The 121896-nt window shown below is 38.5% G+C and overlaps 3 protein-coding genes across 8 annotated transcripts; all 3 read right to left on the bottom strand.

The window, feature by feature from the left end:
- Positions 1-1380: 1380 nt before the first annotated feature.
- On the bottom strand, positions 1381-15961 carry tnnt2e (troponin T2e, cardiac). 6 transcript variants are annotated; one of them, XM_081363727.1, is made up of 13 exons: positions 12113-12133; positions 11765-11782; positions 11628-11651; positions 11026-11052; positions 10880-10901; positions 10721-10778; positions 9718-9834; positions 9542-9619; positions 9327-9440; positions 9079-9191; positions 8911-9001; positions 7260-7297; positions 1381-1675 (listed from the first exon to the last, which is right to left on the bottom strand). In XM_081363727.1, exons 6-13 carry the CDS (start codon positions 10772-10774, stop codon positions 1630-1632), a joined length of 651 nt encoding a protein of 216 aa, XP_081219853.1. In that variant the 5' UTR covers positions 10775-10778; positions 10880-10901; positions 11026-11052; positions 11628-11651; positions 11765-11782; positions 12113-12133; the 3' UTR covers positions 1381-1629. The 6 variants fall into 6 exon arrangements, with proteins under 6 accessions (XP_081219853.1, XP_081219852.1, XP_081219854.1 ...); XM_081363728.1 differs by lacking the exon at positions 7260-7297 and adding an exon at positions 7531-7571 and having other exon boundaries at positions 1383-1675; positions 11026-11055; XM_081363724.1 differs by lacking the exon at positions 7260-7297 and adding an exon at positions 7531-7571 and having other exon boundaries at positions 1383-1675.
- An 84-nt stretch (positions 15962-16045) lies between these two features.
- Positions 16046-68859, bottom strand: cald1a (caldesmon 1a). The gene is given in 17 exon segments (XM_081363722.1): positions 16046-17520; positions 20249-20285; positions 22400-22468; positions 23932-24027; positions 24162-24299; positions 24422-24497; positions 25947-25990; positions 27800-27940; positions 29260-29530; positions 30792-30889; positions 32545-32790; positions 32892-32927; positions 33015-33107; positions 33110-33317; positions 36015-36158; positions 45186-45282; positions 68741-68859. Coding segments are annotated over 16 exon segments (1785 nt in total). The 5' UTR covers positions 45260-45282; positions 68741-68859; the 3' UTR covers positions 16046-17506.
- Positions 68860-72273: 3414 nt separating this feature from the next.
- On the bottom strand, positions 72274-78626 carry tnni4a (troponin I4a). The gene is made up of 7 exons (XM_081363729.1): positions 78586-78626; positions 76557-76660; positions 75921-75968; positions 74508-74639; positions 74265-74354; positions 73001-73171; positions 72274-72748 (listed from the first exon to the last, which is right to left on the bottom strand). The coding sequence occupies exons 2-7, from the start codon at positions 76590-76592 to the stop codon at positions 72662-72664; spliced, it is 564 nt and encodes a 187-aa protein (XP_081219855.1). The 5' UTR covers positions 76593-76660; positions 78586-78626; the 3' UTR covers positions 72274-72661.
- Between the last annotated feature and the right edge of the window lie 43270 nt (positions 78627-121896).

Here is a 121896-nt window from a genome sequence, read left to right as displayed (position 1 = left end):
CCGCATTTTATCGGGCTGTATGTCCGGTTTATTTGCTGAAATGTGTCCAGTTGTTTGATACTAATAGCTGTCATCTGCATGTGTTGTAGCGACTGTCATCAAGCGTCAATGTTGTCAAGGATCTAAATGAGTCGCTCTAACAGCGAAACCCGCTCACGCCGCCCAGTGGAGCGGATGAAGAACTGCGCTTCAGTTTCTGTCATTCTATCAGCACTGTATAGCCGAACTGGTGTTCTGGGTAAGTGAACTTTCAGTCTGGGTGAGAGGACTGAAATGTAATTTTCATATATTTTGAAACTGATGTATGATTTTGTCAGGATCTGAGTCAGATCAGCTCTCCTCTGTAAGATCAAATGTTCTGCTGAAAGACACGCTTCAAGCGTAAACACACAATACTACACGTGATGAAATATCTGATTCTTTTAGTTTGTCTATTTTACAATAGTTTTGATTTCATTTCTTTCAAATGATACGACGCCTAAACATTTATTGGTGTTTAAAGGTAGTTTTTACTGACAAGGCACACAGGCACACGCATTTCAAAGTTTCAGATCAGTGTTTCAGCGCCGCTTTGTGGACAATAAGCGTATCTGCATGAACCACAACAGTGTGAAAGCATGAACAGAAAACTATTTTATGTATTTATTCAATCTAATTTATGATACAGAAAAAAACAACGTAGCCATTAGACTATGCTATATATATATATATATATATATATATATATATATATATATATATATATATATATTTTCAATGAATGAGAAACATACATACACTTCCTCTGTCTGTGTCCTCCGAGATCAATGTGTCTCATCCTTGTGGACAATAAGTGTATGTGCATTAATATATGAAAGCAGCAGTTGGTGGAAAGAGGGGTGTCTAATCCTGTTCCCGGTGAGACACTTTCCTGAGTTTAGCTCCAACCTCAGTAAACACACCAGAATCACTCTGAACGCCCTCCTCTGGGCAACTGCGTGAACAACACATATGCAACTTATTGTTTACAACTAAAACTCGATCCACAGACAAACCTTGCATTAGATTATCTTGAAGCTCCAAAACCTGATTATATATTCTAATATGTTCTCTGACACACTACAGCTGCTAGCTTGGATCTTTGACGTATACCTACCTCTATAATTTATTGTGTTTTCTATTATCAGGTCACCTGACAAAAATAATCCTCATTGTAGTCTTATATTTGTTCACTATTATTTACTAAGAACACTTGGGCTCAGAAAATTCTCTCTCTGGACTGCTTGCGATTCACATCAATTCATTTTATGGGGTTTAATAATTTTCCAGGTTTCCCTTAATGTCAAATAAACATTTCCTTTACAAATGGGCAATGTATAACTTAAGAAACAGTCACCAGGATGCTTTGTAGACAATTGACTCTTTTAATATTGCAGGGATAAAGTGACATTAAATTTAGTGATAAATGCAGAATACTTGTGTGTCCAAGACAAAAAACAAAAACAAGCATGACATCTGAAAAATATGTCACTTCACTGTCTCTAAAAGTGCAGTCAAACAGAATAATGGCTTTATAATGACTACAACTGCATATGTGAAGAAGGTGGCAAAGTCTTCTGGATCTCTGGGGTGTTTCGATTCGCTGCACGTTTACCTCAGCCTGCCGCCAACCTTGGCCTTGCCACGACCTTTGGCACTGCAAAGAGAAATAATTATCAAACCATTTTATTTGGCTGCATATCAATAAGCATATTAGATAATTACTGATCCTTTCATCAATCCACTGATCTACTAAATCACTGCACTATGAGAACATAACGTTATGCTACTCGGTGTGTTATGGGAATTATTTAAACGATTTAGCGCAGTTTATTTCTAATCAGAATGCTAATGCATTTCAGTTTTGACCTGCAACTGAGCAAATTTCTCTATTACAGACCTGACCTCAGATCATAGACTATTTATCTGAGCATAGCCTAATTAATATTCATGAGCTAAGGCTTAACTGTGTTGTGAAACCACAACAACCCCAGTCCATAAAGTCAACATGGAATTTTTACAAACTACTTTACTTCTATAATGTGAATATATTACCTATTTCAGAGTAAAAAAAAAAAAAAAAAAGTAAGGTGAGAATTTAATTAGGAATTTGTTGTATTGTGAAAAGCTATTTCTATATGGCAGGGCAAAATTAATATTCATGAGATAAACCTTAAAGTTGGCATGAAACAGAAGTTGAGTTGGTCTTTTGTGAGGGAACTAAGTACAATCCCATGAAGCATTGCGAACAGCATAATTGAATTAAAAACGATGGAAAAACATAACTAATTTAAAAATGTTGATTATATATAAAAACAATATAATTTAAGTTCATTGGAAAATATGTGTATATATTCAAACATTTCATTATTTTGAGAGGGTAGATTTCGACTGCTTCCTGGGAGTGGGGGGCGTGTTGCTTATTTCGACTCTGATTGGTGTAATTATTGGTACAGCATCATGGGTAATGTAGTTTTTCACCAGAAATTCCGCTGTTAAACGGTTATTAAAAATAAGCTGAAATAATGCGGCTGACAGCAGAAGCAAATACCATCGATTAACAACTTTGTAGCTCACATAAGGTCTGTCTTTAAAGGTTTATGAGTTAACATTTGAAATCAATTTCCCAATGGAGAAAATTAATGTGTTTTTACTTCCGAAACCCGACTATTGCACTCTACGCTCAATTTTGATTTCATGGTGACTTTAATTGTGTTGTGACAACACAACAACCCCAAACCAAAAATGATTCCTGTCCCCACAACCTCATGCTTTCCAACAGAGTTTATGTATTAACCAAAATTCAGCACTTCATTAATTCAGTGACATTGCAATGGCTAAACTGAGCTTGATTTTGACAACAAACAGTTGATGAAAACTGAGACGACACTTTGAATGGAAATGTGACTGCTTCAGGACCAGTTCACACAGAAAGCATTTTAGCTGTTAAATGCGCAAGGTCTAGAGGCGTGTTTAAAAAAATATATATATATTTTTTAACATGAGCGGCATGTTTTTAGAATGGCATCTAAAGCCTGGAACAGACCAAGCTGACGGTCGGCCGTCGGGCAGTTTTTGTGCGTCGGCCGACTAAGATTTCTAAAGCCTGGAACACACCAAGCCGACGCCGACGAACTAGCGCTGATGAAAGCCGACTGTGTTGTCGCCTCGCATGTTTTCCAGGCTTAAGTGTGTTCCGCACCGTCGGCAGAAATTGGTCCTCGTCGGCTTTGTAACAGCCGATTCGACATGTTGATATGCCGTTGGTGAGAGAACACTGATTGGCTGTTCAGCTTAGTGAACGAGTCAGTGCACGAGAATAATAGCAAAAAAGTCAAATCTTACCTGAGTGTTCCTTGGCGATTATTTCAATATTAACACGAGCGGAGTGGAATAAAGAAAGTGTTTGGCAGGATTGATGTTCAAAACGATAAGCACGCACTGCTTTGTTTACGGTTTGTGTAGGCAGAGGCAGGCTAAATACGCCACATTAATTGTGCAGATATTAACATAAATACATAATCTCTGTATTACATGCATAATACATTACATACATAGTCTCCAATGCCATCTCTCTCATGTTCGTCCATCCTCGGGATGCTGCTACTGCTGTTCTTCTTCACGCGATTTTTTTTATCCCCCAAACTACTTCAGCGGAGCCTACACCAAACACTGATCCCTAAACCTACCCGTCATTGTAACCTTAACCAGAGCCCGTCTACGGAGAGCCTGCGCACTCCCTATTAAAGGAGAACTTGGTAACTTTTTTAACTTAATAAAACTGTCTAGAAATCATTTGGATGGTTAAACAACCTGTTCTGGTGATATTGGTGACTTCCCCCACGCCCCCCAGCGTTCCCAGGCGGAAAACCAACCTTGCAACTTGGGGACTACCGTCCCGGCAAAATAGAAATTGGAAGTCTCGTGAGAAGCGTGAACGAGAACGAGCGCGAAACACGAATCGCTTTACGGCAATTCAACATAAACACACATGCATGTATGATGTATTACCAGATTACCCACCTCGGTAGACATAGCTCCACACAATACAGTTGGCTTGCTCCGATCAAAACAAACGCACATGAGCAGCGGTAGAGAGGGGGAGGAGGCCGCCGCAAGTGAGTTTTTTACGACCATGTTGTGAAATATACGCCCCCCCACAGCTGTAGGGGGAGCTCGTGGGGAAAACATGCGACAACAAAAGGGAAAATCAGCGAAGAAGTGAGTAGAGTTCGCTAGAGTTGCCGAGTTCTCCTTTAAGTCCTATTGTACCGAATTTTGGTTGTAGTTCCACCAGAGTTCCACTGGGGGCGATTGCCCATGAGTGCAAAATGAATGGGAGTCTATGGGGCTAGACGGCTAAATTTGTCTCTTTCACCCGATTGCCGTTGAGAAATCGCAGATTTGATTGTAGTTTTTGCAAGTTGAACATGTTTTATAGGTCGAAAGTTGAATGAGCGAGTACTTATGTCCTTTCGATTTCTTACAGGTTGAGTTGTTGTTGCCCATAACACGCTAGCATTCTGCTAATGAACGCTGATTGGTCAGTGAAGGACTGATTACGACCAGAGATACCGCTTGATGGCATCGTGGCATCCGAAGCGGGACCAGAAACAAACAAAACAAAAACTCTTCCAGCACGTGTGTTTACCTGTGTCAGCTGTGTTGTCGATGCCTCGAGAGAAAAGAAAGTGCAGAGCGCGAAAGCACCAAAGTGACTGAAGGATTGCCGTAAAGCAGTATCTCTGGTCGTACGATGTGTATGACGTCATTGACATTTTAAAAGACTTTAAAAAATCTAACACCCAGCAATGTGTAACTTCTTTGCATCTCCTTTCAAATACAACATTCAAATTATTAGACAAAAAATTATATTCTGAGAAAAGTGGATTTTGATGGGTATAGCGCCATAGACCTCCATTCATTCTGCACTCGCCTGCGAGCGCCCCCGCATGGACAGAGACGTGTTACTGCAGCCAGTCCAGAAACCGGAAGTAACCAGACGGTGCCAATTCTCTTCCTATTAGACATTCTCTGCCTTAACCAATGAAATTAGCTGCAGTGCGGGATTTCTGCTTAACTGGTTTGCAACCCAGTGAGTTTAAAAAAAAAATATAGATATAGAAAGATTAAAAATACGGGAAAATATTTAAACGGGATGATAGCGGGATAGCAAGGTAAAATAAGGGAGAATCCCGGGAAAACCGGGAGGGTTGACAGGTCTGCTTTAGACGAGTAAAAAAAGACGTCAAGACGCTGCAAAAGACGCGAGACTGGAGCGCAACGGTTAAAGACGTCCATCTAGCACGTGTTTACATTGGAAAAAAACAAAACAATGGAAAAGTATCACAGTGGAACAGAAAAAAGCGATCGGTGTGAAAGGCCCCTCACAGGTGACAGTTAAAAATAAAATAAAAAGACAGTTAAGAGAATAGCAATTTGCAAAATTAGAAGAGACGCACTTCATACACATGCAAGGAAAAAGTGCCACTCAGTCGCATGCAGTCCATATTGCAGTCTTGTTTTATCTAATGTGTTTCTTACCCTCTCGTTCAGCCTACAGATTCCGTCTCCAGAGGCAAAAATATTCATTTTAAACTTACCGTTTCACTGGAGTCTCTCTCATTTATGTCCAATCAATATTTAATATCTTCCCTAAGGTCAACATTTAGAGTGAATTCAGGTTGATTGGGACACTTTTACCCAGTCATCTCAATGGCAAAAAGTGACCCAATCAACCTGAATTCACGATAATTCCTATTTATCTGCATATACGAGTGTATTTATGGACAAATTCATGTATTGTATGTGTTGGCATGGACAGTGAAGTACGAACGGAAGGAGCCACTTAAACTGGTCGTATTAGGATTGAGAGTAAAGATCCTAAACATTTCCCCATTTGACGTTGGGATTGAGCTGAACCACATGCTCCGAGCTCGCACCTGTCAAGATCGTACGGTTTCATCGGGCCTGGGATCTGAAAGGAGCGGGATCTGTTGAGCAGACCAAACCCCAAACTGCTTTGTCTTGGCCAGCTTAAAGAGATAGTTTACCCCAAAATGAAAGTTCTCTCATCATTTACTCACACTCATGCCATCCGCGATGTACATGACTTTCTTTCTTCCGATAAACACAAACAAAGATTTTTGGGAAAATAATCAATGTATTCTTAAGCTAAATGTAGATAAATACTCATTTTAAACTCTTTTAACTGTAAACCATTGCTTCCGGCTAACCAAGGCGCGTTCACAAGTTCAGATTGACATAAATGGAAGTGCCTTTTAAAGTTTGTCCAGAATGTAGGGCTGCACAATATATAGAAATTATCGAAATATCGGAAATGTATATATCGTGATATGCATATCGCAACGGCTTGCAATAACTGGGGTCAACAAAAGACAAAGAGAATATCACTCACTGCTCTTGGCTGAATAACTTTTGTAGCTTTAATAAGAATCAGTATATATTTAATTCATACAATGAAAACTAAGCAATGTTTTATTTTTACATTTGGTTATTCAGTTTCCTAATGTAGGATAACCTGAAACCCTAAACCCCACTGATGTTAAAATAACACTTCTTATGTTACAGTAAAACACTGCTGTTCACTTTCAGAAGTTGTAGGGATGTTTTCTTGTCACAAAAAGAATGTGAAACACGTATGTAGGTTATATAATAAAAGATAATTTACGTTTATTTTACACACTTTAAGCATTATCATATCGCATTATTTAATGAGTTATCGCATATCGCACTTTTCTTCAATATCGCACAGACAGCCATACCAGAAAGTAACACTGAAGTAACATCACTTCTTCACAACGCACTTACGTCGCCTGTCACAACATCCCTCTCGTGAACTCTTGAATGACAGCAGATCAGTGGAAATGATTTTTATCTATTGTTTGGCTTCAGAAGACATTGGTTCATCCCCTGTGGTCGTATGGATTACCATGACTATCACTGTGTGTGGTTTTTCCACGCATCAAACAAGCGGCACCCATTCAATGGCATTACATGGACTCACAGAGGTGGCTTCGAAACGAAAAGAATTTCGTTTTTGTTATCTGAAGAAAGGAAGTCATGGCGTGAGGATGAGTAAATGGTGTGAGAAAGTTCATTGATCTTTGATTTTTCAGGTAAACTATCCCTTTAACAGCATCACTTCCTCTGCTTCCTTCCTCTGAGCCAGACCTCATTGAAACCAGGGGAAAGTGACCAGTGTGACTCGGGGTACTTACCTCTGGTGATCTTTGACTCTAGCCAGTAGCTGAGTGATCTGTAAGGAACACATACGGAAGCCTTGCTAAGCACAAAAGACAATATCAACAGGACCAGCTGATGGGGGGGAAAACCTGTGGATTCGCAGCCGGATTGCAGCCACAATCACGTCACCTGCCTTCACCGACCGACCGACCGAGAGCCCAGACCCGACACAAATCTGACCCACAACAGTTACTGACAGCAGGCTACACAACAGTGAGGTGGCCACCCTCACAGCCAGTTACTTACAACTTCTGTTGTTCATTGATTCGGGTCTGGAGAACATTCATCTGGAAGCAAGTCACAGTTTAAGACAGGTAGGCCATAGACGCCAGTTTATCACAGCGCCAGTCTTTTACTCCCTGTTTTCATCTGGTATTAAGATTAGTTTTGGGCGATCGGATCACAAGTAGAAGAGAAAGACATTCCCATTCACACCTGGTGTTTTAATCTGTCTCTTTTGTCCACTTTCAACCACTTTTGTCCTGATTTCGTCGAGGGGAGGGTCTATGGGCTGGTAAATGAAGTTTTTTTTTTTTTCAGATTTTTAGATCTAATGGATGAAATAAGCTCACGCAATGTACATGAGCGCAAAAGGAGGCGACGGAAAAACATACGGAGAGCAACAGCTTTCGTTTCTGCTCTGACAGCCACAAGAGTGAGTGTGTGTTAGAAATCAGGAATGCAGAGAAAACATTGTGCTTAGTAAGTTTTCGTCTTCAAAACAAACTTTTACCAAAGTTTAAATCCCGTCTGGCTAGAGCGCTTCCCATAATGTTTATGGATTAGGTCATTAGGTCTTTTGTGGCTGTTTGAACACATTTGACCACATGAGCGTTTACACTACGAGAGCAATCCGGTCTAATGGGTTTTTGACTACCTCTGAAAGTGATCAAAAGTAGACAAGCTTAATACATTTTAGACTCCATTTACACCTGTATTTAGTGCCGTCCGCTTGCAATTGGACTAACAAAAACGCTTCTTAATACCAGGTGTACCAGGCCTTAAAGTCAACATAAAATAACTATTTTACTTCCGTAATGTGACAGATATTTAACAAGAAAAAAGTGTAAGCTGGGACTTGATTTAATTTATTGGGTGATTTCTATATTCTAAAATAATTGTAGAAACAGTTTTAACTCAGAAATTGCTAGTAAATTTCACAATTAATTACAAAGAAATGGCTAATAACACATTAAATTAAACATGAAATTGTACTTAAAAGTAGAATTTTCTTGCGAAACGAACTACAGTAATGTTTGATTAACTTCGAAAAATCTTCTTTTACAGTGTATGGCAGGGCTTGATGTCATTTTTAAAGGGATGACCAATTGTTAATAACAATAATAATAATCTGGTTGACTTTAAGTGTTTTATGTCGAGTCAAACTTAAAATTCTTTAATTATATCTTATAATCTACTTTCTGTAGACTTGTGCTAAAAAGATTAACAATAACAGCTAATACCAACATAAATAAAGAGACAGTTTTCTTGAAATTAAGGCAATATGGCACAATTAAATTATCATGATGTTTGCAACAAAAATGAAATATACAAATCCCATATTGACAGTGTAATCATGCTATGCTTTCTATGTTGTTGTGTGAAGTTGATTACGTCAACACTTACGTCATATTTCTGCCTCTTCAGTTTCTCGCCGAGGTCGAACTTCTCGGCCTCCAGCTGCATCATCCACTGCCAGAGCTCATTGGCCTTCTCTCTGCGAGAACCAATCAGAAGCTTTGTCAGTGGCCGTTTACGCAAACTGTGATGAGATCATGCTCAGCGGTGACTTACTTCAGTTTATCTTCAGACAGATGATCGATGTTGAGTGCCTTCCTCCTATCCGCCAGGATCTTCTTCTTCTTCTCTCTCTCCGTCTGTTTCTTCGCCCCTTTGCGACCCTCGCCCTGCGAGACATAAATGATGGTGTTTGATTCAGTGGGCTCTTATTTAATATACCTAGGTTCCCCTTTTCCATAAGTTTTTTGGATCAAAATCCATTATAAAAATGTCTAGTTTCCTAGATATCTCTTAATTCAAACCTTCTGCTGGATTCCTCCGTACTGGTGTGTCATGTTGGTAAGAGCTTTCTTCTTCTTGGCATCTTCATCTTGTTTCTTCCTCTGTTCCTCTAGCTCTCTTCTCTCCTTTTCTTCCTGTTGAGAGATCCGATGGAAAGTGTTTGATTTCTATTCTAGCACTTAGCCTCGTGGAGGTAGACGGCTGCTTCCTATTGGCTGAAGGGAGTGTCACTCACGGCCAGACGGGCTTGTCTCTCCTTCTCCTTGTCTGCACGGACTCTCTGCTGCTCTGCTCTCTCTGTGCGACGCTTCTCCTGCGCACAGCACCAGACAGACACAACACTGTCAGTCACAAGTAAAGACTGAATGTTTTTTAGCATTCTGAAACCTTTCTGGATTATGCAGAACCTACGATTCTGTTGACCAGAGCGATCAGCTCCTCTTCATCTTTCTTCCTCTGGATAAAATGAGCCTCAATCAGAGACTGAAGCTCAGATAAATCCTTCTCCTGACGCTTCCTGTGGATGTCCTATTACACACACACACAGGCATTGACATTAATTCAATATTCACAATAACATGCGTTAAGTGTACCCTGGTAATCCAGAGTTCTCGCGAGAGCACAAGTTGAATTTGCTCAGCGAGTTACTCTGGCGTCGAGTAATGATGCTCATTAAATATGCCCTTGTATCCGAGCTGCACCAATCACATCAGGTTATCTGATATAGGCGGGCCAGAGGCGAGATGAACAGAAGACGACAGCGCTGTGACGTCGAATTCATTAGTAAACATTGCAAGATGGCTATGGATGAACACCAGTTGTTTGAAACGGCTTTGGCCGCTACAATGAACGAGTTAGACTTGGCTTTTTATCTAAAAGAGGAACAGAAGACGGCGCTCGAATCGTTCCTTTGCAAGAAGGGCGTTTTTGCTGTTTTGCCGACTGGATACGGCAAGAGTCTAATCTACCAGTTAGCTCCGCTGGTAGCTAAGCGTATGGGGCTTGTTGTGATTGGGCGTAGTGTTGTCCAATTGCGTGCAGTGAGATTTTCAAATGCATGCTTGGTGCCGCCCCTCGAGCTGGACGATTTTCATTAGTCGACGCCAGACCATTAATCTTTCAGATTTAGGTCTGGATTTCCAGGCTATGTTAAGTGTGCTTATTTTGCAAATTGTGGATGACCGTTCACGCAGCTAGCAAAGTATGTTCTACGAGTTATGAAAACATTATCTGAATGTTCTCTAAACATTATAATTGCAGAATTATACATTCACATAATAAAGAATAATATGAAAACAGCATACTATATCATTCCTAATGTGCAGGTTTACAAAATTCAATGTAATAAGCAAGACACCATAATATTCCATTCTGAATACAGGAAGTGATGTAATTTAAACTTCATGTTACTCACATCAAAGTCCACCTTATCTCCTTCAGGAATCTTTGGAGCAGTGATGTTTTGCATGAATCTGTAAAATAAGTCTTACCCATGAGGATTGACGCTGTGCATTCTTCACATATGAATTTATGCAGATAAACACAGTAAGAAAGATGTCAACATAGGACATACTTTGGCTTTGGTTTTGTCTCATCTGGGGATAAAATATATAAAAAAAAACATAATCACTGACTAATAATGTGTCACGCAAAGCACTTCACATTGTCGACCTTTGAGGGAATCAACCAAACCGAATGTGTGATTTTAGGAGCAGTTACCTGCGGCCTCCTCCTCTACAGGGGCTTCTGCTGGGTGAACAATGAGAAATGAACAGACAAAATTTCACATTAAGACTAATTGCATTGACACATTTTTAAATTGTTAGAAGAAAAATACATTTTTGCAAGTTTTGATTTTGTAACAAATGCCCGGCTGAACGTGACGACCCAATGTTCTGACAGTCACAATCATCACACATGCGATTTCAATTAGCTGATATATTGCATCATGACATACGAACCTTACAAATAAACAGCTTTTGTCCTCCAGCCTTCACAATGAGACGTCATGCAGTTGTAATCATGGTAAACATTTGATTCAGATCACTATCGATCATCACATTTTGAATCAGTTAACAAGAAAATGAGCTGTCCATCATGAAGACATGATTTGGGCCAGTAAGATTTACATGTAACTGAACTGATGGCACTGGCCTCCCAGTGCTGCTCATTAAGGCTAAACACGCTAAACAACCCGTCAATCCTTGAGACCATGCTATTACAAAATCAGCTGCAAAGTGCCAAAAAAAGAGCAACTCAATGTGTTGGAAATTCTTGCTGAATGTTTGGTTCATAATATTTGTATGAATGAATGTATTTACCTTCTGGCTCAGGTTCTGGCTCCTCTGTTCAGATATGAGATAAGTTATAAGTGGTTAAAGAATGAAAATTTACAGACACTTGTACATTATGTACAAGTATGAATAACCTCAATATTCTTAACAGCTGAAATAATTACCTTCTACTTCCGGAGGCTCTAATATAAGAACAGCAAATCAGTTAGTTTATAAAGACTAGTAGTTTGAGAAATTATAAAAATACCATAACAAAACTACTAAGATCTGCCATTCAGGAACAGATATTCTGGTTTATGGCAAGAGATTCTCTTAGCAAATGAATTGAACTTGAGTTGCCTGAATGCAGGTCTTGGTTCAAATGGTGAACACTAAAATTAATGAATTTAGTATTTGTATATACGTGTCGATCCAGTGGTTTAAAGATGGCTGACTATTGTAACTATGATATTATTTAAAAATCATAAAACATTTCAATAATTGTATTTACAATCAAATGAGGGAATGATTACCTTCCACCTCAGGGGCTGGTTCTGATATAAAAATATAACATGAGATATTAAATATTACCTTGCATTGGTGATGACAAATGTACAGAAAATCACCACAAAATAAAGGTCAGATCGATGCATTACCTTCCTCTGATGGAGGCGCCACTATTGAAGAGAAACGATTATTATGGAAAGGCTACAGTAATGAGTGTAATGCAATGCGTTTTCAATATCATGCATTTGTATGAAGATATGCTAGCTTTTGTTTTCAATTATATGAAATGGTGAATTCACTGTTGAAGTGCAATATATCACTAAAACTAAAAAGGTGAATGAACAATTAAATAATGGGTGCGCAAATTAATTAATGAAAATTTTACCTTCCACTTCAAGAGGGGGAGTGATAGAACAAATGAATGCAAGAAGAAAGGAAGAAATAATTGCACAAATGAGGATGAGTAAATTAATTAATTAACTGTGAGAATAAACTGAATTATCCGCATGCAAGTGTGTGAAATACTCTAGTCCGACTTTGTTTTAAGCCACGTATGTTGTATTAATATTATCTAAATCTAAAATATTTTGAAGTTAATTCTAAAATGTATTCTCATGCAGGAAAAGCAACACAACACACAGTGAATTTTACCTTCCTCTTCGGTTTCCTCCACTACAGTGTGAACATAATAACGATTAGTAGCAAATACATTCAGAAGCATAATATTTGATCAGTCTTTGCATAATCACGATGCTGAATCAAGTTAACAAACAGATCATCTATAACTTTTGTCAGAACATTGAGATCCACCCAACAGCTTGTAAATGACATTGAGAAATAGTCCATAGACCACCAATGCAGTAGCCTATCTGATGCAATTTGCATGTGAGCATGGACCAAATGATGCGTTAAATGAATTTAACATGATTTTTACGTGATAATTTTAACGACGGCATAAATCAACTCAGGCTCATCGGGAAAACATGCTTCTATACACTGTAAAAAAAAGTTGCTACCTTAAATTTTTATGTAAAATTTGAATGTTTAAGTCATTTCATCTTAAATTACATTAAACTGACTTAAAAAAAAATGAGTTGAATCTTGTATAACTTAATCTGTCACGTTAATGTTTCAGATTTTAGTATTTCACTTTTAAAGTGTCATGAGACGAGGTAGGCTATGTTTTTCCAATGAGCCATAATACTTGCAGACAACAAGCATTTCATTTTACATTCACGGACAGTTATGGATAGCACACAAGAGACGGATGGGGGGGAATGACATCTGAGACAATAGGAAATGTACATGGGCAGGACATTCACATACTTGACTTGATGCAACAATGTCACCCTGCACATTGACCTACTGATATTAGTTGCAGCCTTGAGTAACTCAATTCTCCTGGGCATGTAGCCGAGGACAAAGGCGATTCTTGGGTCTCTAAAGTTTCTAAAATAGCACATGCACACAAGCTGACAGCACGCGAAACTTCCTCTGGACCAGCCTCCATTTCCATAATAAGTGATAGTGCATGAATCTCAAACTGGCTTACCTTCCCTATAACATACGCACAGGGTGAAAAGGGAAGAAGAAAAGAAAAAGGAAAAACATTTGACTTTAAGTTGGGTAATGAATCAAAAAGATACACATGAAATTAAGATAGATATGAAAAATGTACGTTAGTAGTATTGTGAATACATAAACATATACAGTATGTGCTAATGTGCTATATATACACTTGGTTAAATTATTTGGCAAAAGGGCAAACTACAGCTACAGGTTTTATATTTCTATGTTTAAAAAATGTGTATCACTTTTAGCCACTACTGTGCCCTGCTGTTTCAATTACTATTTTAGTATAGTCTATAATTTGAGGTATTCAGTGTTCAGTGAATTAAAACAGTTCAAAAGTAATGACGTCATACGTACTGCACTTCCTCCTCCACCACTTCCTCTGTGTCAGCCATGACTAAGTGATTCCTGATGGAGTAAATAAGTTTAAGTTATGCATGTCAAATGAGTTCAATTCATTTCCACTTCTTTTACTAGAACAGTCTTGACATGGTCTACAAATCATCTTTAAAATTCTTCTACAAGTGACCCTGATCCCAGAGACAAACGTTATGACCAAGCACGGTAGTTATATTAACAAGCGTTGAAAAAGCTGTCCTGAAGACGTGTGTGTGTCCACCAGAAAATAAATCACTGCACAATAAACATGTGATGAATGAGTGAGGGTGGCTATTTCTGCCAGTAATAAACTATGAGGTTTGGAACAGGTGCTCCACACTTTTCCAGACAATGAATTGGCTGGTCTCATCAAGGGCTGCCGCTCATTCTCCGTGTAAATCAAGAGTGTGTGTGTCCTTGTCATCTATTTTTAAAGCACATTGTTTGTGCAGGACATTATTCCACAGCACCTACTGCCATTAAAGACGCATCTATTGTTTTAATGCAACTCATCATGATTACAGTATGTGCACTGGCCCAAAAGGGTATATGGAATATCTCTTAAAAATAAAGGTTCTTTATTAACGTCAATGAACAACCTTTAATATCCAAAAACAAAAATTTATTGATGAAGTCGGAAAAAGGTTCTTTAGATTATTAAAATGCTCACTGAAAAAAGGTTCTTCATTGCTGCGAAAACCCATTTTTGGAATCTTTGTTGTTAAGAGTAAATGGTTCATTGTTTTAAATGTAATATAACAAGCACACTTTTCAAGCAAAACATATCACAAAATAAAGTTTGTTGAGGTTTTAAATCAAATAAAATGAACAGATACACTTAAACTTTTAAATGATTTTAATGATGTAGCCCTGTTAATTAAAGGCTTTTTAAATTTCACCAGACGAGTGCCTTGGAGTATTTCGTCTTTAGAAAAAAACGTGTTCAAAAATGAGACATAAATTGGAACATGTTGATAGTTAATGTCATGAATAACTTGAACTTGAGGAGAACCAACTTCATACACCCACAAAAAAAATGACCAACTGATTGAAAACTATTGCAAATTTTTTTTAAATTAATATAGCCTAGTTATACAACATTTAACACCACTTGGTTTGATTTTTGCTTTTATTGCAATGAAATCCGTGCATATTAAAGTAACCAAATATTACTGTAGCTCCTGAGAGTTCAGAGGTCTGTAGGTTATCCAATCGTAGTCATTTCTTATTTTCACTCAACATCTGTTGGGGGTCTATCATGTCTGAGGGTCCTCAAACTGATGGCTCTTCACAGAGTTCATCTTGGATAAAGGTTTATCTTACATTGAGTCCTTGTGATAATGAGAGTGTGACAGAAGCAGCCAGAGGAGCTTCTCTGACCAAATCCACCAAGTATTTGCAGCAGATTAACTGTCTCACTTTGGAGTTACGTGCATTTTACGTTAATAAGCGAGGGCCAGTCGTACTCCTTCTGAAAGGCTGGAATATCACAGGCTGACGGTGGCAGGAATGTTGCCATTGATAGTCTGTATTAAGCGGCATTAAGAGAAAAACCCAAAGCACGCAAACCACCAGTCCCTCTGGCGAACAAGACAAGCATTGCATTGATGATTGAGGAATGAAGAGGGTGATCCTCAGGCCTGAGTTCACACATTATGAGCAACTTTGCAGAATCAGTTTAATCCGGTAGGCATGCAATTGTTTGAGTAGATTTTAGTTACAAATTAACTAATGTCATTTGGATCCGATATCAAAATCTGAAGCCTCTTACCTGAGATCCCACCAAGAAGAGAGAGAGCGAGAGATCTTATCTCGATGGTCCGGGCAGCAGACAGTTTCAAACTAACCCAAAGCTCACCTAATACAGACCTGCCAGATCATGTGACCACACTGCTTTGCTCTGATTGGCTGCTGGAACTTAGCCTATTGTTAGAGGTAGTGGAGCATGACAGATATATGGCTTTAGCATAGCAGTCTGGTGGAGTAATTGAGAAGCACACAATCACAGGTGTTTTTCATTGGTCTCTTTATTGTGGTCACTGAGACGATGATACAATGTTGCTCTGTATGGAACTATTGGCTACAAATGGTCATATTTGTAACAAGGTAACTGCATTTAAAGGTGGTGCGACTTGCATAGTGTTACTCAGAAACAATACATAGGTGCTTACAAAGATGAAACAAATAGTAAAAAAACTTGATTGTCAAAAAATACAAGAATACAGGAACTTTGAACATTTAGAGACATTAGCGTTAAGCTACGGCGCGAAGAACTGGATATTCTTTGACAAAAGATGTCAGAAATGATGACGTTTAAAAGATGAAGTTACTAATGTTCTGCCAACTAGCGCTGTATTGAAACCAGACAACGTCCATGCTGCAATTTAGTATGAATCAATTGCAGCACAGAAAGAAGACACTCAAAAAATGAAACACTTATAAACATGAATTGACTTTGACTATATGCTTGTCCTCTTTTTCCTTGCTGAAATCAGGATGTGTTTTTGGATTAACCGAGGTCTTGCATTATACGCAGAAATTGTGAAATGTACTGATCAAATTATGTTATTTAAGCCAAAAAGTGCATGTTCCCTTTCTTTCGAGTTTTCTTGTTTCAACCAATACCGATTATTCCACATGACACATAGTGATTAACACTTACAAAAAGACAGTCACAAACAATGGTCAGAACAGTGTTTCCAAGAGTACGAAAAGCCAAAGATAATGTAATAATGATAACGGTAGGACTATAATGGGCTTCTGCTGAATTAAAACTTGCTTTGATATAAAATACTATTGAAAGCAAAAGCAAAGACCATTTTGTTTCAAGCAGTAAAATATATAGTTAATTACAAAAACTTACACTATATGCTAACATATATTATTAAGACAATTTTTTTTATTATTTTTTTTTTTAAAAAGTGTCGTTATGACAAAAAGTAGGCCTACAAAATACAGCTACTCTACAGGTGCTCATATTCGGTCTGGAACTGGCGAACATGTATGAAATGCAGGGTGAAGCTTTGCTTTAGTTATAAATTAACAGGTGAGAAGGGTAACTAACATGCTTAATAATATGCTTTGTGATTTGACAAAAGACAATTCGGAATGCTACTCCTCGTCCTCCTATCCAAGGATTCTTGTAATGTTTTGAGCTGTTATATAATTGTTATATAATCTTAAATGAAAGTCGGAATCGCTCGTTTTCACAGCCTAGATTTCAGTTTAACAGAAGTTACACGATGATGGTGCAAGATGGTGGCCTGTGAATACAGTGATAAAATATATCTATATTTTTTTTACATTTTTCTCTCTTTTATACTGTGTCTACACACAGATTTTCCTGGCAGTATAAAATGCTCGTGTGTATGTTTTTTTTTTTTTTGTTTTTTTTTTTGGTATTAATAAAAGTTGAAAAAAGGAATGTTGTGCATTCTCTTGGTCCCTGCCTCTCTGGCGTCTTTGAAGGGTTAATGGCCCGTTCCTGTTAAGAGACAAAAGAGAAAAGTCATAAAATTGCTTGAAAATAAATGAGATGACACACTTTAATACAAATTTTTACTAGTTAGTTTGGGGTCAGTATGTTTTTTTTTTTTTTTTTTTTTAAGAAATTAAGACTTTTATGTGGCAAGGATGGATTAAATTGATTAAAAGTGACAAAGACATTTATGATATCTCTATTTTAAATACATTTTGTTCTTTTGAACTTTCTATTCACCACAGCCCAGAAAAAATAAGTATCATAGTTTACACAAAAATATTAAGCATTAGAACTGTTTTCAGCAACAATAATGAGACATGTCTCTTGAGCAGCAAATCATCATATTAGAAGGATTTCTGAAGGATCATGTGACACTGAAGACTTGGAGTAATGATGCTAAAAAAACATTAAAAATATATATTAAACAGAAAATCGTTATTTTAAATTGTAATACTTTTTCCACAATATTTCAGTTTTTACTGTATTTATTTTTAATAAAAAAAAATGCAGCCTTGTTGTAATTCATATAGAACCCTTGAAATAAGTAGATCTCAGAACCAAAATGAAATTTATAAAATGATTATTGTCCAACATGTTTAAACATGATTATTGCCTGTTATTTATGGGATCTGGGCCACTTATTTGCCCCTTAGAAGAAGGGTTAAATGGTGAGTGTTTGTTACGCTGTTACATTCATACTTTGTATGCTTAGCTGTGTGTATTTGTAACATACACCCTTTCTCTTGTACTCCAGAGCTAAATATAGTTAAAAAAAAAAATCTCTTAAAATGCAAGTTGGCCGTGTGTTTGACCATTTTTAAGTGGTTGGAAGGACGCAAGTTTTCATACGGCATGCGAGTGTGCTAATCTGCCGCCCCATGCAGTAATGTGACAAACATGCAGCTTTAGCCCTGCTGGCACTGACAGATGCCCATAATCCACAGTGTGATATTGAGACGAGCAGGCCGACGTGGGTGAGAGGGCAGGCTAACGCAAAGACCTGTCGCCCATTACCCAAAAAACGCCTGGCACGCCCCAAGGCCACCGCGTCCTCTTTTAGAGGAACAAATGGCTGGCATTCAAAATAGAAAACAATGCCAAAGAGGCATTTTAAAACACTTCAGCCAGGGAACGACGCCTGCCGCTATGATTTATCATTGGAAGGGCTTCCTGCCAGAGGGATTGTGGGTGTTGTGCAATATGGAGAGACCTGCCCTTCACAGTAGGACTTCATTTTGACCTCATTTTGGTTTGGATGTATAGGCAAAAGAAACAATATATTGCAAACACACATGCACAATAAAACTTACACTGTGTGCTAAGAAACCTAATTAATTTTGTTATCTAAATCTTTTTGTATAGCAAAATCTTTCAAGTAAATCCACAATTTTTTCCCATCATGACGAGGCCATCTTGACGATCGCTTTGTCTCACATTGCTGTTTTCAGAAGCAGAAATCGTCATAGTTGGGAAAACTTCTATAGTGTTGAACGGTAGCAATAACAAATATAATTTTTGTGTTCCCGATTGCTCCAGTACCAAAAAAATAAAAAATAAAACCACAATAGCGTTTCTATGACTTCACAAAAGAGGAAAAAATATAGAGAGATTGATTATGTTGGTCAGAAGAGAGAAAGATGTCAAATTTGCTGTCACTTCCTCAGACGTCGTATTAGAAACTAGTTTTCTGTAATTTAATGTTATGGTAGAAAACACAAAGTATAGTATGGAAGCTTGTTTCCGCCACAAAATAAAACATTTTAAAAGATAATTGCGACTTTTTATCTCACAATTGCGAGTTTACATCTCGCAATTCTGACTTTATTTCTCAGAATTGCGAGATATAAAGTCAGAATTGCGTGAAATAAAGTCGCAATTGCGTGTTATAAAGTCAGAATTGCGAGATATAAAGTCAGAATTGCGTGTTATAAAGTCAGAATTCTGACTTTTTTTCTCGCAATTGCGACTTTATAAGACACAATACTGACTTTATAACACATAATTGCGAGTTTATATCGCAATTCTGACATCTTTTCTCAGAATTGTGAGATATAAACACAATTGTGAGATATAAAGTCCAATTCTAAGGGAAAAAAAGACAGACTTTTTTTTTTTTTTACCTCAGAATAGTTTATATCTCACAATTCTGACTTTATAACACGCAATTGCGACTTTATATCATGCAATTCTGACTTTATATCTCGCAATTGCGACTTTATATCTCAGAATTGCGACTATTTCTCACAATTCTGACTTCATATCTCGCAATTCTGAGAAAAAAAGTCACAATTCTGACTTGATATATCGCAAATTTGAGAAAAAAAGTCAGAATTGTGAGATAAAAAGTCGCAATTATTATTGTTTATTTATTATTCAGTGGCGGAAACAACCTTCCATAGTATAGTGTTATAAATAAAATGAAAATATAATTTTTTTGCTAGATTTATGTTGATAACTGGAAATGTGTCAAATTGACCAACAATTTTGTATAATGTGACCAATTTTTGAAACACAAAAAAGGGTCCATTTACACTTGGTTGCCCCGCCCACTGTGTAATCTTATTGGTCCAAAACCTTGCTCTTCATAGACATGTTTGATGCATCAAAGACATTCTAATTGCCTGTGATTGTGTCACATCACACAGCAATTACTGGTTGACAAATTGCTTTTTGTTGGAAAATGGAAATGGGACACTTTTACACAAATACAATTTATCTTCTTGTCACTTACCATTGGTGACGGATTTGGTCTCTCCTCTGTTTGCGACCTGGGTGAGGTATAAATCAAAAAGAAAGATAGAGAGAAGGAGAAAGAAACAGAGAAAAAGACAGAATGAGATTAACATAAATAAAAGCTAATGAGCTAATCAGTGTGGCAGAGTCCTTCCCAGCCCATCCGTCTGGCATTCCACTTATGCCTTCACATTTCATTTTACATTTCCTTTTTAACATGTTTTTTTGTGCCGATGTGCTCCAAGAAGTCATCAGTGAAAGCACTTGTGGCCGACATGCTGCGTGTACATTGACAGGAACATGCTTAGCATGGTTTCAGACAGCACTCTTTTTCCAGATTCACACACAAGTGAAACCCTCATTCTTTCCACTCCTGACCAAACTGCACTGCTGGTTTTGGTAACATCAGTGCGGTTATGACCACAGATTTCCCTTCATTAGGCTTTTTACGTCACCATTTACCAGTCCTTTAAGTGCTCTGGGCCAAAACTGCAATCTGTGGCTAACCGCGGCCTTGGCCTGATCTTGACGCCTCGCTGACAGTCCAGCAGAAGATTGTATTGTGCCCGTTCTAAAGATAGAGCCACCCGCTCTGAATGACTACCGTTATTATCTGTTTGATCTGTGGATATAAAAATATGAAGGCCAGCGCTCGTGGGAATGCCTTTTCAAGTTCAGACGATGGAATCGTCTGGAATTGGTTTCTATTCGTGATGTGAATAAACCGCCATGTTTGGTCAACTGCATCCCAGTCATGCCAGCATTAAAATAGATCTTTTCACAATAGGCAGAGTCCTTTGTAAAGGGGTGATGGTAAGCGAATGAAAGAGAGAGGGAAGGTGAAAATGATCCTTCACTAAACTCCGCCCTAATTACCAGCCAGCATAATATCAGACAAGCTTTTGATCTTTAATGTCCTGTCTGTTTGGATATTTTTAAATGGAATTTTAAATATGCATTCAATTTATTATTATTATTATTTTTTTAATAATGGCAAGTCACTTCTACTGTAAGAGTGACACAAGCCACCCAGTAGTTTTCCTATTCCAAATAAATTGTGACCTACATTCGCTCCAAGGTAAATCAATGCTAATTCATTTACATACTGATTCAAATGCAATCGTGACTCAGTACCATGGAGAGTATGTATTTTTAGTAACGTTATCACTTGCCATCAAAAGAGGCTTTTGTCTTTTCTAAGTTTACGGTCATAAGCATTTATCTAGATTCTGTTTCACAGTCTTTTTATCACATAACTGCATAACTTAATTTAAGTTTTGCCCTTGCAAAAATGTCTACTATGATTCTAGGGTGTTGTGGATGTCTGCCAGGATGTTGCTATTCTGTTGTTTCTAAGGAGTTGCTAAGGAGTCCTGGGTGGTTGCTAGGGAGTTGCTAGGGTGTGTTGTGTGGTTGCTTAAAGGGGCAGAAAAATGGCATGTACACGATGCTTTGCAATTAGCTTGTTTTCCACTTCATGTGCACATTTTACTGATTAAAAAAAACTAAAAAAATCACTGTTCATGAACATATCCAGTTCATTCCTATTAGAATCTATGTAATGCTTGTCTGAGTCAGCAATGATAACCAAGGTGGGCGGAGTTTAACATAAGGTCAATTAGTGTTACAGGAGTTACTCCTGGTGACTTCAGTTCTTTAAAGCACATCCTCCTTGCAAACCAACCGTCTGCTCGTGTGGCAGTGAGCAAGAGTGTGAGAGAAGCTCCGTGAGGAAACGAAAAAAGCCAAATGCATGACATCGCAGTTCCTAAGCCATCTTGTGATAAATGCATTAAGTGTGGCTCATCAAACACTGTGTGATAAAGTAACATTTACCTCCTCAAGGTGGTCAGATCTGTAGACAATTAGCAAGGGGATGGCTTAAAACACAAAACACACAGGCAATGTTATGGCAATGTTATACTGCAGACATCATGCTAGAGTGGTGTTATGACTGTTACTGTCTCCAGAGTCCTATAATGGCATGCCTGAAGGGTTATAATATACCCACAGCCTGTTGTTTGGACACATAAGTGCTTTATTAATTCATTCTCCAGGGGCATATGAAAAATGTTATGTGTATATATAACTAAGAGAGAGAGATAGTTGGGCTGATTGGGCAAAAACAACAACAACTGTATTTGGTTACCTTGGTAGCAGAGGACCCTTTGTTTTCCCATAGACTGCGTTTGCTGGTCACGTCACCTGGCTTCAGGTCCTGCAGGAGGAGAAGGGGGTGTAATATCACTCGTGAGATGGCCCTGAACTACACAACTCATGTAAACACATGTACATGCACATCAATCCGACGGTAGTGACATAACGGATGCCAGTGTCCTTAAGGCAAGGGAGCATACATGGAGGGAAGGGACATACCTGATCTTCAGCAGAGAGAGAGAAAGCAGAAGAGAGAGCGGAGGAAAGAAGCCCAAGGGAAGAAGCAAAGGGAAATCTACAGTAACAGTGGAAGAGAAAGAGAGAATGACAGGAAAACTGTGAAGGCCAAGGTGAGGTGCACCATTTTGATGACAGAAAATAATGCAGCATGACAAAGGTCGCATATGTATATGACATTATATGATTTTTCTTCCTTTTCCAAATAAATCTTGACATGCATTCACTTCAAGGTAAATCAATGTTAATTAATTGTATTTGACATTAAAAATATACGAATTATGAAGCAATGCATTTCATTTTCAAGTATTTGCAGCCTGTGAAAAAACTATATGAAGATGTTTTGTAAAGTTTATTAATTTATCTAATAGATAAAATGTAAAACTTAATTTAATTATTTAAACAGCAAGAACAACAATAAAAGTTGCTTTTTAAAAAATGCTTTAGCCAATTTTGTCTATTGTCTGTCATTATTAAATAGGAGTAGTAAAAAGACTAGTATAAGGATATTGTGATCAGAGTGCACCCGTGGGTTTTGTACTTGAGCAACAGGTCAAAGGTCAGCCCTATTATGTTAACGCTCTGGGCGATCGTAAATGAGGCGTAAACTCCCACTGTAACCTTATCCTGGTTTCTAAAAAGCGGAACTGTAACGACACACCCCCTGGATGAGGAAAAGTACACAAAAATGAACACAGTTTCTCCTTTTTTTCTGTAAACGGGTGAAATTTTTAATCCAAAACAGTTGTGATTTCATTTGTAACTATTTATAATGGCTGAATTTAGACAATTATTTGCTTCATTTAACTAGTCTGTAATTACTCTGACATACAGTGAGTGAACTCAGTCCTTTGCTTCCCATATCCCTTAACTGCACAGTTAAGTAGACTTCTTTTCTTAAGTTTACAGAGATTTGAACACTTAAATATATTTATAGCATCCTTTTATATTACATCCATATTTGAACATTGAAGCCAGAGTTTTAAAATAAACAGCCAGTCAGCGATGATGACAGGAAATATGAGTAAGCCTGAATACCACCACCTCTTTAAAACCTTCTATGTGATTACAGAAATAGTCAAAGTATACAAATGACTGAAATTAACATAAGCTCCCATGAATCTCTTTCTAATGTTTTCTAAAACATCTGGTTTAGTTCAGTGCTAAGTATTATTTCCCATTGTGTAGAGGCATTACCACTAGGTGGTGCCATACAACAATACTCATCTTGTTCTGATCTAATGCAAGCAGAGCTCAAGGGTGTAATGGACAGGGTCAAAGGCTTACCGTGGGTCTTCCTCCTGACATTTTGCCTGTCTCTGGAGTTTTATTTAACCAATCGTTGATGCGTCCAGCCACGCCCACCTTTATCCCAGCTGCATCCTGTACGGGGCGGAAGAAAAAAACTCCCTTTAAGGTTAAAGTTCAGAATGTGACGTCGGACAGGAAATGGTTCCAAGAGAAAAAGTGGGGTCCCTTCCCCCACCCATCAGTCTATGTGAATGACCATCACAAACCTTATTGGTTGACGCTGGGCTTCCACCAGAGCTGAAGACATTCCCCTTCTCCCACATGCTCTTGATGTTGCGAATACCGTCCGTCACCATAGGAAGATCTATGGCAGCTGATCTGGGAGATCTGACCTCCTTGTTGCTCTGACCAGAGAGAGCAAGGCAGAAAGGAAAGGCAGAGATTTCACTTTGCTGTCTTCTGGTATCCTGTGTTTAATATGGATTTATCTTGTGTTCAGTTTGAGAGACGATGATGTAGGACTCACCTGCACTGCGGTGGTGTACTGCTCTAATCTGTTATCAATCTTAGACACCACAGGAGCGTGAGATGCCTTTGAGGAACTGGCACACACACACACACACACACACACACACACACACACACACACACACACACACACACACACTAACGTTAGCTCATGCTGATATTTATAAGCATCATTTTCACAATGAAAGATTACAGATTAAAATGAACTGCCAATTAAAATGACAACAGTTCATGTGTGACAAATAAATAATTATTGGATGGATGGATGGACAGACAGACAGACAGACAGACAGACAGACACATACAGATAAACAGAGACAGACAGAAAGATAGATGAATAGATGGATGGACAGATAGACAGGCAATATTGTATTATTTACAGTCATGCCAATAAAGCAATTTAGAATTTGACAGATAGATAGACAGATAGACAAATGAATAGATAGATAGACAGATGTATAGATGAACAGTGATAGATAGATAGATAGATAGATAGATAGATAGATAGATAGATAGATAGATAGATAGATGAACAGACAGACAAACAGACAGATAGATACATATGGATAGACAGATCAACAGACAGATAGAGATAGATAGATAGATAGATAGATAGATAGATAGATAGATAGATAGATAGATAGATAGATAGATAGATAGATAGATGAACAGACAGACACATATAGATAGACAGATGAACAGACAGACAGACAGACAGACAGACAGACAGACAGACAGACAGATAGATAGATAGATAGATAGATAGATAGATAGATAGATAGATAGATGAACAGACAGACAGACAGACAGATAGACAGACAGACAGACAGACAGACAGACAGACAGACAGACAGACAGACAGACAGACAGACAGACAGACAGACAGACAGACAGACAGACAGATAGATAGATAGATAGATAGATAGATAGATAGATAGATAGATAGATAGATAGATAGATAGATGAACAGACAGACACATATAGATAGACAGATGAACAGACAGACAGACAGACAGACAGACAGACAGACAGATAGATAGATAGATAGATAGATAGATAGATAGATAGATAGATAGATAGATAGATAGATAGATAGATAGATAGATAGATAGATAGATAGATAGATAGATAGATAGATAGACAGATAGATAGACAGATAGATAGATAGATAGATAGATAGATAGATAGATAGATAGATAGATAGATAGATAGATAGATAGATGAACAGACAGACACATATAGATAGACAGATGAACAGACAGACTAACAAATACATATAGACAGACAGACAGACAGACAGACAACAACATAATTGTCTGGTAATCAACAACGTGCCACAAATGCGGTCTAAACTTGTTTTGGAACCAGGACATTCTTTTAACCCACCCAAAAGTACTCTAAACAGTTCAGATTATTCATTTATGTAATTAATCTTATTTTTTGGACACGTTTGTGCTTAGGAGGTAGGTTGAATAACATGTTTTCATGAAAGGTCAGCAAGGAATAAAAGTAGAAGTGATCACCTCTTTTGTGCTGATCTGTTGAGAAATTCTGCCCTCTCACCGATCTGGAAAGAGAAATCAAACAATGGATAGATTTAGCAAAGGTCACTGCTTTGGTCATGAGGAACACACACATAAAGCACACACACACACACAGATGCGAGCTGTCTGTCGGACTTGGCTATTCTGAGAGGCAAGAGACTAGCCTGTTCTTTTCGGTATGAAGCTGTCACGAGGCCAGGAAAAGCAGGGCCCTTTTCAGCTCTCTCTCTCTCTCTGTGGGAACCGTGGCCTGTGTTTATGATATATGACAACAGGGCTAAGAGGGGGGAAAGTGTTCCTGTGAAGCAACAACAAAAACCACACAGACAACACACATACAAACCCCAAAAGTATCTCCACTCCCCCCCCCTCAACCGAATGTGGGAGTTCCTAAAATACTCCTCAGCAGGAAATTCCCCATTCTCAGGCGTGTTTGAAACGGCTCCGTTAGAATGTGGTTACAGTAATCCTATTAGTCTAATGGTCTTCCTGCGTCCCCCTAGAGTTCACGTCTTGAAGAGAGCAGCTCGGCTTTATCTCACAAAAACACCACCGCGCCATTTTGTATTTTTGTAAAAAGATGGATTCCAAAGGGAAGAGAAGAAAAGAACTGACTGACAGCAGGAAACCCATATCCAAAGCATGCGAGAGCCAGAAAAATTATTTTGAAATTAGATGTGCAGCGTCAAATGCACCATTGATACAAAAATAGATATTAAAATAATGAATTATGAAATAACGAAAATATATGAAGTCAATCATTATTTTGTTACGATCGATTACCTGTATTCCTGCTGTCAAACATCATTCGATATCAAACTACACCCACAACACGGGGGTTAAAAATCACACAAATACATCACACAGCATGCAATACATACAGTGTACATGATGACAAAGCAGATCTGTGAACGTATCATCTGCGTATGATAAATAGGAGGGAAAGTCTTTCAGCACAGATTTCAGAATGTGCATCTGATGCTATTTCTCACAGTAAACAGTTTACGCCAAAATACCATTATTACTATAGTTATTAAATAATAAGTGAGTATGGTAGCTGTCATAGACATGGCCTAGTTAGTGCATGCATATTTCTTTATAAATTTAAGGGAATTCTATTCTATTCTATTATTTATGTACTGTATAAGGGAAAGTGTATGCATATTTTTATACATTTATAAGGGAAAGTATACATTTTAGATTCTATTCTATTCTATTATTATTTATGTATAAGGAAAAGTATACATTTTAGGTTCATAATATTATATTACTTTATTCTATTAATTTTATTATATTATTATATATTACTTTACATTACATTATATTATAAATTCTTGTTTTATTATTATAAATACATAAATATTATTTAAGAATTTGAAAATGTTTCAAATATACTGTTATCATTATATAAATTATATAAATTATGATATTAATATCAAATCTCTCTTAAACAGGGTGTCAAAAGCCTTCAGAAGTTTTTTTCTCTTACATGTTAAATGTCCTTTTCTGATGGATAACTAGTAGCTAAGGTACTTTGGTGGAAAATGGTAACAAAAGGGTTATTCCCTTTAAACTAGTACAGACATGCTTCAGTGAACACCAGCTGCATTAACGAACAATCATCAAGCTGCTCTCCTCCTCATTATGTTTACGAGATATGGCAGATAATTGCTTTTTCATGGGGACAGCGTGTTCCTACGAGTCAGCTGACACTGTCGGGTGATTGACAGCTGTGGACAGAGAGAGAGAGAGAGAGAGAGAGAGAGAGAGAGAGAGAGAGAGAGAGAGAGAGAGAGAGAGAGAGAGAGAGAGAGAGAGAGGTGGCGGCTGACCTTCAGGGAGGATCCTCTGGGACTGACACACTTAAAGGGCTTCTTGGTCTCTCCATCCACAGAATCCTCCACTTTCTGCCTCTTCTCAGCCGCCTCCGCTCTTCTCTTCTCTATCTCCTCCTTCATCCTCCTCTTCTCCTCCTGAAGAATAAAATAAACACACGTTCATAACCTCACTGGCATGCTTCATTCAAAAACACCACCAGCAGACTGATCTGGGATCTTCACGTCCCAGAAAACATCCTTCTTGCAATAAATGAGAATGATAATGAGACGAATAACAAAAACCAAGACCGCGTCTGTCGTGTCTCTCTGCGGAAGCGTAACGTGAACTGGCAGCCAGACGCATTCCACAGCAGCTGAGAAATCATAAAGAAGCCTTTTTATTTACACCACGTTTTTTGGCACGGCCCGCTAGCATCAGCACGGGGCCCTCTAATCTCTAATTAGTCCTTTTTTCATTTACTGCCTCTGTTCATTAGGAACAAGGAACATATTTGCATTACAATGCTAGGAGCGGGCCTCCACGAGGAGGGACGGCTGTGTTTCTTGCCCCCTACTGAGAGATCCAGAGTCTGAAACTCATGTGCACTCATGTGGAACTCACACTGGGTGCGATCACGCTAATGTTAATGGAAATGATGTGGAGTTCATTTGAATTACAACTATTCAATACTGAGAGAGAGAGTATACAACAGTTATTTCACACCAAAGCCTAATATCAAATTACAGTTCAAGCTAAGCTAACAACATGATACTTTAAGCATAAAAATACAGACAGAACACACACATACTGGGTAAATTATCTTTTTTTTTAAATTAGACAATCATTTTTGTCAATATTTGTTTCAGTAATGACTGAGACAAATATATAGTAGTATGCACTACTGTTCAAAAGTTAAAATTTCAACATTTATTTTTCAAATGCCCTTACTGTTAATTTTGATCAATTTAATGCATCCTTGTTGAATTCAAGTATTCATTTTATTCATTCACCCCTCTCTTTTGAACTGTACTGTAGATTTAACCTATTGTATATGGTTTATAATACATTATATTTACTTATATGAGGTTTCAGTTCTCAAAGGACATCCATAAAACATTAAAGTATGGTCATGTGCTATTTCAACTTACAAACATAAGTTAAGTTGCCGCCTTAAATTCTTAGGTATATAATCAACTTCCTTGTACAAGTCATCTCAACTCAAATTATATTAAATTGACTAAATCTTGTATATCTAATAAGTTGAAATTGCTTAAAATTATCTTGATGAGGTAAAAACATATGTTGCCATGACTTACTGATCATATCAGTGGTGTTTACAGAAGTCACCTAGTTTTGATGACAGGACCCTCATCAAGATTTTCGCTTGCAGAAAAGCGAATGGAGGCAAATTCCACAGCGTCAGTGAAACTGTTACCTGAACGGGAAATGAATCATTGACGTTAAACGAACACACCTCCTCTCTGGCTTTCCTCTCGGCCTCCTCCTGCTTCCTCTGCCGCTCCTCCTCTTCCAGCACCTTCCTCCTCTCCTCCCTCTTCCTCTTCAGCTCCTCCAGCTCCACCTCGGCCTCCTGCTGTTTCTGCCTCATCCTCTCAAACTCCTCGCTCTCCATCTCATCTCTCCTCCTCTTCAGTTCCTCCAGCTTTCTCTCGGCCTCCAAGCGAGCATCCTCGCCGTCTGCCTCGTCGACTTCCGGTGCCTCAGGAGAGCGCAAGCTGCCTCGGCTGTCGCACAGACAAACAGACGCTCACTCGTACAGGTTAAAGGGTCTGTCAACACCTTTACGCATACATGTTCTTTACGTGTAAAGAAAACCCAACCTATTCACACACAGACTTAGTGAATCAGCACACCCCTGTCTAAGGTAACACAGTCTCCAGTTACAGCTGAGAACAGCCCTCAGGACACAGCAGATCAGGTGACTAGCGTCAAATACCTCATCACGCAAAGCTCTGAACGCAATATAGCTGGACACATAGAAATGTATTTCAACAAGGTCAAAAACAGACTAACAGACACGTGATTATTTGATCTGTATGTTCATTTCAACGTCCTGTACTTGCACACAAGGGATGAGTTTTTAACGACTGATTGTTATTATGGTTATTGGTGCAAGAAAATGCTTCTATTTGTCCCAAATAAATGTATGGATACACTATGTTCTGGTCAAATCCTTGGATATTTCTTTAGAAAAGAAAAGAAAAGAAAAGAAAAGAAAAGAAGAGAAAAGAAAAGAAAAGAAAAGAAAAGAAAAGAAAAGAAAAGAAAAGAAAAGAAAAGAAAAGAAAAGAAAAGAAAAGAAAAGAAAAGAAAAGAAAAGAAAAGAAAAGAAAAGAAAAGAAAAGAAAAGAAAAGAAAAGAAAAGAAAAGAAAAAAAGAAAAGAAAAGAAAAGAAAAGAAAAGAAACTTACACAGTAAAAATCCTCAACATTCTATTAAATTTAACTCTCCTCATGTATTTGCATAATGATGCATTTAAAATTTAATGAGAAAATGTATCCTTATAAGTTCACAATGCTGTTGCAGATGAAATATAATATGGATAACATTGAATAAATATATTTTCATCAGGTTAGATACTGATTATTAATCACTCAAAACCCTTTATCTAAACCTCTCTACTTAACCATCAGTCTCACACATCTGTCATTTTTGTAGTTTTTCTTTTCTTTTGTAGTTCTAATCGATTCCAAGTCCAGTGCGCAGTGGGTTGTGGGTAAAATTAGCCGTTGCAGTGTGCATAGATCTGCACTTCGGATTCTAACCAGAAACCATATATTTGGAATACTTATTTCAACATACTATGATTTGGGACACTAATTCTAATTTCGAATACTATTTAGCTGGGATAGTATGCGAATTGGGACAAAGCATTACAGATCTATAGGCTGCCAAATGTGGAATTCTGGGAATTCTAAATTGTTTGGAAAAAGAAAGCCTGGACCATCCTAACACAATCATTAATTGTTTATAATGAGCACTGACCTGAAAGTCCTCTCGGCTTTCTTGTGTTTGAGAGGGCTGTCCTCACACACTCCTCCATTTGGCTGTTTATTCTTCCTCATCATATCTTCATCTTCCATCTGTACACACACAAGCAGAAGTGAGTGATGTGTGGATGTGACATGCATGCGCGTGAGAGAGAGAGACGGAGCGCTGGAAGAGTTTTGGAAGAACAAAATGCAGGTGCTGTTGGTGTATTCACACACACACACACACACACACACACACACACACACACACACACGCATACGCACACACACACACACACACACACACACACACACACACCATCAACTCCCAATAGACATGCAGCAAGCAGTGAACACACGGTGTGTAACTGCTGATCATTGAGCAGATTTGAAACCTGCATTGTGAAATGCACTGATACTTGTGTGTGCTGGTGAAAACAATACACACTGTGCTCAAATAGTGCCTGGAGTGATTTAGGATTTTGGGGAAGACATTTTATGGCTGCACTGAAAAATAGTAAGACATGAATTGACTTTTGTATCCAAAGCTATTAAAGACCCCATGAAATTAAAATTGAAGTTGAAGAGTTTGCCTTTTTTATTAAATAGCCAATGATATACTATTTGCAATTTACTGGAGGCAGGTTGTATTAGGTATTGTTTTTCCATGGTCAAAATGGCAATGCCTGTTTCATCAATATTCTCTATAAATAGAAATATGGTCTCCATTCAACTCAGAAAGTTCCCAATTACCCATTGCAAAAGAATGGCACTCAAAGTTGGACATTCAACTTGGAAACTCAGGCAGAAATGTTTTGAACCTGACCTTAGCGAGATCATATGATGTCATGAGAACATGGTGGCACATGTACGCATTTAATGATAAAAATTGATAAATCAATGAGTCAAAACATGATAAATTATCTTCTCTGTTGATAGCAGTACACCTGCTAAAGAAATATTAGCATTGCCACTTTTTGTTTCTACATCATTTTCTGAGCATCACACAACCGCTGTCGGGCAGAAACCGCATTTTTTTTTAAAAATTTTTTTATCATTACTATTGTTCTGTCTGTCTGTGGGTTTTTAAATTTGTAACTAAGGAGCTTGTGATTTAACCTCATATCTCCATTGGACCGTCAAACTATCAATTAAACCTCAACCTCATGCTGCATGAATCTTGAATGAAGTGCCGCACACAGTTTGTACCGTCTCTGCTTGTTTGCAATACAAGGGTAAATTAAGAACTGGTTGTTTGAATAAGTATAGTGTTTTCTTCACTCGAGAAACACTACATATATAAAAGGATAATGTTTTATGTATTGGAGGAGTGGAGAATGACATTTCTCATGACATGAGAAGATCAACATGACATATGACAGAAAAACTGTGCGCCCACATAGCAACAGTAAACTTTATAACCTGTAAGTTTATGAAAATGTAATGCACTGCCTCTGATGCGGCCGTTCTAATGACAGACAAAACACTCTTCCCGAAAAGTAAAGTTTTCGGAGATACAAGGTTTCCGCCTGACAGCGACGAAATTGTGTAAGCAAGTCGGCGAAATCAAGGCAGTAAAAGACTTATTTGAACACATAAATGTGCTAAAGGTTAGTTTGTCACTAGCATATAGAGGCCTCAAAGTAACTAAACGTCACAAACCTTTGATTTCAAGAGGTCTTTACGAATAAACTTTTCTGTTTATCTCTCTCACCCAAAATCTAAACCATCCATATGCAGTCCTCAAAGCACAACTAAACTCTTACCAAAGACTCATCATTTTCTGAAATCTCTGTCTCATATTTCTCAATGTTTTCTGCCTCTCTCATTTCATCCACTCCATTCTCTGTCAATCCCTCTATCTCACTCTTTCCCTCGTGTACACCTGCAGTGAGTTCTGCGGTGCCATTTTCCACATCCGTCCCCGAAACAACTGCAGAATCATTTACGTCTTCATTTAAAATCACCTCACGCACTTCGGAAGCAGGCAGAGCATCTTGCTCATTATCGTCCTATGAATGGAACTGCAGTCACATGCTTTGTTGCATCAAATGAGACACACACACACAAAAAAAAAGCCATTTTGGAAAAACAACAACACTTATTATCATACCTCATCAGGTATTTTAGATATTTCCTCAACGGATTCCTACAGGTAAACAAAGTTAAATGCCATAAACAAACCTTAAATGCAAGTTCCTGTGGTCTAACAAACCATACAAAAAGAAATACACACCTGTTCTCTCAAATAAGACCTCCGTGGCTTTTCCTCCACAACCACCTCCTCCCTCGGGATGACCACCTCCTCCTCCTCCTCCTCTTCCACCTGTCGTAGCTCGGGCCGGGCCGCAGACCAGCGCTGCTCTCTGATGTTTGGTTGGTGTCGTCCTCCTCCTGTCTGTCCAGCGCCTCCTTCATCCTCCTCTGCCTGCGCTCCTCTCTCTTCGCCAGGCGCTCCAGCAGGGCCTGTTCCTCCTCGTCCTCTCCCGTCCCACTGGAGGTCACCACTGAGGTGGATACGCTCTCCGTCACCATAACGCTGGAGAGAAAATAAGGTAGAATACAGACAGCAATATATTACTAGTGATGGAGGGATATTAGCTTTTCAGTTCCAGTATCTAGAGAGAAAAGTGGCTGAAAAGAATGAAAAAAAGTATCAGTTTTCACACAAATATTAAGCAGCAACTGTTTTCAACATTGATAATAATAAATATTTCTTGAGCAGAAAATCCACGTATTAGAATTATTTCAGCAGGATCGTGTGGCACTGAAGACTGGAGTAATGATGCTGAAATTATTAAAATTAGAATACATTTAAATAGAAAACAGTTATTTAAAATTTTGATCAAGTAAGATACTAATTTAAAAAAAAAACAGAAATCTTGCCGACTTTTGAACAGTAGTGCATAAAATATAAAACATAACATGCTATTTATATTTTGTATGAGCTACAACAACATTAACACTGGGGCCAAATAATCAGCTAATATTTAGGCCTTACACAACATTACGACCCTAAAGAACATAATTTGCTTTCTTATTAGCAAAACCTCAACACTGAAAACCTCAAAACCTAAATTGATAGCGAGGAACTTCATTATGGTTTCAAGTGGATCCGCACTCCCTTTTGCCTTTTCTAGGGCTGCATAACCAGCGTGCACAAGGACACAGACTGCCATAATCCTGCCACTGTAGGTTAATGTAGTCTGACTGCACCGCTTGGCAAACGTTTACCGTGCGTCAGCACTACTGACAATAGATGGAGCTATGTCTGGTCACACATCGAGAACAATTCTGGTCTTGTTTGACCGTCTTCTGTGTCCATTCATTGCACAAAGCCTCACTGTCTGAACATGTCACTGCTTCCGCAATGCTGACCCGCTACAGGAAGTTATTTATTAGTGCCGCCCACTAAATCTGCAGATTACAGACCGAGAGGAAGGCGCAAGAAAAAGTGAAAAAGTGAGTTACATATCGACATTTTTGTCCAATCACTGCCAAAAATTGACTTGCTTATTGACTTGCTTAGTCTTGGTTTCCATTAAAATTACCTAAAAATTCTTAAATAAAGATACATTTACATGAGAAGCAAAAATATATCAAATATTAAGTCTTGCATTCTGAAAAAGTCATCAGTCTGTGCTTAAAGCAAGAAAAAACATCTGTCAGTGGGGTCCGAAAAATAAACTTAATTCAAAGAGTATACAAGATTATTTTCTTTTTTAAACAAACTCACTTTGGTTCATTTTTCAGTTAACAAGACTTATTATCTTAAAGGTGTCATGACATCATTTTTTAAAAAATATTTTAATATATGTTCCTTGAGGTTCACTTATAATATTAATAAAGTTTGTTGCAACAAATTGCAAAAACTAATATATATATGAGGAAAAACGATTACTTTCAATCCTCATTCTGACCGTCTGTCTTAAATGATCTGTTTTTAAGGGGCAGATTCTTTAAGGTTTGTCAGTAAACGGCCACTTTTATGATTGGCTAACGTCATTGCATAGGAAACCGCATGAAAGCCCACTCACTATTGCCCTATTTAATTATTGCCTATTTAAAACCGTCATTTACGGACAAAGCATTATGAAATAATTACAGTACGGTTTGTGAAGCAGCTGCTGTCAGATCCAATACAGTTGGCTGCTTTATCTTTTAAAAGTTTATTTGCAAACTTTGCATTACACTGTGCCTCGCTTACAAAACAAAATGCTCCAAACAAACATTTAATCCTCAGACACGATCCGGGCAACATAGAAAAAAACACACAATTGTTTCAGACGCTTCCCAGCAAGCAATTTTGCGTTTAAAAGACGTCTAAAAGGCGTCCGTACACAGCCCAGACGTCTAGGCTAAAACAAGGCAAAATTTGGGCTGTCAGTGAAAATGTAATAGACGTCTAAACCAGAGCCCAGAAATAGACTAGTCACCAATTAGATACAGAAATGAAATGAGTGAAGAAATTAAACCAAACACCTTGTAATCACTGTTGACTTTGCTTACATGATGGAATATCATACATCTCGGAAGTTATGTTGGCAAAAACAACATGTAATCAATTTCAAGTTTATTTTGGCTAGAAATGTATTACTCATAGCCGGACTATATCGGGTCTATAGTTAGACGGTGAAATGACGACTATTGCTTTCTGGCTTGGATTCTTCTGAAGTCTGTAGAGATAATCAAAAGAGCTGTATCCAGTGTAGACAGCGTCAGTGATTATAATGCGTTCTATTTGCTTTTGACGCAATGCAATGCTCAAATCCAGCGTAGGCAAATGTCAAATGTATTTGCCTGTGTGACGTCACAGATCCAGCAATATAAAAATGTTCTGTTTTCAGAGCTTGATTTAATAAATGCTTTGTTTATAATAAAGAGGACGTTTTACGAAACTTGCAAGATGTTTTAATGGTATAAAGACCTCTTTAATGTCAAATGATTTCTCATGTTGCTCTCAGTTGCATCGCTTATCTACAACTCCTCTCCTGTGGCCTCATGGGATAGTAAAGTGTCCTTCGGATTCGCACTTCAGCATCTCACTGAAAATAATAGGTCATCCAGGTACTTTCCGCCTCCTGTTTTATGAATCCTACGAATTCGGACGTACTACTCAGCACACGTACTGTTTTTCACCTACTATATAGTATGGAAGTTGGCATATTCAAACGCAGGGTGAGTAAGAAAATCATTTTTTGTAGTGACATAGTACTTGAGCGAGTCTGTGTTTTACCTGTGGCTGTTGTTGAGCTCCGGGGTCTCAGGTTTGTAGGCCACATCTTCACTCTCCTTACCACGCATTCTCTCCTGACGCGCTCTTCGTCTGCGCTCACGAGCGGCCTCCTCCTCATCCTCTTCACTCCGGCGATATGCCATCCTGCACACAGAGACAGCTAGATGTTACACCAGTAAGAGACGGAAAGAGTTAGGCCTCATGTCACCTTGGCACACACAGTCACAGCTGAAACTGCTGCTGTTGTAGCTGTCGAAGATGAACTTTCACTGGCTGTCAGCTTTGTATGTGTGTGTGTGTGTGTGTGTATAAGCTTTGGCAGCTGATGAGAGGATCCTGACAACATTCAGCCCACATAACAGCCAGGGGACTTTCGTGTATCCTAAATAAAGTTTTCATATCTCTCTGACAAGCTTTCTTCACCTCTCTCTCTCTCGTCTCTTGCTGATATAAGGACATTTTTACACTACCGTTTAAGTTTGGGTTTGTTAATCGTAATTTATTTCTGTAATGGCAAAGCTGAATTTTCAGCATCATTACTCCAGTCTTCAGTATCACTCATCTCTAACTCTGGGTCATGTCCCAAGACCTCTCATTAAGAAACCACAACTAGATCCAAATGAATGGGCAAATTACAGAACCATTTAAAGTCTTCCAGTTATATCTAAAATACTAGAAAATGTTGTGTCTGCTCAATTATGCTCCTTCTTGCAAAAAAATTATATTTATGAAACCTTTCAGTCAGGATTCAGGCCCCATCATAGCACAGAAACTGTAACAAATAACTTATTTCTAGTTTCTGACCAAGGTTGCATCTTAATATTAGTTTTACTTGATCTTAGTGCTGCGTTTGACATATAGAGATCATGACATACTCTTAGTTTCATTACAAAATTACACTGGTATTAATTCAGGCATTAAGGTGGTTTAGATCATACCTATCAGACCGTTTCTATTTTGTTTATTTAAACAGGGAATTTTCCAAGTTAACGTCAGTAAATTATGGATTGCCGCAAGGGTCTGTTTTAGGCCCTCTGCTATTTTCAATACAAATGCTGCCCCCTTTGTAATATTATTAGAAAACATGGAATTAGTTTCCAGTATTATGCTGATGATACTCAGTTATATATTCATCACGACCAGATGAAATCTCTAAATTATCTAAGCTGACGGTGTGTTAAAGATGTAAAATATTGGATGGCCTTTCTTTTATTAAATTAGGATAAGACTGAAGTATTACTTATTGGGCCAGAAATCTGTACACAGAATCTCTTAGAATTTTCATCTAGAATGTACTGTAACTTAATCCTCTACAGTTAAAGACCTGGATCTAATATTAGACAGCAACACATTACAAAAACAGCCTTCTTCCACCTCAGAAACATCGCTAATCTACGGAACATGTTATCTGTTTCTGATGCATAAATGCCATTTCATGCATTCACGACCTCTACACTGGATTATTGTAATGCATCACTAGCTGGTTGTCCTGCATCCTCAATAAACAAGCTAAAGTTAGTCCAAAATACAGCTCTAGTCATATCGCAGCAATTTTATCATCTCTACACTGGTCACCTATTATTAAGCTCCTGTGTATTTAACTGATCTTCTATCGCTCTACAATCCATCACGCTCTTTAAGGTCATGCAAGTCTGGAATTTTGGTAGTATCTATATGATATCTAAGTCGAGAGCCACATTTGGCTCCTAAACTCTGGAATAGCCTTCCTGATAAAGTTCTGGGCTCAGACACATCTACTTTAATCTAGTTTAAAGACACATCTCTTTAGCCAAGCATTCACATAATGCATCTCATAACCTTGCACTCCAGTTATATCAGATCAAATGTGCTCGACTATCTATTGTTTGAAATGTTATGAGCAGCAGCTATGATAATTAATTTCCATTTTCCTTCTATTTCTGTTTGAGTCATGCTTCACAATAAAACCAGTTGTAATACAAATGTCAAAAGGCAAAAAATCTTAATGGTTCTAAAAAAGGCATTTGCTTTTGATTTTTTGGAGAGAAAAAAGTCTTAAATCTTGACAAAAAAGCCCTTCCTCAGTTTGTGCAGTGATTAGGAATGTGTTCAGGACTGAACGTGGTGCTCTGTTAACGCCCATGGAAAACCTTGGGGAGAGTGAAATCATATAGAGAGCTGGATTCTTGCTGATTCTGTTGTTCTTTCTTTCCATCTTTCTTGTTCTTGTCTTCTCTCCCTTTGTCATTATGTCCACAAACAAATCATACCAGACAAGCTCAACTGTGTTTATACTGAAGTATTTGTTCTGTAAGGGACCATATAAAATATCTTTCTCTGAGGTTAACTTATAACATTATTCAACAGAATTTGTTTATGATAATTTTCCAAAAAACATTTCCAATGCCATTGTATGAATGGAATTAACAGTGTTTTTCTGCTTCCGGGCATGGGAAATCCAAGGATTTCTGGATGAATTGAGAAACGTTTTGGACCATGTTGGAAGTCCTGAAAGTTTACCGTATGATTTTACACTACATCAAACTATTATTTTAACAATAAATATATTTCTCTCAATATAAATGAATAAAATCCAGAGGGAGTTTTCGAAAAACACAGAATGCCCTCAAATCCGCTTTAACATTCCAGCCCATCGAGTCTGGACACTTAGATGAGTTTCTGATCCGATATCCCTCCGGGGAACACCGCCCATCTTCCCTGTTCCATAACCACACAAATAAATCAGAAATAAAACACGCTGGCTGCCTGCTGCAAAAACATTCAGGAGCATCTCAGCATTTTTGAGCAGTATAGGGGTTTTGGGGGCATTGCTTTAGTACCTGTAGTGATATGGGATGTAAACCAAAACAAGAACATGATTTCCATATGGAGCACATCTTTCAGCCGTGTAGCATTAATTATTTTATAGTGTGCGTGGTGAGAGCTACGCGGTGAGCAGCATGTTTTATGGGATTCATAAACTCTATAAAGGAAGCCAGGGTTACTGTGTGGGAAATTAAATTGATATGCAGCTAATGTTGCAGCTAATTTGCTCTCATAATAGCACAAATAACAACATGCAGAGCCCATAACCAGGCCGGAACAGCTGAAGTATCAAGGCGGGAAGTATTTTCTTGTGGTCCAAACATCTCAGAAATGTCAATGAAAACATTACACACAGGGCAAAGGCCCTCGAGAGCAATCACAGACCAAAGGGTTGGGAGAGAGAAATTTTTGGACCCTGCCAAATCTGGGTCCGCTGTTCTATTCCCACGCTCTTCCTTTACTTACTGACCCCACACTCATCTCCAATGCCACAGATCCGTCCATTCCTTATTTGACCACAGCACAGGATCACCTGCTCTCATTTCTGCCCCATAACCACACAGCTTTCAGTAACAGCATCCCTTGAACACATGTATACCCTCAAGCGGGCTTTCCTTTAACCAGCCAGAGAGAAAGAGAGAGAGAGAGAGAGAGTGTGTTTGGAACGGGCCATTCGTTGAGGATGGGTGTTATTTCCTCAGCTCTTCCTGGCCTCTCATGGGAACAGCACAGATGTGTGGTGCCAAGATGGCTGTAGATCCATAGAGAAAACTACATACAAGCATACAAGAATATGAAGTTTAAAAGAACAGCATTTATTTAAAATAGAAATCTTTTGTAACATTATTAATGTCTTTAGTGTCACAAAAATACAACTTTTAAAAGTATATGGGTGTATATGAGGCGTTAATAATTTTTATAATTTTTTATGTTCGTTACATAAATTACATTTACTTTATGCACATTCTGCCCTGCATGTTTTATGCAATTACACAAATAAAATAAAAAATATATGTTAAATAAAAAGAATTATGGATGGAAACTCCATGCAAGATGTGCATAACATTTCGAAAAATGCACATAAAAGGCTTCACTTTCGTAAAAATAGGGCCCAGTGTACTGTGGAATTTTCTGTATTGATTTTTTACTAGATTTTTATCTGTATTTTGAATTACGCACAGCATTGTGTTTTGTTTTAGGGTTAAAGGACAAGTCAAGTGTAAACTTAATGGATAATCTCCTGGCAGATAATTACTTATTTATTACAATAAATAACTTTTTGTTTTTTTTTATGGGTTTTTGGAGGTGTATATTTTTTTTAAATTTGTGCATAAACTACAATCTAAACACATCTACCTATACCTAATAAAATTCTTAGAAGTAGTAGTAGAAGTGTGACTGTGACTCAAGTCATGTGACTGAATATGCTCAAATGACGGGCTACTATCACCTTCCAAAACTGTCTGACACACTTGAATCGATCACTGTCAAACATAAAGTCCATCAGAGCGCTTTGTTGCAGTAATTTATTACACATAATAAAAGATCCGTGCAATGGCTTCCCCAGTGACTACAAATTCCATTTTCCTTTCTACTGCAGTTTCTCCAGAAATGACGAATTTGTTCTTTTAAACAATGCAGCTGGAAATGCAGCTTGAGTCACAAATTGCTTTTCGTGATTTTTTTCCCATTAATTAAATTCTTAGCTTGAATGGAAACATAGCTCCCATCCAAATTTATTCTGCAGTTGATGCTAAAATAGAAACCGTGGACTGGACAGAAATGGTAGGTTTTGGTAATCATTAGTCAGAACATTCCGTCAGCATGGTGAGTGGGGACACGGAGCCAGCAGTCAAAACATTCCTGTGTGTGTATGCGGAGTATCAATGACCCGACTCGGAGCTGGAACACATCAACCTGTCCCGGGAAAGGCCACTGCAGTCACACAGGAGTGTGTGTGCGTGTGTAACTGTGCTTGTGTATACATGGTGCTTTAAAAACAGCATGAACCCTTTGACCCTTCAACAGTGCCAGTCATCTCAGAAGCGGCTCTGACCAGCTATTTCTCTAAATGCATAGCAGACCTGATCTATGATCTAGTTGTTATAGTCTCACAGAGCCAGATGTTTGACTATCAGCATAAAGTCTCATTCACTTTGCAGCTTATTCTGGCCATGAACCGCCCACTTAAACAGGAAGGGCCCGTATGACCTTCATGTAAAACGACTAACCACATTTCATTCTTTATGGATGAAGTTTTGGAGCAGATAAATTGGAAAATGTTGGATACCACAATAGACAAGGGTTCAGCAAATAAGCAGTTAATTCAAATAGAGGGTCAAAACAGACAACATCAAAGAAATAAGCCAACGTTTGCGGTTTGCAGAATTTCTATCCATTCAAAAGAACTATTATAGCACTTAGCACAACAAATAGTTGAGGATATCTAGTTGAGTTGCTACTCCTAATGATGATTCATAAACCTTGCAAACTTTTCCAAATCCAGCGTCTATTTGTTCCTTAAAAACACATTTTTTGCAGTTACTTTTAACTCTTCCCCCGTCAGCGGTGAAAAAGCTGAGAAATCACGTTTTTGTCAAAGACTACATTCGATCGGACTCAGAATGATGATCAAAACATAGATGGAGTAGATTGAGTCCTTCAAAACCTTCAAAGCTTCACAGTCCTGTACCTCTTCCTAGGTCAACATTTCATTCAGTAACGTTAGGCAGTTTTGATTTATATGCTGTTGAATATTTGATGATCGCATTATTTTACATGTGCGCAAGTAATGCTTCAATCGCTTGTTTCTGCTTATTCTTCACGTGTTTCGATCCGGAGATTCTGTACTCTTTCAGAAGATGTGTAATAGCGACCCCTACCGTATAACTTTATTGCTGGAAAATTCTGTCAATGGCAGGGAAAGATTTAAACACGTTTCCTAACAAACTGATCAAAGCCTCTACATCTTGACTCCTGGGAATTTAATAGCAGTCAGACAATCAGACTGGAGTTTGTGATATTGACAAATGCATTTACATCTATGCAATCAGCATCAGACAGTTTTGTCTATGGGAACGTTGTATTTGCATCATACACTCTCAGAAAATAAAGTACATAATTGTACCTTTAGGGGTACAATGGTTTGTTCCTGGGGCTGTACCCTCAAGGGTACAATATTGTACCTTAACCTTTAAAAGAAACAGTACATAAGTACATTTTAATACTTTTTGACCCTCAAAAAGGTACATATATGTACCTTGAGGTCCAATACTAAGCCCTATGGGGTACGTTAGTGTAGATTGTACCTTGGGGGACAGAAATGGACTCCTACTGTACCCCTATTTCTGACAGTGTATCTAATGTGAAGGTGTAGCATATTTTCGAGTTAAAAGTAATACATACAGTCCAGACAAAAGACAGAACACACACCCTCCTTCTCTCGCACACTTTTCCTCTCCTGTCATTTTCAGCAGTTGAAACACTGGCACGTCTTCCAGAAGAAAAAGACTGGCGCACATCAAGCCATCATCGCCTGATGGAAAAGCAACTGGACTCGGATGCCAAGCTGCTCCTGCGTGTACATGCGTTATCTGACTTTCTCTGTTTTTCCGCATCAGCGCCGAGCCAACATCTGCCTGCCCGCTGTCCCTCTGCTTGCACTGAGGACCGTCTGGAGACGGAGAGCATCCCAAATCACTGCCAGTAAACACTTCGAATGTAGAGACATTTGGCAAAGCGACAACGCTTATCATTTTGTACATCGGCTGACTTTTGTCTTCGACGTGCATGGTGATGATGGCCGAAATGGACGGGGCCCACAGGACGGCACATGGTTTTGACTAGTTCAATTACCGCCAAAGAGTAAATATTGATTGTTACAGCATCTTTGCATAATGAAAGTAATTTAATAGAGCATTTTAATCTTTTATCACTAACTCGAGCAGGCAAGGAGGAGCGGGCCAAATTCTCCAGAAGAACATAAACACAAGATCACATTGTGTCGCAGAGCTGAACGGGTTGCATTTGTAACTTTCTGCCAAATGCGATACTTGGCATAGGAAACCCAATTCCACCCATTCAGAGGTTTATAACATATAGCCAAAAAAAGCATTTGGTTTATGCTTTGCTGTAAAATATAATGGTCCCTAATCTGTGCGTCATCGGCTTTACGCTTCCGCCCTGCGATTAGGTGAAAAATGTCCCATATATCTTAAATCATGAAAAAGAAAAGCATTCCCGCTTCATGGTAACACGGTTGGAGGAAACAGGAAAGCCGTTGCAGACGGGAAGCTGACACTCGAAACTAACTGTACACCAAGTTACTCTGGTCTAACTTCCTAGCCAATGATAATAGACATAATTGTTGCTGAAAGATATTGATTTAGAGCTGATTCATGCAATCCTATGCTCTCCTGGTATGATAATAAGCTTGATTTGCATTACCCATAACTCTTTTTGACAGGGGCATAAATGTTCAAGAAACAGCTGTTGTCTGTGTTTGCAGAAATGCACAGTGCTCAGAGATCATCTAGCCTGATGCAAAAGGGCTATTTGGGTCAGTGCCTCCAGTTTTTATGGGCGCGTCACGTTGCCTTAAATGGTCAAGCGGCTCACAAAAGTGCCAGTCCGTTGATGTTTAATATTTGTTACGTTAACACCGGCTTTCTGTAGCAGACTCCATCATCACAGAAAAAGAAAAAGGAGCTGATAGCGCAATCTTTGGGCCACAAAAGCATTAAAACAGTGATTACTTACAAATTGTGATTACACATTTTTCTTTCCCACAATGAGAAGAATGATTAAGAGTTGGGAATGTAGGAAATACATGCAGGAGCATTCATTTATGAATCTTACACTATTGCAAATGTGATCATATTTGAATGCACAAAAATAAACTATAAGAGCCATGGCTGAATTTGCCAATTGCGGGTCTCGCCACATTAATTACCAATAGTTTGCAATCCAGAATATTAGTGAGTCGAAACAACTGAATTGTGTCCAGGATTCTCTGTTCCACACAAATGGAAATAGAGACAAATGCTGTCAAGATTCAAAAATAACAAAAAAGCATAATAAAAGTACCACTGAAGTAGTCCATATGACTTAAATTTATGTTGTTACACTGAAAATCTTCCCTTTCACCACCGTCCTCATATTGCATTCAAACTTCAGTATATTAAAATTTGTTTGATGTGATCGATGCCACCACTGACACTGGTATAATATGTCTCCATGCAGCAATATCTGAATATTTAAGATCTGCAGCAGATGCAAAGATAAACCACAAACTACAAATTTGTTGTCTCTTTATGGCATTTAGAAAAGTAAAGAAACATAATGTCATATGAATTGGAATATAGTTTGAATAGCTATATTGCTATTCAATTTAGCATCCCCTGGTCACTATCTGAGTTAACATCCACCTTTAAGTCAAAAATTGGGATATCATATTGCAAAAAAAAAATTTGCAGGATGGAAACCAAGATATGCATAAATTGTAAAAATGTGCATTAAAAAAATGCTTGCGCTCAATTAAGACATGCGCATAAACTATGATGGAAACACATTTACAGAATAAATTTCACTGAACAGCATATCTCAATGTTGATCATTCTGAAATACCAGAGCCAAAGTCTGTCATCAAAATGGTTGGGTATAATTACCTCCCAGAACTCTCAAGCGGTAGCATTCCCAAATTCCATGTATCCAAACGCAAGGTAACATGACTGTGTCATTTGTTCAGTCATTTATGATGTATGAAAAAGACCCCCGATTGCAGTAACTTCCATTCCTATTACAGATATTTTGCGCTAATTTCCCAGGAAGTGACGATTTGGTCACTTTGTCATTTCTCTTGAACACATGGGATGGAAACTGTGCTTTATTCACAAATTTTTTATGCAATATTCCAATTTTACACAAGAGTTACATTATAGATGGAAACATTGCTAATGTTTGCTTTCAGTATATGAAAAAGAGTCAACATTCTTGGCATTTTGTGTTCCACAGATAAAAGAGAATCACATAGGAACAGCTTGAGGGTTAGTAAATGATGACAGAACTTTCGTTTTTGGGCAAGCTATCCCTTTCACAACTGCCTTCTTTAATAATATCTTAAAGTTCACTTAATCCCCCCAAAAAGATTCTGGAACAGAAAACACATTAAAAAGCATTTTTAAACTTTGCACGAATGCACAAAGACTCATTTGGCCACAGAGCAGTCACACAGTTTGCAAGCTGTCATGTTTTAGCAAGGTGAACAATCTTTACAAGCAGTGGCTGTGCAATCAATCTGATGATCTCAACCTCATTAACAGCCCTCGGTTTACGGTGCAAAGCGAGCATTAATGACGCCCAAGTTACCTCTCGGCTTCCAGACGCATCTCCTCCCGTTTCTGTCTCCTGAGCTCCCTGCGCCGTTCGAAATCATCATCCATGCTTCAATCCTGAGAGTATGACCCTGCGAAACAACAGAACATGTGTGTCTTTTAGTCTCACGCATGAACCTTACATAAACTCACAGAATCTGAATATGGTTGAGTACGTCTGGATTCCACAGCTGCTGTGAGTATTTGGTTAACCTTTTCACAAAAATCACGCATTCCCATATGCAAGACATTTACAGTCGATCTTTTCTCAGCCCGACATCAAACAGATCACAAGTTTGTTTTCATAATACCACTTAAAATGGAAATTGTGGGAGAGAGAGAGAGAGAGGAAGAATGAAGAAAAAAAAAAGAGAGAGGGAGAGAGAATGGGTGAGGAAAAGATGTTAGCACAGGATGTCCACTCAGTCAAGCAGAAAGACTCTGACTAAATATACTGCAGAGTACATAGTGGAGGAACCCAGCCCACCCAGGAGATATAGAGCTGCTGTCATTAATCTCAGCACTGTGACGCTTCAGACCGCCCTACCTTCACTTTAGTGATGATGACCTCTGGAACATTTTAGCTTTCAAAACATAGCAGAAATTCACTCTCTCTCGTCTCGATAACACTCCAACTCAAAGAGTATTTCAGGCTCTTTCTCTCTCGCTGCAGCTGGGCCAAAGCCGGCCTCTTCCTTTCCCATTTTTTCACCCTCCCTACTTTCCTCCATTTTTCTCCCTCCCATTATGGTGCAAACTCACAATCACGGCCGACGGGTCTGTCTCCTCCCTCTCTCCCCTTTTCCTTTCTCTCTCTCTCTCTCCCATTCCGACACTGTCCCTCTCTCGCTCTTTCCCTTCCCGACTCCCAATTATTGCCCATTCCATTCCTTTCCTTTCCTTTTTTTTTCTCGTTCCCTCCCTCTCTTTTGTGATCACGGCACTGTTGCTGGTTAGCTGGGATTCGCTTGCGGAAAGCATGTTTGAAAATGAAAACACTTGCAGACTTTTTGCTTGAAAATTGTTGAAAAAAAAGTTATTAGTTAATAAAAAGTAGGCTAGCTAACTACATTGGAGCTTTTAAAGGGGCAATATTTTTTCAAGCTATCACAGGAAATAAGTGGAAAATAACTGAAAATAAGTTTCAGGTGTTGGAATAGGACAACCAGAATCCAAAACACAGTAGCCAAAACACATATTATGCCGTTTACTGTGGAATATGTTTTTTTTTTATTGCACTAAAGCTGTAACAAAAGAAAAATGAAAAAGTGAAAAAAGTGAAATTAGTGAAAAACAAAAAAATACAGACAAGATTGAATAGAAAAATAGGTATTAGTATATATTATTAGTAAAATTTTAACTGTAACTGAATATTGTTATAATATTGATTCTATGGAATTTGATATTTTCAATCTCACCAAACAATTTTTTAAGTGAATATCACTTAGGGGGACAGCATCAAACTGCAATTTACACTAAACACAAGTGGAAATAGCGTAAAATATCACTGCGTAATTTTTTTAACCACTTTATTTACATGAATGACCCAGCAAAAATGCTACTTGAGTGACAGCCCGTTTGATTATTGCCTCAACTTGCTTGGTTGTACTGTGACAAAAACAACAACAATTTAGCATTTTTCTAGTGAGAAATGTGGCTGGTTGTTGGAAAGTCAACACTTTTTAGCATAGCTTAACTGTCCTGCTACTAAAATGTTAGCAACATCACTTTTTGTTACTGCTGGACACTGCTGGACACAAATACACACACACACACACACACACACAAAGTGTGCAAGAAAAGAGAGAGAAAGAGAAAGAACAGGAAACACTTCTCCTCCTAAACCCCTCCTCCATATTCACATAATGCTGAGAAAGAGACAAGAGAGAGAGAGAGAGAGAGAGAGAGAGAGAGAGAGAGAGAGAGAGAGAGAGAGAGAGAGAGAGAGAGAGAGAGAGAGAGAGAGAGAGAGAGAGAGAGAGAGAGAGAGAGAGAGAGAGAGAGAGAGAGAGAGAGAGAGAGAGAGAGAGAGAGAGAGAGAGAATGGAAAAAACAAAAACAACAGCGGGAGAGGGAAAGCAAGGAATGTGAGTGAGAAGTGGAGAGCAAGAGATCGAGCCGATCTTCCTTATCAGGCATAACCGCTGTGCCCGCATTCGCGAACCGCAGGAATGTGCTCTATCTTTAGCTGGATCTTCTGTTTGCAGAAGCATGGCTGCTCTTCATATCTGAGCCCTTGAGCAAACAGCACTGACTCAGCTCAATAAAACTGTCACAACTGTGTACGATCAACTCAAATTGAATCACGCTCACGCAGCGATGATGACTACACATGCTGACCTCACATACTAAATTTATGATTGAAATTCAGGTGGTGTTTGTGTTTTGGTGGCGTGGTGTGTACTAGCGTCGTGCACAACTGACAATAAGGCCCTGTCTTCAGAGAAAGAATGTAGAAACGGATTTGCCTCTTCCTTTCAAGGACCACCCGTGTGCGGCTACAGCTAGCGTACAAGCCTCCTAGGCGTCCCTACATTCATGTCGTTGCACTTTTTCCCTCTTGAATGTTTCATAACGGGGGTCTGGCTTCCCCCAACGAGCAGGGAGACGCCTCCTGTCTAGAGAGCACGCGTTGTAATGGCTGTAATAACACATTCACCTGGTAAATTACTATGTTCCTCATAAGTGCGGTGCTTAACCCTTCATCAAAGCTCATCACAGCAATGACCCATGGGAATGCAGTCTTAGAGCCTCCGTCTGTGATGTTCTCTAGGTCGCGAACGTACACACGGACGCCTGTGCCAAACCACACGAACGATGCAGCTTTGGCTCTCTTTAAACTCTGTGGGGAAAAGGGAGCAACTAAAGAAGAAAACTAAAAACGATGGCAGAGGGAAACTGATTTTGATTTAAACTGGTTTTGCTAAAATGGCTTTTGAAAACATGCCAACATGAAATGATTCTACTTTTGTATTTCTGAATAAAACAATGAGAAAAAAATGATTTTATAACAATTTGATGCATTTTTATTTTATTTGAAATAACGTGCACTGATGAAACATTAATGCTTCAAGTAATGTACTGTAGCAGAGTTTCACGGTTTGAAATGTAATCCACCTCTGACCGCAAGAAATTCCTCGTACCCGCTTTGCAGTAAAAAATAATTACAAACTCATTAATGTCAACACACTTAGCCTTAACAATCTACCATTAGTGAGATGCTCGTAGTTCGCTGAGATAAATGTTGAGGTAAAGACTGTTCTTTATAACCAGAGCCAAAGCTGATGTGATCCACAACCCCACTGCCAAAAGGATTAAATAACTAAATGTTTGGATCTACCACCCACCGTCTTTTGGACCTCGGCCACCCTGGACAACTTGAGAGAGACTAAATTTACGGCTCAAGAAGAGAGTGGAGGGTTGCCAACATAAACCATCACCCTTATTTGCATGTCTGTCAATATAGGTCCATTAACATCGACTGGCTTCGCTATCAGAGTTTATGCTAACACACTCTCCGCGGCCGCAGCGGGAGTCAGGATTCAGACCGTCTTCTCTGGCCAAGATTTTAACAAATGGAGGAGCTGCGCAGACATGTTGCATTAAAAAGCGTTTTACTGTAATGTGGTGTATATTTCACCATGAAACAATGTGGTATTAAGCACCAGATAAAATGGCCTTTTTCCTACAGGAAGAGGTTTAAAGTAAATCTATGTGTAACCATCAAAATGTCATGATGTGCACTTATATTGACTGCACTATTCGTTCATAAAAGGAAGATGTTTATACTGTGCAGCCAAAGTAAACAAACAAATGGGACAATCCCAAACTCCTATTAACATCAACATGAAATGGCTTTCGCAGCACATTCTTTAAAATTACGTATTTGTAGAAAATAAAAAGCAGTTAAGGTTATTGGATTTTGATGTGAGATTGTAAAGAAACACTTTTTCTGTGAAACAACATGCAGTAACACATCATAAAGTAAATTTGGATTTCATGCTGCCTTTAAGAACATGTAAGAATGGGTTACGTCAACATTTTTAGAAGAAGTCAATGCTAGGGAAAAATGAATAATCAGAAAACGTTTTCAGGCCTGTTAAAAAGTGGGACGTTTTTGAGGTTGTGCGAGAGGGTGAACTGTAGCCAGGTGCAGGAAGGTATCCCAGAAATCTGCAGCGTCAGCAGCCAATCAGAGGTACACACACCTCGCTCACCTGCCACCTCATTAAAAGACACTGCAGGTATGCCAGCTATGTGCTTTTCCATCTGGATTCACTGACAGTTGCTATAACTAACTATACAGTATATTCTCATACAGTACTTTATTATGTAGTATTCATGGTATGTTAATGTATTAATCCTCAATATTCCTTCTTACCCTTAAAGATCAAACAAATACACAGTAAGAAATTCAAAAATCCCAGTCACTGAGCGGATAAGAACAAACCAAGAGACAGGAGACAAGAGGAGAGAGAATCTAATTCTCATGCCATATTTCGAGAGTGCTGTTCACTCAACAAGCTGCAGAGAAATAAAGAGATCAAAGAGGGTGATCTGGGAATGCAGGTCTTTGTGAAATGAACCTGAGCTAGGAGAATGAAATCTATACTGCTGTGCAGTCAATACACCTCTGTCTGTCTGTCTGCGTCAGTGATGACAAACCTACAGACCTACGGCAGAATTATGGTTGTGTGTGCTTGCCGAGATGCGCAGGAAATTGAGAGCACCAATAAAAGTGACTGGAGGCCAGCCGAAGTTGTCCCATAAAGCCGGCTGAATGATTGGCCGGCACACGACCGCAGATCTCAGGACCGTGTCAGGACAGTAATGGCAGGGCTCCAGCACCAGGTCAGGTTCATGTACAATATACCAACAACTCTATGTGACGGGCCAACAATCCCCATTAACACAGTTGTGTTTATGTGCTGAAGGTCAGACAACCTGCTGTGCTTCAGAGATTTTAGAGGGGAAAATTATGGTTTGGTGCAGTTTGCCAATTTTTTTTTCTTCAAGTCACCAACAGAAAAAAAGGCTTATTTTTGACTATTATATTGGATATCATTTAGCATTAATATTATTAAAGTTGACACCTGAGTTTGTTTGTCTTCGAGTTTTGACAGATCAAGGGAAGTGATACTTTCTCTGATAGAGACCAAATGGGGAATTACTTACAAATGAAATCCAGATGAGACATAGTGTGCAAATTATGGGGGATTTTGGGGAGGAGGGGGGTCTAACCTCCCTAATAACAGGTAGACATAAGCTAAGTCAAAACTAAAGATTGTGGGGGTCTTAAAAGCACATATAATTTTTTACATTATAAGGTATGTTCAACAGCATTTTCAAACAACATTTAACCACAAGATGTAGATAAGAAGTTAGTCAGAATACATACTAGGCTATAAATATATGCTTAAGTCTTAGCTAGTAGCAGATTTTCGTTAGTATCAGTACACAACAAATCTTTGTATTAGGTTAACTTCAACAGATTGTAAACTGCAATTATACAGAGATGTCTTACAAAACATCAACCCTCTTCAAAATAACTGTATAATTTGCGCACTGATGTATTGTTAACAAAAGCAGAGCAATTGTACTCTTTTTATGGTGGTGATTTCAAGTATGAAATATTACCCACAAGCAAATAAACCAATAATCTGGTACATGGGATAAAAATCTAGGGCCTGCAATTCTGGAACCTGGGATAATATCTTGTCGTACAGAAGGACACCAGCCCTGCAATGTCGAGACATCCCTAGCTGTGAGTTGGTAATACCACCCTATGCACAAATGCTGGTTTGATTACTTTGGCAATGTTTGGCTTATTGAAGGTCGATTTCACGTAACCAAAAGCTCAGCTTGGACTCTCTGATGCATCAACACATTTATGACTCTAGGGCCTTAGAGAAGAAACAGAAGGAATGAGAGATTAAGTAAGAAAAGACATGGAGAGAGACATAGACAGAGCGAGAAAAAGAGCAGGATGTGCCGCTATAAATCCAGAAGATATTTTGGCAGGAAGAGCAGCAACTGCTTTTCATGGCTGTCACTGGGAAAAGAAGAAGCTCTGAAAAGTATAAGAGAAATGAGGAGAGAGAAGAAAATTTGGTTGGTACGCAACCTACCTAACCTAAGTTTAGAGACATCTGACTGAATTTGTTGCTCATGATGAATCTCACACGAGTAGAATATTTCAATGGCATGGGTAGCCAAACGATTTTGCTTATACATCCGTTGCACGCAAATGGTGAAATGCATGAACAATATCTATATATACCTTAATTTGAAGTTGCTTTGGATAAAGCATCTGCCAAATAAATTTAAATGCAATCAAGATAAATGTACAGTCAGCCAGTCATTAGAGCAAAATAAACCCTTTCAGGGGATACCAGACACCTTGGTTTGTGTCGGGATACTGATAACCACATCAGGGTTTATTCTGCAATAATGACTCGCTGACTGTACATTATCCCTTAGGTTTTTAAAATGGGAGGGAGGGGATCAAAAATTCAAGCAAGGGCAAAAATAGGCCTCAGTCATTGAATTTCCACTTGAGGTTGGAAAAGGAGATTCCTGCATTCCCAGACAATGGATCGCATTCCCCGACACGTCTGCATGTCCTCTGAATCATTCTCAACCAGTTGGTCTACAGTTACCTGCTCAAACACCAAATATGTCTTAAACCGCTTAATTACCCACAATGCCATGCAATTACAGGCTCTGGGACACAGTGTAAATGTCAATAGCTGTCCTAAGAAAACATTATAAACATCTTACTCTTTGATGTATGACCTGAAATGTTTTGGGGAAAATATACCAGCTGGGTATGCAACATATTCACAAATATATGGCAATTCCTCTTTAAAATTCCCTTAATAATATATATTTATTTTTTAACATTATATAAATAGTTCTTTTTACAATCCATATTGTTTAAAAATAAATTCTCAATTCTATAAAATAGGTATTATAAATGAATACACACAGTGTTTTTTTTTTCATTAAAATAACAATGTTTTATATACATTTTACCTATTATTATTTGTTATTAAAAGACCTGCGTAAAATAATTTGGTTTGCTACACTAAAAATCAATCACCCAAAATGTTCACTTTTCCTTTCCAACACAAAGAAATGAACAAGAGAAATGTGAGGCACATGTGTTTAAGATGTCGGGAAAATGTTTTGTTTTTCGGCAATTTTCATAGGCATTAACTTATTAAACCCAAGGCCATTTATTTCCGCACAACAGCTGCTGTGCTTCTGAAAATGCATTTCAGGTGCAGAGAAGCTTTCATGCTATGCATTTTAAAATGCTGATTTTAAATGGTCCTCTCATGCACGTCCAAAGATCGCACCACTATCAGCCAGTATCGGCATGCAAGGTCCTACTAAAAAAAAAAAAAAAAAAAAAAAAGAGAGAGCAGGAGGGAAAAGGCCAAACTGAGATGCTTGTACGGCATCAAACGTCTGCTGCCTATTGGCTTGGCTCCACATGACCAAATATGGTAGGAAAAAAGCTCTCTTTCCCGTAAGCAACACACACAAAAAAAGAAAAACCCAAGGGTTTCACATGCTGTGTAGACAGATAGAGCCCTCATATTCAAACACGCTGACCACAGAGGGAGAGTGAAGGGAACTTCTATCTGCACTCCACAGAGCGAATGATAGCGCTACGTGACGTCCGAGTAGCAGCAAACAAATTTACTCACAGAAACAACAAAACATACTTAACATACTAGCAGTCCCAAACCACATACCAACCCTCTTCTACACTATCCTCAATAAACAACGGCGCACAAGACAAAAAGCTTTTCCCTCCCAGCATTTTTGTCCAAGATTGAGTGGTTTTAGCTTTGAGCTACGTCTCTTCTTACATAACTGTGAGAGACCAGAGTGGAAAAAAAGAATCTTGTCCAAACATCCAACGTTTCAGCCACGAAGATGGCCGTGACAGAAAGCGCCTTGAACCTTTGAAGCACAACGTATCTCAGTGAGCTTTTGATGTGTGCTTCACGGTCTATGCTGCATGTAATGCAAAAGAAATGAAGCAAAACTCATTTAGCTTCCTTATCATGACATGTAACGTTTTTCATGACCTGTTCAAATCACAAAAGCATGCAACTAGACGCCTGCCAACACTTAAGGGTTTAAGCACTCATTCATCGAGGTTTGGACCTGATGAGCTCAGTGTTATGTCATCTGAGATACATTTCTATAAGAGCGATTGTGTAGGCTAAGCCACATATATTGACAATTGAGAAATCGTTGCAAGGAAAATTAACTCATGCTTTACTCATCCATTACATCGTTCAAAACCACTATTACTGTTTTCCCTGGAACACAGAAGGAGAATTTCTGAAGAAAGTGGCTGCTCTTTTTCCATTTATATTCTCTGGGTCTGTCAAGCTCCAGAAAAATAAGAGAAAGAGAAAGAGAAAAATAATCCTAAAATTATTTTAAAATGATCATAAAAGTAGTCCATACATTATTGCAAGTCTTCTTAAGTCATATGATAACTTTGTGGGATTAACAAGCTCAAATTTAACTTGATACTCACTGATAATATTCCCTTCCACAGAAGCTATAAACTATTAAAGTTGCATAAACAACAAAAATGTTATGCTGACATCATTGGTCTCACTTTGGTCTTGAGACTTTTTTTTTTTTTTTGAGAGAGAGCTAGAGAGGAGTGAACCTTTAGTATTGGGTATTGGTCTGTTCGTCACAATAAACTACTGCATGACCTCTGGAATAAAGAACAAGTCCTACAGACTACTTTCGTGGTTTTAAGTGTGCATTTTGATATTTTGGACAGACCCAATTTGCTTTAATTTTCATTAAGAAACACGGCATGAATTTGTTTGGGAGATATATCCCTCAAAGTTTGTTTCTGCATATAGACCATCTACACCAAATTAAGGTATTGAAAACATCAGGCTTTGCTAAATATCAATTACATACTACATTTAGCCTAGCATGAGGGCCTCATTTAGGAGAAAGCTGCATTTTCTCTCACAATTAACATAACCCAGCACACCCTACGTTGCACTCTCTCCTGTATATGTTACAGCTTGCTGGAACATTTAATGGAACATAAAAATGTATTTCTCATAAAGCTAAGAAGTTCCTGATGTGTCTTGTAAAATGTGTCAATCGAATTCTGCTCACAAGAATGGCAACAGAACTGAAAGAAAAAATATAGTTAAAACCACCAGAGTGATTTAAGGCCCTGCTCAACATCACTATTGGAGAAATATCTTCCTGTTGTGCCTTATATAGTAGCAGTACAAGCCAAAAGCATGAAGCGTACACTCCATGTCATGGCTTTCAAGCAATGCAACATGCGCCGCTCGTCCTCCATCCTCAGAAACCAACTCCTGTCATGCCATTTGTTTGTCTCATTTGTTATATCTCTGAACTGTGCGAAAACATTCACTCCCTGAGGAGATTTATCGGCATGGCTAGTGACATTTTTCCATCCAGTTTTCCAATCCATCAGTATTAATCTTCCTCAATGTGGCCGTTTTATAGCCCAGAATTCAGACAGTGGAATGTGCTTTTCTTTAGTGCACGAGATTTTAAGAGAATTAATTGATAAAAATTTTCTGCAAAATAAAGGACGTTGCATTCCTCAGAAGAGATAGCAGAAATAAGATTATGCTTCGGGCTGGATGACCCCACTGGCAGGCATTACTCAAGGATGCACCATTCGGGAGTTTGAGAGGAGGAACCATATGTTGTGAGCAAACCCTCAGAACACAAGCACTGATGTTTTAACAAAGGGTCACTGGTGAATCAAGGGTAGGGTAAATTCAGATGGTAGGGTCAGAATTTGGCGTAAACAACATGAAAGCATGTCTAGTATCAACGGTTCAGGCTGCTGTTGGTGGTGTAATGGTGGGGGGTATATTTTCTTGGAAAACTTTGGCCCCTTAGTACCATTTTAGCATAGTTTAAATGCTACAGCCTACCTGAGTGTTGTTGCTGATCATGTCCATCCCTTTATGACTGTACATATCTTCTGATGGCTACTTCCAGCAGGATAACGTGCCAGTTAGTTTTTCTTTAAGAAGCCCTCCTGTTCTCCACTCATTACCCGTATTAACTGCACCTGTTTGAACTCATTACCTGTATAAAAGACACCTGTCCACACACTCAATCAAACAGACTCCAACCTCTCCACAATGGCCAAGACCAGACAGCTGTGTAAGGACATCAGGGATAAAATTGTAGACCTGCACAAGGCTGGGATGGGCTACAGGACAATAGGCAAGCAGCTTGGTGAGAAGGCAACAACTGTTGGCGCAGTTATTCGAAAATGGAAGAAGTTCAAGATGACGGTCAATCTCCCTCGGTCTGGGGCATCATGCAAGATCTCACCTCGTGGGGCATCAATGATCATGAGGAAGGTGAGGGATCAGCCCAGAACTACACAGCAGGACCTCGTCAATGACCTGAAGAGAGCTGGGACCACAGTCTCAAAGAAAACCATTAGTAACACATTACGCCGTCATGGATTAAAATCCTGCAGCGCACAAAAGGTCCCTCTGCTCAAGCCAGCGCATGTCCAGGCCCGTCTGAAGTTTGCCAATGACCATCTGGATGATCCAGAGGAGGAATGGGAGAAGGTCATGTGGTCTGATGTGACAAAGCTCAAATCATCTCAAACTGGTTTCTTGAACATGACAATGAGTTCACTAAATTCAACTGCCTTCCAAGTAACAGATCTCAATCCAATAGAGCAGCTTTGGGATGTGGTGGAATGGGAGATATCATGTCAATATAGACCAAAATCACTGAGGAATGTTTCCAGCACCTTGTTGAATCTATGCCATAAAGAATTAAAGCAGTTCTGAAGGCAAAAGTGGGTGCAACCCGGTACCAGCAAGGTGTACCTAATAAAGTGGCCGGTACACACACACCATGACCTATAACATACAAGTGCACAGATATGCATGTTCGCGGCAGAATATGTTGTACTATGTGACTCCTTAGATGACACATTCTTGTGTGAGTGCAGAACCCTTTCCCGTGCCCCTCTCCTCTTTCTTCCAGCTACGCTACCAGATCTCCCCTCTTCTGTGCATATTTCTGCTGGCTGTTATTATTAGCATGGCTCCAGGCCAGCGTTGTCAGGGGCTGAGCACTGTGTGGCCCCCACGGACACTTAAGAGACGGCAGCATGAACTATAAGGACAGAGGTATTAAACACATGCACACTGAACCTCAGTCATACCGGCCACGTTGTCGCATATAATACATTGTGTGGTAAATTCGCCATGGCTATGTTTAGTGCCACAGGGCTGTGCAGTTCGTTCAGGAAAACCTTAAAAAAAATCTTTCTTTCAATGTGGCTGTAACTGCCAGTTCCAAGAAAAATCTCTCTTTTCCTTTCTTTCTCTCTCTCTCTCTCTCGAACAAACACGCAGTCACTTATATTTACTCGGCTTTGGAAGACTTTGCGAGCTTTGTGATAAATTCCTCTATTTTAGTCGAGTGAAATATTGCCACAGTTAAGCCTAGAAAGCGTTCCGTCATGCAGCTCAACTCAATATACCCTTCCACTCTGCAACAGCGTACAAACCCTTTTAAGGAAAAAAGGTGAATAAATCATTACCTCAGAGTTCAGCATAAAGGACTCCTGCTGCATAATCTTTACATTTACAAGAAAAACACAAATCTCAGGCAAGCATGAAATTGTAAATAATTGAATATTGGAGCTATGGGGCGGTTTCAAGTTGCTTGGTTGAGGGTCCCTCATCATAGCTAATAGCTGAACTGGAAATGAGATTACTTCACAAATCCAAGCATCAATGGAGCTACTCCAAGACGACATTGGACCGCCGTCTCACACACTTTTACACACCTATGCCACACACAAGCACCCATTCAGAGGGCTGAGATTGGTTGTGTTGACATATATCCTGAATGACTCGCTATAGCGTTTCAGAAGTGCCTGGGCGACCGCGACTCAATTCCCGATCATTAAGTCTAACCTGGGCTAATGGAGGCCCGTTATTATCCGCGGTGGTCTAGCAGACGCCTGTCACAGACTTGAGTGGCATTGCAGCCGCAATCACACACCCATACACAGCAGACTGTCAGACGTGATCGCAACAAGTGCCCATTGTTCTTGTTACTGAGGCCGTGTTCATTAAAGCAAACCTTAATGAGGACTGCCGTTCTAACATAGACACACACACACACACACACACACACACACACACACACACACACACACACACACACAAGACCTCCATCACATTCATCAAAACCTCAAGTATTTCATCACTCAAAAAGACACACACAACTGCCTTAACCTACTTTTAAAGACATGTTTGAATGCGCTGTGCGTCAGTGATTAACAATGATGAGTCTGTAATTACGGCCGACTCCCTATCAATTTGCATTCCCCATTTTGTTTGCATCAGGCCAGGAAGAAATAAACAATGGGTATGTTTGCTGCTGCTATTGTTTTGGTCTCAGCGTCACCAAATGCTAATTTCCCCCCAATTTGGTTGTTCTAGAATATATTGAGCTGCCCTGCTGTAAAGGTAGATGCTTTTTATGGCAGCATCCTAACTGAAATTTAACCTAATTAGTGGCCAACTCCAATAGAGTTTTATGTTAGCATGTTGCTAAGCTAAGAGCCAACAACATCGGTTTTTAATTCACCAATTTTTTACATTGATTGAAGTGTTTCAGCATGCAATCCTGGACGTTTTTTTTTAAAGAGCCTGTCGGAGTACATTAAGAAATTGCCTTTTTCACAAAGGATATGCAGTGCTGGCTTAGAATTTGACATTGTGAATGCACCTTTGACAAAAAGTATTCACAAAAAGAGTACTTCTCTGATGCTGTCTAGATAGGCAGGGTTTCGGAACAGAGTAATTGAAATTGAACCACACATGTGAGCAACTCTCCTATGTACTCTTTTTGTGAATACTTTTTGTGATACTTTTGAGTGCCCAGAAGAGTAGGCAACTTTGGAACATACTATCGTGTCATGATTGCATCTTTAACAGATTATCAAATCACTCAAACCTCTTTATCTAAACCTCTCTACTTAACTGTCGGCCTTGCATATCTGCCATGTTCGTAGTTTTTGAACACGTTTAATTCCTATTTGTAGTTCTGAAATGAATCCTCCTCCAAAGCGCAATCCATTGTGGGCAATATTAGCTGTTAAGAATGAGCATGGATCTGCACTTCAAATTACCGCCGGAAATAAAAGATCATCCGAATACTCATTTCAACATACTACAATTTGAGACACACTAATTCTAATTTCAAACACTATTTAGGACAGATAGTATGCGAATTGAGACACAGCAGATTCTGATAGAGTTTGAGCATTTTGCTAAGCTAACAACATACTCTGATAAGCATTAAAAAACATAGCCCACAAAAACTGGGCAACATTTTTTTTAAACGTCATAATTTTTAATCAGTAATTTTTGTTATTAAATGAAAATGTATTTTTCACAAAGCTGGTTGCAATACATGCAATTGCCTAACTCTTGAAGGACATAAGTAATGCTGCCTTCGAATTTGGTCTTAGAAATATTGGTCTTATCTTAGAAACATTATAGACATTTTGGAACAGCCTTAACAGCTTTAAGATACCAACCTTAAGATGCTGTCTAGGTAGGCAGCTCAAAAGGTTTTAGAACAGAGCTACAGGTACACAATGAATGCAAATGATTTACTGTAAATACGATATATATTTTTATGAGTACCGCCTATGAATTACATTATGTCCATGCTGAATACACTTACTGACTATTGGGACATGTATCAAATAAATCCCATGCCTTTTCTGCTCACTTAGAACCACTAGCCCTGCAAAGAACAGCAGGCAAGCGCCTCCGACTAGTTTGGACTCCGACTGAAGGGTAATAAAATCTGCTTTAAGAAAGCCAGACCTGAGAGGTTTATTAATAGCATGAGCGATTGTAATGGGGAATCATTTATAACACATTTTATTATGAGGTAAGAGTTTCTTGAATGCCAGTTCCTCTCCGCACAGAGCATTGATGATTAAAAACTCTCACCATGAGAGCGCATTTCTGCGTCTGACTCACTGCCAGGCAATAAGGAAGGGCCAATCAAGAAATTAACTCCGCAGTGCCTCTCAGCTTACAAATACAAACCGAGCCAACCCCTATACAGCAAAGTACTGTATAGTTCCACTTATGTAAAGGCGTCAGGATGCATTTCATTTAACAATGCCCAGGTAAATACACATTTGAAGAGGGAATCCTGAGTGACAGCCACACCGGCTGCTTTGATGTTGGACTTTAATCAGCTTTAATTGGCTCTCTCAGAAGGATGCAATGACATGTGAAGTGGAAAGTAAAAGGAAGTGAGGGTACGTACGTGTGAGCGCCACTGCCTTGCATTCCTGAGGATTCTTCTGAGGCGAGTGTGCTAGTATGTAAATATGCTTCTGATTAGAAGGAAAGAGTTCACTCCATAAAGGCACTCTTAAACAATTACCGCTGCTACTATTACCAGACGCACACATAAAGACTGAGGTCTATTAAAGCTTTTGAACATTTGAAAACAACTTTTTCGTTTCAAAATGCTCTCCATCCACACTAGCGTTTTCAAGAGTTTCTGAGGTTACTGAAATGTTGAAAAACGCTAAAATCCTCTTACGGCGCCATGTGTAAATTTGTAATACATGCTCACTAAGATGATACAGAAACATAATAAAGTTCTCACGCTATTCTTCTGGCACAACCAAATTATTGGTAAAATATCTCACCACTAACAAGTAACCAGGTCGTACTCAATCACCATTCCGCGTGTGGTCTAAAACGCCCTCGTGTTTTGACGCATGCAGATTGCAACTAAGTAACATTTATCTTTAGCAACCCTGTGAAAGTGAATAAGACACAGCAGGCACATACGGGTATAAACAATCTGTATAATATGCGTCACATGACTAAACATGCGTCATCATTTTCAAATAGCTCCGTTTTCACGGTCCAGACTACAATGTGAAAATTATGATTTCAAATTTAACCACTTGGGAGAGCGTCTTTAAAATGCTCCGTTTTTGCAGGACAAAAACACTGTTGACAGTGAGGCTGAAACGTAGAGAAAAAGATGCGTTTTCAAATGTATCTGGATTTAGTGTAGACAGAGCCAGACAAAAGAAGACTAGCGTCAGATCCACAGAGGTATTTGGAGGATTTTGCTCTGTTTTCAACATCATCAGTCAGTTTTTTGTCTTTGGCAACCCGTGTAGGTCATCTGTTACTTGATACCACTCAACTTCATCATGCTAGCAGCAACATTATCTCACAAGATTGGCTTTTTCTTTGACCCAGCTGGGTTTGCGATAAGTATACATATATACGACCTGACCATGTAAGGCTGAAAGAGCACAAAGTGATCCGGCAAAGAGAAGCATGCTTGTTTTCTTAGGTCAGGAGGTCAGGAGAGTTTGACTAGCAGCTCGCTAAAGCACTCCTTACATCAGCAGAATCGGCATTCGTCAAATCACCGCTCACTGGCTCTCCCTCAACACCTTTATGGGAGTGTTGTTGGCGCACATTCGCACTCACTACACAGGCCTTTGCTAAGCCTCTACATCAACATGACCTCATGCTAGATTCAACGTCAATTTTCATGCGTTCTTTCACTTCTGCATCATGGCTGACCCCAAATATGTCCCCTAATTCTTCATTTCCCTCTCACGGGGTGATTTCTGATGGAATGTGTTGGACATCTCTTGGCTAGTTTTGTTTGTTTAGTGGGATTTTGGTCGGCCAAGGCAGAGGACAGGGAAAATGGGTTCGTTGAGACATTTCCTGTGCATGTTTTTGCAGATGAGAATCAGCTCACTACAACGAAAAAAAAAAATGTGTTGATCGCCTGGACGTTACTATTGTGGTAATTTTGAAAACTTGACATCATGCGGTCTTTGAAAGATGTCACCCGAGATGTAAGAATGATATGAAGCTTTGGTTATGAGTATTTAACATTTATTTTCACGGCAGGTCAGGAAAACGATATTAGAGAAAGGGATTTAGCAGCACTTTTATTTTTTAACAAAAACAAAGAAGATAATCCACAACAAAGAAAATCACAGGAAAAACATGTGGCAGCATAAACACAGGACAAAAACTGAACAAACTCAGGGAGGGCTATACATGGGAAAACACTAGGCAAGAAATGAAGTAACTAATTAAACACAGTTGTGACACATGAAGGAAATAAATAAATAAAAAACATGGTAACTAATGAATACAGACAAAGGAAACTGATCTAGAATCAGCACAAACCAACTAACAGGATACCAACTCAAACAATGAACAATGACCTCTATCCAAACAACAAACCAACTCAAAGTCCTACAGAAACACAGACCAAAAAAAAAACAAAAAAAAAAGAACTGACATTTATACATAACTATTAAAGTCCAAATTAATCCGTGCAAGTTAATACACAGAAAAAAATTGTTTGCCGTCGTAATCTTTAATCAAAGTCTGAAAAGTTACTTCCGGTCTGGAATGGCGTTCCTTCTCTGATGATGTAGGTTTGACAGCTTGGGTTGGGAAACGCTTAACCACTCCCCTCAAACCGTTAGTCTGCTATGAGTGAGAGATGGAGAGGAGGAGCGCTAAAGTAAAACCCTGCCCTCTGTTCAATATTCCTTTTCACTGGGAAATACGTCACACTGGAGAAAAGTCGTTTGCAACTTCCGGTTTACGCGGACTTTAAATTATAGATGTTAGTCATAATAGGATTGATTGGCACAAACCATTTGCATGTTCATTCAGACCAATGAACATTCCAGTAGCTTAAAAGGGATGCATGAACTGATAACAAGTTCACCTTCAATGCAATCCAGGTTGCTTTGGATAAAAAGCATCTCCTATGCATAAATGTAAATGTCCAACGATGATGCTGCTTGGTCTTAAAGGGACAGTTCACCCAAAAATTAGAATTCTATCATCATTTACCCTAATGCAATTCCACACCTGTATGATTTTCGTATAGCACAAAAGATCATTTGAAAAAATTGCTTATTTTTTCTTGGCCATACAGTGAAAGTCAATGCCACATGAAGATAAGTAAATGATGACATTTTTTTAATTTCTAGGTGAACTAGCCCCTTAAAGTCACAGCTTTAGATGGCTGGGCTATAATTAAGTTCTTTGTATTGCAGCCAAGCAAAAACAACGATTACGTCCCCAAAATAGACGTTTCCTTATTCTAAAACTGGCTACATTCTCAAGGCAGACAATTGACAGCTTCTCAGTTGTCATCTTTCATTCCAAACTGAAGCATTCTCACTAAAGTTGATATCAAATGTGCTTCTGTCCTTGACAGACTTAGCAGAGAAGCATAAATGTCCATCAGCCTTCATCACCCCTGAAAAATCCTGACAAACCAACGGTCTGAGCAAGAGCCTAGTGCACTTAAGATCTCCTCAAAGCCCGAGGCCAGGCACCATTAGACTTCTCCACTGAAACCTGCCGTCTCAATAAAAGGACAACAAACAGACCACAAAGTCAAATTACAGCAGAAAAAAAAAAAAAAAAATGGAATCCTGCTGCAGAAGGACTTAATGTAAAAGGCGGGAGGAATTTCAAATTTATATATTACTAACAAAACATCTGGGGCACTTATTGCATATTTGCAGGGACCTAAATAAACATCAGCTACAGTTTCAGATGGCTCTGACTTCACAATAGAGGAATGCCCCCGTTTCGCTGCGTTTCCCGATTGTCACCACTGGTTTTGGAGCTCAGCAGATCCAGCAGTTCTGAGAAAGCTCAGAAACGTTGCAGCGTTACACAACTGCGGTTCCTGGATCCAGTGCTTTAAAATTACAGGCTATCAGATTCAAAGCAGCAGAGGAATAGCTGAACATATGAAGGGGGAAGGGTTAGAGAGCTGCATCTCCTGAGGTTTCTGCCGCACGTCAATCACACTAACAAAAAGTTAATTGAACATTTTACAAGAGTCATCTAAAATAAACGTTATTTTAGCTCTGCTTACACAATTACTCTGAGGATGCTTTGTACTGAATGCGTAATAAAAACAGAAAGAGAATGCATTATGAGCCTAAATCTTTTTGTGGATAACCAAATGTGATTTTAGCACAGCGATGGGAGTTTCATATCTGGAAAATTGTTTTGCACATTGAAGGAGAACCTCTATAATGCAAACTTGCAAATTAAATTGTCAGCTCAAGTCAAATATAATTACATGTTTTGATGCATTTGAAGGATCCAAATAGAGCTTTGGCAAATGTAGTGCTCTTGATAAAACAAGTCATGAATGTAGACTAAACCAGATAAGAAGCAGAAAGACATTAATCTAGAGGGTTCAAAAATGCCCAAATAGGGTAGTATGAGACTGTTTACCATATGACAGCAGAAATGTGTCAGCTATACTTTTTCTACTTGTAGTCTGACACCAAAGAAAACTATAATCTACTCATGCTGTTACAGACGGGTGCCAGCTCCATTGATTATAGTAGGCGCGAGTTAGTTTTGATGTGACATGCCGCTTATGTCTGCTGAAGACACTCTAGTAACTGTATTTTACATGTACCAAAGAACATCACAACCTGCCATATTAACATAGATTTCAACTGATGTGCTCAAATGCAGCTAATCCAGCCATACTGCATTACTGTTATTAGTCTTTAGTACTTAAATATAGTGTTATATAAATGTAAAGCAGCGGTTTCTGAAGTAATGCTAAACTTAATAATTTGTCATGAATAATCTTATGTCATTATGTTATAAATCAATAAATATGTAAGCAAGTAAAGAAAAAAAGAGTGCCATTTAAATTGGTATTAAAGATGTCACAAATGTCATCTTTCCAGGAAAATAACTAACAATACCTATATTGTGATAGATACTGTTACTGTGATATAAAATGACTCATTTCATTTCATATTATGATCATTAGAAGTTGACACCTAATGTGAAAAAAAGCTTAATGAATTAAAACAACGACCAGGGAGAATTAAATAGCTCTAACACTTCATCCTGAAATCATCCAAAGCAAAAAGGAACGACACCATAACTCAACAAGAAATCACAATATTTTTGATATTATGTATGCCAACAGGTGCTTAATGTCCCTAAGCGGCACTTCATCTCAAACCTCAGTGTTCTATAGGCAAACGTAAGATCCCAGAATCAAAGTGCAACGTTTACATTTTTTTCCCTACTGTATCCCTTTATAACTTTTTACAATGTGCTGAGACAATAGTCAAGTATGTAAGATAAAGATTAAACAGGTCATGAACACGTCTAATGGGGTATTGCATTGCAACATGCAATCGGGTTATCTGCTACAAAATACGCTTCAATACAACATCATCACGCACTGTCAAAAAGACAAATGTTCCAATTTCTAAAGTTTCATTTCATGTACCGAATGAACAGCCTCAAATAGTTGTGGTGCATCATGTCAAAAAATGATGCTAATACGTTGGATGGATTTATTAAAAGCAAGATGCTCACGTTAGCTCTAGGCAGAGTGTTGCCTACTTAACTGCTTACTCATGACACATAGCAACACAGCTAAAAGTATTCCTCATATGTTGGACCTTTTATCTCCTTCCCCCTGTTGTGACATGCCTTCTCAAGCCCCAGTACGAGGTGTGTTTGTGATGTTTGAGCTTCAGGCGTGACACGCGGAAGGGCCGTTTGCAAGGTTACTTTATTTTTTTAAAATGCGTTAGGTGCCTAGCCTGGAAATCCAAACTGAAAGATTAATGGTCTGGCATCGACTAATGAAAATCGTCCAGCTCGAGGGGCGGCACCAAGCATGCATTTGAAAATCTCACTGCACGCAATTGGACAACACTACGTCCAATCACAACAAGCCACATACGCTTAGCTACCAGCGGAGCTAACTGGTAGATTAGACTCTTGCCGTATCCGGTTGGCAAAACAGCAAAAATGCCCTTCTTGCAAAGGAACGATTTGAGCGCCGTCTTCTGTTCCTCTTTTAGATAAAAAGCCAAGTCTAACTCGTTCATTGTAGCGGCCAAAGCCGTTTCAAACAACTGGTGTTCATCCATAGCCATCTTGCAATGTTTACTAATGACTTCGACGTCACAGCGCTGTCGTCTTCTGTTCATCTCGCCTCTGGCCCGCCTATATCAGATAACCTGATGTGATTGGTCCAGCTCGGATACAAGGGCATACTTAATGAGCATCATTACTCGACGCCAGAGTAACTCGCTGAGCAAATTCAACTTGTGCTCTCGCGAGAACTCTGAATTTCCAGGGTATTAGGCTAGGTGCCACTAGTGTCGCAGAAACGACATACTTCACTTTTAAGCACTAAAGCACCGGCTCTAATTGCACAGTGCGATCAAGTGTGAGCGGCTGCCAAGTGAAAAAATTCAAACAAAAACAAAGCAGGAGAGAGAGAGATCCAACCCGAGTCCTAATAACAACTATATCACGAAGAGAAATCATACCGAGTCCTGTATCAACAACCTGCCATTGCTAATACAGTACATGTGGCTTATGTACATTTCAGAAAACCCCTTGCCCACAAATATTAAATGTAAATATTGCATAACCATACCACGGCGGGCCAGACTAAAAACCTACCCATAGCTTACTATGGCTGATGTCTGTTCTAAAAAAGTCGGCTGTTTTGAATTTAAGATGCTGATAATATCGTCATAATTCGAATTATCTGTTAGTTCTCTTTCAAAAGACAACAGTGCCAAGTTGTTACGGCATCCTGTCATCTTTGTCTAGACATGTTTCTTTCTTAAATGTGTCATAGATAGCGGGTTAGCCATTTTTGTAATAACATAAAAAGGGCGCTGCTATTTGGAATCCGGGTAGAATCATAATCTGGATAAGAACATAACATTAGTACTGGCGTGACGTAACTGATGAGACTAATTAGCATTTTCTTATTAATATTAGGATAAAGTTTGAATGCATGACAAAACAAATAACGTTAGAAAATTATATTAATAAAAAAATAAAAAAATAATCCATTTCCCTGGATCTGACAGGGTGGGCAAACTGTCAATCCCCACCCGTAGATCCGCCCCTGGGCAGGGACTTGGTTCTATGAATCAGTTGTTGATTTGATGTTGAGATGTGGGCATGGCACTCAAAAGCGAAGGTAGATGAACAAGTGCTGGCGGCTTTAACATAAAAATTCCATCTGTCTCTTTGGATTACAGAGTCATCCTTTTGGCAGTAGAAAGTGCTTATGGCAAGGGAGAAAATTTGGACCTTCTCCCAGGTCATTGTGACTTAGAAGAGTTTTTTTCCACGTGAGTGACTCTGGACATGTCTGTTTTAAGACGGACCCATCTAAACCCCTACAGCAAGCCTGTTACCATAACCCAACAAAGAGGGAGCCAAAAGAGAGAAAAAGTGCAAAATGTGGGGAAACAGTGCTGTTTTGCATTCCAGAGGCTATTCCAATCATATGTCACCATATTCGATCTGTTCCTTTTAAGGCAAGGGCATTCCCCATATATTTTCCAAACACCACAGTGTTATCAGATTCCATTTCATGGCCAATTACTGGCCCGCTTCACTGTCTGTCCGTGCTGCTACTCTGACAGCACATCACTCGGTTATTCTGCGTTCAGCTCTTTCCTCAGGCTCTAACTCCTACAACTAAAGGTCAGAGCAATAAAACGAGGTCACAAGTAACAATCTGACAGATTCTGTACTAAGCTGCATGCACATTATAGCCTGAATCAGCCAAATATGCAGCTGCCATTCAGTAGACATCGAAGCCTGGCCTGTGCGGTTGTGTTAGTAAATGGGGCCATAAAATTAATTTAATAGTTTGCAATAAGTACAGAGCTTGCATTCTTTGTAGGTCGGGATTTATGGTTGCGCTGCCAAAACGCAAACAGCAACAATCAAGATGCTTCATAAATGCATCGCTTTAGTTCAACAAGCACTCAATGGTTCCCAGCAGAGAAATTCCCTAGAGCATCCAGTCTAAACCCCCCACCCCCTCAGCTCAATCCCAAATCCCACAACAGACATGAATTAAACAATATAAGAATGTTTATGGCCGGTGATTCCATTCCACAAATATTTTGAGAAGAGAGTGTGGAGAGTCAGGCAGGCAGAGAAAACTCCAAATCCACTTAGGACAATACCACTGAGAATCTTAATGCGTTACAGCATCCCTAAACCTAATCTTGGGACAGTGGTGCCCTCCTTACTGTATGTAGACTATAGGATGCAAAAGAAGCCTAGGAATGGTCCTCTACTTACACAAAATCCCCCCCAAAAAATATATAGGCCTATAAAACAAGTCCAAAAGAGTTCATTGCAATAATGGGACTCAGGATAGACTTTTGTCTACTGTGGTGAACATAAAATTTTAGTGATATTAGGGCATTGATTTCATACATGTCCACTGTAGTGGACACCAGGACTTAAATCACGTTTATCAGTCATTTTGGGAGAATAGGGAAAGAAAGACATTATTTCCAATGAAATATTAGATATCATTATGAAAATGCTGAAAAATGATTACTCACATTATTACACTTCTTTTTTTCATTAGGCTACATGTTGCCCCAAGAACACATTAATATGCAAATTAGATACAATGTATAGATATTGTATTGAATGGGAATGGCATTTATGGACATGCTTACATGCATATTGCATGAAATAAAATTGTATTTTAATTAATTCCATTATATCTTTCATAACATAGTTAAGAATCATCTTCACTAAAATTTTGGTTAAAAAAAAATCCTGAAACTTAAATGTATAGGTGAATAAAATAAAATAAAACCCATTAGTTTTGCCTATACATGTCATTCTTGTCATTTTATTTTTTTAAACAACAGTCATGGTGTCCACTACAGTGTACATAGCATAACATAATGAAAAAAATATATAATTTTTCAAAAATGTTTTTTTTTTTTTTTTCATTTGTTTCTTATGCTCTCAACAATGTAATGACATGAAAAAAAAATCTAAAACTTTTTTGGGGAGTCTCAGGAAGTTAATTTTTAGTATAATTAAAGCATACTTAAAAAAAAAAACATTTCATCAGGTCAACAGAGTATCAAAATGCCATTTCCATTCCCCAGCCTTATTTAGATAGTTTCGGCAGATGTCAATCACCCAAAGGCCTTTTTCTAAAGGGTTTGGCAAAAGGGTGGGTGTGGGAGCCAAGGGGACAAGAAATACCGAAAGCATAAGAGACTTAAATATAAAAAAAAAAAAAATAGCATCCCTAACACTCAAATAACACTCCCTATAATGCACATACCAATGCACAAATATTTGTACATTCGTATTCCAAAGCAACTGTACCTCTTCACTTAGAACTTCTAGAACTTTCTTAAAATACAAAATAATATATCATATCCAACAAACTATATAAATGCATGCAGTATAAGCCACGTTTTTCAACAAAAGACTTCATTGAGACTGACGCTTAATGGTTAATGTTTTATCAAAAAAGCAGGAAGAGTTTGTGAAAAGCGCCTAAAGTTAGTAAACTCTTATCCAAACATCTGGCAGTGATGGTAAAACTCACCTGGGCTATGAGGCGAAAGAAGTGTGCTTCCTTTAGATGTGCGAAGAAACCTGCTAAGAGAAAATGACTTGAGCTGCTCCTTCACTCCCAAATCTCCAGCGTTCAGTAACAAGACTCTCTCTGAGTTTCTGAAGCTCCTCCCTTTATTCGCTCCATCAGACCTCCGCCTTCACGAGTCATGTGCAGTCATCTCTGCTAACATAACCTTCATTAGAAGAGGAAACGAACACTATTGCATTGTAGTAGTATTCTTATCAAATCATTATTTCATGTCAATTCAAAAAGTATATATGAGTTTTCTTACTCAAAGAAAACATATTCATTATTTATGACTGCAGCTTTAATTGGAAAACAGCAATTTGACGGCAACCTTTGACCAAACATAACTTTGCGTCGCCCTGAACCGATTTATTTTGGTTACGGTTCATTATTACGGTCAATTATTAAATGAATAGGACTACTCACCAAATAAATAAATACGTGGTCATCATGACATATTGATTTGAGTTGAAATTATTTACCTGAATCTTATCTTAACGCTTCCGCGAAGAAAAATAGTCCATTACAATATACAAAACAATCGGTCATAGCAACAAGAAGAACACTCCAAGAATATACATTGGAGTTATACATTTATTTGTCACTTTTATATAACTTAAACTTCATATATATATACACAAGAGGATATTTATTATTGATAACCTCAATAAATAAATAGAGAACCGAATTATAGCCCTGATGTGGATTTTGTCTTTATACTGAGATGCAAGAGTGTTTTGCTAAAAAATGAGTGTGTAAGTGTATTGTGTGAGAATCAGACCAGAGTATTAGACCTGAGGTCGATGTCAGTGTGTGTGTGTGTGTGTGTGTGTGTCTTGGCAACATTAAAAAGAATAGCTGAAAATTGAATTCTTGATCTCTGGAAAATAAATCAAGTAAACACCATTGAAGGAAAACAAGGATTCATTTGTTCTACATGTATGACTCTGGTGAAACAGAAGTGCTCAAGTGCTTTACCTTTAAGTGCGAGCAAAATATCTCCTAGTATTTTCCCACGAATTGGAAACCGAGAGCAGTCAAATGTCGATCGTTTTGCCTGTAATTTGGTTAAACAGGAGAAGTCTCCAGATTTGTTGGTCTTTTGATCTGAGGGCTTTGCCTGCACTATATTTGCCTGAGGATCTCAGATGTTTACTTTTATAATGTGCTTTGGTTTATAACATCTGGGAATGGCCTCAGATAACCTCGGACATTAAATATGAGTTCCTGAAAATATTAGCCGCTTGCCTTAACTTGCTCTGTGCTCTTAAGAGAGGGAAGTTCTCAAGATTGTCTCTCTCTATGGGAGTGCATGAACTTATTTTGCAGGCCGTCTGAAGCATTGAGAGTTTAACATCACAGAAAATTGTAAGTGATCAGTGCCAGTATCAAAAACCACCTCTGATGGCCTTATGATTGTGGGTGTCGAGGATTTAAACTGCAACCAAGCACACACACATTCAAATGGACTATGGAATTAATGAACAGTACAAGGTGATTTTAATATACAAGAAGCATATGAAGCATCTCTGTTATCCACTTGAGTACATTCAGTGAACTGAAGACGTTTCAGAACAATCTGATAATTCTCCTTGATCTCAACTTCTCTCACACTGATCCTAAACCTTCCTGGCATTAATAAGTGCGGCAGGATACAATGAACCTTTGGAAGTCATTTTTAAGGGAGGAAGAACAACGTGTGTCTAACATTGCCAAAGAGACGGCATCTGTATCCAATCTAAACCAAATCCATCTGCTAATCATAAAAATGAGAAACCTGCATTAATAGGATAGTAAAAAAGATACTGCATACTTTAAGATTATGCACTAAGGTTTCAAAATAACTTTGATCCACTTGAAAAAGCATTTGGATGGCATTTTTTCTTTTTTATGTGTTTGGACAAATGGAAAACTTGCAGTGCTTGCTACACAACATGTGTATTATGCACATATTTTTAAAATAAATATTTTAAGTTAAAATTTAAATGAATTCATAAGAGAAAGTGTATACCCTTTTAATTATTTATTTTTTCCAAAACATAAATCTGCATGCATAATAACTAATTAAGTTTTACTTCATTATAATGTCGAATTAGTTTATATGCATTAACTCACAATGAGCAATACATTTGCAACAGTATTTATTAATCTTTGTTAACATTAATTAATAAAAGACATCTTTTTAATTTTTATACTGTAGCCTATTAGTAAATGTTGAAATTAACATTAACCAAGATTAATCAATTCTTTAGAAGTATTTTAATCGTTAGCTCATGTTAACTAATATAGTTAACTAATGTTAAGGATAGGGAAGACTGGTTGAAACTCTCTTCACATCCTGATAGCAATCAATAATAGAAGTGGTCTAAATATAAAAAAAAGTAGGCCTACATATATATATCTTCTATGGAAGTCTAAGGACCAAAAAATGTTTGTCCAATCATTGCATTCGGTCCGAATTCAATTCACGCCATGTCGTAATTACCTTAATTAAGATATCCCAACCCGTGACGTTCTACCTGGAGCCGTTCATGTCCTCAGACCCAGAACTATGCTTTTTAATGACAACACAGTCAATGCCGAAATGAATCTGCAGCAGTCTAAGTTATGTTCATTATTATTGTAATGTTACAGTATGTGCTTTGAGACATGAGGTAACTTAATGCTTTTGCTTTGCAAACTTTACTGTACGTATTCATGTGTTTTGGGGAAGGCGTGGCTTTGAGACGCTCTGAAGGGAGAGTGATCTTATGCTTTCAAACTTGCTATTGTTAGTCACTCCGAAGTCTCTACCTTTAACAAATGGAACCTTGTTGTAAAGTGTTATGACTAATTTAAAGAATTATTCGTTTTAGGTAAGGTATAGCCACAGTTATATCATGTCAACTGTTCATATCCACATTTAGCCTACAAAAACATTTATCCCAAAACTTCACTGGTTTAGTTGCACTGAATTGACAGATTTCGGTTCTTCTGGTGATTTAAACAGTCTGTTTTGACCTAAAGCGTTTTGCTGTGCTGAACTGGTTGTGCTGACTCAGGTCTTGATGACTGATGTCATATCTGCCAGCTTGCCATCTGTGTGGTAATAGAGGATACAGTGCCTCCCAAATTTCTTCCCTTGACCTCCCTGTACTTCCTTTTCTAAACAATACTAAACCTGTCAACAGACACAATGTCCGATTCCAGATGTAAACCAGATGATGCACATCTTCTCCTTTGTCTTTCACTGATATTCTAGTTGTGACGATCACACGGTTTATTTAAGGCTTCACTTGAGGCCTGCTGTGAGGTTTGTGTGCCTTTGTCTCCCCCTGGTGTTGACAGAATGTCAGTTCAGTTTACCGTAATATAAATGCAGAGTGCCATCTGTAGGTCAACCGCTAAAACTGCTTCTAACTGGGTATTTAACATGCAGTTCCTGTGGCATTGACATTAAAGCGTGTTTTAATCAAATGTTTGATCTTTTAATGAAGGACTCCAACTTCCTAATTCACTCAATAAGCTTTTATTAAAAATTAAACAATTTTCTGTTTGTAAACTACAAACAGGCCATAAAATAATCATGCTCTTCACCCGAGGGTAAACAGTAGCCTCATTGGTTTCAATCAACACTAAATACGAAGCAAATATTTACACAGTTGATATGATATGATATGATATGAATATGAGGTTGTTCTATTATCGAACCCCTCTCTACGGGCTGTGCTCACACGTTTTAATCGCAGCAAATCGCAATTTAATATCGTGTGCAAGCCACAGCTGGCTGACAAAATAAATGAATAATTTACCATAAAATAATGTTCAAGGTGATTAAAATTCAAACAAACGACATGAGCTTTGCATCAAGATGCCCCTTTATCCGTTGCGACCTCTTTTCGGCTACTGTCCGGAGTTGAAAAGCTTCTTTCTGCCCTCCATGCCTGACATGGCCTCCACGTTTTTCCTCCAGTCCGTGACCTCCTCCTTCTGATGGAGAGAAAATGGAGAGAAAATGCTTCAGTGAGACAGACAGAAAATCAGAGATGAGAGCAACTCAAATGGTTGCACAGGCACGGCGGACCGTGGCAACACGCGTCAGACAGACAGACAGACAGACAGACGGGGCGGTTGAAATGCCAATATTTCATCACCACTAGGCCTTTAAAGAAATAACACGTCTCTTTAGACACAGCACATCTGAGCAAATGAGCTGAAGTATATTATAACACTGAGTGTTACCTTTTCTTCTTCCTTTTTAACTGTTTTGAGGTTTGCTTTGAAGTCAGATTTCGTGACTCTGGAGTCCGTCAGCGCTCCCAGCTTGGCGTCTGCCGACACCTTCACCCTTTTTAGGTTCGGCCGCTTCATTTTTCCCTTCAGTTCATAGATCTTCTGGGTTAATGAGAGAATCTGGTAACAAACAAATACATCAGGTCTTTGTTAATAAATCTGTAAAGTGGTTGTATCAGCGAAATAACTTACATATTTTACAAAATATTTTAGATTTTCTATAGGATATACACCGGGGGGTCCAAAGTCCCTTTGCAGTCAATAATTTTATCCCTCAAAAAATTCATCAAAACGACATATTTAAACGTTTTTTTTTTTTCCTGTGAAAAATAATTTCTTCATGCTTTAATATAGCTTGAATGTAACTCTATAGCCTTGCTTAAAGGTGGTATCAGTGATTTCAGGCCCAAAAATATTTTATCACATTCATCTAATCTTTCCTAACGATCCACTAGCTGCCCGCCCCATAAGCATGCCGTCAAAAAAACGCGTCTCTGTAGGCAGCCTAGGCTCTGAGATCTGCACACAAAAACAAATGGTTTAGCCAAACACCCAAAACCAAAACAAATAGTGTTCCAACCAATCACCTACAGGGGGAGGGTGTTGTGAGGTTTTGTGCTCGTGCACGGCTGCACGCGAAGTCAGAGCTGAAGAAAAAGCTGGCTCAAAACCTCACAACACCCTCCCCCTGTCGGTGATTGGTTGGAACACTATTTGTTTTGGTTTTGAGTGTTTGGCTAAACCAATTGTTTTTGTGTGCAGATCTCAGAGCCTAGGCTGCCTACAGAGACGCGTTTTTTTGACGGCATGCTTATGGGGCGGGCAGTTAGCGGATCGTTAGGAAAGATTAGATGAATGTGATAAAATATTTTTGGGCCTGAAATCACTGATACCACCTTTAATTTCGTATACGCAATGAATATGCAAATTAATCCCCTCCTCCACTCACTCACACCAGCTCGGACTACCTGATGATCCACTCGGTCAACTGTAGTAAATGCTACATAATGGATCATGTGACACCGAGGACTGGAGTAAAGATGCTGAAAATTCAGCTTTGCATCACTGGAATAAATTACATTTTGAAAAATTTTAATCATGATATATTACTGTAATAATCACAATATTACTGTTTTTACTGTATTTTTGATCATATTAATACTGCCATAAATCATACCGATCCCAAACATATGCACATTCTCCATTCACATACCTCTGCATCATTTCTGGCAACTTTTATATTAAGGTCATATCGCACTTCATCCACAACGTCAATCTTGTGGTGCAAATCTCTGCAAAGCTCCTGCAAAGACAGATGATGATACATAAACCCAAATGGCTAATGTAAACACCGCGAACACCATGCTTATAATATGTCGAGAGATATTCGGGACACGGTCATCTGGCCGCAGTAAAAGCTCTCAATGTAAATATCTGACATAGTAAAGTTTCGCACCTGCAGTTCTTGGATAGACAGGCCGGAGAGGTTGAGGGGCGGCGCTCTCTCCCTCAGGGTGTTTTCTCTCTCCAAATCTTTCTGCTCTTTTTCTTTCACCAGCAAACTTTCTGCCTTTCTCAGCAGTTTGCTCTGAGGGTCAAGCGAGGAAAAGGTGAGAGAGGTGTCATGCTAGTATAAAATACATAATTCTTCATTTGTGCTGAATTTAAGGCACTACTACAAATTATAGTGGGAAGTGCAGGACGCACACACACACACACACACACACACACACACACACACACACACACACACACACACACACACACACACACACACACACACACACACACACACGCGCACTTGGCATGCACACACACACACACACACACACACACACACACACACACACACACACACACACACACACACACACACACACACACACACACACACACACACACACACACACACACACACACTGTATTTAAAAAAATGCAAAAATCCGGGTTATAGTACAGCATTTATAATAAAATTTAATTGGGCCAATCCATTTGTTTCAACAGTATGTGAATAATGTGAATAATGTGTGTGTTAACATGATTTTAGCATAAGATGAGATATTCATTAATATAACAATGAAATATTATAAACTGACTGCATTATAATTATTATTATATGTATAATTAGGATTTAAACAGCTTTATAGAAGAATGAATGTGCTTTTATAAAAGCCTTACATTGTTTTTTTAATTTTCAAAAAACTGGCCCTATTCACTTCCATATATAAAATTATATACACACATATAATAAAATAAAAAAAACACACACACATATATACTGTATACATATTGTACATATACACACACACACACACACACACACACACACACACACACACACACACACACACACACACACACACACACACACACACAATAAAATAAATAAAATATACACATTTAATTAATTACACAAATATAATTGTGCATACAATGAAATATCATAATCCCAAAAATGACTGTAAAAATAATGATTCAAACTGATTTACTGAAGAATTAATGTGTATTTACAAAATTGTAAGCTATACATGGCTGCTTTAACACACATACGTGTGTGTGTGTGTGTGTGCGTGTGTGTGTGTGTGTAGCCCTGGCAAAAGATGGCAATATCTGAAATCCTTGTCCTTGTGGGGACATTTTTTGGTCCCTATGATTAAAATAAGCTTATAAATCATACTAAGTGCCATTTATGCAGAACGTTTTCTGTGATAGGTAGGTTTAGGGTTAGGCTATAGAATATACAGACGGTACAGAATAAAAATAATTATGTCTATGGAATGTCCCGATAAAACATGGAAAGCCAACGTCTGAGTGTGTGTGTGTGTGTGTGTCATCATACTTGAAATGTTCAGTTTTGTTTCTGACCCACCTTTAGCAGAAGTCTGCGTGTTGCAGAGTATTTGGATTTGGTCTTTTTCTGCAAGAACAAGAAGAGTTAAGCCGAGCTCTTTATAGTCTGTGGTCCTGTTAAGACAATCCTGTGAGTGGGTCTAATCTACACACACTGTGATTCATGAATTAACTGTCTGACCTGATTACTGTCTGAACTGCCAAGCTGAGGGCTCAGTGGTACAGTATAGTTTTAAGCAGACCAGAGCAAACCTACAGTGCAGATTAGTTTTTAACATGCTGTTCAGTGTCCTTACAGAATCACTGAGCGACTAAAAACCATTTAGAGCTGGATTAGGATCATTGATTCCAACATTTACTAGACTTTAATATATAGAGACACCACCCCGTGCACTGCTACTTTCAACTGTTAATCATCATGAAAAAAGAGAAACAATCAGGAACAAAACAAGACTTAAAACCCTCATAACAACTGTGTTGGTAATTCACTTACCGGTCTGTGAAGATATCATTGCATGTAAACAAACAAAAAAACAAAAACACAAATATTATATAACGGTATATGAAGTTTTATTAAAGAGCATCTAGATTCATGTATTTTACAGAAAAATGTTTTGGCCGCTTGCAAAGAAAATATGAATTTACAGTTCATTACCTGGTGTAAATAAGCAGTTTTGGATGAGTATGACATTGACAGGTTCAATAGTTTAATAAAGATAACACTCACCCCTCAGACATGTCTGAAATACACTATGTGACCTGAAAGAGAGCCAAAATAATTGTGGTCATCATCCAGCACTTCACCATTCATATCTAAACACGTCAGGCATCACTAGTCAAATGCCAAACAACTGTCATGGATTATGAGTGACGCCAGAGTCAAGGGTTGCTCCTAAAAAAAGCATGTTTAAATGCATTAAATCTTTGACATCGAAAGCTACAGATCCACTAGAGCAATTCCAATATGCAGACAGTTACCGGACATTGGGTTTCGCTTTAATACCGGTCATCACTGTGACACAAACACGGAAGAACCGTGACCTTCACTCCACCAATATAATAAACCATCTCTCTGTGCACATCAGCGATTTTCTCAGCATCTTCAAAGATACATTCATTACATCTTGTGGTTCAAAGAGATCGGGGTCGTGACATTTTGGCCACTTGGAGAAACAGTGACCTTGACTGTCTCATTGACCGCTGCGCAGCGGGCAGGATGACTCTGAGCAGGGGTTAATGGGGTTCCTCTGGGAAAATGGTGTTGAGGGATGAAATTTAGAGGCGGAATGGGTGTGAAGCGCAGACAAAACACTCTTGAGTGTGAATTCAATGCTGTGATGGGAGATATTGATGACACAGTGTCTGAAAACTGCCATTTAGTGAAAATAAATCTGGTGCAACTTCACACACTCACAAGAGGGATCCAGCAACAGTTTATTGTGTATTAAAGAGAAAACTGATATAACCTGAGGGGAATAATGTCACATATTAGTTGTAAATGACAAACGCTCAACAGCTTGTTGGCATCTACTCTGTTTTGGCTTTGGTCCTGCTAATGTTAATGTCCTTGAATGGCTTGACTTTGGCAAGAGGCAATCGAGTCAATGACCTTCATGTTTGACATTCTTGAGGAACGCTGCCATCCGAACCCTGGTGCGCTCCAAACAAGCGGGCCGAGACCGATGAAAAGATGGGTCTCAGTCCACTTTCAAATGAACTCTGGTGCTGTTTGACTGAAATATGAACGAAACACGGACCAAAGACATGTAAACGAACCAAAACAGGACATGATGTCTCAAGATTCGACCCTGAATAGGACAGAGTGCTCAAGCATATCTGTTTTTTCCACGTCATAGTCGCGACTTTGCCCTTTACAGTTCAGTACAAGTGTCAGAACCGCATTTCCTCGCAGCAGATCTTTGTTTGTGTGTGTGACAGGGGGATTTCTGCCACTGTTTTGACTCCTTTACACGTTTTAGAAGCTCTTCACGAGTTCTCAGCTACCATCATACGTACGCACATACAGCGAACGCATTTGGCCCAGCACACAGCATTGTTTTGGATGTTCGACAAGTTGTATCACAAAATATACGGCACTTTTGTTGTTGTTGTAGTTTTGTATCTTTAGGTTTGGTGTTAAAAATGACAGTGTGAAAGATAAGCGAACCAGGACTAAATGTATCACTACAAGTGTGAACACACCCTAGAACTACAATTTGCAGGTCAAAACTAAACAAAAAATCAGTCAAAATATGTTCCTATGCATTTTTATAAAGACCCCTCATTGTTAACTAGTTTATGATTGTCTATAGTTCGATGGTGTAAAACAACATGGGAGGATATATAGGCCTGTATCCAATACATTGGCAACATCAACTGTAACTGTATATCAAACGATCAACCAACAAAGTCTACCCAGAATGTCGTTCCAGTCATGTTCCAGACACCCTGTCATTCACCTCACAATATCCCACACCATTAGACTGCATGCCATTAATCATGCTTAAAAACATGCAAAAATAAATAAAAACTCAAGCAAAGAAAGCGAACCCTTCCATTTGCTCAATTCAAAAGACTCTTCAACCACTCTTTGCTCTCTAACTTAAAAGACCTCTGAAGTGGACCTTTGATTTCTATGGCAGACTGTTAGACATGATAAAAAAGCATTGAAACAAGGCTCTTACCTTTGAAGAGGAGTCCAGGAGCGTGAACAGAGGAGTGATGTACGAGGGAGACGGCGTAGTGTGGTTTTCAATGATTGATTCATGCCTCACCTCTCACATGTGAATGGCCAACTAAAATAACTCACCACAGCGCCTCCCATCAATGCCACCTTTTGGCACACCATTGTTCTGGAACACAAACACACAATTAACGCTCATTATCCCTCTGAGTCACATGCGTGTGGTTGATCCAGCACAAAAAATGTTATAGGTTTTTATAAAAGACAAATTCCCATGTATTATAATTCATATATTCAGGTGATTAAGATTCCCACGGCCTCCCTAAAGACAACAAAGACTCTGGGTGTCCAATGGTCAGGAGCTGCAGATATAAATGCACATAATTGTTAAATTGAGCATTTTATGGTGCCGTCTGACGCTACAATTCACCAATGCTCGGAGGCCTGAATTTCAAATGAGAGTCCTATTCAGTCGAGCGTGGCATTAATTACAGGTGAATATCACCTCGAGACTGCTGGGAAGAACATGAAAATGGATCATGGCATTTAAGTCATAAAAATAGGGACAGAGCATTTATCTCCGGTAGCAAGTTTGAGGCAGGTTGAGAGGGCAACTTTTGGTCTAAAAGCCTGAGATCGATAAATGCATGACCCCATAATGCATTCAAAAAGGTTTTTATGGTTCAGCGACGTGTGCCGGGTCGGTTCCGCTCTGGCGTATATTAAGAGCCTCCGAATCCGGGACGTGGGAGACAAAGCTTGGACGGTGGAAGGACACACACCTTTAGTGGAATCTGAAGTATGAAAGAGGCAGCTGTCGACAGGCACTGAAAGATGGAGTGAACACAACCGTCCCATGACGCATCGCTCATGCGCTCTTGCCTGCGGTGTATTGAATACATGTGCACCGCAGCACGCGCCTCTGATCACGTTTATTTTTAGGAGGGCTGGTTTTCACTTCAATGTCAACTCTGATAACACGACCCTGGCCTTTAAACTCTCGAGGATAATGCAGGTTAAAGACCTAAGCTTGTGACTGAAAGATTGAGGGTTCAAGCAATGCAAGAACTGTTCTAACAAATTAGAAAAAGAAAATTTGTCAAGATTCTAGAACAGTTTAAACATTAGTTGGAAAGTTATAGGTCTAATATACTATAGATGGTAGACTTTGCTATGAGTTTGCTACAGAATTACTTAGTAAGACTGATTAACCCTAACTGCTAGTTGGTAATATTAGTTCTTGAGACACAGTTTTAAAATAATGGCCATGTGGATGCAACTGACCATTATATTAAGACTGTGTCTTAAGAACTAATATTACCAATTAGTAAGGGTTAATCAGTCTCACTTTTCAGTATTATATTAGGCCAATCTAAAGAAAAATGAATGTAACTAGTTTAAAAAAGTTATTAACAGTCTTAAAGAACAAAAAATGATGGCTAACTTGTAAGACTAGCCTTAGCAGTGTATGCGACCGGTCCCTGAGTGTGTTTGCTACGGAATTGCTCTCTAGTTATTACTGTTTTCTTGATGGTTGCTATAAATGCACACTTTCACAATCATTTGCTTAATTCTACTGTTTTATGTCGAATGGTCTTCTATAAACAAACCTAGGAAAACTGTACTATGATTCAGGAAACAGTAATATTGGGGCAGTAATATTTAATAATAATAATTAAAAAAAAGTATCCAGCAAAGATAGATTAAATTGATCAAAAGTGAAAGTGACTTTTACATTGTTATAAATCATTTCGGTCACTTTAGTTTAGGGTCCAGTTCTCACTATTAACTAGCTATTAACTTTGACTTTTGCCTCAATAAACTCATAATTACTGCTTATTAATAGTTAGTAAGGCAGTTTAGGTAAGTTTGGGTAGGATTAAGGGATGTAGATGTATGGTAATAATGGCTAATAAACAGCCAATATCATACAACATGCATGCTAATAAGCAACAGTTAATATAGTGGGAACTGGACCCTAAACTAAAGTTTTTTAAATCAAATAAATGCAGCCTTGGTAAGAATAAAACTTATTTTATAAACATTAAATAACCTTACAAACCACAGCATTTTTAACGGTAGTATAATATATTTTTTAAAAGAGATCAAATTTGCAACAAATGAGACCACTGTTGACATACATTCAGAATATAAAGTTGTAAATGAATTCCTCAGATCTCCTCAGATGGTCTTGGAGGGATTGGAGGAAATGATGGAGTTCATATTAAAGTCTTTGGCATTCGACTCCAGACTTTTTCTTGGCAAATGAGTACAGTCTGAAACATTGCTGAGATCTCTTCTGTAACGAAAAAGGTCTCCATTTGCTCTCCATCTCATTGCTGTCAAGGAGATCTCATTTCAGATGTTTCTTTCCTATGGGAATATTTACAAAAAGCTGAGATCTGTTTAATTTATCAGCTCTTATATGCATTTTCTTGGAAGACAGCAGATCCACAGAGTTTCTATGTTTATTTACGATACGAGAAAACCTGAACGCATCTGCAGCAGAAATTATATTGTGTTCCAGGAAATGTTATTACGGAGAATTAAAGTGATTTCTTACTCTTGGTTTGTGTAATAATGTCAATACAGGCCCACTGTGGGATCGCCCCCCTCATTATGATAATTTTGTGTGCAGCTTCTTAACCAACAGCATAATAGCCCATCCAAACTATCATCAATGCATGAAATAATTCCCTTTTAAGTGACTCCAAAATAAGGGCCCCATCGCTGCCAAGCAAATTTCACAAATAATGTTCAGCTTGAATGTCCTGGAATTGTTATGGCCCTTTTTTTACCCACCACAAACACATTATCAGACATGAACCTAAAATAATCAGCTGCTCATTCTGGCTACTGCTAATTTGCCTGCTTGATGATGTAAATTAACACCCACGAAACACACACACACATACACATACACATACACATACACACAGACTCTAGGTTCTGAGGCATGTGGTTCCTGTTTTAATTACATTGGATTTGCATAACGATTTCCCATTAAGCGATTCCCCAGTGACCCTACGCAGATAGGGGAAATTGCTCTCAAATGCCCACCCCATTAACAACGAGTCTGACGTCACTCCCTGTCCATCACTGCCGGCGACGCGGAAACCGCTTGCTGAAGACAGGCCAACCGAGAGTGACGGAGTGGCTCATGGGTAATGAAGTTGCTAATCACTTGCAAGTGAGCTGGTTTAGACGCGTGAGTGTTTTCATGCTCGTCGGTACTAGAAGATATTAGTGGTCTCCCAGCATACAGGGGGTCTTGATAAATCCACTTCTAATGCGTGTGCCATTACAAATCATGAGCAGACTGTAAATCATAGCAAAACAGTTTATTAGCACAGTACCAGTACATTTATTTATTTGAATGCGTTAATGAGAGAGCGATTGCGTGTGTGAACTAGTCCCATCTGTTTGTGCAGCTCTCTTTATTAATAGAGAAGCTGTGGGTTGCAATTTCTTCAAAAGCAGAAAGAAATATATGCTAAAATAAGTTCTTGTTTTCGTTTATTTGTAGGACGTTTTTGTGACCCTTGCTATTTTGTAATCTAATAAATAAGTGTATTATTACAGCAAAATGATATATATAAATAAGTTAAAGATCACAATTAGCATAGTACAAACAATAGCACAAATAAATCAGGCTCCAGGTTTGTAGGTGTTCAGGTACAGAAATATATAATATCTTTAATAAATAGGCTACAGACTGATCATTTTACAAGCTTCAAAAGTTATCCAGTAAAGAGCAGTGAGTAATTTTCTCTTTGTCTTTTTTTGTTGGATTGACATTAAAGACATTAAAAGCTGGTATAATGCACAAATCCAATGATACACAGCTGCTTTCTTTCTACACTGTTTATGTTCACGATATAACCGAATGTTTTCAATGACACTTGCAAAGATATGATGTATTTTGACAATATGATGTATGTATTTGCCAAAGTGATGTTGCTTCAAGGCTTGTGAGTTGTCTGAGATTCAGCTTATAAAATTAAAATAAAGGAAACTTTGCTGGTGGATTTACAATGTTAAAGTAAACATGAAATAGATTTATTTTTTTTATGGAAAATTGCAGTATTTATTATAAATTATATCCGTGCACATCATTATTTTTTTAATTAATGTGCCCTTGTAATATTTAATCAAACTAAAGGTGCATTTAAGCCATGTAAGAATAACCGTAATTATGAGATTCTGACTTATAAAAAGCGTTCACATACTCATAGAACTCTTAATTGTACAACTGGTAAACTCTGAATTTTCCGAGAGATCCGACTTGTACCACATGACCGATGCAACCCCAGACCTCTGTAGATTCATAAAGTGGTGTAGGTATGACATCTGAACCATATGCTTTGATGTTTTGTTCTACAAAGTAATCTGCACACACTAACACCCCAAGCTGTCTTATCTTGTAACTTCTTAACAACATCTGTTTACAAAAATTAACATAATAGCTTGAAACTGTGCGTTTGGGTCTGGTTAATTCACGTTTTAGAACAAAACATTAATGTATAGTCAAGTTATGCTTATGCTTTATTTTACACATAAATTAAAAAACTCCATTATAAAAGCCCATAGGAAATATTAGCAGCGAATTAGATCTCCGAGTTCTATAGACAGCTCTATTTTGGCGTTGATATTGCCGTATAAATGCATAATTACGAGGACGTGAACAGCTGCATCTGGAATGTAATGAGATGTAATTGTGCGCAGCTTAACTTTCCCTCCCTCTTGCAGTGACATCTCTTCTCTTCTCTGATGATGCGTTTACAGGTGCGAGGGCGGGATAACCTGTCAATCACATCAGATCAACCAATAGCAAACCACAACCATCCAAGGTTCTGAAAAGAAGTGCTACCCAGCGGTCTCATTTAGCTCAGGAGCGCTGCAGAGTACCGGTTAGCGAGATGCACTTTATTGCATTATGCTTGACTGATCAGAGAAAGCTATGCGAGTCGTCGCTGGCGTCGTTCTCTCTGCAGGGTGTTGTGTGAGCTGTTAGCCTGTGGGACACTCGCTCTGTTTCTGTCTTCACCCCGGCTCTCAGGGGGGAGTCGACTGTTTAACACGGATGAGAGCACCCGTTCCCGGGGCAGAGAGAACATGTTTTTCTTGATAGGAGACAGAAGCGAGGAACTTGTTGCTGTGTTTTGACATGGATTTTTTTTAAAACTCATATTCATGAGGTGTTTATCTGAATTGGGGCATTTTCAAACAATCTTACGGCGTATCATGAGGAGCATCCGGGGTTGTGTTCCCCCCCGTAGAATCAGGAACAGCCTTTATCTGACCTCAAACAACCCCAATGTGATAGGACCAAACAAACATCAAACGCACACATATATACGCACTGGGCCCGGCTATCAAATATTTAGTTTGTGCTGCACTTGATCATTATGCTAATGGGATTTGAGCTATTGAGAAAAACATCTGCCCTCAATCCACTGCTCCTGTGGATAGTAGCTTTGAGTAAAATGTGGATCAGATGAAAGAAAATCCACTTTTCCCTTATGATACCTGCAAGTGCACATGAAATTGTTTTCCGTGGCTTTTTATTATCAGTGGGAGTACTAAACCTGAAGTACTGAAAGTTGATTGACAGTAGACTTTAAGGTGACCTGAATTGAGGTGAGAACTTTGACTATGGTAAGGTTAGTACTGTAATAAAGTATTTTAAGTACTCAAAGATTATCAATCGCAACACCCTTATCTAATCCAACTAATGTTCGTTTATAGACAATAATGTTGCACATTCAAAACAGTGTGTGAGATCTGACCTGTGGCAACATTTCTGCACATTTAACATTGCTTCTTGCATATTTCGCAAAACATTTAATGTTAAAAGTGCTTTCAGCTGTATCCAAAACAGATGAACGTGAATCCAGAAACATTTTATTACGCTGGTTGATGTTTGTATCGCAGCAATTCAGAAATAAAATGTTTGGTGAGTGGCACTAAAAACACGTTCAGTTTTATCAGAAACAGATGAACTTGAATCTGCCTGCGTTTTATTAAGTTGGCTGTTATACGTATCACAGCAGTTCAGAAATGAAGTGTTTGGTGAGTAGCGCTATAAGTAATGCTCTATCGCACTTGAAACCCAACCCAAAACCTTACCAATAGTGTAAACAGAAGCAAACGTGAGATAGATCAAAATGCATTGTGTTATTTTAGCTTGCTTGTACAAATACAAATGACTCATGACTCAAGTACTTTAGAACTCTGATCAATGATACAGAAACCATTCAATACAACAGAACATTCTAAAACAGTGAAAGTGAACCATCCCTCCTGTGTTTATATTAAAGGGTTGAAGATGTAAAATAAGTCTTTGATGTCCCCAGAGTGTGTATGTGAAATTTTAGCTCAGAATACCCCATAGATATTTTTATATAGCATGTTAAAATTGTCACTTTTTGAGGGTGAGCAAAAACGCACTGTTTTGTGTGTGTTCCTTTAAATGCAAATGAGCTGCTGCTCCTGGCACAGGGGGCGGAGCTTCAACAGCTTGCACTCACACAGACATGCAAATTTCAAAAACTTTTAGCCTTTTATGTTCAAATCGGATTCAGACAATGATGGAGAGACTCAAGAAGAAGTGACAACATGTAGAAGCAACAGAACATTTCTGAATGTTTAGTTGATGAATTTATGTATATGTGTAGTTATCTTCTAGTCACTGATTAGCATATTCTGTCTTGATAATCCATAAATCGCGTTTCGGGGGCGGGGTTTATGTAAATTTTAGGGTTTGTGATGTCACTAACCCTGGAGGAATGTTGTGTAGTCCCTATACCAGCCGTTTGTTGTAGTCCTTAAAAAGCAATTTCTTTAAAAGCAAATATCTCCCTTTGCTTTGAACTTTGAGCATTGTAGCTTTGCAGATGTTGTTTATGCTCAAACAGCAATATTACACACTAACTAAAGTTAAAAAAGTGAAATCATAATCAACCATCCCTTTAAGCTTCCCAAACAATAACCCCTATACTACAGTCCACCACTAGGGGTCAGAGATTAACACATTTGCACAAAAGTGCACTGAGGAGAGCAATGTCTATAATAATTCCAACACAACAGTATTGTGTTCCCATTTATCTCAATCTCAAACCCAAGCCCTTCACTAGCAGCCATCCGGAGCTGTGACGTCAAATATAGGTTGCCTAAAGAATATTGTGATTTATATGTCTACTTGGCAAATATCTAATATTGTAAGAATACTTTATGAATGGCTGTGGAGAAAAAAGGTGTAGTTACGGCATTTACCAGCAGGGGCTAACCCGAATGTGCTCAACAGCGAAACATTGACACATTGGTGGAAAATAACACTTTGCAGTGATTAGCAATGAAAAAAAAAAACGTCTGTATGTAACCAACATTCAGCTTTGCAACTGTACAGTGGTATAAAGCACAGCCATATTCCTCAAATAATGTTGATATACAAAACTATATAGTAAACCAGAGGGAATTGGGGAGAAAAAGAAGGCATTCATTCACAAAGCAAACAGCTGAAAGCAGTTGAAAAAGAGCAAGAATTAATTGCTTGCAGATTGTTACATCAGTTAATTTGAGATTTTTTTTTGAACCATTGAACCTTGTTGCATGTGGTCTGATCTACTAACTTGGATTTCCATGGCAACTGATGGCTGGCTTCAGCGGGAGCTGAGGGCACAATGACTCCTGTTCCCTGTTTAAGGCGGGTGCCAGCAAGTCTGGGCTACCACTCGAGAAAACAAAAGGCTCTCATGAAAATTAACATTTGAACTCTCTCTTGCATATATAACAGCAACATCCGAGATGCAGCGCACAGTGCAGCTCACACCTCACATCTACATCTCATCATCTCCCCCTGCTCCCCCTCTTCTCCTCCTCTCACTTAAATAATTCTCTCAGCCATAATGAAAAGCTAAAAAAAGTTATAAAATATGAGAAATGTGGTGTGCCCCTTAAAGATGTTCCCTCCTCGAGGTCCTCCATTCAAACTACCTCCTGTATGTAAATTCTTCTACAGGTATCAAGAACCCATTCAATTACAAATTCTGATCCCACAGTTGTGAACCCCTCAATAGGGGACCAAAATCTAATTATAATGACAGACACCACCATTTGGTAAGCATATTGAATTATCTGGGTTTATAAGGAAAAACTTCCCACACGATCGCTGAGTAGTTTTCGTTGCCAGGTAAATATTTCTATAATTCCCCGATTTCTGAATTGTTATTATATTTGATTGACCGATGATTTTATTCTATAATTGGATTTTGAATTATTGTTCTATTACCTGGTCAATAAATTGCAAACATTTGATTTTATTCTGACTGACTCTGAAATTGTTTTCCCAAGTATAGATTAAACGGATTCGTATGTTACCGCAAGTTTTGCGTCATATTAGTGACGACTAATATTTGGCATCAATTCAAGTGTACTTGGTTTGCAAAGACAAGAAGTGAATTTCCATTTAGAACAGCAAATGCTGCTTGACCAATCTAAATTTGGGTGTTTCTTACTTAATGTTACTTTAGATAAGTGTACGTAAGAAACCACGGCATGGCCAATCCAAAGTAATTTTAAGAGAAGTAATGTTGATCAGCTTATATCTGTAATGGTGGCCATACCTCTACTGAAGTAAACATTAAGTTAAATTCAAGTGTATGCAATTCCATGGGGGCTATACCAAAGTATCTTTGATTGTGTAAACGTGAATATGACCGATCTCAGGTACAGTATATAGCAATTACCTCTGTTTGGTGACCAAAACTGATGGGCTTGTGAACGTGAGACCCGCGTTAAACAGAAGACGGGAGGACCTCTGAGCGAAATAGTATGCTAATTTGAACGGGTAAAATATAATTAAAGAGTTAAAAAGAATAATCAAACATTCGCTCACTTTTAATGATGCTCAGATATCATTAAAACCTTTTTCATTTATGGAGTCAGATGTAATAACGAGGTAATACCTATGAGAAAATGTATTTCGTTTAATCTTGTTGTGTTGCGTAAAAGGAAAGACAGTAACGCGCAGAAACCTTCACCTGTATTATTGGAGACCGCCATTGGACCTTTACATGGGCTTACACCTGCACTGCTTGGAGCTTTCATGCACACTCACATATGTTGTAGTTTAGAATATCCATGTACTGCATACACACTTTTTAATGCATACTTTTGTGTTTTTGCTTGTTTCTTTGTTAAAATGCATTACAACAAGTCATTTTCTTTTTTGTTTTTTTTCATTCAAAGGATATTTTGCATTACCTTTTGATTGCTCCTATCCTTGTGTTCAATGCCAATCAAAGGGACATCTCTGGAGTTTTCATATGAGTGCATCAGGGTGACTTTAGGTGCTGAATGACCCTTAAACCAGAGGGGTCAGCTAGGCTGGCGGACCGCTTTGACTCCAGCACCCCTTATGGCCATACGGGTCTAGTCTGGTGCTGTGTTCCGTCACTGGGACTGATGGAGCATGAGACGGCCAAGAAACGCTCCACTGAGCCGCAGATGCCTCAGACGGACAAGGTCACCAAAGAGCAGACGCTCGACAGACGAACCACCACCATGCCTACAATCTCCAGAGTCGACATCAGCATTACTTCTCACATCAGGACGCCAGAAAATGAAGACTTAATCAACTGTTTAGGCTCCATGCTGGAATAATCAGAGCTGAACTTGAAAAACTTGATCTTGTTCATTTTAAACTATTATTATGAGAAACTAAAAAATTAAAGAAAATAAGAACATCTTAGGAAGGTTCTATATTTCTAATACGTAAAAAATAAAAATAAAATAAAAAAAGTTAAACACCAAAAAAAAAAAACATAACACCATGGGTCTGAGGGAAACGAAATTTCAATCCTCTTTATGTTCTGTACATAGAGTAAGAATTGACAATAAATTGAACTTGAACTTGAACTTGAACGTATGCAGCAAGAATGTACTACAGTGTATTTCCAAATTTGGACTATGCACTATGCAAATGATATAGTGTACTATATATTACGTACTATGGACTGCTATTTAGTTAGCAAAAACACATTTATGGGATCAAATTCCCGCCAAATATATAGCGGTCGCGTATAAAAAAATAATAAGCGTGAATCAAAAATTTAAAAACACATGTAAAAATATATTGCACAAACTGAAAAAAATAATGCAAAATGATAAGAATAGCAAACAACGTGGTCACGGATCAAAATATAATAAGCGTGAATAAAGAAATAACAAGCATGAATAAAAACTTTAAACACATTAAAAGTTATTTTGCACAAAACTTAAACTTATGGTCATGCTTTGTTAAAAAGTATGGTTTTATTACTGTGTACTTTGTGCTTTCTTGCATTTTCTGCTCATATTTTACTCTTTTGTACGCTTGTGATGTTTTTCTCTTCGCTCTTCTTTCTATGTTCTGCGCTTGCTCTTCCAAATGTTGCAGTTCGAGTTTCATGTAAATTAGGGCGGGCTTAAGCGTCACCATTGGTCCACTAGTTCTAGATTGACAGATACTCCTCTAGCCAATCAATCGAAGAGGGGAGTTGACGTCACACCAATGCGACTCGTGGCTACTGATGCTTAGGCTACTTGTTATACAGGGGAAGACGACCATCAACAGGACACCTTTAAACTGCATGTGTGCCTGCAACTCAAACTGTTGCCGGTATACGTATACCTGGCAATATGGTATAGTTAAATTCGTAATCCTAACAATGACCTGTTACAGTTATGCCTGTCTGATGATCCATCATTCACCTCTAATGCACTTGACCTGGCACCGCGAGCGTCGATCTTCTCCGAGCAGCCACCACCTACTGGCCGTTTTACTTTCATATTTAATCAATAACAAGGATGTGTAATGTCGGTCCTGGGAGCAGAGTTTAGCTCCTCCAACCCTAATCAAACACACCTGAACCAGCTAATCATCGTCTTTAGGATATTTAAGACAGGTGAGGTTTTTAATCGGAGTTGACGCTAAACTCTGCAGGACAGCGGCACTCTAGAAACAACGTTACCTATCGCTGATGGAGATGTTGCTGTATTCAAATTTTAAGCTATATTTAAAACATTAATTCTAAAGTAATATGCAATTATGTAGCTATGTAAGTAAACACAGTAAGTTTGTAATAAATCACTGTATTAAATTCAACTGGTTTCTCTATATCTTCTCTGTAACACAATCATTTTAAATAATCTTGTCAAATTTGGCGAGGTTAATAAAAAAAAAGGTAGGCAATGCGTAGCGGCGACAGGTCAAAGTCCTAAAGTCTTCAGACAATGGCCGTTTTTAACTTAGTTTTTGCAACGAATTGTAGTGTTTCATAATTGCAGGATGTTTCGCTTACAGCAGCCTTAACATATTGACATCATGAGCCAAGTAATATTGTTTAACACCAATTACCAGTGTGCACATTAACATTCTCATGTATCTCAAAAAAGATGAATTTAATTATTTATGTCCAGAGTTCAGATAGCTTTACTGCTTGAAAGTCTTTGTAAAGTTAAATTGAACTGCCGTCTTCCCTTGTAAGTGTAGCACTCCTGAAAAGGAGTATAATGATTAAAGAAAAATGAAATAAAAGAGAGTGCAGCAGTGCTTCTTTGTTGTTATATTTACTCAGAATGAAGTGCTTCACGGGCGCGCACCACCCACTGAAGTGTGCGGTGACCTATTTTTTTACAGTCTATGGCGGACGCAATCACGCTGGTATGCCAAGCGAAAATAATTAATTTAATAAATGCACATATCAAAGCACAAATAAGAAATTGAACAGTATATAAAAGTATTAGAAAAATAACATTTTAGTATATCATAATGGAATTGAAGAAATTGTACAAACATAAACAGCTTGTACCACGAGTCGCAATAGTGTGACGTCAACTCCCCTCTTCGATTGATTGGCTAGAGGAGTATCTGTCAATCTAGAACTAGTGGACCAATGGTGACGCTTAAGCCCGCCCTAATTTACATGAAACTCGAACTGCAACATTTGGAAGAGCAAGCGCAGAACATAGAAAGAAGAGCGAAGAGAAAAACATCACAAGCGTACAAAAGAGTATGAGCAGAAAATGCAAGAAAGCACAAAGTACACAGTAATAAAACCATACTTTTTAACAAAGCATGACCATAAGTTTAAGTTTTGTGCAAAATAACTTTTAATGTGTTTAAAGTTTTTATTCATGCTTGTTATTTCTTTATTCACGCTTATTATATTTTGATCCGTGACCACGTTGTTTGCTATTCTGATCATTTTGCATTCTTTTTTTCAGTTTGTGCAATATATTTTTACATGTGTTTTTACATTTTTGATTCACGCTTATTATTTTTTTATACGCGACCGCTATATATTTGGCGGGAATTTGATCCCATACACATTACTTAAGTACTACAACTTGAGCGTACTACAATATCAAGTATGCATATAACTAGTACTGTAAATTCTACTTAACGCGTGACAATTAGCTTGTACTGCTTTTAGTATTGTTACATTCGAAATAGGAACATTTTCAGAAGGTTTTGTATTTCTTAAAGGGATAGTTTACCCAAAGCTGTTCCAAACCTATATTAGTTTCTTTGTTCTGTTGAAGTCAAGTCAAGTCAAGTCACCTTTATTTATATAGTGCTTTTTACAATACAGATTGTATCAAAGCAGCTTCACATTTATAACATGAAAATAATACAACAAAGTTTGTTTCTAGAAGAAAATTGCATCATCGTCCACCCATAATAAGGCAGATCAATAATATTCTTGAATATTAAATGTCCCCAACTAAGCAAGCCAAAAGCCAAGGCAACAGTGGCAAGGAACCAAAACTCCATCAGTGACAGAATGGAGAAAAAAACCTTGGGAGAACCCAGGCTCAGTCGGGGGCCAGTTCTCCTCTGGCCAACAAGCGAACAGTGTATGATTATGATCCAGGCAGCATTACAGGTCAGAAGTCTGATTGGTCGTGTCGATGAGGCCTTCACAGGGCTGATGAGGCTGGCACTTCAGGATGCATCATGGTTAGGTCCAGGTGCAGATCCACCATCTGATCTGGATACGGCCGGGATCCACCTCACTTCAGGAAACGGAGAGACTGGTTGACACTTCAGGACTGCGTTGTCGTCGCGTCCAGGCGCTGATCCTTCATCAGATCTGGATACGGCCTGGTTCCGACGGACTGCGGTAAACCTCGGTATAAACAGAGAGACTAATATTAGCCATTCTTTTTATGATGTAACGAGTACATCAGGATTTATGGGAAGTGTTCCCGGTTCCGGCTGACCTAATCTATGCAGCCTAACATTGAATTATAGAAGTTGATAATGTTTTATGTGTATGCTAGGTCAAAGAGATGTGTTTTTAGTCTAGCTTTGAACTGACAGAGTGTGTCTGCTTCCCGGACAATGTTAGGAAGATTGTTCCAAAGTTTTGGTGCTAAATAGGAAAAGGATCTACCGCCAGCAGTCGATTTTGATATTCTAGGTATTATCAACTGGGTGGAATTTTGAGATTGCAATAGACGTAAAGGACTATAATGCGTTAAGAGCTCGCTCAAGTACTGCGGAGCTAAACCATTTAGTGCTTTGTAAGTGATAAGCAATATTTTAAAATTTATACGATGTTTAATAGGGAGCCAGTGCAGTTTTGACAGAACCGGGCTAATATGGTCATACTTCCTGGTTCTGGTAAGAACTCGAGCTGCTGCGTTTTGGACCAGCTGTAGTTTGTTTATTAAGTGTGCAGGGCAACCACCCAGTAGAGCATTACAATAATCTAGCCTTGAGGTCATGAACGCATGAACTAATTGTTCCGCATTTGTCAATGAGAGCATATGGCGTAATTTACATATATTTTTAAGATGGAAAAATGCGGTTTTACAGATACTAGACACGTGACTTTCAAATGAAAAATTGGTATCAAAGAGCACACCCAGGTTCCTAACCAACGATGAAGACTTAAAAGAGAAGCCATCAAGTGTTAGACAGTATTCTAGATTATTACGTGAGGATGTTTTTTGTCCAATAATTAGAATCTCTGTTTTTTCAGAATTAAGTTGTAGGAAATTACTAGTCATCCAATTTTTTATATCAGCTATGCATTCTGTTAATTTTGTGAATTGGAAGTTAAAAACAAAAAAAGATATTTTAAAGAATGTTGGTAACCAGACAGTTGACAGTAACCACTGACTTCCATATTTGAAAAAAAAAAATGCTATGGAAGTCAATTAGTGCCATCAATTGTCTGCAACGAAAGAAACTCATACAGGTTTGGAGCAACATGAGGGTGAGTAAATGATGACAGAATTTTCATTTTTGGGTGAACTATCCCTTTAAAATAACATAACTGAAACAATGTTTTAAGAGAGTTCATTATTTGAGCCAGCAGATCTCCACCTCCACTACTCAAAATACATTTGGGAAATTCATATATCATTGAAAGGGGGCTAAATAAGTGCCAATTAGCTTATGACCCAGAACAAAATTACTTTCTGCATTGATCATGATGATTAGAAAGCCTCTCATCATAAACTGCATACATCAACAGATGGACCTTATCTCACCATGAACCCACAGAAGAATTCAGGTATTATAAATTCATTAATTGTGTAAAATGAAAACAGATACCACCTCCACAAAGTCACAATGTTTTTTTTGTTGTTGTTGCTTACAGAGCATATAGTGGAATCCCTTCGCTGTTGTTTTTCTTCTTCTTCTTCAAGTCGCTGGTCCTAATAGTGGGGTAGGAGGCAGATGTCAGTCATGAAGAGGTCTGATAATTATCAGGGGCCTCCGCTGGAAAGCCTGCTCGCGCTGCATTCTCCTGGGCTTCAGGTGGGCTGTGAGTCTCCTCATTTGTCTGCTTCAACCTGTCAGAAGAGAAACTCCAAACACTGTGTTATTACAGCCAAGAAAGTTCCATGTTCACAAAACTCATGGGACAAATTCTGACATTTCCTATTTCACAGTACAGAATCCCCCTGAAAGGCAGGATACCAAAATTAGTCTTATGGTAACAGTTCACAATACGATTCAATTTGTTAACATGCTTTAACTATTTAATACATAGACTTATTGGCAAGAGTAAGACGCTCTTCTCTGCCCTTCGATACAAAAATATATGAGGTTAAGTCTTACGCCTTAAGCTCTTATTAATACTTTTCATTGGATAGATATTTGCAAGACCCACAGATAGACTCACAATTTTACAGATTTTAAAAAGTATCAATCTTCTACTGGTTGCACGTCTTTACGTGATACAAATTCACAGTTCGCCAAAACTACTACACTGGTTGCGCTTTATGTTTTTGTTCCACTAAAAATAGGAGCATTTGTCAAGTGGACTACTCCCGCTTTCATTTTCATGCTGTTGATTTAGTAACTCTGTTTTGGTGAGTATATTGCAGGAAACTCTTTATTTTAGTATCATGTTCAGTGCGCATCAGCATGTGCAAGAACCATTAACGCAACCGAATATCATTCAGAAATAGTATTTTTATTTAAATGAACCAATTATTATTCAGTTCTTGGTTTAGGCTGTAACACTAATACATTTAACTCATAAACCTCAAACATTCTCTGATCAGAGAAAAATCCTCTGTTCCTCTGTCTTGCTCAAAGGCAATTTTATTTCTGCCAATATATTGTCCATACAGATGTGCAGTGCCGTTTCCGTGTTTGTGGCTCCCTCTGGCACAGATACGTCTTATAGAGCATTTTCTTTTATCACCCAGCACTTATTTCACCATGGAGTAATACACCTCAGGGGAGCAAGTGTGACGTAGTGACACTTACGAGCAATTCCAATAAAGTAAGGGCCCTGAACCGGGACAGTTTTTCACCCATAATGACTGCCTTGGCTCCACAGCCGGGGCCACGGTGCCAAAGGAAATGTGCTTGGAAGAAGACGACTTAACTTTTTTATCATGCCAATGTATATCTTTAGCTGTCACCTTTATCTTCTGCTCCTTGTCTTTCTCTGAAAGAGCTACGCTTAAGGTGGGTGTGTTGAGCAACACGAATCTGGAGCCGGGACACGATGTGCTGTTTCACTTTCTGTTCTTCATCAAGCTGAGTGCAATGTTGTGTTAACCTCCGTATTACCTCCCTCATATTGTTCAGGACTGAAAACTGTTAACAATAGTTCTTAAACGGATTGAGCAAAAACAAAACAAAACAAAATAATAATAGAGAAGGATGGTGCTTCAAGCAGCAGGCATCTTGGGACTTGGCTCTTCTTTGATGCAATGCAATTGAATTTCAGATCGGCATCAAAGCCATTCTGGAACGAGCATCGTTTTCTCTGAACACTTTGAGTCGACAGCTTCATGAAGCATTGTAATAAACTGTATGCGCTGCAGTGGAACTCTTTATGAGATATGAGGCGATAATGAATTTTACTGCTATCTGTTCTGGTTCTCTAGACATCTCCGATTGAAAGGGACAGGATTCATCAAAGGATAAATAGGACCCTTTTTTTGAACCGTGGTCTTCTGGGTTGTGCCTTTTGCAGTTTGTGCAGTGATAATCATGTCTAATAATGAGCCGCTGCTGGTGTGGGAAACACAGATGCTATCAGTTGTACAAACAAGAATGCCTTTGGAGTTATTCTCATTCAAATGATACTTCACATCACAAGATAAACATATTCAATGAACTGATACCATATTAATACCCTTTACAAAAAGATAAGGACAGATAGGCGTTAAAGGGACGGTTCGCCCAAAAATTAAAATTATGGATTTATTTACTCACCCAGCATGACTTTCTCTTTCTTTCTGAAGCAGCACAACCGCTTAATGATAAACAAAGCAAAATATACGAGGTTATCATTCTCGAATTAAATCAACATTTATAAACTCATGTATGGAGAATCCAAATAAACACATCAAACCTTATTGGTTTTATGTGACTAAAAGTCATGACGTCGTAACACAAGCACCGATAAGGTTTCAAGGTGTTGACGTTTTGTCATATTTGTGGTTAGACTGAAAAAAAAAAGATTTTAAACAATGAAAATGCAAAAATATCCTGAATTGAAAACAAATACATCAAAGCATAACGCATTTACTGCACGGTATACAGCATGCACTGGTATACACTGGCATTGCCTTCCAAACATAGAGTTTTAATGAAGCTGGGATATTCAGGGATTAATCTGTAATAAGAAGGATTGGATATTGATCCCCTAAAACCGCATGATCCGGCAGACATAGAAGTAAGGCCACAGGACAAGCGGAACATGATTCGATGAGCAAGGATGTTTTTAACCTTTAATTGCAGCGTTTTAGTTTGCCGTGTTTTAACAGTTGGGAACAAACACAGGTGGTTCATTCCACGTAATTAACCGTCAGAACATCAGGATTAACATCTATGTCATTATTAAACTAAACATCTCCTGTAGCTGCCATTTCAGGAGCGCAAGGGAGCAGTACATCATGTGAATCTCTCTCTCTCTGACTGACTCATGAATAACGAGTAATTACGAGACGCAAATCCACCAGTAGCGCTCTGCTGTGATGTGATTATAGATAAAGGGGGTGACCTTCGCGTCCCTGCTCTCTTTTGCCCTCAGTTCAACCTTAATCAACACAGATCAGTTCAATTTACTCCGCCTGCCATCTCTGCGTAGTCCGGGACAGCAGACATGCTGAAGGCGAGTCTGACACCCACAGCTAGTCTTCAGTATTGTACCGCAGTAGAAAGTGATATCCGTGGTGCTTCCAGGGCTATTCGATTTCAAAGCACACTGATAGTTTTGTTGAAAACACTTCGAGCAAAACATCTCAGGCAAATTCGCTTAGTCAAATGCTATTTAAGGTGTCCACCCCTGTAGGAAAGAAAAATCACGAACGAGATCTTTTTTAACATCTCTATTGTTTCTCCAACAATGACATTAAATGGAGAGCAACTTGAGTCTTGTCTCTCCTGCTTCTCAGATTTTTTTTTCCTGAGGAAAAAAAAGCCCTGAAAAACTTTAATACGACTTATCTGAAGTTTCAGAAGACATCTCAACAATGTTCTAAACTATTCTCAGATCTGCCAAGATGCCAAGATCAGAGATTTCAGTGTGAATTGAAACTTTTCTGTCTGTCCATCAGAGGATGTTTGATGTTTAATATACACCTGTGGAGTGAGATTTTGGACCACTGAGATTTCGCTACTTAGCACAACACTGCATAAATAGAAACCAAGTGCTTGACATGTCCTGGCATAATATTTGTCAACAATTTTATTTATATTGTTATTTCTCCCAAGTAATTTTAGGTGAAACAAGGTACTATTGGTAACTAAAACTTAAACCATAAAAATGATTTTCACTACTTGAAATGAAATGATACATTAAGGGCCCTATTTTAACGATCTGAAACGCAAGTGTCAAGCGCAAAGCGCAAGTAACTTTGTGGGCGGGTCTTGGGCGCTGTTGCTATTTTCCCGGCGGGATAAATGACTCTTGCGCCCGGCGCAAATCTAAAAGGGGTTGGTCTGAAGTAGCTTCATTATTCATAGGTGTGGTTTGGGCGTAACGTGAAATAAACCAATCAGAGCATCATCTCACATTCCCTTTAAGAGCAGACGCGCTTTTTCCATAGCGGATTGCTATTGTAACGGCAGATTTGCCAGGCGCGCGCCAGGAGCGGTTCACAGCCAAGGAGAGCAACCTATCTATCTATCTATCTATTGTAATAATGTATGATTTGCAAAAATGAAAACTGCTGCTTCTGTGTAGATGAGAGAATCAAAGTGTATGCGCGTTGTGCACACGCTACATTGATTATGGCCAAGTATGCGCCCTTAAAATAGCATATAAATAACATGCGCAACGCGCCACTGACTTTAAACTATTTTTTTCCTGGTTAGTGGCGCAATTGTTTTCTAAACCTGCAAAATAGCATGAAGGAACGTTTGCGCCGGAACACGCCTCCTCTTTGCGCTGAACCGCCCTGGGAGCGCAAGTGTATTTCCTAACTTACCGACGTGCGTCTGTGGATGGAAAAGTCCGCTTTGCGCAGGTGCAAAATAGGAATGATACATGCGTCGGTGTACAAAGTCAATTACGCTGGGTGCAAGATAGGGCCCTAACTGTTAAAATATTATATAAAAAAACTTGATCAAGGCATTATTTCTCATTTTCATTTAGTACTAAAATTAAACTAAAATTGTATAACAACTATATAGGCACAACTAATAAAAATGACAAAAACACAACAAAATGACAAAATACAAAAATATAAAAATAAAATCTAATTAAAAATATTTACAACAAATATAATAGTAGCATCTAACAGTTGATAGGTTACTGAAACAAGTATTGTTAATGTTAACTAATAAAATAAAGTACTACATGAAAAACTTAAAATTAAAAGCTTTAAACGAAAATTAGAAATGTTACTAAACTGAAATAAAAATAAATTGGAGCTATACAGAAATATAAAAAATCAAATAAAAATTACAAAAGAACATATAGCACTAAAATGAACTGAAAATATAACAAAACAAATTCAAACAACAAAAACTTCATATATATATATATATATATATATATAGGCCTACAGTAAATACTACTAAAATAACACAGAATGAAAAGTACTTGAAATACCCATTACATTTTAGCAAAATAGTATACATCTCCATTGTTATGGCATGTTTTGGTTGCACATTAAAGTGGGTGCCACATCAAATGATAACTAGTGATAATAAAGCTGGGTTTTCAGCACAGCCTTGCCCTTGAGGCATTTTAAATTTTAAAGACGGACGAACTGCTTTCTGTAACGAGCACGTTTGCGCTTGAAACATATCTCCTATTATTTCTCCTTCCATGTTTGCCGTAACATTCCCTGTAAGTAAACAGATCAGAGGGATGATATATACGTGCGGCAGAAGCATATGAAGGAGCAGCCGAGTTTGAAGCACTGAAGTCTGAAGAGTGCGAGATGTCCGTCATGTGTCTGCACACGCCTGTTTGTGTGTGTTTGTGCGTGATGCCTTCCTCTGTCACAGATAAAGTCGTGCCATACGTCTGCTGCCACAGCTGCTGATAAGATGCTCACAAATAACTCGCCTTCCTGAAGCTGTCAGAAGCCTCTGATCTGATATTGCTTTCTTCTCACAATAAAAGCAAAATCTAGCTCATCTGAATTCAGGTAAGAGGAGAGGCAACAGAAACAGAGAGCCAGAACATTGTTCACAAACACATGCTTTATTGGCTTGCAACATTTCCGCGCACGCCTTTTAAAAAGGTCACATGACATGTATCTGGCACTGATAGCCAGCTGGCCTTTTGAAAACGCTTATTACTTAAATGAGATTTGATTTAAGCGGTCTAGTCTTCTTAACACCTCTCCTCGAGGCACCGGCTCTTTTCTGCTTACAATCCGCGACCAATTAGCTGTGTGGCAGCAAAGCTAATTAAAATAAGCTAAGCATAATGAATCACCTGTGCTGACAGCGAACTGCCACCGGTGACGAATGCTGCCGTTTGACGCTATTGGCTTTGGCGTTAATCATTGTTACCTTTATCCATGAACGTTAATGGTGGGATTTACAGGGTGTGCTCTGAGACCTCGTGGACGGGCTTACCGCTTAAATCTACTCTTTTCAGCTGAGACGTCATCTGGCGCCTTAAATGCATTGAGCTTGAATACTCGTCTCTCTTTGCTGACTGATGCTATAGTCTTATGAGACAGCAAAAATGCATTAGTGCCAATCGTAAGTTTTTTAATTGTATTCTTGAGTGCTTTTAGAAAGTAGATGGCCAGCTTGACTAAGGTTTGCATGCAGTTTGATGGATAAGAACTAACTTTACAATTCCAAAGTCAATTTCTGAAAAATAGTGGCTAGGATTTTGGGTGTACATAGACTTGTTTTTTCCCCCTGCTATCCAGAACTTGATACAAACGGATGAGCAAAAATATTATGACCAGTCACAGGTGAAGCGAATATCATCGATCATCTCCTAACAAGGCCACATATTAAGGTCTGCGTAGATTGAGGCTACGTCTACATTAATCCGAATACATATGAAAACGAAATTTTCATTTCAAAACACTTTCCGTCCACACTAGCGTTTTCAGGGTTTTCCAAAAGTTTCTGGTCCACACTGACACATCAGAAAACGCAAAATTCTTCTAACTGTGCATGCATAAACCCTCATAAAAGCTCACTGAGATGATACAGACGAAACAAGACATAGTAAAGTTATCACGCAATTCTTCTGGCAGGATCATTTTATTTAGCGAAATATCTCACCATTCACTAATCAGGTCGCACTAACTCACCATTATATGTTTGGTCTAAAACGCAACTGCTCTCATTTTTTGCTGCAGGACAGCAAGTGCGAGTAAATTATCTGTCATCTTTGCAAGACTGTGATTTGAAGAGTGTGAAAAGTAACATATTTTAGCAACTGTGTGAAAGTGAATAGCACATAACAGGCACAATAGCGGTATAAACATGAATTTCTATCGGTACAATATTCAAATGCCTAATTTTCACAGTCCATACTACAACATGAAAATGGCGTTTTCAGATTCATCCACTTTGGAGAGAGTTTTCAAAAAGCTTGGTTATGTTCATAAAAAAACACGTCTCAGTGTGGATGGAAGGCCAAAACGGAGAGAAAAAGATGCATTTTCAAACGAAAGTGTGGACAAGGCCTGAGCATCTGTGGGATATGCTGGACCAACAAGTTGCATCCTGGTGCCATCACTTCCCCAGGCAAACGGCACACACGTACACAGCCATCCACATGATGTAAAAGAAAACGGGACTCATCGGACCAGACGACCTTCTTCCACTTCTCCAAGGCCCAGTTCTGATGCTCACTTGCCCATTGTAGGTACTTTTTCGATGGTGGACAAGGCTCATCATAGGCAGATTGGCAGAGCGCGATTCACTTTGTTCTGTGACACATTCCTCCCATAACCATAATTAAAAATTTTGGTGCCACAGTAGATCTTCTGTTGGCTCGGACCAGACGGGATAGCCTCTGTTGCCCTCATGCATCGATCAGCCTTGGATGTTTAACACCCTGTCGACGGTTTGTGGTTTGTCCCTACTCGGACACTGTTGATAATTCTCACCACTGCTGACCGGGAGAAACACTCAAGCCTTGCCGTTTCAGAGATACTCTGACCTAGTCGTCTTGCCAAAACAGTTTGACCCTTATCAAAGCCACTTAGATCTTTATTCCTGCCCATTTCTCCTGCATCCAACACATTGACTACAAAGCTGATTGTTCGCTTACAATTAATTATTAATTTGTTTATTACAGAATTTTACACATCAAGTTGTGAGTCGAAAGTGTTCTGATAGTCTTTAGGACAGGAGGGAAAAACAATGCTAAATGCTTAACATAAAATGCAGTTCGCCATATAATTGTGCATTGGTTATGACAAAAATAAATACACTCACCAGCTTTAACAATGGAGGAGGCTTTCTATTTCTTCTTCTGCTACTGCATTTCTGGTGAAAATTCATCTGTAAGCTAGTCAAGATTGCCAGATGCTGGTGTGGACATGTTGTGACATGCCTTTATCCTCAAAAACTGTAAAACAAAAGCATTCAAGTTAAAAGATAATACGTCACAGGATCACTTGCAAGGATATGGTACTGTATGTATGCATGTTTCTGAGGCAAATTGGTGGCTGCCAAGGGCATGAAACTATTGAATTTGCAAGTGAAGTTGGTGCAATGACCAAAACCACAAATGAAAGTAAACATTATTAAATCTTCAGTCATCTCAAAGGGGAAACCAGGGTTTATATGGATGCTTTTAGCTTTTTCTACAAGTAAATGGATGATTGACTTCCAAAGCAACATATGTAGAGTAAAGCCCACTCTTGCCTTAATCAACACAATTTTTTTAGTGATTGCACCAAGTTCATTTGATAGCCTGACCTCAGCTTCTATATGCAGGGTGCATCTTGAGCCCTGTTGATGATACATTACGTTCCCCAGAGCGCAGTAATTACCATGACTCTGTTAGAGCGGGGTGACATATCACCAAAGCAGAAGATCACATTCATCTAAATGCCTGTCACAACAGGAAATGATTGGTCATTCCTGAAAGGAGACTGGACAAATGCCACGATATCACGGGGAGCTCAAGGGAATTACCTTGCTGAATGATATTGCGCATAATGAAAAATCACTCATACTGTATGAGCACCACAATTATCATGTTAACATGCTTAGGAAGATGACTGAGGTAAAGCAGGAGAAAAGTGATAAAGCAACGCTCGCAGATTTGTAAATGTGCCAAATTCCCATGATGCTTCTTCCTCATGTCTATCTATAGATGCAAGTAGTACTTTTTTCACTTTCGTAACATCTGGTATTGTAGGATAAAGATATGATTAATTCTGTTGAGACTTGGCGTATCTCTAGATGTAGAGATAGAATAAGATATTACTGAAAGATATGATAAATTTAAGTTTTGTTAACCCAATAAACTTGAATAGTCAGTATCATGATGGATGTCCGATGACAGAATTATACTATTCTTAATCTTTCATGCCCAACGCCCTTATCAGGGAACAAATACATTGTAATTCATTTGATTTATATTCTTGATGGTGTATATTTGCACAGAATAATATCTTATTACAGTACAAAGTTAAAAAGCCCTTCAGAGTGGGGAAAGTCACTCTGTGACCTTCTTTTTCGCACACTTTTCATTTTTAATGCATAATTTAATCAATCCCCCCACTCTCTCTCTCATCTGCACAAAGGAAATTGCCATCTCTAATGAATGAGAACAAAAAAAAAATGACTAAGTTAGTTTTTAAGCCAAAGTAAACACTGTTTAATTTCTCAGTTAGATTAAGGGGAAGTGTGGACCTGCATCACAATGGAAGAGTGACTGACGGTTAGCATTAAGGTCTGAGGTTCAAATTCAATGCTTGAAAGCTATGCATAATACGGATCAGATTTCAGAATATGCATTTCTAGGCTGGCACTGTGTCACGGTTATGTTTAGTTTCTTTGTGTTTTAGTTTGGTTTTCTTTCTTCCCTACACTGTAAAAAATTTGCTGTAGTTTTGCAGCTGTTTGCCAGTAACTTACTGTAGATTTAAATGTATGTTATTTACTGGCAACAGTTTGTTCAAAGTTAAATGAACATTAAACATTAACAAGTCTTTGTCTTTAAAGAATAAAATTATAAAATAACAATCTAATGCAAAGCATTCTGGGAACCAGAAATCTTCATCAACCTTTTTCTGTTTTTTTTCCTTCAGATTTTGGTTCCCAGAATGCTTTGCATGAGGATGTTATTTTAGTTTTATTCTGTAAAGATAAAGACATGTTAATGTTTAATGTTCATTTAATTTTGAACAAATTGTTGCCAGTAAATAACATCAATTTAAATCTACAGTAAGTTACTGGCAAGTAGCTGCCAGTAATACTGTAATTTCTACAGATTTTTCTAACAGTGTAGGTTTCTGATTAATTACACATGCGTATCATTTAGCTCCCTTGTATGCTTCTCTGTTTATATACTGTACTGTTTTGTTGAGTTCATCGTCCGGCGTCGTCAGTGTTATACGTGGTTGTTATCGTTTTCTCCTGCGATCTCCTGAGTTTTCTGTTTGGATGTAATAAAGTTTTTGTTATCTTTCGCCGTGCGTTTCATTGCAACAACCCACTGTGACACACTTTGTGTGGGTTTGAAATAAATTGGGAGAGTTAACATGAAATTTCAAGCAGTGACAGAAGTATTGTGTTGTATTTTAAACAATATGTTTCTAATTATTAGGATAAAATTAGGTAAATTAGGAAACTTTTAGACAGTCATCACAAGGCCTATCAAAAGTGGTGCAATTAACCTGAATTCATTATACTTCATTTTTTAAATTACTTTCGTGCTTATATGACCTCATGATAATTGAAAGTCTACATGGAATGTGTCTATAAACAGTTCATTTAAATGTATTTTTCACACTCCAAAACTAATTAAGTACACACAAAAAAAGTAAGAAAAAGATTAAAAAAAGGGAAAGAAATGATGTCAATGCTTTTGAAAGGTTTGAAAATGCAAAAGTTTCTCAGGGTAAAGCAAATGTTTTGCAAAGGAACACAACGTTTCTTGAGGGAACGCAAATATTGGTTGCAATTTATTTTAAGGTGATTTAGTTACATTGTACTTACTCCAGTAAGTACTAAGTAATATTAATTAACTAAATGTACTTACTGTGTAATTACGCTTAGGGTTTGGTTTAGGGTTAGTTACTTGTAATTATGCATCATTTCTGTTATTACTAGTAAGTAAGTACATGTGAAAACGTTTAACTACGTCACCTTAAAATAAGGTATTACATACCCAAATATTTTGCGAATGAACACGTTTCTCGGGGGAGCGCAAAAGTTTTGCAATATATTTTTTCCTCCCAGCTCATATAAATATAGTAATAAAATAAATTCATGCATAAATATAAAAGGATTTTTAAAAATTTCATGTCCATGTTTTTCCATTAAGATTAGCAACAGCAGGAGACGTAACTCAGGGACTAGACCCGACAGGTGTCCCATGATGTTTGATCCTATGATCTTCGCATTGTCCATCATTTCAGCATATCATGGAGTCTGCCAATTATTGTTTGATTTCAAAATCCTTTCTCATAATTTCTACGGCAATAAAGACAAAAGGTAAGTGTTTTTCTCACCCTTGTCATAATCACTACATTCATCCTCATGCTAATTAAAATCCACACAAGCTTCAACACAGACGGAGAGTCCAAACATCTCCAGTGTTCAGCTGACTAGCGATTCTGACAGTTGGCTGTTTCAGCTCAGACTAATCAGTTAATTAACTTAGAATACAGATGCTGAAATTTACAGAGGGTGTTGAAGAGGCGAATAAGTCCTTGTCCTTGTGCGAGAGCGTTTAGCATGTTTCTCACTGCTGTCGATTTGCATAGTTGGTCCTGTTGCGCCTTTTAACCCTATTCTATTCGCTTGACGTGCAATGCTTGAATTCATATGCGGCGTGGTAAAACAGCACATTCAGAGCTGACGGATACCGCATTTCTGAGATCAGCCATGCGTTCAAGGTTTACTTAAAATCAGAGTAACATTACGGCGCTTAGAGGTTTATTTTACCCTCTTTACATCTCCTCGTGAGCACGCTGTCATTGCCGAGGGGTTTGAAATATTTATCAGAAGTTCCTGTTAATTAAAACAGAGAAGGAGGCTTCAAATGTCCTTAATGCTAATCCAATTCACTGAACCTCTGCCAGTGTTACAGCATCTGTCACTCAGTAGTAACCTAAAGCATCATGGGTATCAGCTACGTCCTTCCAGCTGAGCTTGGCAAGGAAAGGACGGTTTGTTCTGCCTGTCGTTTGCAGTAGTTGTGCTGCAGAGAAAAAACATTTTGGGGTGAAATGGCAGACTGGAACGCAAGTCAAACAAAGTAAAAACAAACTGAACAGACTGCAGAAAACAAAGTGTTGACTTAGAGCCTATTAAAGGAACGTTAAAGGGTTCAATGCAAGTTGTGCTGAACTGAAAGCACTTGTAGCACAATGTTGACTATATATATGTACATACATATTGAGCTTTACCTGTACCGAAACCGAAGCATTTTTTTTACAAGTTGTGGGCTGAGAGGTCATGTTTACCTTGCACTGTATATAAAACCTACAATTTATGTTTGTTTATGTTTGTATTTCAGTTTGTTATGTAACTTATTTACCGCCCATAAACCCGCACAACCCCCCTGCCCCAGTAACTCCGCTATAGTGTGGAAAAAAGTAATTATAGATAAAGACAAGCTATGAACAAAAGGTCAACACAGGATTATTGGTACAATTATCCCTCTTTTGAGAGCAAAATGTCCCTTCAAAGGTGAAATGGCCATTTCTAAAATTTTAGTCCAGGCAGACAGAAATAACCTCTGGACAAAATACAACTACTGATACTGTATATGTGTGAAAGAGGCAGAGAAAGAGAAGAGAGAGCGGTTTACTCATATCCTCTAAGCTAATTTGTGCATACATCCATCTCTACGCTTTGTTAGATACGCTGCTTTGATGAAAGAATGGTCAAAGAAAAAGCAAATCACATTAACTTAGTTTCCCGCACCTCATCTTTAGAAAATGTGTGTGGTGTCGATTATGAAATACTGTCATAAGCAATTTAATTTTGGCTCTAACTTGCGCTGTACTCTTTATGAAGTAATTTAGATGATATTTACTTTAATGCAAGCATTGTGTGGTGTATATCTCAAAGCCTGAAAGCAAACAGGCTAAAAATTCAGAATATTCTCAAGCTCCCACAGCAGATGTGGAGCTCAGAAACTGTTTCAAAAATTGAGATGGAAAAAAACAAACATGAAAAGCTCATTTCAACTGAAATATAGAACAAAATGAACGTACTGCTGTGAAGCCACATCTGCCCATCTGTCTCGCTGCATCTGTCCGTCCATCACTGATCTTCCACACTTGTGCTAAATAAAACCCTGGTCTTGGATCCAGGAATGTTTCCGCAGATCTAAGGACAGAAGAGCATAAAACAAAAAAGCGTTAATAAAATACAACATGAAAGAGTCAACCGAGAACTTTGTTGATTTGTCATTCCCACACTATGTTCTTACAAGGCGTGCCGCAATAAAACATCAAGCAGTAAATCACTTCCACATTCATTTCATGTCTGAATCATCCCTGACCACCAACAAGGTCATGTGTTATGACATTTTGACAGATGTTTGGTTTCCACTTTGACATGTTGTGCTGGATCATACTAAACACTGTCACATCTATAGTATATAGGACAATGTGTTAGATTAAGTGCAAATTGATCTCAGGGATTAGATAGATAGATAGATATAGATGGATGGATGGATGGATGGATGGATGGATGGATGGATAGATAGATGATAGATAGATAGATAGATAGATCATTACTTATAAAAACTTACTTACTTTAATTTTGAACTCCCATTTACCCGTTCCAAAATCTGAAAATGTAGATTGTATAAATTTATATGGTACCACAGAACTTTCATATTTTTGGAAACATACCATAGTTATCACAGTTATCTGGACTTATTCATCTTTAGTTTCACTTTCATGGACTTTCAGTTTTTCCTTTGTTTGATTTTCCAGTTTTCATGGACACTCATCAGATCATCAAACCTATTGTAATAGTTCCACTATAGCACAATCAAATATAGTTAAACATATCTTTAGGTTAGTTGCTGAGCACTATTTCCAGATAACCATTAGTTGTTCGAATTTAGCAGACTTTACCAGTATACCAATTTAGTATACCAAAAGTACAATTGCAGGGTATTTATATTTCGTACATAAATATGTAAATACAGTATATTAGCAGTATAATTAAAATAAATGTATTTAAAGTACATTTTGGTATATTTATTTTTCACTAGGGACCAGTCAGTGCATGAAAAAACAATGATTTTGCTCGCACATGTCTTGCCTTAAAGTAAGTTTGAGTAACCTGTTGACCTACAGTATTGTATCATGGTATATTAAAATGCAACAGTATAGCCATCATTCTACGCACGTCCTGATTTTGCCGAGTTAGATGCGTTCCTGGGTCAACATATTTGGTTGATCCTGGAACAACATTCCTGTCTGAAAATGTAATAATAATCTTCCCTACCCCTAAACCTAAACATCCCTAAAACTCATCCCTAAAATCAGAGGGAAATGATAGGTGAATAACACTGATGTAGAAGCAACTAACCCTGTTTGTTAGTCTAAACTTGACATAAACTCTAAACTTGTCTCTCAAATCGGATTGGTTGATTGAAATGTTTCTCCAGGATCGACAAAGATGTTGATCCAGGAACATGTTGCACTTGGCCAAATCAGGTTCTGCTAATTGCAGCACTTTTTTTTTTTTTTTTTTTTTAAGGGACTGAATCTTTCTAAGTTCCTGTGATGGTCATCTTGTGGTCCAATCAGACTGGAGGTTATAGGCGATAGTCAAATGATAAATGTCCTTTGAGTAGATCATCTGTTGCAACATACTATATTCTCAAACCTACATTTTCTTGGACAGCCAAGTAAAAGAAAGTCTTCAAAGTCACCCGTTTTCACCCACAGTAGCATTGCACCCTTGATGATTCACATCGTGGGTCGTAATTACTGCTGTGACATTTCCTATTAATTAGGTTACTGGTGAGTCCTTGCTCGGATTTCTTTGTAGCAAAGGTCAACTTTGGCAAAAGTCAAAGGACCGCCATGCTGCACTTTGCAACGGAGCGACTATGAAGGTAATTGCAATTCTTGCAACTGCATCACGGGAACAGTCTATATTATAAACCATCTGCAAGCCACCTAACGCTTCAAAGAAGCCGAATGTTTGGGTTTAATACCCTCATACAAAGGGTCCTGCTCACAGTGAGATACAATTACAGCATACATCCACACTAACACAAATATATAAATATAAATAATGTCAAACAAACAGCAGGCATAATGTCTTACGCACATGAGCAACTTTGAGACACGGCTTTCATTAGCGCCATCCTGCCGCGATCTAATCAAGAAATGGTATGTGAAGATGTCTCCATCGACAGCATTTGTGTGGCATGTGATTAATGAATTTATACTTGAAAGCGCAGAGTTTGTCTTTGTGATGGGAATCGAACAGACTGCGATGATCAACGCCACTCCATCTGGCCATTAGTTATTCTCAGTGCTCTGATTCAGTCACACTAACTGGAGTTAAACTTGGACCGTGAATATCAGATAACGGAGAACTGTCGCTGGTCTTGTTTTGCTGTCTGAATATCCCTCATTTGCTCTTATTGTGAACAGAGTTACATGTCTGTGTGTAACAAAGCCCAGTTGCTATGGAGAACCTTCTCAAGGGAGCGATGCTGCTGTACAGGCAAGACCTTTATCAGGTGAAATTACAGGAGTGGACTGTTGGCTGCCACCAGCTGAAAGCAGCATCTTGATTCAAATAACATGGATAATGCGCTTTTCTCCATAACACCGGTCATTAAATTATCTGTCTGCATAGACTGAGTATATTTGTAATTTGACTGTCAAGAACATGTCCAATCATAGCTTTGTGGGCAGCGGTTCAAACATATGGCGACCAGAGTTTATATTCCGGCTCTTTCTTCCCGATCCTGTTCCCCCCTTTCTCCTCTCCAGTCATTTCTTGTCTCTCTTCTCAAACTGTCCTATAAAAATAAAGCCAAAAATATTCTTTAAAAACATAACATGTCTTCACCCCTAAATTCAAAAGACAGAAAACGGCAATCACATTTTTCCAAAAACAAAAATAAACCCTATTTTTAGTATCATGAAGATGTTTTGCATTGTGATATCATACTGATGATCCTTATCAGGTTAGGGGTTATGTTAAGAAAATGCAGAAGAGAGATATATTAAGTTTTGAAGTTAATATTTTTGCAGCATTCACGCCATGTCATAATTACCGTAATTTCATGATGAATTATGCATTTCTATGGCAACACTATCAATAGCCAAATGGATCTGCAGTGGTCAGGTGGTACAAGTAGGAGCTCTCAGAAAATTCCCAGGTTACAAGTTGTATTTACGACTTCTACGAGGACTTGAATGCTTTTTACAAGTTGGAATCCCGTCATTACTGCAATTATGAAAGACAGATAGATAGATAGATAGATAGATAGATAGATAGATAGATAGATAGATAGATAGATAGATAGATAGATAGATAGATAGATAGCAAAAAAAGCAGTTGAAAACAAACAAACAAACATTGAGGAGGATGCACTTAATTGTCATGTATAATACAATGCAAAAAATGTATACCGGCAATGGCCTTTATGCTTTCTTTGTTGGCTGGTTTTAGAGAGACTTTGGGCACTTTTCAGTTGGTCACTCTGTAAGACCGGCTGGACCAGCTGTTTTTAATGAAGCCATTTTACTGTACAGCTCCTGTGATTGGATACGTCCAGAAAGTGGGTTTGTGGTGCCAGGTGCTTTCACCATTTGCCTGATTTTTCTGTCCTGGATAGTGGATTTGGTGATTTTACTCAACATTTTGTTTACTTACACAATTAACTAATCAGTACAGCAGCTGTGGGAAGCGACCTCAAGGTGTTGCCTAGCAACTTGTGCGCTGTGGTCTGGCTTCACGCTTGATGTGTGCGACTTACTGCAGCAGTAAAACTGTCTTCCCAACATCTCTGATTTGTGCCTCGCCAGGCCTTATGAGTGTTTGCGGTTCATAACAGCACACAAACAGCAAACAGTTCGACAGCACACTCTTAAATCCAACAGCAGGGCGCACACACATACACACGCACGCAACCTCTGCATTGTCACAATTTTCCAGATTCAGCTCTGACCTTTGCATTAATAATACGAAACAAAGAGATAGCTCGAGCCGAGATGATGTCCTCATATACCGGCAAATGATTTCCGTAAGCAGCACATAATTCTGTGTTATGGAGCATAAAAAATAAAGAGCTATTATTGCATTCCCCGCAAGCCGTAATCACATTTAGTTGGACTTGCTTACAATGCGCTCAAATTAATGAGCAACTGCAGAATCAAATGATCTGTAGATAGATGAGGTTTCAGCGCTTGGCTAAACGACTCATAATAAATAACCCTAGCCCACAGGTTAACTGAGAATTAAAGGGCTATTTTATTGCATTTGGATGTTATAGCTGCCTCTGTCAATAGAAAATGCTTAAGTGATGCACTGTTGACCTTAACGCTTCTACTGAGATGTTGCCCATGTACGTTTGGATTCAGTAAGGTCACTTCACCTAATTGAATTCCCTGGAAAACCTTCTGAGAACATTTACGGTTGCCATTTCACTCAATTTACCGCAGAACGAGAACGAAAGCCCCTCGAGCGATCCAGAAACCCAAGGAGATTCATTTTGAAGTTTGCATTAAGTAAGAGAGAGAGATGAAGAACCATACGGATTCATGCGGTTCAAACCCCTCTGTTCCCTGTCTGGAAGCTTCTCCTTCGATGGGCGTCCCTGCTGTGACTGGCACTGTGCGCGGACTGACAAATGGGAGTCGTTCGAGAAATTCCTTCTGGCTTTATCCCCAGTCAGCCTCGGCTGTTTTATTTGGAGATTACAGCGCTTGTTGATGTGATACTCTGTTCCGACATCAAAGTTTGACTGATCTCGCAGGCAGTGTTGAAATCATCCTGTTAAAAAACTTTCAAAAGCTCTTGAAACACCAGAGTATTTCTCCGGCTGTAAGGTCCCAGGCGGTTTCGCGCCTTCTTTTCTTTTGAGGTGTTCCCACGTAATCAAACATCTCATCTTTGATGAGAACAATTACAAATGGACCGCAGCGCTCATAAACAACAGCAAAATGATGAGTGAGAAGACAAGAGTTTGAATAGTCTTATTCACACTCCCATGAGTCATTGATGTTGTATAGAGTCAGGAATGTTGTAGATCCTCCCTCTATGCCAAGAACAAATTATCTGAGCTATATACCACTATATCCTTAATATGTCGATAATTGTTTCATTTGTGTCTATTCAAATTTAGGAGAAATTTCATAATTTTCTTATGTGAAACAAAAAAAACAATGCCATTACAATGGATGTCAATGGAGTCCAAAACAACATTGGACCCCATTGACATTCATTGGATGGCCAAAAAAAAGAGAGAGACATTTTTCAAAATATCTTTTTTTGTGTTCCACAAATTTTGGTGGAGAATTGTCCGATTAAACGAAACATGACTAGAAATGACAACATAACGACTCCTGAGCCATTAAAGAGCAACATTTGAGCAATTGAATTAAAATCGATTTGTGTGTCTTTAACCCAACATCCCTGTATTTATTGCCACTGAATTACAACACAGAGAAGATTACAGGCTTGTTGATCCTCTTCAAAACTGCTAATCCCAACAAACGTGCTGATACAATCACCTTGCTGTGTTCACTACAAAAATCAAAGCTCACTTATCTTTCTGTGGCCTAATGCATGAAGGATCAGGGGTCTGTATTAAGAAATAATCAAATCGATGTGTAAAACAATCATTTGATGCATACTGACGGTATGACGGATGAAACAAATCCCGTTACTGTCGGTCTGCCAGCGCAGTCGGTACATCTCCAGATTTGACATGTGTCATGCCGGTGCACTTTCCTCTTGTGTCCATAGCAACCAAGCACATCGTAGGATCCACTGCAGTGCTGACAGCTGATTGGTGATAGCGCTCTGATGTTGCGTTGACTCCTCTCATGATTTGAACCTGAGAATTGATTATCATCAGTGAAGTGGATAGAAAACATCAGCTGTCAGTTTTCACTGTTCTGGAAAAATTGTGATTTCACATGTAAGTACTCACAGGTTATGAAAATATATTTACTTTATTCACTTGAACATGGCATGAGGTCAAGACTGTTTCCAGAATCATTTTAAACGCTACATTAAATGCTAATATAATTAGTTGTGTTTGCTAAAGCTCATAATTTGAGTTAACAAACCATACTTATGAAATCTGAATCACCCCCCCCACCCCCACCCCCCCCACACACCTTAGCAACATCATTCCAATTTGCTAAAAAACATTCAGAACACCTTTGCGACCACAAAGCAATGCCCTGCCAACTGCCCACAACACTAGCACTGCGGCACTGAGATTTGTGCAGGCAAGCGCCACTCATATTTTGGGCAGAAAATGTAAAAGTCTAGTTAATTATACAGAAATTCCAACGAGAGGCCAAATGCCAACCCTTCCCTCTGAGATATGACCTGTGTCTGCTGCAGACCACTATTTTTACATCATTTTCAATTATCATCTAAAACAGGCCAGAGCCCCTGAGGAAAGGAGCCCGATTTCCATGCCAAGTCCTTTTTATGGAGACACACTGCAGTTTTCCACTTTCCCCTTTTTTAGTGACTGATGCAAGGGAACAGCATGGCATTCATGAATGTGAAAGGTAAGCAGAGTAAAATTAAGTAATATTAACTCTAGCATCACTATTATTATTACGCAGAACATTGCAAAGTAACGCCAAGGTCATGGCTTTGATTCCCATGGAAAGCATGGACTGATAAATTGTATGAAAAAACATGAAAAACTATGAAAGTACTTTGGATAAAAACATCTTGCAAATGCACAAATGTTATTATTTAAAATTCTTAAGTTTACACCGTATCTACACAAGATGTGAATGACACGATGTAAGCAAATAGAACCCATTATAATCAGTGATGCTGTCTACACTAGATTTGGTGTGGCGTGACATGAAAAAATCCAGACAGTATAAATGAATGAATTAGGTTAGTGTTATACTATGTACTACTACACCCAAAGCGCTTTCCAATCATATCTCCCCTCAACCACCACCAGTGTGCAGCATTCACTTGGATGATCCGATGGCAGCCACAGAACAACGGCGCCAGTGCACTCACCACATGCCAGGAATAGGTGGAGAGGAGAGAACCAACTCAAGGGATGGGGATTATTATTGATTGATAAAGGCCAATGAAGGGAATTTGGCCAGGGCACTAGGGTTACACCCCTACTCTTTACGAGAAGTGCTACGGGAACAAATGGATTTGCAGTGTACACAGCCTCAAGCTGTTGCGGCGCGGTCCGACGCGCAGTGTCCAACGCAACATCTAGAGACTGTCTACACTGGACGCGACAATGCAACCATTGCAAATTAATTTGTCCTTCCTATGAGAAGTATCGCGAGTGGTTGGAGTGCTTCATAAACAGGATGAGGCATCAGTTTAGTGTCTGGGATTTGTAATGTCGTGCAACGACAACATCACAGATAATAATGGGTTCTGTTGTCTTTTGTCACATTGCATAGCGCCGCTCGCATCCGGTGTAGACACGGTGTAACACTAATTATCAAACTTCAATGTATACTTGAAGCCATCTGACTTATGGTTTAAAAATAATTTAAAACAATTCAAATGTTGCATGAAACTAGCCATATATCAGAATACCATATCATGGTATCTCTTTGACTTTGTTCAGTAAGCAACCACCTAAAAACACCCAGAATATCCAAGTAACTACACAACAACATGTTAGTAATCAGATAGCAAACATCCTGCCAACCTCCCACAACACATACAGTAAACCACTTTTTTTAGACAATGTAATCATTACTTCTGCATTTCTAGTATTCACATATTTGCCATCTTTCAAACATCAATGAAAAGTGAATATGGAGGGGACGGGCCCTCAAATCCCTTCTGCTAAATGTTTTTGAATGCTTGAATGCATAAAGGCATGATAAAGTGCCATTGTCCAGGATAATTATTTTAGAGAAGTGCTCTTGTTATGCACTAAATGCTGCAAAGTTTAGTGTGACACTGCCTTAATGATTTGAGACACAGGGCCTGGGCTCACTGAATGACTGACAGATAAATTAATGTTGTCAAGTCTAGGAGATGAATGATACAATCCCCTTTGAGCCATCACTGCAGGGCTGAAGGATGAGACAGCCCTCTTCTGAGGTTTTGGCCTTTCATCCCATCAACTCGACATCCGTGGAACTCACTCAAAGACAGCAACAATGCTTAAAAAACAAACACAAGGGAAAAGGGACTTAAGAGGTTTTAGAAGGTTTTGCCGAAGTACCTCTGAAGTGGAGCTGCAGCTATTAAGACATGACGAACTGACTTTTGAAAAACCCCATCGATACATAAAAAAAGAGATTTCGGTAGTAGGCTCGAATAGGTCTATGCACCTTTATTAAAATTCCACGGCTTTCTCAGTTGGAATACTAAGCAGTTACACATGGGAAATCAGATTGTGAGAACTTCCTTTTAAGAGAATAGCTGTGAAGATAATCCCAGTAGCTTCTAACACGGCTGGAAAAGTTCATCAGCTACATGCTAGTTTTTGCTAATCAAAGTGCTTGCTGAAACCTCTCTCTTCTTAGTTTTAGAGTTCATTTTTCCCACTGCATGGTGTGATAGCGCTTCTCGTTGATTTTTAATTCTATTTGGACTTCCTTCCTTAAGAATTTCATAAGGAGCTTGCTAGTAATGTTGTGCATGTTATTCTAATCCATCTTAAAGAAACAGTTTCCCAAAAGTTAAAAATATTTGTATTCACCCTCATGTAGTTACAGACCTATATGACTTTCTTTCTTCTGTGGAAAACAAGGGGACAAATTCTGAAGAATGCAATTCAACAAATGGGAAGCAAAGCTTTCAAACTTCATAAAAAGACAAAAGTGGTCCAAATGACTCAGTCATGCAATGTCCTGATTTGTGAATGAATCATTCTTATGAGGCAGATCTTTTCAATGAATCATTTGATCCAGTTCACAAAACAATTCTGAATGATTCATTCATGAATCAAGAAAAAAACAAAACAAAACAAAAAAACAGTGTGAGATTGGAATGAGACTGCTTGTTTGTTTTAACAATGGCAGAAGTGGAAAGTATTTCGGAAAACTGAAAAAATAATAATACACAGTACAGCTTTAAACAGCTGAATTCTATTGAGTTTAGGTTGTGTTAAGTTTTACATTTCCATTCCTCCAAGTTGAGAGTTTGTATTCTCCAGCACCAAGGTGGATAAGCAACAGTGCATTACTAATGCAATCTTGTAAAGATTGAAAAATACACATTTCTCCAGACAATTTCCTCATGCCTGGTGCCTTCTTTCAAAAACAAACCATTCTGATCCACTGAAAAACCCAAAGGGCATCATTTCAGACTCAGCACAAACCCTACGGTCAGTCCCCGAATGCTCCATTCGTCCCGGATGGCTGGAGACTTCCTTGGCGCTCCCTGTGAGCCATGTGTTATCTTTATCTAATTGCTAGTTTATGTTTTAACACTTGAGTCAGTCACAGCTCATTCCAAACGGCTTCGCCTCTAATGACTTTACACCCCTCGATGACGACTGAGTTGCACTGCGTCGTAAATCACGGTAATTAAACTTACTCGTCGTCATCACATATGAGATGGAGATGGAGGTTGAGGAGATGGGGAAATGGCCATCATTTGTCGACATTTGCTTTCTGATTTACAGCGTGTCAAATGTAATATTGGGCGTTGATGATGCCGTGTCAAATCCAATTGAGTGTCCATTACCTCACCATAAACATAATAAAGGGGGCAACACAAGGAAATGGCTCTTGACACAGAAACATAACAATCAGTCATGGTTAAATTGGCTTGTACATCCATGTTCTCTATGTGTATTAAATTACGAAATATTTATCTGCCAGTATATAGTGAGATTTCATCAGGATTAGTGTTCGGGGGCTCTCAAAGGCAGTTCTGCTCTCTGCAGCTGTGCTGAAGCCCAATATTGAAGTCCCACTGGCTCTTGGCAGGCTGGAGAGAGAGCTTGTGGCTAAATCCCTCCCTGGGCGACCGCTGTGCCCTCAGCCTGACACAGGACGCCATGGTCATAATACCCTTTATATGTCTACTGCAAAGGGAAATCGTTCCTTCCAGTCCCAAAAGAATGTCTAGTGAATTCACACTTGGTTGCTTGGTCCAAACTAGAGTTCAATTCCATCTACTCCATCCCTACCGGCCTTGTTTCACATTGACATTGTACCTACTACAGTACATTCTTAAAAATAAAGGTTTCAAAGGGGATTTTGGAGCAATGCAATTGAAGAACAGTTTTTGCCTCCCCAAAGAGCCTTTCAGAGAGCAGGTCTTGAGAACCGTTATTTTCTGATAATAAAGCACCCTTACTTTCAAAAGTGAAAAACAGACATTACTGTGTGTGTTTGTCTAGTAAATTAACACTTGGTTGCCTGATCCAAACTAGTTCAATTCTATCTACTTTTCCCTACCGGTATTGTTTCATTTTGTACCTACATTCTTAATAATAAAGCTTCCAAAAGTGAACAGTTCTTAAAAGAACCGTTATTTTCCTAGTGCAAAGAATATTATAATAATCTACAGAACCTTTTTCCACTATAAAGAACCTTTTTTTACAATGTAAAGGTTCCATGGATATTAAAGGTTCCTCATGGAAACATTAATGCTAATAAAGAACCTTTTTTTCAAGAGGGACTTTGACAGCAAATGTACCATGACAACATGACATGCACGGAAGGGCACTTGCGTTTGTTTTTCGCAGATGCTCTGCGAGAGAAGCTAAGCTGATTATGCTATTCACTAATTATAGTCATCAAAAGCTTCACCTTTTCAACTGGACTTGAGTGCAGAAAACTGCTTTCATTGAACCAAATACATTAAGCAAAATCTTTGTTTGCACACTGTATAACATTTTACTATCTCAAGTGCATTTTTTGACTTTAATACACAAAGTAAAACTCAAGATGTTGAATGTCAAGTTAATTAAATGTAAATTATTAGCACAATAATTACATGTGAGGAGAGTCTCACAGCTGCAGTAAAACCACATACTGGAGACGCAAGAATTAACTAGTTACTTTTGTCCAAATTAAATGAGCACAATGACGCCAGGGGCGATTTAATCAAAGCGAAATAAAAGACAACTCATTTCTTGCATTGCAATTTCTCCTTCCCACCCACAATGCTAAACTTCATAACAGCGAGCCAAGCCAAGCAGAACAGACAGCTGAGATGAAAGTGACATAAGATGAAATTGAGTTAATAACCTTTGCAGTTCCCCAAGTTTCTGGATCTCATTACCTCCTCCTAGTCAGTGAGTGTAAAAGTTAGCTTGAGTCTTGTAAAGTTAAACTGCTCTTATTGGTGTTCTCAGTGGCTGCTGGGGATTAATGGCCAATTCCTACTGTGGGATACTGACCCGTGTTTCACTTCCTCTCAGCAATGTCACTTCTATTGAGGGTAAAGTGAGGACGACTGTGCTAATAAGATTTTATCTAAGCTTCCCTCATCAAATACTAGATCACATCTTACAGTCTTCACCGAGGCAGAAGTACATGCAATGCACCTATATATAAAGTACAAAGAGAGAAAGGAAAAAAAAGATCAAGAAATGAGCATCATAAACTGTGGATTATGCCCTTCCAATGTCCGCAGCGTTTCTGATGATGGAGCGTGCTTGTAAAAAGTGAAGAAACATTTTATAATTAATTATAATTATAATTAAAATCATAATTCAACATACTGTACCTAAGATTTCATATAATTTGGTTATGTTGGTACTTTTAATAGAAAGTGACACAATAATTACTTTCACGTCATTTACTCTGACTATCACATTCTCTCTCCTTCAGAACAGCAGTGCAATGCTTTGCTTGCAAAGTATTTTTATTTACAGTGTTTTTTGACAAGTGTTTGTTCCCAAACAATAATTGCATGCAATGACAATACCTCTTTAAGATGTCACGTCGCTTGCAGTACAGCTTTGTTGCAAAGTTACTTTTAGTCAGTAGAATGTCTGTTGGAGGACCATCAGAAGTTAGCAAACATTAAACAGAGAGTGAGCTAAGATTCTAATGAGAGTTAGTTGACATGTAGTTACTTATACTTAGTAGATTGGATCATCAAAAAAAAAGTGTTACCTCTGAAGAAACTACCAATCTAAAACAATTTATTTATACAAACACATTAGATAAAGGTGCTTGGAGGAACTTATTGCCGTGACACACCAAACTGACATAAAAGAACTAGCGGGGACAAAAGCTGACTGTGCTGTTGCCTCATGTCGGCCTAAAAAACTGGGCTAAAAAGCTGCTCTTGAACACACCAAAAGGACTAAATGTGTGCATGTAAGGAAATAACTGTGTGCATCAACAGGGATCAATAGTCTATGTTCGTCGTTCAAAAAGGGAATCCAAAACCAGGACTTCAGATATACAAACCGTAACCAAAGCTGTGCTTGCTTACCATTTTGAATTTCAATCATGCTGATCACTTTCTTCATTCCAGACAGCTCATGTTGTTATGACAATATTTGCATATTGGAATACTGGTAAGATGACACAAAATTCTGTGCTGTCTTGACATCTTTGCTCTTTCATAACATTTGCTTTTATTCTCGTGCACTGACATGTTGGCTAAGCTGAACAGCCAATCAGAGTTTTCTCTCTCACCGAAGACGTAGACACACACCAATTCAACATGCTAAATCGTCCAAAGTACCCCAGATGATGTGCTGATGGTGCAGAACAAACCGCAAAAACTGGTCCGCCCGACGCTCAACAACGGCCGACCGTCGGCTTGGTGTGTCATGGCCTTTAGAAGCTCTCTATTTAAACCAACATCTAGACAAGAGCTGATATCACAGCCAGACTGTGTTTGACCTGTTGAAGCATCGTTATCATCATTCTGCTTATGCTTTGGCCAACCAAATGATTAGTCCTCGCATCTCCAGATGGCATCATGCTCTCTGTACACTGAACAGAAGAGCTTGACCAAGGGCAAACCGGCTTCCTCCACTTCCCTTCAAATCTATAGTACTGTAACTCTGTGTAAACCTTCAAAGATGATCACATTACTTTTGAAATCCTGATCTAACATCACTCACAGTCTTGTCAGACGGTTGATTCGTTGACAAAAGCTAGCGCTGGCTTTTAATTGTCGCCATCTGCCTTTTCAGGCCTCATTAGAATGGCGTTCGTGATACGCTGCATCCCGCCTCTCTCGCAGGAAAATTCAGAAGCGTTCAACTCTTGGCCTGCTTTCAGGGTTGTGGATATCATATCAAATTAAATTCCTTAATTAACATCCTTTGGGGGTGAACAATTAAAAATCATTTCAGAATCGACCTCAGTTGACTTAGCAGGAAAAAGTCGACGCCAAAAGCTCAAATGCGGCCTGCTGTGTTGTACCCATATATTTCAACATGCTAGGACTCAAACAACGGTAGGGGGTGCGGTTTTGGCTGGCTGTGGAGGTTTGTCTGGTGTGACATGCTGCTCTATTATCCCAGAATAGAACACTTGAAGCTAATTATCGCTGTGTGAGCACAGTGGGCCCTAAGGGGGCCGGTCCCTCAACTTTGGATATGTGAGTAATGTAGAGGAAGGCTTCAGCTAATCTCTAAAGAACTGATACTCGGATACAGAGTAGCAGTATTTTGTGATGCTCAGCACAGCCAAACTGGGCCACAGGCGGACAGGGCACTGAAATGAGAGGAGTAAATATGTGTTTGCTCGTACTTACTGTAACCAATTATTCAAACCACAAGATAAAGCAGGTTATAAAAACAGAGAAATTAGTAAGTTATTGGAGTTCAAAAAAGGCAACACAATGTAATGTAAAAATACAATTTAAATGTGCAAATTAGACTGTGGCACTGAATATATTCACCAGTTAATTTATTGATTTTGGTAAACACATGGAATAAATTCCATGCGTTGTTGTGCGGTTGTTGCCCATTTCACATACAAATGGGGATAGCCAATCATAAAAAGTAAATTACATATAAAAGTGTTAAGCCCTGAAACACTCTTATGCAAGCTCAATTTTGTGCTAAGCTGCATTATAAATGTGCCTGATTTCAATTCATAATTCAATGCATTCTCTGCATGGCCACAAGGAGTGCTAGTTAGTATGTTTCTAGCCTAAATCTTTAAGCAAATGTAACGCTAAGTTCACACTCGTACCTGTCAGGTTTTGGGATGGACAACCGCATTTACTTACAGGTGTGAGTCTTATCACTTTTGACATGACAAGAGTTCAATCGAGCTGAGTTCATCCATCAAATCTTCATTAACTGACAGTCAGCGTTTATATCTGGTGGAGAATGGAGCATTTGAGTCACGCATAGCAATCCATTGACTGGATCTAAAACCTTTGGATGAGTCCTGAAAATATACAGGTGTGAGTTCGGTTATAGAATGCGGTTTTCAGTCCCGTAAATACCGAACTGTGAGTGAATGTAACCGTATGAAGGACTCAAATACAGGACTAACAACCGTATTCTTTTGCTGTGTGAACATGGCCAAAGTCAGGTAAATAAAAACAAAACTGTGTATTGTATTTTTTAATAAATACATATTACCTGTATTTATGTTTGGATGGGTCCCACTTTATTTACTATGTAATAACATTAAAATTTAATTATTTAAATACAATGCACTTATTGCATACATACGTTTTTTACATTGTCCTTATATTTAAAAAATACAACATAACTTGTAAAAACTGAAACTATAATAAACCACTACAAAAATAACTGCCACTAATTATTGTTAGTTTTTGGTGTATTATAAAACATGAAACCTTTACAATCTGCCTTAATTAAGCATGATAGCAACACTAAAATGTGCTGAGAAATTTAAACCGTTAAACATTTTTAAATAACTTTGGAAGCCATAAAACACTAAAAGTAGTCTAAAACCATAATGAATATGACAGTGAAAACTAACTAAATTAAAACTAAATTGAAAAGACAAATTCTAAAGAAAATGCAAATAAAAATTCAAAACTATAATAATATCTGTTGCCTGAATAAGTGGGACCATTCCAGTATCTGTGGGAAATGCTCATGTAACTCAATTACAGCTGTTTTTGTGAATCCCTAATATTATGCATGGAAAAACTGAAGTATGAAAAGTGTCAAATGTGTCACCATTAAACTTAAAGGGCCCTATCATACACCGTGCGCAACGCAGCGCCAGGCGCGAGTGTGTTTTGCTATAGTTTCAGCCCGACGCAGTTATCATTTTCACGCCCATGGGTGTGCTGGTCTGAAAACGAGGTGTGTTCTGGCGCATTGATGGCGTGTTGCTATTGCGAGGCAACTGAAATAGACTGCGCCATTGACCAACTGAAACCTGGTCTAAAGTCAATGGCACAATATTTTTGTTATTTAAAGAGCGCGTTAGTAATGTGCGCCTATAGGCGGGTCCACAAAGCACATACACTCGCGCAACACACACAGGGACGCACAACAGAACACAAACATGCCAAATATTAGAAATAAAAGGATTCAAAATGTAAAAGATTATTATTGTGTACATAAAGATATGGTGGAATCTGGCTTGTCCTGTAGATGGTCTGCTTGCACACTTTAACCTCGCGCACGAGCAGATCCGCTTGCGCTCTGGAGACGCATTCAGTCTTTCCACTATAAAATTCCATCATGTAAATAGCAATCTTCCATGGTGCGAGCGCAACAGCCATTTAAAGGGAATGGGAGATGAGACAGACTCTGATTGGTTTATTGCATGTAAAGCCCAAAACACACTCAATTACTCATAGGGACCATTTTAGACCATGCGCCTGGTGCGCCGACCATTTTTCCCACTAGCAAAAGTGGATTCGTACATGACCTAAGTGCATTTACTCCCTGCGCTTTAGACCATGCGCTTAGATCGTTAAAATAGGGCCCTGAGTGTGTAATTTTGTCTGTGTTAAAATATTTTTTCTCATATGCCAGACCGATTCCCCTGAAAAATGTAAATATATGGTTGGGAACAACAATTTAAACAAACGTGCCTTTTTTAGTACAAAAAGAGACAAGTGAAAGAG

This window comes from Scardinius erythrophthalmus (genome assembly GCF_964197995.2).
Source record: "Scardinius erythrophthalmus genome assembly, chromosome: 4".
In the NCBI taxonomy this organism is placed as follows: Eukaryota; Metazoa; Chordata; class Actinopteri; order Cypriniformes; family Leuciscidae; genus Scardinius; species Scardinius erythrophthalmus.
This window is presented reverse-complemented; position numbering and strand designations above follow the sequence as displayed.

Bases quoted from the DNA above. Each gene is read 5' to 3' on its own strand.
- tnnt2e (XM_081363723.1), bottom strand. From the start codon at position 10,774: ATGCAAAACATCACTGCTCCAAAGATTCCTGAAGGAGATAAGGTGGAC. The intron at 9,192-9,326 runs GTTTGAATTAAG...TATGTCTCGCAG, and splicing joins ACGGAGGAATCCAGCAGAAG to GGCGAGGGTCGCAAAGGGGC. The intron at 7,572-8,910 runs GTAAGTGTTGAC...ACTTGCTTCCAG, and splicing joins TGAAGAGGCAGAAATATGAC to ATGAATGTTCTCCAGACCCG.
- tnni4a (XM_081363729.1), bottom strand. From the start codon at position 76,592: ATGTCATACTCATCCAAAACTGCTTATTTACACCAG. The intron at 75,969-76,556 runs GTAATGAACTGT...TTGTTCTTGCAG, and splicing joins AAACTGCTTATTTACACCAG to AAAAAGACCAAATCCAAATA. The intron at 73,172-74,264 runs GTATGTGAATGG...GTTTGTTACCAG, and splicing joins TTGCCAGAAATGATGCAGAG to ATTCTCTCATTAACCCAGAA.